This window comes from Zosterops lateralis (assembly GCF_965231275.1).
Source record: "Zosterops lateralis genome assembly, chromosome: 5".
Taxonomy (NCBI): domain Eukaryota; kingdom Metazoa; phylum Chordata; class Aves; order Passeriformes; family Zosteropidae; genus Zosterops; species Zosterops lateralis.
This window is the reverse complement of record NC_139766.1, coordinates 28,001,269-28,123,164: the sequence shown is the minus strand read 5'-3', so window position 1 is coordinate 28,123,164 and position 121,896 is coordinate 28,001,269. Positions and strand designations below refer to the sequence as shown.

At 39.4% G+C, this 121,896-nt stretch overlaps 4 protein-coding genes across 4 annotated transcripts; 2 read left to right on the top strand and 2 right to left on the bottom strand.

Moving 5' to 3' along the window:
* Positions 1-1,870: 1,870 nt before the first annotated feature.
* On the bottom strand, positions 1,871-43,569 carry PAICS (phosphoribosylaminoimidazole carboxylase and phosphoribosylaminoimidazolesuccinocarboxamide synthase). The gene is made up of 20 exons (XM_083861068.1): positions 43,181-43,569; positions 38,568-38,654; positions 34,848-35,285; positions 33,747-33,836; positions 28,671-28,757; positions 25,186-25,257; positions 24,137-24,538; positions 22,698-22,763; positions 21,497-21,681; positions 12,630-13,149; positions 12,141-12,545; positions 11,848-11,868; positions 11,081-11,278; positions 8,069-8,247; positions 7,249-7,428; positions 7,046-7,159; positions 5,166-5,249; positions 4,884-5,064; positions 3,738-3,896; positions 1,871-3,095 (listed from the first exon to the last, which is right to left on the bottom strand). The coding sequence occupies exons 1-20, from the start codon at positions 43,566-43,568 to the stop codon at positions 2,929-2,931; spliced, it is 4,023 nt and encodes a 1,340-aa protein (XP_083717194.1). The 5' UTR covers position 43,569; the 3' UTR covers positions 1,871-2,928.
* Positions 11,924-54,902, top strand: PPAT (phosphoribosyl pyrophosphate amidotransferase). Its single transcript, XM_083862236.1, has 11 exons — positions 11,924-11,941; positions 45,770-45,836; positions 46,647-46,853; positions 47,410-47,522; positions 47,642-47,787; positions 49,014-49,086; positions 50,365-50,516; positions 51,744-51,871; positions 52,173-52,394; positions 53,140-53,260; positions 54,495-54,902. The coding sequence occupies exons 3-11, from the start codon at positions 46,650-46,652 to the stop codon at positions 54,659-54,661; spliced, it is 1,326 nt and encodes a 441-aa protein (XP_083718362.1). The 5' UTR covers positions 11,924-11,941; positions 45,770-45,836; positions 46,647-46,649; the 3' UTR covers positions 54,662-54,902.
* Positions 54,903-58,020: 3,118 nt separating this feature from the next.
* Positions 58,021-75,189, top strand: AASDH (aminoadipate-semialdehyde dehydrogenase). Its single transcript, XM_083861659.1, has 14 exons — positions 58,021-58,623; positions 59,730-59,850; positions 60,540-60,880; positions 61,649-61,841; positions 63,961-64,202; positions 65,455-65,561; positions 66,035-66,207; positions 66,732-66,924; positions 67,405-67,523; positions 68,848-69,685; positions 70,773-70,936; positions 71,525-71,650; positions 72,902-73,033; positions 74,077-75,189. The coding sequence occupies exons 1-14, from the start codon at positions 58,394-58,396 to the stop codon at positions 74,473-74,475; spliced, it is 3,378 nt and encodes a 1,125-aa protein (XP_083717785.1). The 5' UTR covers positions 58,021-58,393; the 3' UTR covers positions 74,476-75,189.
* Positions 75,190-75,490: 301 nt separating this feature from the next.
* CRACD (capping protein inhibiting regulator of actin dynamics) lies at positions 75,491-114,048 on the bottom strand. The gene is made up of 9 exons (XM_083861658.1): positions 113,851-114,048; positions 102,105-102,240; positions 92,279-92,443; positions 89,751-89,819; positions 88,283-88,465; positions 83,524-86,878; positions 82,333-82,523; positions 81,120-81,285; positions 75,491-78,281 (listed from the first exon to the last, which is right to left on the bottom strand). The coding sequence occupies exons 2-9, from the start codon at positions 102,222-102,224 to the stop codon at positions 78,121-78,123; spliced, it is 4,410 nt and encodes a 1,469-aa protein (XP_083717784.1). The 5' UTR covers positions 102,225-102,240; positions 113,851-114,048; the 3' UTR covers positions 75,491-78,120.
* Positions 114,049-121,896: the final 7,848 nt, after the last annotated feature.

The following is a 121,896-nucleotide window of genomic DNA, read 5'->3' as shown; positions in this document are numbered from 1 at the left end:
TTACTGCATAGGGAAAAACTAGACAGCACACCACTGTGGGCTTAAGAGACAGCAGTGAGTGTAGCTGTGTATCCCAGCATGGTGCTAGGGTGGTCAGGTTGCTAGTAAGCTTGTCAAGTAAATTACCCATCAGAGCCAACACCCAGTGTAGTGCTAGGTAGGGCCCAAATAGGAAATGACAACTTCACCTCTTGTGTAACTTCACCCTCGGGTTGTGTATTGTTCTTCAGCTGAGTGAGCAGACTGCTGCCACCAGGAGGAAATAATGCTGCAATCTCCTTTACAGTTGTTGACTCCAGTGCTTGTCTCTTTACAAGAAAAGATGATCCAATTCACTCACCCAAGTCAACAAAAAAAGCATGGACTCTTCACCCATTAATTCTCCTGCTAGTTGAAGTAAACATCAGTGTCTTGGCAGGAGAGCTGTTGGCATGCTTTCGGCTGTGCCTCAGCAAGTACACAGGCAAGTACTAACTTGGTAAATACTTTGCCTGCTAAAAAAAATCCCAGTCCTGAGGATATTTATTTCAAAGTCAGTGCTTCCACAAATATAGCACAGAATCACAGAATCCTCTAGGTTGGAAGAGACCCTTAAGATCATCCACCCAGCATAACCATTCTCCTAGCACTATCACTGCAACCCCTAAACCACTAAACCCAGTACCAGATCCAGACACCTTTTGACCACCTCCAGGGATGGTGATCCACCACCCCAGCTGACCCATTCCAATGCCTGACAACACTAACAGTGAAAAAGAAATTCTAATATCTAATCTGAATCTCCCCTGTCTCAGCCTTAGGCCATCTCCTCTCCTACAGCCCCCTTTCAGGGGATGAGGGGAATGAGGTCCCTCCTGAGCCTTCTCCAGGGTAAACACACCCAGCTCCCTCAGCTGTTCCTCACAGGACATGTTTTCTAGACCCTTCATGAGCCGTCTTGCCCCTCCTTGGGCATGTGCCAGTATCTTCATGTCCTTTTTAAAGTGAGAGCTCAGAACTGGACACAGCACTCAAGCTGCAGCCACATCAGTGCAGGACCATCACTGCCTCAGTCTTACACCATTGCTGACAGAGGCCAGGATGCCATTGGCCTTGTTGGCCAGCTGGGCACACACTGGCTCACATTCAGCTGCTGTTGCCAGCACCCCCAAGTCCTCTTCTGACAGCTGCCCCCAGCCTGTAGCACTGCCTGGGATTAGCATTTGGGCCTGCTGAACCTCCTACCACTGGCCCTAGCCCCTCAATCCAGCCTTATCCCAATCCTTCTGCAGAGCCTTCCCATCCTCTGGCAGATCAACACGCCAACCCAACTTGATGTTACTTACAAATTTGCTGATAGACTAAATGCCCTCATCCAGATCATGCCACAGAGGAATTTCAGCCTCTTTGTTCTTCACTAATTCACACTCTTATCAATATTTCATTTACAGATTTATTAGAAAAGCAACTGCCCTAATGCTTAAGAAAAGAGTTATAGTTCTTTTACTTTAGGGTAACCTTTGACCAATTTTAAACCCTTGCATTCAAGAGACCACTGCTTAGAGCTCTTCTCTACAGATACATGTAAGATGTGGCCACTGCCTGTGAAGGAGGCCAGCAGCAACATTTAATCCAGTTACTCACACAACGGGGCAAGCCTGCTCTACCCACACTAGCACAGAGGAGAACTTCGGGAACAAAGCAACACTCCTGAGACCATCAGGGAGCAGAGTCTCTCTCAGAAGGCGGTTACCTAATAGTGTTCCATGCAGGTTTTAATGCATAAGCTTCTTGCAAGATTATTACCTAATGTGAAGTCCTGAAGTTATGTATCACAGCTGATAAGCTACTTTTGAGTGTACTTATTCAATAAATCTCCACGAAGCAGATATGCATTGAACAGTTTATTTAGAATTGTAAAAGCATAGGTGTTACATACTTTGAATAATTGCATATTTGTTAGAACCTTACGTACTCAGAAGACTGGTGTGTGCAAAGACAAGAAAGTCATGCTTAGATTTCCCCCTAGAAGTTTGCTGCTTTAGTATTTGTTCCCCTGTTCAATTCAGTCAAATTTCCACAGAAACAGAGCGAGGAAATATAGCACAGAATAGCTACTGCTGTTGAAGTCTATGAAGACAGTCCAACATCATCACATATGCCCTATAGAACTACTGAAGGTAGATCTGCCTAGTATTTAAAAGGACAAAGCCTGGACTAGGCAAGAGTTAGAGCAAACAGGCAACAAGCCAAGTTACAGGTCACTCAAGCCATTTGTATCTGTAGCTTGATATGAACAAGCAAATTCATGTCAACTTCACATAATTCCAAAAGGTACCAATGGGGTAAATATACACACACATTTTTAAAAAAGATACATGTATGTATATACATTTTTTAAATAAGGCATGTATTTATTTCAGGCTCTTCAAACATTTTCCCACACTCTTTCCTATTAATACAGTATATGTTGCCATTTTATTGCTAAAGAAAGCATACCATCATTGCAAGCAGAACAGCAACACTGGCTTTAGTCAGCAGTCCAGTTCAGTTAATAAGGTTCAAGACATACATTAATATTTTGGAAGAATGTTGCTGTTACAGAAATGCAGAAGACTAGTTGAATTCTATTTAGATTGCACCAAATAATTCTCTTTACATAGTCTGTAGTTAACAGTATAGACTAAAAAGCAGAACAGCACCATTCTGGAGCAACAGAAAGAAGTACCTGAAATACTACTTCCTCCTCTATACTTAGTTGTTATATTAAAAAAATGCACAAGGGAAGGATGACAACACAACAAACTTCCTATTCTGCTCTAACAATGCTTTATTCTGCAAGAAATGATGCAGGACTTCTGAGGTCATCCAAGAGTAAATCCTAATATGTACGAATATGCACACACCATCATCATTGTGTAACTATTAATAGTTACTTGTTGGTGTGACTTACAAGGAGCACTCTCTAAGTTTTTTGTCAGCTTGCTTCAAGGAGATCCAGGTGTTTAACAGGTTTGATCGCAGTTTGGCCCACACTAAATGGTTGTTTAACCCAAATATCTGGGCAGCAAACTGGGCAGCTCCTTCAGGTGACAGAGTAGTAGGACAGCTAAGACCTGCAGAGAAGAGAATGCCACTTACTAAAGCATTTACAATCAAACCAAACATTTTTCTCTGAAGAACAATTTACAACAAGGCTTGTTTCAGCCTCCAGGAGCCAAATGATCCAGTTTTAAAGCCAGTGAAGTGTCACATGTTTCATTACTTGTAATATGACTGCTTTACACCAAAACCATTATGCAAATGACTCCCTTATACAGAAGTAACAGACTTCTGTGCCTCCACTCACTAACAAAGTCAAAAATCATACAGGTAAAAATGTACTGAATTAGTAGTTAAGAGTTGAGGTTTACCAAACTGATTGTTATGACCTTTGATCATAAAGAAAATGCTTTGATCATAAGGAAAATCAAAATTCAATTACTTAAATTATCCATTATTATTATTTTCAATTTCAAAATGAAATGTTTAGCAAGGATAAGCCAAAGTTTACTCTTTTTAAAGATTATTCTTATGTAATCTTTGCTCTGTCTATTGGGCTTTTTGCCAGTAAGAAGTCAAAGCTTGTATTAACATATTTCCATAGACTTTGCTTGGTACTGATCCAGCTGCTTTTCCAGTGCTTTGCCCTGTGTGTTGAGTAGAACAACAACACAGAGCGAGATCAGAACAAGAGTATGAGTTGAAGATAATCTTACCACTGGGTAGTCTGAGAGAGGACCACACATCCTGAGTGCCCCACTCAGCTGAGAGTGGAGGGCAGTTGACAACTGGGTAAGCAGTGTTACCAGACATTACTGGCCCCAAACCATTGCTTCTGCCAGCTACTGCAACAAACACGGTTGGGATTCCATCTCCTGGTGGGGAGAAAGACATTCAGAGATAAGCATGTTGTCTACCACTTGCTTTTATGGGAACTTTGTCCGAGTTCACAGTTGTTTGCAGTTATCTTTTCAATTCCATTACATGGCACTAACATTTTGTGTCCAACCTTCCCCTTTAGAGAAATATCTTCTAAGAAATCTTAAATCCCAGCTACTGTTTACCACAGCTAAAATTAGCATTTCTTACTCTGCCTCTGAGAGGAAATCTCAGTATCAGAGGAAGAGGTGCTGTTTAGCTTTGCAGAGAACATAGCCATTAAACCTCTGGCTTCTGTATGTGTTCCTCTCCTTAAATCTGAAACAATTTATCTCAATGTTTAAACTATGGTTATCACATTTGTAATTTTATCAAGTAGAATGGTATGCATAGAATGCATATACTCCCACAGAAATAAATAGTTCCTGTTATCTCCTCTGCTAGGCTATAAACACTTTTGAAGAGATGTTAAGTCTTCTTGGCAAAGAGAGTAATTTAAAGCAAGTATCTTTTTCTCATGGTATTGTCTCATGGCATCTAAAGTAATAAGCAAGGACATTTTTATCAAACAGAAAAACATGGTGGGAGCAACATCTGCTTAATGTAACACATAAGAATATTCAGTCAACCTAGAGAAACTGTTGTTCTTCCTTGTTTCAGAAACACTGGCATCATCAGCAAGATGCTACAATAAATCTATTAACATGATCAAGGCTTGGGCAAAATAGTATTATCCTAGTTCTGATACTGGGATAAAAGCAGAGGTTAGATTTTGAGTAATGGACATTGTGGCAGGGCAGGACAGTACATTACTCCAAAATTAGTTAGAGCAGTCATGCTGCTAGCAAGTGTGAAATAATTGTAACAGCTTGGTGTTCTGTTTAATAAAAAAATGGAAAAACCCCAAGTAAATCTTCTAAGTTGCCAAGTCATTCTGAAACATGATGCTGTGTTGATCCACATCAGTATTTCCTGGCATTTACCTTCATATTCTGCTTTGATCCTCAGGGTTTCATCTGGCCCTTTGTGAGCAGAGGTCACTCTTAATTCACAAGGAATTCCAAAGGTTGCACATGCCTTTTTTATTTTTTCACAGTGACCGAGGTCAGAGGAAGATCCCATTAACACCACAACTCTACCTTGGCTCTTTGTTTTTAGAAGCAACTAGAGAAAACGGGAGAGGGAGGAGAGAAATAAAAACAGTCAACAGGACTGAAGGCACACAGTTATCAAAGTCTAGATGTGTTGTTCATAAAAACAGGTACCTCTACTCTTTCTGAAACCCATTCGAAGTTTCTCTTAACCATTTGCAGTGCTTCAGGAGTCACTTCTTTCAGGTCCCGATAGGACTGAAAAAAGGAAAATAAAAGCATTGAAGTGTTGTGGTTTAACCCCAGCCAGCAGCCAAGCCCTACACAGCCTCTCACTCACTCCCCCACCAGAGATCAGGGAGAGAATCTGAAAGGTAGAATTGAAAAAACTCATGGGTTGCAATAAAGACAGTTTAACAGGCAAAGCAAAAGCTGTACACAAACTAAACAAACCAAGGAATTTATTCACTGCTTCCCATGGGCAGGCAGGTGTTCAGCCACCAAGGACAGCAGAGCTACATCACACAAACATGACTTGGAAAGACAAAATGCCATCAACTCCAGATGTTTCCCCACAACCCCTTCCTCCTTCCTCTACACTTTATACACTGAGCATGATGCCACACAGTCTGGAATGTTCCTTTGGTCAGTGTGGGTCACCTGTCCCAGCTGTGTCTCCTCCCAGCCTCCCAAGCACCCCCAACAAGTTCCTTGCCAGTGTGGCAGTACCAAAAGCAGAAAAGGCCTTGGGGTCTGTGGAAGCCCTGCTCAGCAATAACAAAACATCTTTTTATTATCAACCCTGTGTTCAGCACAAATCCAAAACATAGCCCCATATTAGCCATTGTCAGGAAAAATAACCCTACCCCAGCCAAAACCAGCAGATGAAGTTAATGTAGTTTGGGTACACAAAAGACTAATTTTGCTACCATAATTGATAAAAATTACTATTATACCTCAAATTAATTATTTTCAGTTTTTAGCAATTCCAGACATAAACAACCTTCTACATTGCAATTTATGGCATTTGCAACACAACAGACTTTCAGCCACAAGGGTATTAAGGCTTTGGAAGGTTTTCACAGGGAAAATTTAAGGAAAAACATACAACTTCTTTAAAATTGGATTTGTAATGACATGATTGCCTGCAGTAGCACTGTATCATCTTATGTTCTGCATGATGTTATCATGTCCCTTATTTTAGGGAACTGTCAGAGCAATTCACTCAAGCATGCGACTACATATTTCAGGTCAAGTAAAAAACAGAGCAGTTTTGATTCCAAATTTAAAATTAATACCCTTCCTCCCACATACACTTAGAAATCTTCCCCTGTGGCTTATAACACTTTCTGTCACAGGGTCTCTGTTACTAGTCTCAAAAACCATGACAAACTCCTGGCAGCAGCATTCCCAAACCAGTTCCTTCATAACTAGTCATCTGGTAATTCAGAGATACTTGGGAACTATAAATGCTATAACTTTAAATATAGGACAAGTTCTGTTACAAACTTGTTTGCAGGCCTCATATGTGGGCACACTCTATTAGTAACACTTTTGGAGGCAGCATTATTGAATTTATGACTGACCAAAATAAATAACAAAGAAAAGCATCCCCACTGCAGTTCTCTCCTAAGTGTCACCAGATCTCTACTAGTAGAGGACACCCCTCTACATAAACCGAGAAATTCAGAGGCAGACCTGGAAACTAAAGCTTCTGTTCCTCCCATCAATTTGTTATCCAACTATTTTATTATCATCTGTACAAGTCAGAAATCCTCATCACTCCTGGGAACCCCACGCTTCATCATGGTAGCTCCAGTCAATAGTGCTGTTGGGTATTCCAGCTGAGTATATACAGAGGATTTTTTCTACCATAAATCAGATAAACTATTTAACGAGAACAGGCTTGGACACAAGGTACCATACAAACTACTCTGTAAACAAGTTAAGACCATCCAGAAAAAGCCACTCTGAAAACAGATGTTAAAACTGTGGGCTTTGCTTTCTTCATTCTTCTCCCCTGCTCACTTAGAAGGTAAAGATTAAAGCTCCACCTGTTTGTCCTTCTGCTGGCTTCTGTCTCCTGCTGGCCACAGCCTCCATGAATCGTTGTCAATAACATCAGCAAGAACAATTTCTTTTGTCAGCACATTAACACCAAATTCAATCTAAAAAGACAGTAAGAATCCTATTTTAGTGATTATACAGGATATTTTTCCTGTCAAAACCAGGATCATGAGAAATTAGATTACTGTACCTTCAGGTCCACAAGAGTGCAGTTTTGGGGCTGCCATGCTTTTTCCAGGATCTCAAAAATGGCTTGAGTAGAACGAGACATAATATCCACTTCAGTCTGGCCAATAGTAAGTCCAGCAAAACAGAATTTTGCTTCAATTATTTGCTCTTCAGACCACTGTGGATCATTATTAGCATCATCCTGTTAAGAAAACCAGAACAAATATATGATGTAATTTAAACTTGCTATAGAAAGAAAATAACCCCTAAAAGATACAAGGTTTTGTGTGTTGTTTTTTTTCCAAGTAACAAATACAGGCTTCAAGCTAGTATTTTATGATCAGCATTAAAAAAATGACAGTAGCATTGAAAACATTTGCTGTAACACCTGACCACCTTTAAGAATAACAGGGTACACCACAGATACTTCAGCTTACAGCTCACCAGGGACATCTTTCACCAGACATTCCCAAAGAAGTTCAGAATCCTAAATGATTAGCTAGCTACTTACCTTCGCCATGTTTAATTTCTTCAAATATATCAACCCATCTGTTTCAACTGATGCATAAAGTTTATGCCCAATAAGCCCTTATGCCTACATTTTTCTAATTTTAAGTACAGTTTGGCTTGTCATCCTTTGCGTGCACTGTAAGCCACTACTGTATGGACTTCGGACAAAATACTATTGGACAAGAATGCAAGAAAACGTTAGAATGACAAAACTACTGATAGTGAGAGGATTGGTCAGCCACTAGCACTACTTGCTTATCTGTCAGCATTTTAAAGGAGACAAACTCTAGCTCTGCTTAAGTTTGATTAAGATCACAGGAAAGAAAACTTACCTTGTAAAACATCTCAATTTTGGGTGGGTAAAACTTATACCCTTCTTTGACACCAGGGTTTCTCTTGAGGAAGGAGCCAGTAGCAATTCTTCTGCACACCCATTCAATGGGGATCATTTCACAGTGAGCTGCTATGAATGCTGTGTCACTCTGTTTCCTGACAAAAGCTGTTTTGATTCCTAAATAAAAAGGTGGCAGCTTAGTTCCATCAATAGGCACACTCCACAGTTAAAACAGTGGTCACAAACATCCTTAATTTTAATCTTGTTCTTCTCTGGAGTAAAGGGACACACTGAATCTCTTCAGAGTATTTTAAGCCCATTTCAGCCTTGCAAATGACAAGTATACCCCACAAGTCAGTTTTGCCAATTTTATCATACAACACTCAGTTCTAACTCAGAAATCCTATTCTTGAAAATAATTTTTTTCATGGAGCTTTAAAAACTAAATCTATCCTTCACAATGTTTGTTTGTTAAAAAAAAAAAAAAATATAGCAGCAACCAAGTACCCAACCATGTTCTCTGGTCAAAGATTCATTATTGGTCGAACAGTAATTGGAGCCTTTCAAAGGAATAACAGAGCACAGCAGTCTTTACTACTTTGCTTAATAAAAGCAGATGGGCCATAGATAATGGCTTTGTCCTCCCTTTCATTACAAACTAAGTTATTTAGGACAGTAGATCTTGGTGATTTAGTAGGCAAGACAGATTCAGAAGCATGTGTACTCAAACCTGCTGCAACAAGTCAACCTTCTTACATAACTGTAAGATGATGGACCCCATATTAAACAGGGACAGCCAACATGCAGATCAGCACTCTAAGTGCAAAATGGCTCTTTGTTCAATTTCAGTCTTTAGGAAAGTCCCACCTTTCTCCCTGACTGTTGGACATAGGTAAAAACATTACAAAAGGAAGGCCTTGTACAATCACGGCTCAGGTTTGTTACTTTGGCTAAGTAGAAAAGGACTATAGGAAAGTGACTGAGCTGAATTAGAGGTAGAAAAACAAGTTATATAACCATTGTGTGTCCACATCGAGGTGTATCTCGGTTGATTGAATTAGGTTTGTTGTGATTTAAAACAATGCGACTGATAAAGGGCTAACTGCTCAAAAAGGCCTGGCTTTTGCAACAAAGCAGCTCTCCTTTGCAGCTGCCTCACCTGATGCACTCTGCATCACTTTGCTTCGCACATCTGACCAGGGCAAGACAACTGCCAAGCCCAATCAGCATCTGCCAGGAACAGAAGGCAAAGGAGCTGCACTCAGTCAAACCAAGCAGTTCTATTCCATTCCACTTCCAGAACCATAAAGGAAGAAAGAAAAAGTCTTAAAACATGAATACCGACTCTGAAAGTTTAGTGCATTTCCTTCAAAGGCAGAATGATTTAAGTAATCAAATGCACATTAAGGCCACTGCCTGGTTCACTATTACATTTTTCATCAGTGCAGATCTGTGCTTTTGCAAGGCTGACATTAGCTCAAGTATAAAAGGGAGAGAAACTTTAACAGAACTTTGTAAATCATCACCTCTGAAAGAGTAGGTAAAGAAGAGTTGCACAAGGCAAACAAGCAAACACCCTCTTCAATAAGGCATTCCCACTATCTGCATTTACACTACTCAAATATGGAAACTGGAGAAGAACTCTGGAAGTTCTTCTATAATTTTAAAATGCAGCTGTAGTTTACTCTGAACGTTTTTCCATGGCACCTGGAAGTTATGAGTACAAGCCACCTATGGATTTTTGAGAAGTCAACAGAATGGCTTCTTCATGCATATCTGCAGGATATGAAGTAGTCTGAGTGTTATCTTAGCAGTTGTCATTCAAGAACTAGGCAAAACATCTCACTAATTGCTCCTAAATGAAAATTAGAAGTTTTAATCAACTACAAATATAATCAAATACCTAGGAGGCTTCTGAGTACTGTATGCACAACAAGCTTCCCAAGAAAGCCGGTGACTCAGGATTACACTGAACTACTTGGTATATACTTCTGTGTAAGGAGTTCTTAGAAGACAAGCTGGTTCTCTAACTCTAGAGAACCCATCTTTCTCTTCCCCACATGAAACATGCTAGGACTTCAGTTTGTTTGAGAGCTATCACCACACCTTTTAAGAGGTAATACAAATTGTAGAGTAATTTAGCTGGTGCCTGAAGCAGTCTGTGAGAATGCACACAGCTATAAGCAATCTCAGCTAAGCTTACTAGTGCCTGTATTCTAGTACTGTTAGCAGACTCACCACCAACACAAATTTCTCTCTGCAACTTGCAAACTACTCAGTCAAAGACACTTCAAAATGCTTTCTCAAAGCAAAGCTACTGGCTCCATTTTTGGAAGTGTGGTGCAAAACTTACTTGAAGTGACTTAAGTTACATACTCCGTGAAAACTCACTGCTAGCTTCAGAAATACTTTGAATCTTTTACAGATTGAGCTCCTGATACACTCAATACAGACTGATAAATGTATTTTGCAATGTGGTCCTCTTAAGTGTTACACGCAAAACTTACAGGAAATTTATGCTGCTATAACACACAACTGAGGGGGGGAAAAGACACTCTAATTTTATGTTTCAGCTTACATACACATATTTCACACAGCCTAGACAGAGTGTGGTAGCACCACTAGCTAGAAGTGCATTCTATGCATGCAGATGTAGTAAAGCAAGGCAGATGCATCCAGCCCAGAGTTACAGGTAAGGAAGAGTAGGGTATGGAAGAATTGATAAAAGCAGAGGGGAGGGGATTAGGGACGTGTCCAAACAAGCAGGAGAAACTACTGCAGTTATCTGCAACACTAGAGATTGCTGGAGACACTCTCATGTTCCAAATGAACAAGTCACTCACCCAGCTCTAAAGTAAGAGACAGAAAGGCATAATTAAAAGCTAACAGAAAAAAAGACTAAAAAAGCACGAGAGCCTCAAGGCAGGTTAAACTCTTTTATAAAGCAACACTATTTTGTAATAATGTCTGTAACATACAAGCGTACACACTCTACCTTTAAAACACTTACCAGCTTCCTGAAGCAGCTGAAACACACAGCTTGTCGTTGTGTTGGAAATGGCAGCCTTCCCTTCCATTCGGTCCTTCCTGGCTGCATTTCCCGCCGTTATTTGGTCTTTGGACTGCATGAGAACACATCCCGGGATATCTGGCAGCTCGTACACTTCTTTCGTTTTACCTTCGTTAACTTTTTTGCCAAGCTTCAGGTCTAGAGGAACAAAGAAACAAAACAAAGAGGTAATTTTTGACTCGCAAGGAGTTGTTTACTTCCGCGGGCAGAGCCGTGAGGCTCCGCAGGCCCCGCGCTGGGGCCCGTGACCACGGGGAGCTCCCGAGCCCGGCCCGGGCGCGCTGCGGCCGCGCTCCCCCGCAGGGAGGCCCAAAGCCCCGCTCAGGGCTCCCGCCCGGCGCTCCTGGCTGGAGCGGGGCGGCCAGCAGCCCCCGCGGGTTTTCACTTTTTTCTCCAAACTTGGGGGCGCTCCCGGAGCCCGGCGACAGGAGCGGCCGGGGCGCTGCCGCCCGCCCGCAGCATCCCGCGCTCTGGGGCCGCCCCGCCACCCTCCGGCACCGCGCCCGCCCGCGCAAACCAGCCACTGCCCACGGGAAAAAATAAATTAAAAAATAATAATAATAAAATAAAATAATAATAATAATAATAATAATAAGAAGAAGAATTTAAAACTTAGGCCGAGCAAAAAAGTTTGTTCCCAAGCATCTACACCCCAAGCCGCTGAGCGGGCACTGACCGACGGACCCGGGCCCGAGGGCGCGCGTTACCTGAGGCTGCGGGGGCCATGGCTGCGGCGGGAGCGGGCACACACACCTAGGGCACAGAGAGAGCCTGAGCACGCCGCGGGGCTCGGCCGCCGGGGTAAGAAGAGCGGCGGAAGGGGCGGGCAGCCCGGGCAGCGACACCGCCCGCCAATCGCCGCCCTACGGCGCGGGGCGGCCCCGCCGAGCCCCCCGAGCGAGCCCCGGGCGGCGGCATCACCCCCCTCCCCGCCCCGTGCAAACACTGCCCCGGCCCTCTGCCCGGCCAATGCCCGGGCCCCGGCTCCCCGCGCCCTCACCCCGCGGGCAAACATCCCCTGGGCCCGGCGCGCCCCGCGGGGTCGCGGGCAGAGCGGGATCCAGAGAGGCGGGGCCGGGCGAGGCGGCGGAGCGGGCCGGGGGTGCGGTGTCGCCCCCCCCCCGTATGTAAATGAGGGCGGGAGGCGCCCGGCGGGCCAGCGGGATCCCCGGGCGGAGCGGCGCTGGGGGCTGAGCGGCCGCCGGCAGCAGCGCGGGAGCCGCCGAGCGGGGCCGGGAGCGGGACCGGGACTGGGAGCGGGACTGAGAGCGGGACTGAGAGCGGGACTGAGAGCGGGGCCGCCGCGCCACCACGTGCTGCCCGCGCCATGGAGCTGGAGGAGCTGGGCATCCGGGAGGAGTGCGGCGTGTTCGGCTGCATCGCCTCCGGCGCCTGGCCCACGGAGCTGGACGTGCCCCATGTGCTCACGCTGGGGCTGGTGGGGCTGCAGCACAGGTAAGAGGGGCGCGGGGCCGGGCTGTGCCCGGACGGGCCCCCGGACGCGGCTCGGGGCCGGGCCGGGCCCTGCGGCTGCTCTGGGCCCTGCGGCCGCACGTGCTGCCCGGGAGGGCCGCGGGTCCCGGCGGCGGGAGCTCCGGGAGGGCGGGAGCGGGGAGCGTCCCGAGCCGTCTCCTCCGCTCCGCTCCGCCCCGGCGGACAGCCCCGGCAGCATCCCGGAGGCCAAGTGCGAGGAACATCCCTCCGCCTCCCGCGCCGGTCCCGCCGCAGGAGAGCTGTCGAACGTCTTTGGATTTCGGCGGCATCTCGTCTGAGCCGCATCCGCTCTCGCCGCCCGGGCGTTCGTCCCCCCTGCACGGAGCGAGCGGCGTGGCCGCGTCCCGGGATGAGCCCCGGGCGGGGGGATGAGCCCCGGGCGGCGGGATGAGCCCCGGGCGGGGGGATGAGCCCCAGAGGGCGGGATGCTCCCGCCGCCCCGTCCCAGCCAGGCCGAGCGCTGAGCTCCTGCCGGAGCCGCGGTAAGGCCCGGCCGTCATTCTCGAGATGCTCACCTTAAAGTATAAGTCACACAACTCGAGCCTACCGGAACGGAGCAGTTCTAAAGCGTTTTTAGGCTCCTACTAGCGGAATGGTTTAGAGTCATCATCATGATACAATAAAACCTGTACCTGGCGCGTCTACGGCAATGTACAACAGACCTGATTCACTGTCATCCACGTGGATGCAGAGCTACAGAATGAAGTTTGGGTTCTGCTTCCACTTGGTTGGTATTCGAAATAATAATGTTATGGACTGACCTATACCAATCATTTTTTCAGTGGTGCCAAAAAGGGATATCCTCCCCGTGGGAACACATGCACAGCCATGCACAAGCTCATTTAGTAGTACATGCTGAGCCTGTTTGCTGTGCTTGACTTCACAGCTGCAAAAAGTGTACTAAATAAACATTCCTGACAGTCTGGGTAGGTGGGCTACCTAGGTAACCCGGGCACAGGTAAGTACACATGCACTGAGTAGATAAAATACATTCTTTGCATTTTTGAGGTCACAGACATGCAAACCTTGCTCTGAAATTGTTTTTGGACCAATAATAGGAAATCGTTTTTGTGGAGATTTTCTGTTTGTTACAGTAGAATTTCATATACTTTTCCTGGTAAAATGCTGCATCCCTACTGACACTCATATGGTAATAATTCTCTTTCAGCTGCAGGTATATATATTTGCCAGTGTCCACCAAAATATTTTTATTGTGAGTGATACAGCCAAAATTCCAGGATCAAAGCCATGGTTCTCATGTAAAATGAAACAATAGTCTCATTTGAGCTTGCATCATTCTTCTGCGAAGAGGGGGGGAAAAAAATCTTCCCTTGTTTGTGCTTACAGTTACACTGGTGGACCTGGAGTATCTTAGGTGGAAATAAAATGAATAATGCATTTTCATTAGTTTGCATCCTATTATCTCAATTTTCCTTGCAACCTTATTTCAACTTTTTAATATGCTTTGTTTGTTGTTTTTTGTGGGTTTTTTGTTTGTTTTTTTTCTTTGATGGGCACTTGACAAATATATTTAATTTGCCATATCAGATATCCCCTGTGGAGGACACAACTCTACACAGCAATATTATACTATGATTGAAATTCATCGTTCATTCACAAATTCTACAGGAAGCTACACACCTAGAGGCATATATACACTACCTTTGATTCTGATCTAACTCAGTAACTGTCAAAATTTTTAAGGGATGCTTTCCTAAAGGCATAAACATTGCACCTGTAAAAGTGAAACAGTCTGTTCCATTAGGTATATCTTAGCAAGTAGTCAGTAAAATTTTGTTAAATAGCTGAGATCTTAATGTTCCTATTTTCTTTGCTAATGTTCCTCTCTTTGCATTCTTCCTGTTACAATGGGTAAAAGTGCTGGGAGCCGGATCAGGAAGTAATAGGATAACAGCTATTTTTCTTTCTACTTTTTGGAATGTCTCTTGAAAACCAGAGTTAAAGTTTAGCATTAACTGAATCAGTAAACTGCATTAGGCCCATGGTTTTAAAGTTAAAAACTAAGACAGATCTCTTAACCACAGGCCTTTAAAAATCAATAAATATGAAAGAAGGTTGTAGTGAGTATTAAATGGCCTATCCAAGTCAGGCCTGAGTGAGTAACAGAAGTTTGACTGGCTACTAGAAAATACAGTCCTTCACCTTCAAATTAGTAAGGATATTTATGTAATGATTACTGGCCATTGATATAAGCATGTTCTTTGATATACAAATTAGTCCTGTGCAATAAATCAAATTACAGAATTTGGCCCTTGTCTTAGATTTTAAAATTCAGAATATTAAAGCATGGCATTGTATCAAGCTGCATTTCTGAGATTTTTGCCTGGGGCACAAAGAGGAGAGCATGTTATAATTTCTAATCTTGGAAATCTTACCTGTATGTGTAAAAATCCAGAGTATTTGTTAGATGCCACAAAAACATGGATTATAAATTCATTGTGCTTTGTGTTCTGATACAGCTGGTTGCAGCAAGGTGAATGACTTTGCTGTTTCTGATAAATGGCCAAGAATGAGCTGATCATTTGTATTGCTGTGGCACTGTAGAGATTTTCTTCAGTGGGGATGTTTGCAGCTGAAAACTGAAAACTAACTCTGTTAGCTGAATCAAGCCACCAAAATATTTAAACATGTCTTCAGTGGTGTGCATGAGCGGTGCTCACTGCTTCACTCACTGAAACTGTTCTGCATGAAAAGTTGATGTGTATATGTAAAACAAGTTCAGGAGCCCACAAGTAGGCTCATCATCAAAGACAAAAGATAAACTTGTAATTTCATTACTCTGGTATTAGCAGAAACAACTTTCAAAGTTGTTTGGGGCTGCATTTTGTTTTTAGCAATTAAAAAGCAGTTGCTAGTTGTTGAGACTTTAATTCTCACTCCTTTGTTGCAGAAGTTAGAATATAGCTTTTTTTTGGCTTTAACTTCTTAATGGTGAACTTGAACTAAAGTGAAACCCAGTATATTCCTACTCACAGTCTAATCAAGGCCTTTCACACACTAAGAACACTTTATCATTTTAACTTGACACCACGGTAACATTTTGTAGCTATGTTAACCATGAATGCTCATTATGTTTAAAAGTTTTAATTCCGCTCGAGCAAATCATGTTACTCTGGCATCAACATTAAGAAGGCTTAAAAGTGGATGGTCTAAATCATCTCTGCATTTTGTAAGCCAGGGAACAAAGTCACTGCAAAATCCACTGACAGCATGCCAAAATAAAATCAAAAGGTATTGGTAAGGAGAGGATTTTCTTGGGGGCGGTGGGGGAGGGAGGAGGAGTTACTCTAAATTTCAGATCTATTAGACGTCATTTGAGTCCTTGACCAGGACAAATTTGCAAAGTTAATCTTCAAGGAAGTGTGATTTCTGTTAACTTTTTGCAAAATTCTCTGGAAAATGTTTTTGGCAGTAATACTGTGTACTGAAACCTGAGTGTACCAGCTCTGTACTAATTTTTAGAAGGTCTTTAAAAGCCCTTTTCTATGAAGGTGGAAGTGCCATTAAGTCAGGGAATATTCCTTTTCTCAGCTGGGCCTGTATATGGAAGTTGTTATCAGTGGAGGCTTGGCCAGTGTGCTTTTTGATACCTTTCCTGGTGCTGTCCATTATTAAAACCCATGTAACAGAACCCATATCATCACCAATGTAAGTTAAGACACTTCTCTTTCACTGTAGTAAAGTCACTGGTTCCTTCCCGTTAGCCATTCCTCGAAATACCTGCATTCAATATGGCATAATCAAAGTGTTTATGTGTGTTTTATATACATCTTGGCTACAATATAGGGTTTTTTTAAAAGGCTATTTAGCAAGCCATTGGTATTGTGACTTACACTTTGAATGAATCTTTCATTTAAAAAGCTTAAAATTGCAATAGTATTTGGATGGGAATTTTCTGAGGAATTCAGATATACTACAGATAATGATCCTCATATTTTGATATGTAAGGTATTTATCTTTTCGTTTCACCTCAAGAACACATTATGAGTTCAACATATCCCTCATTCCCAAGTGCAGTGAAGTGCACCTGAAGAAGTGCAGTGTTAAATGTCTTAATTGTCTAAATATCAAATTTTGTAACTAGTCCATATTTCTATGTAATTTCCCTATGGAGTATACAGCGTAAGATGTTTGCCTGGCTAGTTACTGAGTCTGTATGCCATTTTACAAGAACATTAGTGCTCTATGTGCTGATAAAACATTCCTGAGTACTTTCAGATACGGAATGCAGATGTAAAACCCGTTCTTTTAGTTACATCTTGGTTGAAGTTTTATGTTAATGTGTGCTGCAGGTGATGGCAGCCTGGCTTAATTACATTCCGCAAAGCTTGCTCCTGCAAGAAGAGGGGAGGAGCAAGGCTTTTTTGCATTGGTGAGCTCTTCCATCTGTAGGTTGTTTTAGGGTAACATCTGCAGGGTTCAGGTTCCTGCAAACTCATTTTTGGGAAAGTGAAGAGAAGCCAGATTTAATTTTAACCAAGTTGAAGTCTCTTCAATATACATGTCACAAAATGCAGTTCAGTCTAAGCTCTTATCTCTGCATGTGGAGTAACCAGTTGAAATGAGATCATGTAAGAACTTGGAGTGGAAAAAACAGGAGGGAAATGGTGCCAAACAAGAGATACAAGAAAACATATCTAAGGCAGCTGTTACGTTTATTGTGGCCAACACACTTCCCATAACATAACCTAGCTAGAGAGCTGGAATGAGACTGTTCATTCTTCACTTTGACTGTAGATATGTCATCCATGTAGGCATTCTACAGCCCTCCAGTAATTTTCACAGGATTGCTCGGTTGGCTTGTCTGCCCACACCTTAAATGTGAGCCTCATGCATAGAGGGAAGGTTGTATGCAGCAACATGTGTTACCACTGGGTAGTGCAGTTCATATAAACTCCTGGCTTCACTATCTGCCATGTCTTACATTACCATTTCCACTCTTAAAAAAAAAGAAAAAGAAAAAAAAGCGCAGCGTTGTTTGGAGGGCTTTTTATTAGGTTAATTTTAATTTAAATGAGTTCTGTCACTTGGGTAGCCACTTGGCCATATGGATGCTTGTGCCAACACAAAGGAGACCTAGCTGCATAAGAAACAATGGATGACTCTGAAGACAGAGTCTTTAAAGCCAATGATGCAGACAGTGTTTGTGGAGCCACCATTAGTGCATGCATTTGTGCTTCCTGAATTAGCTCATTCTCAAAGCCTCTGGCCCAAAGAGGTTCTCGAATTATCTAAAAGGGCATTCAGAGGACTTTCCAAAATAACAGCCCTATCAAAGATGTGTAAAGTGACACATTCATCTTAGTGAATGAGTATGCTTTAGAGAAGAATGAAGCTTTTTAATGTAGGCCAGAGTGGTAATAGTTCCATTTATCTGCTACATCTCAAAAATCTCAATATTGCCATTTGCAAACTGGGGAGGAGACAGATTTGCCCTCATACTAACCTTAATGGTCCTCTGGCAATAATGCAGATGTTTGAGGAGGGAGAAGACCAAAAATCTCTGTTATTTATAGGATTGATGCTCTTGCCATCATTATTTGGTTTTGGTTAATAAGCTGGAACGTTTTCATTATGTAATTTATATTAAGATTCCCAGGATCAGTTACATGGACATGATGAGTTGGTCTGGTATTTCTGTTGAGGATCTATGTCTGAGAAGAAAGGCTCTCCTCCCAAACCACTGCAGTCCTGTGGTAGTTCCCTACACATAACCATTTAGTATGTGTCAGATGGTGTCCCACGTTCCATGTCACTGGCCTGTAGGTGTGTCTGGACTAAATATTGTGTGACTGTAATAAGTGTAAAGCTGTGATAACAGGCAGCAGAGCCACAGCAAAAGCGTACATGGATATAAAAATACACTGGAAAGATGAGTTGGATTAACTAATACTATTTCTGAAGGGACTGTTTTGAGAAATTCTTTGGCCTAGCAACATTCTATTTAGCCCATTGTCACTACCCCTGGGGATGCTGTCCAAAGGAGACAGATCATAGCTCTAGACAACCGGCATTCTAAATGCACAACATTCCTGGTAATTTTGTCTCTAAGCAAAAAGTTCTGTGGAATAGTAACTACAACCACAGTGAAGAAAGGTGGTATTGATACCATTTTATCTGTCTCAGGAAAATTAATTGTTATCTGTAGAAATGGGAGTAGCGCACAAATACCAGATGATGCCAAGTGCCCCATCTTGCACCTGACTTCTCTTACCATCTTTGATCAACAGTAAATGAACAGCAGGGCAGAAGACAGCTTTCTGACAAAGCATTTACAAAAAGCAGGCTATGCTTTGCAGTCACAAAGCAGAACAGAAGAGGAATCCCACAAAAAAGGGAAGTCCTGGACTTTTGTCTGGACATTTGTCAGATAAATCCTACTCTCTGAAAAATTTTCTGATTAAAAAAACCCCTTTACTTGGAAAGTAAACACACTTGTGTTCTTTTTTTTTTTTTTCTGTCAGCTCTTGCTTCATGTCTACCACCTAGTGTTGACATGAACAATTTCCAAGTAAAGACTTCAAGTGTGCTCTGCAATTCTCTGCTCTGACCTGCTAAGAATTCAGCAAGATGTTTGCCTCAGTGCTTTAGTGTTGTTCTCACCTGAATATCAGCATTTAAAAACAGATACATATTCTTGAAAGGTCTGCTGATTTTAATGAATTAGAAATCTTTACTTTTTATTTTCTGGAAGGAGATAAAGGGGTTTTTTTGGGGTCATTGTACTGAATGACAGCAAGGTTTGGAAAGCTTTGGATTCTTGTGCATCATGCAGAATTTAAAGTGAAGTTTATCATCTCTGCAGTGCTAACTGCTTCCCTCAGGTTAGTGTTTCTTCTAAACGGACAGGTACACTGCAACGAAAACAACTTCTCAGCTGTTCAGTTAGTCCAGGCACATCTGGGAACTTGCTGAGCTATTTCAACTCACACGGAAAAACCATTTAGGGTTTTTTCTTACTAGATGGGCTAGTCTTGTGTGAGGTTAGTGAGATGAACTGGTTTATAGGGCATCCATCAAGAACTGAATTACTCAGAATAGCATGGAGAAAAGGAGAATCTTGTTGAAATGAGTTATCAAGTCAATTTCAGCCTTGCACTCATGAAACAGAAGGTAGAGCAAAACATGGAAGTTACCCATATTATTTTCGGGTCAGTTACTTCAAATAATTTAAATCATAATTGAACTAAACTTCTAAATGTACTGGTGCGAATTATGGTTGGGTCACACATTTTTCTGCTTCACATGTGGAAGGAGTAACCTGTGATTTCAGTAGTGTGGAAATGGTGAGGTGTTCAGCTGACTCAGCATGTTCTGTAGGGGTACATGACTGCTGTGATGGCAGGGGCAAACCTTGTCCTCCTTCCAAAGACAACACTTCTGTATGCAAGTAATACAGTGCTAGTTCAAGGATGTACCTTTGAGCCAACTCATTATAAAGAGAGAGAGAAGAAAGATTTTTAAACCAATGATGATACTAGTATTGTTGGAAATGATAGTTTCGGTGACAGTATTACAAACTAAAGAAAGTTTATACTGAGAAATCACTGTAAAATATGAAAAGTGATAGATAAGCATACACTGAAAAAAATGTGTATCCATGTCACTGTGGATCAAATTAACATGATCAAAAAAATATTATTTTCTAGGGATCTCTCCTGGCTTCTTAGAATTGTTTTAAAAATGCTAGTCAAATGGCAGATTAAATCCACCTTGGTCAAAAGTATTTGCCTTCATAATGTCTCTCATAAAAGAATTGACAAGGAAATAATTAAGCATAGAGCAGGAAATAACGCATTATATCCAGTAATTTTTTTATGTAAAATTTATGAAGAGGCCCTTGGATGGAATTTAGGCCTCTGTATGTAAATAAACCTGGTGGCTGTTAATGCTGCAATAAGGACTTGAGTTTGCCCAGAACTGACCTGGCTTTGGCCGGGCTGTGTAGGTCTATGCCCAAACATGACTGAGATCCAGAAAGTTGTTTTGCTGGAATACACTGCAAGAAAAACCCTGCAAATGTAATACAGACCATAAAGTACTTACACAACCACAAAACGAAGTAGTGGCTAGTAGGATTTTGCAGAATATCAGTTACGATATGGTGTTTGTCTCTTAGCATGTCATTGTTCCCTGCACTGTTTCTATGTTTCCTGTGGGTTACTGGACATAACAGACCCCTTGCCCAGTATGGAACAGGGACCATAACTCATGCCTGCCCTTCTACTTAGGTATCAATTCTGTGTATTTTCTTTCTGGCTCACTGAATTCTCCAGTTCAGTGCTGCACATTGCTGCAAGTCTTCAACCGGCAGAGGGGCACATTTCCCCACACCAGCATAAGCAGGGGGAGAGGCTAGGAGGAGGGTAAATGCTGGTTGAAGAGTTAAGAGTTGTGTTTTCCCCACCAGTTCTGCCTAACCAAAAAGTTCTATGGCTTCAACTGTTTGGTTAATTGCAGAGGACTAACTTGTTAGGAAGACTGTGGAGATGGTAATTGGAAATGATGGGATGAAATTTTAACTGTACATGTTTTCTTTGATCAGTTAAAGTGTTATTTTCTTTCAATTAAGACTTTAATTGTGGCATGTAGGTGAACCAAGATATATAGGCCGAGATAATTCTTTTTATTTGACTAACTGACATCACTGCTAAAAGCTCATAGTTAAGGATTATGATAGAAACTCACACTTCGTTTTAGTTCAGATGACTGAAGGTGACTATATTAAAGGGAAGCAAGCATGTACTCATGTGGGTAACCTGCACTCTTAAGTATTTCATTTCATACTATCGTACAGAATCTATTTGCATGTTAATTTCATAGTAAATTCATGAAACCAACCTGTTGTACGGCTGATGGATCAGCGTACAGCTGTGTTCTGTTGAGGTCTTGCATTTCTTCCTGCTTACAAAGCCTTTCAAACAGTAACTTTTTCCCTTCTGTGTGCACTCTCTCTGTTAATAGTTTTTGGAAGTGGAGTATGGTGTTTTCAGAAGCACTTTTCTTAAGTGGAACAGGTGACACCTCTGTGGACAAAAGCAAAGTACGTGGTTAGAGTGCACAAGTCAATGAACTGCTGACACTGAAGTTTAGCACATGCTGGATTTTCCTAAAGCTGTGCTTCTGATCTGCTCTTTTGGCATGAACTGCATGGTGTTGTTTAAGGGATCACTGTATAATGGAGAGTAGGAATGCAGCAGACCTAAAAATCACTTATATCTCAAGCTTTCGGTTTTGCCTAGCTACAGCCCTCTCCAAGAGGTACTTACATAATAGGCAATAAATGAAAGTCTATTTATTCACACAGAGTGATTAGTTAGTACAGTTTGTGGTAGTAAACTAAATGGGTTGAATTCAAAAATGTAATGTTCAGATCATTTATCTTCATCTGTCTGTGGATATCATTGTAGTATTAAAAACAGTGGTCAGCTCCTTAAAACTAAGTTTTTCGTTCCTCATTCTTTGATTTTCTTTTTATTTAGGGCCTGTCAGTTTTGCAAGAAGAAAAATAAGCTGCTGACCTTCCTCATATCAAATCACATGCCACATATTTCTACCCTTCCCATCATTTTTCTTTCTCCATGATTCTCTATTCTGTCTTGTCTTTGACACAGCTGTCTTAACCTGTTTTCTTGTGTACAACACATTAGACATGTTTACAGACACAGTAGTGTAATAAGAGGAAATCACATGACTGTGCCTGTCCCTACTTTGCCTTAAACAACACAATGGAGACATCTTGTTTTTTAAATACTATATTTTCTTTGCACATGATTCTTATAAATCAAGTTTTTCCTGATGTTTACCTCATTTATACCAGGGATAAGGACTGAAATAAATAAATTGCAATTTTCCTTAGGCCTACATTTTTATCAGAATTCTTCTTTGCTGATTGTTGTGGGTGAGAGAAGAATGTTGGTTTGGAGCTTGGTGTTAAGTTCTAGGATTATGGTTTTTTAACTGTTTGAATACTGGATATAAGAATCTGGCATCCAAATTCAACAGCAGTGTATAGATGCTTTTTAAAGTCTGGGGTTCTTACCATCATTCCTTGTTTTTCTCTTGGTACTCAAAGATCCTGTGTTTGCTGTAGCATCTCCCACTGAAACTTAGAAGAGAAAAACAAGGTGACTAAGTGTTTTGTTGATGTTCTCAAGGCACAGTTAGTCATACACCGAAGAGTTTTATAGTACAAAAGCAAATACCCTCGGACAAGACATTTATTTGGCAGATGTCTCAAACAGATTAGTAACTGAAACTTCTTTTCTTAAAGGTTATTGTTTTACTGGCTACTGCATCAGCATTCACAGATTACACAGTCCTTTTCCAGCATGCTGAAATGTAAAACAGGCAGGTTGGTTGTTGGTGTTGTTGACAACATTCTTGGTGTTGACATATCCCATTTATGGAGAGTAGAAAGGAGCAGTAATATATTCAGTTTCTGTATTTGGAAGAAAATACATGTCTTGAGAATGTGACTGAGCACAACGCTGAGGCAGGGGAGAACTGTCATCCCACAGCTCTGTGGATGTAATTCCAGCCACTACTAATGCACTAATGGATGGTGCCCTTGGACACCACGTTAGGGCTCTGATTCATGACTGAGAACAGCTGGCTTAAGGCTGGTTCCAGCAGTTTCTGCTCAAGCCATCCCTCTGACCTTTGCTGCAGAAACAGTTCAAGTCCTCAACTAACATTTGTGCTGTTGCAAACTATTATCTAACATACTGAGTTCTGCTTTACCCTAAGTCACTGAACAGCAGTTGCAGAGGTTCAGTTACTTCTACAGGAGTACCTAATTGGCCTGGAGCAGGGGCAGTTGTCCCTGCAATCTGAAGCAGCTGGCCAGTCATGAGAACCCTTACAGCAGACACAAGATTAGCTCTGTGGTTCTTAGTTCAGAGGGGTTTTGATACTAAGACAGAGGCAAACTCTATTTTGAAAACTGAATCTGCTTTAGCAAAATTAGTACAATTATTACAAGTGGTCAGATAAACATTGCTGCCCTGGATTTTTCTCTCTCTTGACTGCGATGTGTATTGAATTAATTTAGTTTGGGGTTTTTGGAGTTCTTGCACTTGGCTTGATTGCTACTGATTTCTGCAGTTCCAAATGGTATGAGCTTGCAGCTCTCTATCCATCAGACTTTCCATGCCTGCTGTATGACCTCTAAAACCTGCCATGTGTTCTAGCACCATTTCACTGTATGTCACTTAGGCTTTCAAAGACGAAGATTCTCCAATAAAACTGAATACTTCAGTGCTTTCACTTTTTGCTAATACTCTCACTTCTACATGTCTCCACAAACCAGTTGAGTTCCCTGAGTGTTCCCTATGTGACCACGCAGATACAGCTTCCCCAGTTATTTTCCCTGCCCATTTCTGGCCACACATTTCACACCTACAGCATGGCTCAAACAGGCAACTTCAGAAAGTTCACTTAAAGCTTTAAGCTTTATCTCATCACTGAAGTTTCTATTACCTGATAGGAGACTTGAGCTTTCACATCCCCAGCCTGAGGTTCCAAGAGGCTGTCTTCTTAAGATACAGTCAACTTCATCATAAAATCTCATTTTTCTCCTGGGATTTCCAAGATGCTCATTTTCTTTCTGCAGTGCACGGTATTCGTATTTTAGGTTCTTGTACTTTGTGCGACATTGTTTCCAGTCTCTGTCTATACCACGTTTCATTAGCCTTCTGGCAATTTCCTCAAATATTTCTTTATTTCTTGTGGCTCCTTCAAGCATTTGTTGTATCTTTTCATCTGACCATATATTTATCAGAGCCCTAACTTCATTATCACTCCAGTGTTTTCCTGCTCCAGTATCATTAACTGTTACTACTTTAAAGTGATTTTGTGCTTCTTCCAAGGGAATGTGATTGTCTGAAAATACAAATTAAAAAAGCAACTAAATGTAAATGCTATAAATACATGTTAAATATACATATATGAAAGCATAATTGCAACTAATGATTAATCTTTTAACTTTATAATTTTAGTATCCATACACAATTGTTTTAAGTATGCAAAATACATAGCAAATGGACTCTGGTTTCTCCAAGGCATCTAAAATTCAACATTTTGCCTCTATAATTGCACCACTGTTATTGTGAAATTAAAGACAGATGTATTCAAGTGTTACATATAGGAAAGCAGTAATCCTTAAGCTTTAAAGATCTCCGCATTGGTGAGAAGTGTGGTTTCAAATTAAAATGGCAATGTGCAAATGAATAGGCTACTCAGGATTCAACAGAAATCTTCATATTCAAAAATAGTCAGAAGTAGGCAGATGCTGCTCATTAGATATATATATATAGAAGGCAAAGTTGAACTACAGTATTAATAAAAGTTTTGGTCATGAAAGGAAAAGAGCTATGAAACTAATTTTTAAGTTTACTAACAAAGCTAGAATGGAATCAGGAGCAGAAAAGTAGAGCTGTGTTTACAGTAGAGATCTGATTGCTCCAGCTTTGGTACTGAAATTACAATGTGATTTATTGCATAATAAATGCATGGAAATTATTACTCACCTGTCCCAACCATTCGTTTTGCTACTGGCGTACAAGATCTGTCTTCTGAGGTAGTGCTTATAGAATCATCATCTATAGAAACATACAGTTTTAAATAGACTTGGATTTAGACAAATAAATTGCTAGTATTATTGTCATCCTTTGTCCACCTAAAAGTGTCCTAAGGCCTCAGTCTAACTCCATTAGGCAGAGACTTGAAGAATCATGGAATCATTTAGGATGGAAGCGCTAATCATTTAGGATGGACTTCGCGTTGCCAAGTCCACCAGTAAACTGCATACCTAAGTGCCCACATCTACTTGTAATTTAAATCTCTCCAGGGACAGTGACTCCACCACTGCCCAAGTCCAAGGTGACAATTCTGACCTCCCTCCTTACTTCAAGAACTGAAAACGCTGCCATTTTGTGATCACTTGTCTCCAAGAGGCTCCAGCCACCCCCAGTCCTCTGTTCATAAACACCAGGTCAGTGGGTCCTTCCCTGGTGGGCTCCTTCACCAGCTGTGTCAGGCAGTTGTCAGCCACTCCAGGAATCTCCTAGGCTGTGTCCTCTGCTGTGTTGTATTTCCAGCAGACATCTGGTAAGCTGAAGTCCCCCCAAGGGCCAGCGACTGTTAGACTTCTCCCAGCTGCTTATAAAATATTTCAGCTGCCTCTTTGCTCTGGTTGGGTGGCCTGTAACAGACTCCCACCAGGATACCTTCCTTGTTGCCTTCTACTGATTCATACCCATACATCCTCAACCCTCCTGTCACCATCATGAGCTCTAGACAATCAAAACACTCTCTAACATACAGAGTATCCCCCAATCTCTCCTTCCTTGCCTGTACCTTCTGCAAAGTTTATAGCCATCCATTGCAGCACTCCAACTGTGCAAGTCATCCCTCTGTGTCTTCAAGATGGAAACTATGATACAGTTTTCCTGCTACACAATGGCTTCCAGCTCATCCTGTTTGTTGCCCATGCTGTCTGCACTGGTGTAGATGCACCTCAGCTGGGCTTTTGGTCCCACCATCTTTCTGGGGGAGAATCTCAAATTTCTACATGATCATTCTCCAGTGCTTTTGTGATTTCTAATACATCAATAACCCCTGTATGTCTTTGCTGATCTCTATCCCCTGACTACTGAGACAGCAGATTGAAGGACTTCTCTAGAACACCATCCCTCAAACACTGGCATGTTACCCCCAGACTCTCTAGTAACTTTGGTTTTATCTCTTCCCACCTGCAAATTTAGTTTAAAGCTCCTTCAACAAGTTCTGCTAACTCCTGTGCTAAAATCCTTTTCCTCCTTTTGAGATAGGCGTCAGCAAGTCTGGTGTCATGGAATGACGATTAAAAAACCCAGTATTTTCCAGTGTCACCAAGCTTGGAGCCAGATAGCGATCTGCTAGTATCTTCCTGGTATTTTCCCACATCGTTCTTTGCAACTGGAAGAAGAGAAGACTACTTGTACTCTTGATCCCTTAACAAGATGTTCCAGGGCCCTGAAGTCTCTCTTGATTGCCCTCAGGCTTTTATTTACAACTTCATGGCTGCCTACTGAGAAATTCTTGAAATCATCTATGAGCATCAAAACCCAGCTTTGCTCGTTCGGGTTCATTTGCTCATGCTTGGACTACTCTGAGACTGAAAGTTCACTTTTGTGTGGATTTACTTTTTGGGTTGGAAGGAGGAGAAAGATTAGTTCTCATTGTTTGCTATGGGATGTCATAGACTAATTATGTTCAATACTGGTTTTGGTAAAGGGTAGAAGTAAATATTCCTTTTATGTTTTGAAAAACTGAGTGCTTACTTAGGCTATGACAGAAATAGAGATTCTTTGTAAATAAGCACGTTCATTTGATGTGCTTTTTATAATAGTACTTGCCAATACATGCACAAACTAGTACTTGGAATTCGTATTTGCTCTATAACTTGTCTTCAGTCATTTGGAAAACACTTGTTTTTCATAAGATGTGTGTAAGAATATATTTTGTACCTGTGGAAAACTTGGAAATCATACTCTCATCAGCATGTGTGTGTGATTTACTTGGGGTGCTAGGAAAAAAGTGAGTTTTCTCATAAATAGGCATGCTATAACTCTTGAGAAAATTCTTGCATCATCCTTAACACTTGCAGCTGTTGAAAATGGGCCAAAACAGAGGTCTAGGTCTACTGGTCTACTGCTAGGCTCATAAGAGATTCCTTTTTTTTCTTTTTTTTTTTTAAACCATTACCAACCTCCCCATGGCTTCCATTTCTCTCAACCATTCTGGCTCATTCTCTCAACCATAGTGGCTCTCTGACCTCTTCCTGTCTTTGGCAATGGCACTTGTGTAATGCTGACTTGACTTGCATGATCACTGTGTTCAATTGGATATTACATGATAGGGAGTTTGTGTGTATGAGGCAGTCAGTTGAGCTGCATGACATTTCATTCTTCGGTTTGCATTCATGTGACCTCACTATGTCTCAACTCTCAGGGTCACAGATTTACTTTATCCTCAGTGTCACTTGTGTTTTTTGTGTCATTGTTGTGGTGGCATTGCTCTGATGTTGTCCTCAGTGTCACAGTCACTACAGTTGTCTTTCATAATCAAGATCAGCCAATGCAAACAGTTGTAAAGGATGTATTGCACAGGGTGTCTCAATATCCAAACTACAGATAACATAATTGCTGAAAAGGAAGCTCTTGCCTGGAATATGCCTGATGCATACAATAGAAATATTCTTATGGTAGAAGCTTTCAATGTCAAAGGCCAAAGAATTGCTGTTCATTGAATCACCAAAATTGATTTTATTTTCTATCAACTTCTGCATACTAACAGCATTACTGTAAAGAATATTTTGATCCAGGTTATCAGGTCACTATATTTCAATGCCTCTGATGTCTTTTTTTCATGATCTTCTATGGGTTTTATGCTCATTTATTCCAGAATATTAATAACCTTACTGTGTTCTAATGTTAAATTTTCACATTTTAAACAAAACAAATCTTCTCCTAATCACTTATTGTTGAATACATGACTTCTACATATTGCGGAGGTGCTGATTTCAGTTATATTTAAAATAGTTCAGAATATATATGGAAATTCCTTGATAGTAAATCATCTGATATTAAATGCAGTCATGAAGTAGTTTGAAAATACAGACAAGGTATAAAATGTTCTGAGTTTCTGAGACAGCTGTTTACCTTTCCATTTTATCCTTTCTAGCAACTGTGTAAGAAAAACCATATTTGTATACAATCAAATGCAGATTAATCATATTCATCATAAAAGGAGCATGTTGTCTGGGAAAATGAGATTTTGTTATAATTATGGGAAGAAGAAATAAGTGTTCATACATTTCTGCACTATGAAATCAAACAAAACCCATAATTTATCATAACCTAGAAGTAGTACAAGTGTAATTCACTGGAATAACATACGACGCTTTGGAATCTGCAATGCCCAGTAAAGTAGAATGTCCTGTTAAAACTTTCATGACAAAGTCCTGACCTACCTATATCAATCATCTCCTTCTTTATTTGTGTAGCTTCCAGAGCTGCTGGGGTGGAGCTGGCAAAGTCCCCCTCATCTTCAAGGATTTCTGCAAAAAATAATCATTTATACAGAGTTCTTATTAACTAAACACATCTTGAGTGATGTCTTGAGAATCTCCTACTTCAGAATGCCACTGATGATAACTACTGTTAAAGATTTCCTCTCTTAATACATTAAAGCTGCCATTTATCTGCAGTAATAGGCTTAAGAGCAGAGTGTACCCACTTACAAAGTAAATCCAGAACATCACATAACAGCTGCAGTAGATAAGTTTATGGGTTACATGTGCAAACTCTTAAGGTATTTTAACCTGGATCAGAATTTGTAGAATGGTTCACTGATGGTGGGTGTAAGATATCTAGTTACTGGCAAACATTCGTGCAGCAGAACTGGCAAGACAGTGACTTGCATAAAGGGTACAATATATACTGAAATTATTGCAAGACTCCCAAGTGACTGATGCCAAGAGTGTTTGAATTAGCCCCAAAAGGAGCAAGAGACTCTGACACATCAGAGTGCTGTGCTTAGACAATTGATCTGCCTGCCTGACGGAGACAAATGTACTAAAGCCTGCCCTGAGAGCATCTCCGTTGCTGCAGTTGGCAGGGGTTTACATCACACAGCTCAGTAACAGAGGTGTCCCTGGGCTCCCCTCCATGGGGAGGAGATCTCCACTCCTCTGCCATTGGCCTGCTGGTGTTAAGGGAGAATTCCACCCCTCTGCCCTGGGACAGAGGTATGGGCAGGTGGATGATGCAAGTGGTCTTGCTGATCCTCACTTCCCAGTGAGGACACGCACTACAGAGATTAAATGGTGAAGGCCACATCATGGATCAATGACAGCAGTTTTCTGGCTCCCAGCCTGTTTTCAGTCCATTCAATAATATTGCCCCGAAACATTGAGCAATAAAGTTTAATCTAGAGCCATTTTATTAAAAATTACCCCCAAATCAATACAGCTTTGTTTGCATCAGATGTTCTTTATGATGTGACTAGCATCATGTGCCGGGGTTTGTTGGTTTTTTGTCTTTTTTTTCTTTTTTTTCCTTTTTTTTTTTTTTTCTTTTTTTTTCTTTTTTTTTTCTTGCAAGCCAAGAATGTGAGTAGGGAGCCTGGCTTTTTTTCTAAGGCACCTTTCAGAGTTTTGGAGCGAGCACACAAGAAGAGTAAGACTGAGCCAAACAGAACAAGCCATCAACAGTTTTTGGCATGGATAAAACACAGTGGCTCCATCTGCATTGTTAGTGAAGTTATAGACAGTTGCCAGCAAATATGCTTAATCTCTACTTTGCGTTTGAAGCACTGTTCACAAGGCCACCCGAGCAATGCTGTCACAGTCTTTCCTTTCACCCACTCAGACTGATACAAGCTCTGTTCTCTTTTGGCACTCTGTCACCATCACTAATTACCTTGTTTTCTGACTCATGAGGCAAGATTAGTAATTTGTCTCCTAATCCTTACTCTCATGTGTGTCTTGTGTAGTATAAAAAGGAAGTGGGATATGTGAAAACTAGGGAATATTTTCAGTGTGTGGCTTATGTTTATGCTCCAACAACTTGAAAAGTTGCTGCCATCTCTGTCATACAGATCTGTGAGAGTGGATACAGTAAACTGTGGATGCACAGTTAAGAGTCTGTGTCTGCAGCCCAAAAATGCATAGGCTAAGGCAGTAAATAATCAAGAACTTCAGGGTTTGCACTTCTCTGAAACACTGTTTAACACTACTAGCCTGGGGCATATGTATGAAAACTTTATCTTTTGACTTCATATCTGTATGTTTTAAAATTCCATGCACACAGCAGCAAGTGTTCAAGCCAATATTAAGTGCCTGAGTATGTACCAACTTGAGATCTTTAAACAACAGATTTTTAAAAAGCCCTTGCTTAGGAATGTATCTTGAAAGTGTCACTACTTATTCCAAATTTGTTCTGAGAAGGACATACAGTAAAGTGTATGGGGCATCAAAAATCCTAAGAAAATAAAGACAAGGAAAGGAATTTGTTTGAAGTAAAATACTTGCTGTAGGTATTTTTAAGAACATCAGGCTCCTGGTATTACTTAGAAGCCTGTTTTCATCTCCACTGTTGTTCCCTGGTACTTCAAATTTAATTAAACACCTATACGTACACTCTATGGTGGTACTGCTAAGTCTGACACACCTGGAATGTACATGGAGTTTGGACTGACAGACTATATAGACTAAAGTAATTACCTCTTCTGAATAGATTTCTGTAACAACTAAAAAATCGCACGAAATTGAAAAATCAGTGAAAATGACTAAATAAGACTTTATCTGCAGATCAATTAAATGTGTGGGGTATGTTTTGCCAAGAGAGAGAGCAACCCACAGTGTCCCCAGCCTATCACAAGATGCTTTAGCTGAAAACCCACGACTTAGGGACTGTTGAGGTTCTTCTGCTCCCCCAGCTGGGCAGTGCTGACAGCAGCATGTCAGGAACTAGGACAGGCTGTGCAGGGAGCTGCGAAGATTTATTTACCTTTGTCTTCTTCTCAGATGGGCATTTGCTGCTCTTTGAATAGCAAATTCATACGGGCAGAGGAGAAAAACAATACCATGGCACATCAAATAACTAGGTGTTCTCCTGAAACTGGTGTACTTGTCTTTTGACTTATACTATCTTAGTATTTTTCTTATTAGAGTATGGCAAACCCAAATGGGCTCTTTATAAAGACTGGCAGTGGTGACTGTATACTGTGGCTTGTAACTCAGATTCAGGTGTAAGATCAGGAGAAGCATGTGCACTCTGAAGCAGCTTGTGCATCTTCTATGCATTTACGTATCTGCAGCTTCCAGAAGGCAATGCCTGCCCAGGCTAACTCATATATATGTGTATATATATATATGAGCAAGTGCATATGCAGCTCTGGCTGCAGACTATATTAACTGCATATCCCGATACGGAAGATACACAGATATGAGTTTACCAGAACTTCTAAATTCTCCTTTATGTCAAATTGGGGTTTTCTACAAGTTTTTTTTCAAGGCACACAAGTACCTGTAAATTTAATAATTCCATGCCTGTTGAGAAACACTTTTCTACAAAAGTTCTGCTGAATATGCAGGAGCTTTTAAAAAAGTCACATCCTAAATGCCAGTGATTGTAAGACATTACTCATATCAAACAACCAATGTAATGTATCACTGCCTGTTTGCCTTTTTCACTATTTACCAGCGCCTATATTTATGAGTACAGAGGTACATACCATCTCTTTACTTACCAGTTTTTCACTTCGAAATTATTTGACTGTTTAGGAAAGGCATGTATCACAATTAGAGAACAAAGGGTCTCCATGATATTGTAACGTAAAAAGTGCATTTTTTTCTTTGCTTTATACAATACCTAATTATGTCACCATTAATAAAATTTAAGACTAGGTGTCTTTTACTACCTGCAAAAAATTATTTAGTGTGTATTGTTTGTTTTGGAATGAGAGAAAGAATTTTGCAAACTGAACTTGTTTGTTGGTTTTGCCTTGGAGTGTGGTTTTGCCTTTTTCCTCCACAGAAGTTTAAAAAATAATCTTAAGAGGGAATAGGCTGAGCTACAGACACTTCTGAACCATTCGCAATTTAAATTTTCCCCACAAAATCATATTGCATTTACAATTACCTAAAACAAAGTATGCAGTTAAAATACAGATATTTGAAAAGGGATATGGTAACCAAGGTAAACTACAGATGTCTTTACATCTACACTTATCTTAAATGACAGAAATGTGTACTCAGAACTTTACTAGAAATATTCATTTAACTTCATCTTAAATAGCTTGTTTGGAAGAGTGCAGTCCAAGAAGTTACAATTTTATGTAGCACCAGGTGGTTGAAAACTGTTAGATGACAGTTGAGGAGCACTGCTGAATCTTTGTACTACAGTATCTTACTACTGTCCATGTGTACGTAGTAATTCTACTTGTTGATGTGGAGAAAGGGAATTTAATACATTTTTAGGCAGTCTTAACTGGATCCCACAAAATGCTGTTTATTTCTTTCACATTTGTCTCTGAAAAAGAAGTCCCTATAGGCAATGCACTTTTCATGACAACCTGTTTTTCTCCATGGAATGAATCAATGCCCATAGTGAGCTGGTAAAAGGTCAGGTTTTTTATTTGTTAGTAAATTTAAATTTATTAATGTATTGCTAGTGAATGAAAAAATCAAAAACATTACTGTCTGGTAAACCTTAAATTACCTCTAATGATCAAGCATCTCTTTACTTACTTGTCATAGCTGTTTCCTTTGTTATATGCAGAGCTGCCCGATTCTCTGGAGTAGTATTTACAGTAACATCATCTGTCAGAAGATTTTTAATTTGATATTAAAATCTTTCAAGTTTACATTAGACCATTTTAAATTCTGTAAGACTACTCCTTAATGCTTAATTTAGACCATGTTCTGCCTCACTCTACTGAAAGAGAACATGAGGTGCTCTGTTGTGGACAATAAAACCTGTCGGCCTGAGAGACTTTCATGTGTCTCTAGCTGAATGTTGAACTCCTGCTTCCCCTGAAATTTATGTTTTCAGATGTAAACCATTATCTTTCTTTGTAAAGAGCAGAGCATATGACCTTCATAGTCAGTGTGACTCTTAAATGAAGTTTCATCCCCTGACATGAGCAATTATATCCTGATCACATATTATGAAAAAGAGATGCTCTATTAGTTCATGCACAGGAGACTGAACAATTCTAATCCTTGGGAATACATAGTTTAAGTAAATGTAAATGCAGTAGGACATTGCACTCAACTTGATTAAACCAGTAGTTTCTTTTCTACATTCTGCATCACAAGTCTTTGAAATGATTACTTACTAGGCTGATTTTATCAAATTTAGCAGGACATGGTAGATATGTACATAAGTACATGATGGTTATCTCTATGACGTTATCTCTTGGTTTTAAGTTTTCTAGGTCTCTGAATTTCCTACATGTAATTACAATTTGGGCTTATTTTAGAAATTAATTTTAATTTAATAAATTTAGGTATTTATATAAAATAGAACACTTTTCAGATTACCTGAATCAGAAATTTTCTTTATATCTGCAACCTGTAGGTCTTCTGACATATTACTAACAGAGTCCTCTTCACCTGTATCTCCAGGCATTTCTGTGTAAATAATGCTAAATTAATGAGGGCAGCAAATTTTTATACTTTATAAGAACTTTATAAGCTGTGGTGTATCAAATTAAAAAGTCCATCCAGCTTTGCATGCTCTTAATGCCAGAAGGCAAAGTAGATGCATTAGCAAAATGTTTAGAAATGGCAACTGAAGAGTGAACCTTCCCCCAAAATGTTCTCACGGTTTTTAGCCAGACTGTCTTCATGTAATATTTTTCTTGACTTCTCCCATTACTTTACTAACTTCTAGTCTTACATTTGGCCAACATAGTATCATCCCCTCACCTCAACTAAAAATTTATTGTTTAATTCTGTTCTTAAACAACAAGCATGTTTCTGGTTGTATATACCAATAAAAATGTTTTAACTCTTGGGTAGCGTAGGTTCATCAGTCTACTCTAATTCTGCATTCATGATCCATTACCATTAATTGTCAATAACCACCCAAAACCAAAGGCAAGTTCTGCCAGCATTCTTAGTGCTGTTCCTTTTGCTATTTTCACTGTCGTCTCACCAGTTTGGGAGTCTTGCTCCAAAGGCCAATCAAAATGAGGTATTTGGGACCGTAAGACGGACAGTTGAGATGTTAATTTTTTTAACCAATGTTGGTTACTACAGATTTCTTTTGCTCAGTGTCTTAATTTTTCTAATAACATAGTCTGACTATCTCTCTGATCCATTTCTGTTATCTAAACTGGAAACAGTCTCCTCTGACATGATTTTGACTGGAATTGTCTTTCTGTATCATTTTATCCTATGGCTTCATCTTTTATTTCCTCCTTTTGCTTCTCAGTTCTATTAAAAAAAAGTACAGGGCAATCACTCAATCTGAAATATTACTTTATAACAAAACACAAAGCTACTGGACAAAATAGTAAATTTCCATTCAGTGTTTTTCCACCCCAGCCAGTTGGTTAATCTCTCTGTGCTTTTTGAGGTTTTTTAAGGTCTCTCTAGTGCTGGAAAACTAAAAATTTAAATGATAGTTGAAGTACTTACCTAGAGAATCCTTTTCTGATTTTGCTTCTGTCCATTCTGGAGGCCTCTCACTTTCATCATTATCTGATTTACTTGCTTGTTCCATGGTGCAGTGCCCCAGAATAGCATCCAGTTCATTAAAAAATTTCATACTTTTACTCGTACTCCCTGAGTCTTGGGCACTTTTTACACTCTTGTATTCATGTTTCAGATTTTTGTATTTTGTCCTGCACTGCTTCCAGTCCCTGTCAATTCCAAACTTTTGCAGTCTAGCAGCAACCTGTTCAAATATTTTTTTATTTCTCACTGTCCCCTCCAGCTGTTGCTGGATGTTTTTATCTGACCATATGCGTATCAAAGCTCTGACTTCATTAACAGTCCAGTGTTTTCCTCCTTCATTTGCTACTGTAGGAATACAAGCCGGTGGTTTGGAAGCCTCTACTGCTGACGCTGGATTACCTGCATTGTGTGGGGTAGGGGAGAGACACAGATATTTGTTACCTGCATTTTGGGTGGTTGGGGTAGGGAAAGGACAGAGAGAATGGGAATGAAGGATGCTGTTTCTCCAGAGAAAGATGAAGCATAGGTGACATTTTTGTTAATTCTGATAAAATCTTTGCTTTCATTTGAAGACAGCAAATGTACATTTAAGATACTCAGATAGCACATGTACATTTAATCTAAGAGGAACATTTCTTTCTTCTGTGTCCTAATACTCTTAAGTTTTTACCTGTGAGACCTTTGGGAACAACTGATGAGCTACGTTGTCCTTCAGACATTAGAGAGAAGAAGAGTACTGTTGGGAAGATGGATGTGCTGCATGGGCATAATAATAAATTGGCCCCGAATCACTGACACTAGAATCAAGACTTAACTTTCTGAATTCATGCCATACTTTAGTTTTTACACACATGGAGAGATTTAAAAGGATCTAAAGAATCTGATCCTTATTTCTTAACAAAGTACCTCAGTTGTGGGGAGCAGAGGAATTGACTTCTGCTTAAGTCAAACATTTGTGTGATAGAACCCAGTTCTCATGGCACAGAACCTGCACCTTTCTCAGGGCAGATCAATCAAAAATATTTGGGGTTTTTTAGTGAAAATCAGTGTGAATTGTCTTTACTTTGCAAAACTAAGACAGTTTTTAATTTTCTCCAGTCAACAACTTTATTTTTTTAACATTATGAGGTAAATAAAAGGTTGCCACTCATGCAATAACTGAAAACACCAAAATATTATATACTTTAGTTTTTTAAAAACTATATTATTATTTTAGTTTCCTTGTTTCTATTTATGAATTTGCTTTAAGGCTTTGTTTTGGTTATCAGATTAGTTTGGAAAACTATTTCTCATGCATTTTCTAAAGCTTTGCAAAAATAACTAAAAAACTCAAATAAATAAGCCCAAAACCAATTCCAGGGCATGATTAAATAAAGCAGCATGAAAATGAACAGTAACTGACAGGTTTTTACAGTCATACTGCAGTGGTAAATGCCTTTGTCAGTGTCTTTTTCTGAAACAGCAAACCAGATTACGGGGGTTTGATACTTTATATCTACTGAGATGTGTGTGATGGCAATCGTGTCACACCCTTGATTGTGCACAGAGCTTCAGTGGAGAATATTTATAATAACCTATCTGGGGACAAACTTGTCTTAGATAAAGCCATTCTTTGCTACTCTTCATAATTCATTCTAGTTGTCAATAAATTGTTCTAACAGATATCTTTTTTTTTTTTTTTCCTTATAGTCCTGGGTTAATCAGGACTCTGTAGCAGCCACCTCATAGGCAGCATAGTTGAGAAGGGTAATTTTCAGGTGGCACATCAATTACGCTTTCTCCATTTCTTTCTGAGGGAATGAAAGAAAATGCTGATTTACTGATGAATCAAACCATAGGAACTGCCACAGATGATAACTGCCAACATCACATAGGCCAGAGAGGAAAGGACTAGGGAAGATGACAAGAAGAGAGGACAAAGAATGCAAGGAGGTGCTCTCTACAGTTCCCAGTCAAAGTCAGAGATCATGGGGGCATCTGGGAGGAATAAAGTTTCTTTACTCTTTGTGTAGACCAGTATTTCTCACTAGTCGGTTCATTTCCAACTGAGCTCACTTTTGGTTGTGGATATTAGTTCAAAATGAGTTCTGGTGACTTGGTATATTGCTGACTTTTTCTGCTGTGTGCAGAGTGGAAAATGGTGAGTTTGTTTGCTCCTCATTCCCTTTAAAAAACATGGTGATTAAAAATATCCTGCCTAAAAGTACTGCTTTGAAACAAAGTTGTTATGGTCAGTGCAAAAATTTTCCTTATCGCTTAAAAGCATTTTAGTCCTAATTTGTTTTTAAAAAAAAGTTTAAGCAGGATATACTTTTTTTTTTAATCTGAAAGATGCATTTATGCTGTATTTAATCCTTTTCTAAACTTCCTCAAAACTGAGAAAGCTGCTGAAATAAAACCAAAATATTAGGTGTTACAGGTACAAAGAGGCCAGCATTTTTCTTTCAGTGGTTTCTGAGATAGTGCCTGAAACTTACAGACTAGAAGAGGTACTAGGGGAGGGCATTTTAGTACTAGTAGGTACTTGAGAGCCCATGCAATTGAAAGTTATTTTGCTGACTTTGTAGAAAGGGGCTTCCTCAGAATTGAAGACTTTTCTGCTTGGCAGTATGTTGAACACTGAGAAATAAAAACATTTTATTGTGAAATTTGATTCAGATACTTTCTGCATGTTTTGTTTATGTGCATGAAGTATTTTATATGTGCATAAATTCCATGTGACATTCTGGTCTCTTCCTTAATTTCTTTCTATGCCAGGCCAGAGTGGTGTAATGTGTAACATAATAGCCACAGGCTATGGTGATAGCTATTATAGGTTGTGCCTTGTTTTCTTCTTGCATATGGCACCTTGCAGATTTTGTAATGGAAGTTGTAACTGGACTGGAATGTATACTAAGGCATAGAGCATATATAAAAAATAGAAAGAGCATGTAGGAAATTCAGGACAGCTGCTGTTCATCCAGGCAACAAATCAGCACATCAGTTGCTTAAATCTGCCTAAAATGTGTTTATATTTCTCCATTTCCAGTAGCTGCCACTTGAAGGGGCTGACACCTAGGATGCTCTTCCTCCTTCTGTCTTGCCAGATTTATGTCTTTGCTTTGTAATTTTGCTGAGGAAAACTACTAGAGTACGACGTGTTCCAAATGAGTTGTATGGTTGGTTGGACTAAAGTATTGCTGACCACTCCTTGCTTGGAGAGATGACTTTGAAGGTATGCTGGAGACCACTGCAAGTCTGGATTGCTCTGCATCTCTCTCTCCTGGCTCACACCACTCACTCATGCTGCTTTAAGCATCCATGATTCGAGAAAATGGTCTAGGGAAAAGCCATAAGCTGACATGGGTATCCCTGCTAGCATTTGGCATACTTTCCACTGGCATTTAAAAAAATTTCTGTGGTTAATGAAGTCAACATGATTAAGCTGTAGCATGGGGAGTGTTTTGCATGTGAATGGGGGTCATGCAGGTGTTATATCATACACAGTGGTCAGTGTCTAGAGATGCACAACACCACTGACCACAGCAGTGCTAACACTGCCAAGGACGTTGTGCAAGTCTGTGGCTGTATTAAAGCTACACTGATCAGAAACAGAATGACAGTGTTTTCAAGTTATCAGGAAGTGCTCTGACACCCGTGCTGCTTTTTAGTTTTTCATCTCTCTGTACCGTTGTACTATACCTAGTTGAACTGGTCTGGCATGAGATGTAAAAAGTAGTGGATCTCCTGGAGCATCCTCATCATCTTCTAAAGAAACTGGTATTTCACCTGGGAAGGAAAGAGTTTTTAGATGAAAAATAGGTATGAACTAAATTAGCTTAAATTAGTTTAAATTAAAGTGTCCATACACCATGAGAAGATCTTTAACTTGAAAATCTCGACACTTAATATGTAGTTAAATTAAATTTTAAATTAATTTAGCCTGTCCACATAAGGGGCACATGAGTTATAGCAGGCAAATCATTTTATGTCTTGTATATGAAGCCTGTTTGAAATGCTTTTAAAAATTCTAGTTGAAACTGACTTCATTCTAGTTACTTGTATGCTTTTCAGACTCAGTATTCAAGGTAAAGTAAGAGACATACAAATAAAGGCAGACTTTGCACACAGATTCATAAAATCAGAAATCCATTTATGTAACAAAAATAAATTCCTAGAAGAGTGTGAAGAAAACAAGGATGTTCTGCAGAGAGCTCTGGAAATCAATGGAATTCATTAATGGTATGGGGAGGGAACCAAAATATTCATTGTGACTTGACAACAGATGTATTTGTAGCTGACAGGATTAAGTCTAGCTTTTTCCAGCATAGCTTTTCTACAGTTGTTCAAAAAGGAACATTACAGCAATTCTTATGTAAGTTTAAAAAGCAGCAAATGTTCATCAAGTTCAGAACCAGCTAGATTGTCACAAAGCACAAACTTGTAAGTTATCCTGTGGTGGTGTGCTGTTTTCAACATACCATGTTGACAGGAGGTTTGAAATGTTGATTCCTTGTACAGGAGCTGAGCTTGTGTGAGCTCCAGCCAGGCAGGGCACCCAGATCAAAGCTCGCAGCTCTGCGGTAGTTTGTCACTAGGTCGTCACGGGGAGCAGTAATGAGGTGCCTTAGGATGCAACCTCCCACCCCTGACGTCGGTGAAACTGAAAACTGCGCATGAAAACATTATCCTAAATCCTCCTGACTTTCAGCAAAGCTCACGATGACTCATAGATGCAGTGGCCTGATCTGTGACTGCTCCCAGCTCTCTGCCTGGCTTCCCTGGCAAGAGCTGCTGCTCTTGCCTCCACCTCCAGCGACAGGACTGGCATTTCAGATGTTTAAAAGCAGCAAAGCGAACCAGGGAGAAAATAATAAGTTCTCTGCTGGAAGGCTTCTGAGTGTGCCATAGGCAGTAGCATGAGCAGGGTTAATTACATTGTAATATTAAGAGAGAAACTTTTTTTATTTTTAGTAAGTAAGAACACTTACCACAAAAAAATATTATTATACCAGAAAAGCTACTGAATAAAAGTATTGCACATTTGTTTAAAAAGAACTATATAAAATACTGTTAATTACATGTTGAAAGTGCAAACATGGAAAACTATGTGTAAGTGGCACTTCTCTGTCAGCATTTCTGAAGGATCTTCCTGCCTTTTAGTAGCTGAGTTTTCTGCCAGTCATTGCTGATGCATTTCTGCTCAGTGATAATCTTTCTGCATTTGCTGAGGTAAAGTGAAGGTCAAGCAAGGTGACCAGTGCCTGAATACTTAAACATAAAGAAAGAAATATAAAAAGTGTAAATAATTTGAATTACTAGGCAAGTATTTTGTAAATAATGTATTTAGTTTATTAATACTTGATTTAACTTGATTAACAAAATGAGAAGATCATTTATTTGAACTCTAATGAAAGATACCATTTTTCATAGCACTCACCATCACTTTATGTAGATTTTCTTGCTTGTTGATGAGTGTGATAATACACAAACTAGACTTGAAGAGAAGTGAACGTGTTGACTTGTATCTTTTTTAATGATTATTTAAGCTACAGCTCTGCCTCAGAAACGGGCTTTGGGAGGACAGCATGAACCTCTCCGTTTACATTTCTGCATGTGCTTATGCATAAAGTGTTGTCTTTTCATGAACAAGCTGAAAACTGGTATGTGTTACTACCAGCTTTGTCCTGAGACCCCTCTCAGATTTGATTGAGATTTTCAATAATAATTTCTTCAAATACACTTTCAAAAGAAAACTGATTCTACCACGTATGAAAAATCCTCAGGGGAACACTATTGAAATACCATTCAGTCTTATAAAAAAAAGTAGTGTCTTCTTTTCCTGCTGCTCTCCCTCCCCAGCAATCTCCCAGTAGCTGAAATAATGTAAAGACATGCTTTGCATCTTTACATTAAGCATGCATAGGAACATTGAGACTGAGGCTAAACAGAATGGTAAATATACTGTGAATTATTTGGGAATATGCTCTGTCCCCTGTCATGCTTTTTAAGAAGACAAATCAGTATAGCTATCAATTTCTTATAATAAAGTAAGATGTTCATGGTGGACACATGCTATTAATCACAGGTTTTAGTTTGCTGATAGCATTTTGTTCTTGCTACTCAAACTGTAAGCCTAGACATCCTCTATTCCTCCAGCCCCCTCAAAAGGAGATGTCTCTGCCTCTTTTAAAAGAGGTGAGGGCCCATTTTTCTCTCCTCTCCTGTAACACACTTGGCTGAAAGGGAGAAGGCCAGGAGGGGGCCTGCAGTCACTGCTGGGGCAGGAGCAGGAGCTGCCTTTGCCTGTGCCGGGAATCGCCTTTCACTCTGTGGGAGCGACACCAGCAGCTCTGTCCCTGCAAGACAGCATCAGCTGCAGAGCCACCGGTGCCAGTTCTGTCTTACCAGTGTTCCTCAAAGTACTGGGCTAGGCAGGCATCGTACTCTGACTGCAGGTGGAATAGGACTGGCCCTCTAGTACAGTGTCAGTTGCTTGACTCACATTCTTAAGTAAGAAAGTTGATCTCACAGCTGTTCCCTCAGCCCCTTGTTGTGGATGTGTGCATTCATTCTGCATAGCTGCAGGACACATTTCTTTCTTAGTGCACTTTCATTCCGGCTCACTTGTGGTTGTTGTGAAAATCTGCATTTCAATTTTTGCATTATTGTTGCATTATTGTTGCATTATTACAGTTAGCTGCATTTAATTTTTCTTTATCCATAAAACCTGTTTGCTTTTATTTTTCTGGAGGGAGTAAGAGAAGTGCTTGTGCAATCAAGAGATATTTAGTTATACCACCTTTAAAATCAGACTGTCCGAATGCTTCAAAACAAGGCATGTCTCACCCAGGGGTAATTATTTTTATAGATACTATAGTTTGGGATTCACAATTGAAATTAACTTTTGCTGATTTGAATTTGCTAGAGGTCTAAAGCAAATAAGAATTAGAATTACCAGGTGCAAACTACATTAAAACACAGAGGATAATCTAATGGCAGATCCTCAGATGTAGGACACTATCTTAATTTCATGTTGTCTTCAAAGTGTATCAGCTTGTATTAGCCTCAGTTCTGCAGGTTTAAAAATAAAAATGGATTGCAATTCACAATGCAGAGAGCATATTACAATACTATAAAATTGTCATTTTCATTTGAAGTGACTTTGACAGATTAGAAGCTTTCTGATAGTGATGACAAATTAAGGCCAAGCTTTTTGTTAAGGTAAACACTGGCAATGAAAAATGGTAATTTCTTTTCCTCAAATCTGTAAAACAGCATTGTAGAGGGAGACATGGAATGGTACAAGGACAAGCTCAATGTCCAGCTTCTTTCTATGCCTTTGACAATATCCCCTGGCAATAATGTTGAGTTTCTTGTTTTCTTAAAAAAGATTCACAATTTCAGTTAATGTAAATTGCTATATACCATGGGAACAAATTATGCTTTTAATTTCTCTTTTTAGTAATCTTATTTTAGTACTTATAACTATCATTGGGGCTTATGCTTCAATGACATTTAGGATGTGACAAGAAGATTTGAGTGATGTCAAACAGCAGATTGACCCTAATGAAATGTTAAGCAGAGCTTAAATGCATATGTAGAGAAGGTTGAATAAAACAAGAGATGCAAATAATTTAGTAAAACTCACTTCAGAATAAAGGCAGCTGTATTCACTTGGTCTACTGCAAAATAGTCTGATAAATACAATAATTTTTACTTTCACTGCTAAACTAGAGTTTTTAATGAGAGATTAGTAAGCATCTGTTTCTTGAATATTTAATTAAAACTGCTAATAAAATAATTTACCTTAAGTCATCACACCTAAATATCAAGCTGATATATATATGAGAAATAAGAATAAAAATCCTAAATTTCACTTGTATCACAAGAAATACCGATTTTTACAACACTCTGACAGTTCCAACCTTTTCTTTTTCTTTACATTTACATCTGAATTGGAGCTCTACAAATTCTGCTTCCAAAGTACTGCAAATGAAAGGCAAAGGGGAAAAAAAAGCAGCTTATTTTAATTTAGCATTTCCACTCAGTGCAGGAGCCTGGACACTAGCAAGTACTCACCGAGGCTGCAATACAGGCAGTTAGCATAATTTTGCTGGAATTACGCTGTATTTACAGACTTCGACACTGGTGGGTGCTAACATTTTATTCCCCTGCGCGAGGCGTGCATCCAGTCACTTGTAACCGCGCTGAGCAGCCTCCGCTCCAGCCCAGCCGAGCCGGGCTCCGGGTTTGTTCCCTTTGGGTTTGAAGCTAAGAGAGAAAAATAGAAGCAAAAAATATCCTTTTTTTACCTTGCGTGCTGTCTGTTGTGGGGCTTGTGTTCGGCTGCGTCTCAGTCGCAGAACACCTGCCGTTTTCTTCTGCTGCTAATTGTGTGACAGGCTCATATCGCAATATGGCATCCAGATCATGGAAAAACTTCATGGTTTTTGTGACATCCCCAGAGTTGTGGGCATATTTAACCGTTCTGTATTCGTACTTCAGGTTTTTGTACTTTGCACGGCACTGTTTCCAGTCCCTGCACACTCCCAACTCCTGTAACCTTTTAGCAATGTAGATAAATATTCCTTTATTCCTCAGGGTGCCGTGCAGTTGCTTTCTGATATTTTTTTCTGACCAGACGCTTAAAAAGGCTTTAACCTCCTCCTCAGTCCAATGCTTCCCTGCTCCACTCTCCATGTTGAAAGTGACCTGGAAATGATTCACTATTTCTAGCCAAGATTTTGTTTCCTAGGAAACCAGACGGCTGGTTGTCAGTAAGCTCCGCCGAGATGAAAGGATCTAGTTTTACTGGCTCAAGCTGCCTGAGGGGAGTAACTTGAGACGCTGCCAAATAAGCAGGCTCGGCTCCGGGCCGGGGCTGCTGGGGCTCTTCTTAGGGAGTCAATGCCAGCACCGGGGTGTGAGAAGAGAGGCAAAAAGAGGCTGTTTCGTTTCTTTAGAAAAAAACCACAAAACCCGACAAAACAATGCAACCTCACGCGCCCCCCCTGTGGCCTGGCCTTTGCCGGAGGGGGCCCTGCCGCGGGGCTGAGCCCTCTGCACCAGGGCCGCGCTTAGGGCCCGCCTGCCCTACACCTCCACACCTCTGCGCTCTTTGCCCCTCAGCTGCGGCCCTAGAGACACGTTTTATATATTAGTGATGTTTTAATAAAAGCTGGCATACCTAAAGTCTGGCTCAGCTAAGAAAGTGATGCAAGCACTGTGGTAGTGAAACTGAGAATCCCATGTGTTTTGTCAGTGCTAAGTGAAAGATGTAATCCAACGCCTTGACCAGGGCCTTCCCTGGGGCGTCTGCTTCCCTCTTCCTACTGATTTAGTTACTATTTAAAGAGACCATGACAGTATTAAATTGAAATTTCCTGTGATATTAACATTGCAATTACAAGTTGCTGAATGCAGTGCATCAACCCTTAAGTCTTACTACCAGTCTTCTTGTTTATAAATGGAACATCTTCCTGAGTTAAAGTAAATGGCTTTAAGAATGTCCTCATCTCTGAATTGTGTTGGAAGAACTGTGTCACTAACAGGGTTAATTTGTTCAGATATGTGGGAAGTTTGGTTTGGTTTGCTTTCTGTAAGCAAGTGTTCTTTAAAATTTTTGCTTTACATCCAACTGGGACTAGTAACAAATAGAGGGATTTTATGAACTGGAGAAAATTGGTAATGAGCATGTCAGTTGTAGATTAGCATCCATTCTATTGATTTTTGTGCCAAATTTTATTGTTGCTTATAGTAAATAATTCCAGTGACTTAGCAACTGAGTTAAACCAGTCCAATGCACAAATAGGACATTAGTTATCATTCCCTTTTTAAGAAAAACATCTTTCCTATTCAGACATTATTATGTATGAGCGTGGGCAGGAGCTCTCGTGTCCACCAAAGTCCGGATGAGTATTGCAGGCACAGGCAGGCACATAGCAGCTGTTTTGTTACAGGCAATACTGCCTTATTTCAGGAAGTCTTTCAAAGGGAGATGGAGCAGCCTGAACTATTATCCATAAAAAACCATCCAGTCTGCAAAGCAAACCTTTTCAATGGATAAGGGCTGGATTACAAACCGTGGGCAGGTGCCTGCCTTGGGCAGGGCAGCATCAGGGGATCTGGGGTACACCCAGGAGAGCCAGCAGGGGAAAGGGCTGGGGAGGACAGGCAGCAGGACAGGGAAAACACACGTATTTCAGCTGAATCAGCTCTTCTGCTCAACAAAGCACAACTGCCAGCCCAAGGCTGATGTGCTGTAAGAGAAGTATTTCCACTTGCAGTGACACTTGTACCTCAGACTTGTTTTGCCTGAGTTCAGAAGCTGAGATGCCCAACATTAGGTGTATGCAGTCATACGCTTTCACCAGAGGGTCCGTGTAGCTCTTAGAGGTGTAAATGCTGGCTTGTCTGCCTAAGTGCAAAAATGCAAAAGCTTCTGCACAGGTGATCAGTGGAAAAGACAATCCATTCCTCTAAGCAACACCATCAGTTTTTAGTAACATGTCACAATCTAAAGCAAAAATAGAATAGCACTGTAGAACCTAGTACTATTGCCTAGAGTGTTTTGCCTCTAGAAATGGCTTTTCCAGTTAAGCATCTGCTTTTATGCTATGCCTGTACTGAAATGGAAGTCCAGTAAGACCCAGAGCCAGTGCTTATTAGTGGAAAGATTCTCACTGAATTTAGTGGACTTGGGCACAAACTTTATGTGACTGTCTTGAAATAAAGCATACCACAGGCAAGAAACCTCCAATTAACACAGCAATTACAAGTCTGTAAAATGGAACAACAAATAAGCCTACATTAAAATTCCATTAAAAAAATACCTATCCATTGTATGTTAAAGTGTTTCATAATCATGTCAATGCTTTATGTTGATTTTATTTTGTCCATAGGGGCCAGGAGAGTGCTGGAATTGTGACAAGTGATGGCGAGTCATCCCAGACATTCAAAGTGCACAAGGTAAAATGCAACTAAATGTGTTGTATTTTTAAGGTAGATGTATGTAAGTAAGTTTCTGCTAAGAAACAGTGTAGTTGGAGAAAAAGTAACATGTTTGATGGGCTCTTTGTCAGTGAGAGTATCTCATTTTGTTACCTGCCTTGAGTGTATGCTTGAAACAAACCTGCCAATGTTGTCCTGATCTGTGTTTCGGTGCATACGGCAGCAGGCACACAGAAGTTACCCAGATCATGCTAATGATGTCACAAAAACTTTTTACCAGTCACCCTGCACCTCAGGTGTTAACTCTGCAGATTTGGAAGAGCACCGATGCTCTTCTTGATCTCAAAAAGAAAAAAAATACTGTTACAGACTATGCACAAGAAAATGGATGACTAAATCTTACATTAGTGAGATTCAAGAAAGTGGTCACTACTTTACCTATGTGTAGCAATAAACAGAATCTAATACAGAATGGAGGCCTGAGGAGGTAACACGGACTTTCTCAAGCTGAGACAATCACAGGGGATGTTACAAGACATATAATGACCACAGCCTTAAAAGTATATATTTTAGTCAGGGAATAGATTGTTCCATGAAAATCCTCAGCACAAAAATGTAGATTGCTTTATTTAAAAATAGAACTAAAGGGATCAGATATACCACTGTGGCACCTACTCCCCTTCTTTCTTTCCTATATCTTTCAGGTTATTTGCCTTTTTCTTGAAGTTCCATTAATACTATATTGGCATGAAGCAGAAGAAGAACTTAAAAAGTCACCAGGAAAATAAAACCAAACAGAACCTTTTTTTTTTTCTTTTTCTCCCAAAGGGAATGGGTCTTATAAATCACGTCTTCAATGCAGACAGCCTGAAGAAGCTGTACCCTTCAAACCTTGGTATTGGGCACACGAGGTACTCCACCTCAGGAATTTCTGAGCTGCAGAACTGCCAGCCTTTTGTTGTAGAGACTCTCCACGGGAAGATCGCTGTGGCACACAATGGGGAGCTAACAAACGCTATACGACTCAGAAGGAAGGTTAGTACCTCCTTTGGGGGCTCTGGCATTGTTTCTTTCTGAGTGTGAGGCAGAAGTGAGCAATCTGGTTGCTGTCACTTTTCCTTAATACCAAATTGTTTGGGGTTATGAAAGGGCGCCCTAATCAAAATAGATCATTTTGGGGGGAAAAGATCCTGTGAAGGGGATTCTGCCTTGATATCTCTTTCTGGATCTGTTATAACCAATTTCATATTTTCTCTTCTATATTTTAACTCTCTTCCCAGAGTATGTACAAAGCTAATTAAATGGCCTAAACATGAATTTAAACCCTGAATATTGATAGCATTAATTTTGGTTGCATGCAGAGCAAAGGAATGAGATGAAAAGGGAAAAAGAGTACTAGTGTAGAAGATTGTCCAAACTCATTTTACACAGTTGGCTTGTTGGAAGAAACATGACATTATTATGCTGTGATCACCTGAAGCACTGTAAAACATTTGTTCATTGCATCAAGATGTTGTTAGGTTCAAATCTGAGCAGTGTGATGTGAGATTGTTTTTAATGCTGGTAACACTTTTGCTTTGTGTCTTGAAAGCTTATGCGGCACGGTGTGGGACTGTCGACCAGTTCTGACAGTGAACTGATCACCCAGCTGCTGGCTTTCACACCCCCGCTGGAAAACGACGATACGGCCGACTGGGTGGCAAGGTGAGGAGCATGAGCTTCACAGCCAACACCAGCCATTAAACCTCAGCATGATGTGCAGCTGTAAATGCACACAGCTGTTTGTGTGACTCACAGTTATGTTCCCCTATGTCTCATTCCAGAATAAAAAACTTAATGAAGGAAACTCCAACTTCGTATTCATTGCTAATTATGCATAAAGACATAATCTATGCAGTACGTGATCCATATGGGAATCGCCCGCTCTGCATTGGTCGCCTTATTCCAGTAGGGGACATGAATGGAAAAGGTAAACTATACATTTATGTATGAATCTCCATATGCATAGTGTGTGTGTGAAACCACTGATACAAGTAATTAAAGCTACACTTAACTCAGGTGTAAGCAGGAATATGTGATGAAAAATCAAAACCAATAATGTTGGTAAGAAAAGAATCTTCTATAGGAAATGTGTAAAATTCCATTCCCAGATACAGGTAATCTCAGTGGCCTAATGATAGCCACAGTTAGGTAGCTCCAACTGTAATACAATTTAAATAATTCTCATTGCTTAAACAGGAAAGCAGGGATGAACAGAATCACAGAGGGTTTGAGGTTGGAAGGGAGCTCTGAAGGTCATTGGTCCAAATCCCCTGCTCGAGATGGGCCACTTAAAACCAGTTGCTCAGGTCAATGTCTAGAAACAAGTCTGGTTTCTTCCTTTTTTCTCATATAGTAAGGTGGGCAAAAAGTGCTGGATTACTTTCAATGTATCTCTGAATTCCAAGCCACCCAGTCACATGTAGTGACTGGATCACTAAAAATTCCTTATGTTCCTGCTCAGCCTTGTTGAACATAAGGAATTCCAATTGTTGATTGGAAAATCAACAATTTTCCATCAAGTGAGATTAAAATCTCTTCGCTTGTTTAAAACTAAAATAATTCAGTAGCAAAGCAGTAAAAGCTTCCATATCTTCAGAAAACTTTTAACCATGAGAAAAAGTACCAAGATTTTTTAATGCATACAGACATTCTTACCCTATGTGACACAATTAGATCTTCCCTGTAGTTGACTCTCAAAACTTTCATTGGAATTCAACCCAGCATCCATTGTAATCAAAAGCATCTATCTATCAACATATTTAGCATAGGAAAAGTAAGGAGTTTCTTGTGTGAACAAAAGTAATTATGTCTACCTAAAGTCACTGAACTAGAATTTGAAATGTTTGAAATAATGCAGGGATAACAAAGGTAGTTACCTGAACTGTCTCTCTTCATGAGCTGTGAATCCGACGCTGTTACTTCCACTTCTGCCTACAACAGGTTTATGATGTTTATTATGTGGATTTGTTCAGGATTTTTTAAAAATAATAGAAAGGTGGAAACAGTGGAATGGTATACCTTTTAGTTAGAAATTACAATAGTCTTTAATTGCACACTTGGCAACCATAGCAAGCCAGATACTGCAGCAAAAATGCGATTGGGGGGGGTCATGGTAAAAAAATTTGGGACTCTAACTGAAATCTTTTATTTCAGGAAAAGATAACACTGAAACAGAAGGATGGGTTGTCTCTTCTGAATCCTGTAGCTTTTTGTCTATTGGTGCAGAGTAAGTGGCCTGATTCTCACTTTATCTGAAAGCTCTTCCTTAGGCAGTGATTAAACATTAAATCCCAAGTTGCCAAATATCGTAATTGTAACATGAAAGACACCAAGGTTTAGTTTGCTGTGGAAAATGTTTTTGCTAGTCCTGGTTTTTGCCAGTTTATTTTCTCAAACAGATGATTGTAAAAAAAGAATTATGTGTGCAGAAAGTAACAAAACTATTAAAACCACTATTTACACAAAGTAAATGCCTCTTACTTGATGCATTTTACCTGATTACCCATATAACTTACTCATTTTGCCCTCATTTTCAGCAGCATACTTGCATTGCAAAATAATTCTTCACCTACAGAAAAGTTACACTGTAACTCACAGGCTGAAATAACCTGAGTTGTAGCATATGCTGTCTGGTAAGCTGGCCTCCTTGTTAGAAAAAAATTAGCTGTTTTCTGAAACTTCTTCAAAATTTCTATTAAGAAGAGCCCACTACGTAGGACAATCAGCTGAATAGTATGTGTTTTCAATAAAGCAATTTCATCTAAATTTCTGCTGTAGCTGCCTGTGACTGCTAGTATCTGACCAGTGAATAAACACAGATTTGCTCACGTCTGACTTGTATCTCCAGAATATTTCAGTATTTTAGGATAGATTTAGATGTTAGAATAGCCACCTGAGGACTCACTAAAGGATCCAAAAAAAAGTTTAATAGGTTTAACATAATATACCTAAACTATTCCATACTTAAACCTAACTATTCCATATTTATGCAGATTTAAGAAATAGAAGGTACATTTTTAGTCAGCTTTGTCATTTGGGGGTATCTATCTGTCATCTCTAGATAGATATTTCTCTAGATTTGGCTTGTGAGGCAAGATTATTTTGGCTACCACCTCTATCCTTAATTATATTTCTTATATTGCACTGTAAAGTTTATTAGCTTTCATAGAAAAGTTCTCTAGTATTGATATAGGACTATATTATTAAAATATATTCAATCTCAATTAAGCCTGTACAGTATGTCTCACACATAGGACAAATACATTAATTCTCTGGTACTAAGTTTATTTATTGCTTTTGGATATTAATTCAGACTGTTTTAGTAAGGGTCAGTTGTCTTAGCATGTTGGTCTTAAAATGCTTCAGGTCAAATCCTACGGTGGAAGCAAGTTGCCATGTTAGGATGTTCAAAAACATTTTTCCCTGTCAATTGACTCTTGTTTGCACTTCAAAATTATCCTCCAGCTGGAGGACATTTCTAACTTGTCTGTATTGCTTTTTCAAGGTACTATCGGGAGGTCCTTCCTGGAGAGATTGTGAAAATATCCAGACATGATGTCCAGACACTGGATGTTGTACAAAGATCTGAAGGAGATCCATCAGCATTCTGCATCTTTGAATATGTTTATTTTGCAAGACCAGACAGTATTTTTGAAGGTAGAAAAATATTGTGCAAAAATGTTACATACAGAGCTATTCCTGAAATAGTGCAAGATGTTATTCTAGAGCACAATAAATAACTCTGGGATCATAGTAGAGTACCACTGAATATAAGCTTACAGAGCACAGCTGGGACAGAATGGGCTGCAAAGCTTTCGAGATAAAACTCATCAGGAGGAGCATGTAACATCACCTTCCTGTTTCTGGATGTGGATACAGCCTCAGATTGGCTGCATATTCCTGCAGGAGGGATGAAAAGGTTCACAAACATGATCAAGGTAGATGAAATATCTTTTAAAAGTGAGAGACTGAAGAAAGGAACTTTATTGGTTCTTGGGAACCATTTTAAAAATTAGACTTATGAAATAGGATTTACAAAATAACTTTGATATTTTTCTTTGCAATAAGTGTCATTTCAGGAAGATGCTTGTAATTTAACTTGTAAATCTATGCCTTATCTAAGTACTTGGCATTGTCAGTGTAATGCTTTTATTATTATTTCAATAGAAGCCATCAAAATACTAGCCAGGACTGCCATATCTGGCAAACAACCTCTTCATTGCTTTCTAGGGACATGTTATCCATTGATCCAGTACAATTCCCCACCCTTATTAAGCCAGTTTCACCCCAAATTCCTTTTTTTTCATGATCACCTTACCCTTCAGTATTCTCACTTCCCACATTCCTTGCTACTGCTGCTGTAGCTTTTGCTGTGCCTCGTCTACTATCAGTTCTTTCCCACATTGCAAATTTTTTCTGACCCTAAAAGCTTCTGAGTCCCCTTATCCCCTTACTAAATTCAGGGTGAATTTTGCCAACTGATTCAAAGTCGGTAAGTGGACAGAAGCAGACAGAAGAATTGCATAAATTTTGTTTGTTGGAAAAAGCAGTCTAAAAATAGAATATGCACATTATGAAGAGCCAGGCATAGATTCTATTTCTTTCCTCCTGCAGATAGATTTTGTAACATCCACAGGACTTAAGTTAATTTCCCAGTTAGGGCAAACTGGATTTTAATTCTCCATGTAGTGATACAAATACAAATGTTAGAATGTGACATTATGGAAGGAAATAAAAAATGACCTTATGCAAGTGACTGCTTATTAGTTCTGGAACTTTTCTCATTGACTTTTATGCCTGCAACTTGACACAGAAATTCTTACAGGAAACTGAGAAGAAATCTGAATCATGCATACCAAGAAAAACACTTCTTCCTATTCTTAGGTCAGATGGTGTATTCAGTCCGCAGAAGATGTGGGCAGCAGCTTGCTATTGAAGCACCTGTGGAAGCAGACCTGGTCAGCACTGTTCCAGAGTCTGCAACCCCAGCAGCTCTTGGTTATGCTCAAAAGGTATATGTTACCTTGCTCCTTTTTGTTTTCCCCAAGCATACTTATACAAATCTCTTTTTGTAATGGACTGTAAAAGGCTGTTAAAAGTTGCATATTGATAAAACTCTATATCCTCAGTACTCAGGCTATTCCTATTGAATCCCCTGCCTTGTTTTTCTGTCATTATTCCTCTATATTAAGGTATTTAAACATTTTTTGGTTACTGTGAAGTCATACTAAGTCCTAAAGTCACTTTAAAAAACTCAGTAACTGAGACTAAGTCCTTCTATATTAATTCTGTTTAACTGTCTCCTGTTTGCAGTGTGGACTACCATATGTTGAAGTACTCTGTAAGAATCGATACGTAGGGAGAACATTTATCCAGCCAAATATGAGGTTACGGCAACTTGGTGTTGCAAAGAAGTTTGGCGTTCTGTCTGATAATTTTAAAGGCAAACGGGTTGTTATCATTGATGATTCAATTGTGAGAGGCAATACCATTTCACCCATAATAAAACTACTGAGAGAATCAGGAGCCAAAGAGGTAAGTTCATTTTAAGTCAGTACAATACAGATGTAAATAGGAGTTGATGGGGGGTTAAAGCACAGGGGCTTGTCTTCATTTGTACTCTACATTGTTGCCTTATTTAAAAGGGCAAATGTGGAAAAAAATGGCTAGTGTGTGTTTATTGTGAACATAGGTTAAGAAGGTTCTTTTGTATGAGTGTGACTTTTGGGTGATCGAGGTGACAGGAACAGGTCTCCATTTACAAAGTACTATCTGACAAATAAAAAAAGAATGGAATAGAAATAAGATCAGAAGACCAGGTATTCCTGATGTATGACTTGTAGGAGTGCAAAACATACAACTATATACTGCTGGAAATACCACATATCTTAAGTCACCAGAGCACCATTTTTTTAATTGATAAAGATTTTTTAAGCAAAACACTGTGCAAGTCAGTCACTGGAGCAAAACTTTCCTGTATAATGTTTGATTTTGTAAAGTGAAACTTGTTTATCAAGAACTGAACACCATAGAAGATAAGTAAAATCAGGAAGGAACCTTCTAAGAACATTAGGAAATATTGTAAAAAAAGAAGTTCTAAAACTGTCTTACTTTATGCCTCCTGTGTTGGCATTTGAAAAAACCTTTATCTTACTTTTAACTCTTGAATGATTTTTGTGTTCTATTTATTATCACTGTGCAGAATTGAGACCTTGCTATTACATTATGATCTGCTGACCATCAATTTATATCAGCCTGTTTTGAAACTATTTTTATTCAGGTGCACATCCGTGTAGCTTCACCTCCCATAAGATTTCCTTGTTACATGGGAATAAACATTCCAACTAAAGAAGAACTCATTGCCAACAGACCTGAATTTTATGATCTTGCAAACTATATAGGTAAATGCTACTTTTTTTTTTCTTGTAAGAGTTGTCAACTGTATTTTATAATCTACTTCAAAATAAAGCAGAACATCAAGGCATCAGTGGCAATACTGACTACAGAACCGGTTGGTAAGCGAGGTTTCTGCATTGTGAGTACTCTGGGTCAAACCAATTCAGCAACATACTTTTTTTAAAATACAGTTAGGGAGCTGTATTTTTCAAAACAATAGAAAGAATAATTGCATAAACATAATTTGCAAATAAAGTATTACAACAAAGCTTTCCAATACTTAAAGCTTCTTTGGAGAAACTTGACAAAAAGGAGCTACTGCAGTCAAAATACCAGGAAGAAAATAAGTAGTGAAAATCTGTCCTATAATGAAAAGTGGGTGTAGTTTCACTTTCATGAGATACTCATTAAAATATATTCAGAATTTGTAAACACCCACTGAATTTTCTACAAATTGACATTTATGTAAATTATTTTAACTGCATTATATATTTCACTTTGAAAGAAATGACATTTGAAATCAAAGAATGTTAAAAACCTTCTGAAATTTCGAGTTGTGTTTGCAGCAGAACACAAGAAAGACTGACAGTTTATGTTCCACTGTGAACTCTGATTTCCTGTGTTAAATACTTACTTTCACTGTCTAATACTGCGATGAAATCTTTTCCCCAAAACTATTATGAAAGCTTATGGAAATATTTCAGGTTTGTAGGATCTCGTCTTGTAAGTATCATTCATCACATGAGTGATGAAAACTAATGATATGAAAAGGCTATCAAACATTCCTACTGCTAGAAAATTGGCATGAATTGCATCATGATTTTTTTTAACACAGTAGTCTTCCCTTCCTCCAGGTCCCAGAGAGGGCTTGCTAGTCCTTGGTGCTCAGATTTGGGAAGCACTAGCCACACACACATCTACTTCCAGACCTGAACTAAGGTTAACTCTGGGAGACTACAGTGAGTCTTAGTACACACTGAACTTGGCTTCTGTTTTTGCAGTTATGTGTCATGTATTTGTTCCCAACAAATAGAACCTTCTGTCTAGAGTTCAGTGAGTCTGCTCCCTGCACAAAGCATTTGAGAAGGGCAAGACATACTACAATCTTAAAATTTTTCAGTCATTCTCTTTCAGAATCGATATGATAATGTGACTGCATTTCCAAAGAGCATTGCATTTGGTATTATAAAATAGTAATAAATATTGCAGCTTTAACTGATGACCTTTAATTTCCTCTAGGAGCAGACAGTGTTGTCTATCTTTCTGTGGAAGGGCTGGTATCATCTGTGCAAGAAAGCATCAAAGAAAGACAAAAAAACAACCCTACAGCCCAGAAGCCACCTGGAAAGATTGGTCATTGCACAGCATGTCTCACTGGAAACTACCCCGTTGAGCTAGAATGGTGAACTTTCAGTGGATGGACATAAGTTCATAAGTTGTTGAATGTACCTTTTTCAATTATGCCTTCTTGCTAAATAGCCTGTTTTCATTTAGGTCAAACAGAAGCCTTATGACAGCTAACTAATTACTGTTACTAAAACACATCTTTAAGTAAAGACTCACAGAAAGTCTGATGTGCTGATGAAAACAATGTAAACAGATTAAAATACAAAATTGTGTAGTTTTGATGCACAGTTGTGCCTTCTATTTTCTCACAAAATGCTATAAAAACCAAAGTTTTTTTAATTATGTAGAAGTCCCAGAGTTTGTTGTTTTGGTCTTGCCCTAAAAGCTTCCCCGTTAGACTTACTCACAAAGCACAAATCATGTGATGATGTAATTTCAAATTATCAAAGTCTTAATGCAAAAGTATCTTAAGTTTGCTTTTCTCTTTAGGAAAAATACCAGATTGTGAAGAATAAAATTGCTTTTCAGCAGTTGTTGCTTAGGGTTTTTAAGAATAGAAGTCTCTAACTTTTGCATACAGTCTTTTTTAATTGAGGCCTTTGTAACAGATTCTACGCACATGATGTCTAACATGATTTTTAAAAATGAAGACTCAGGGAAATGCTCAGCCAAAAGCTATCTAGTTTTGTAACTTTAAAATTCTGTTTTAGAAGTCATGTAATTACATTATCTTTGTCTGCTTCTATCAATTCCCAATTCATTGTGAAAGAAGAAAAAAATACTTGGAACTGCCATTCTTTTTTCTGTTTTACACCTTTTTTTCTCTGGGATAAGTTTGACAATTTCTGAAGTGTACTTTTCATTTGTCAACATCCAAAGTAAACTAAAAAAACCCCCAACTTTCCATACTTAACAGTAAAAATTATGTATCAAATGAAGATCATGAGTTGTTTTGGATATAGTCTTATTTTACTACCTTACTGGTGTTAGAATAAATATAATGTTTAAAAAAGCTGAAGTGTTCTGAAGAACCGTTAGCTGTTAAATGCATTGTGTTCAGATGGTCACAATCACAGTTACTGGTATACAGGAAGATCATTTGTACAATGAACCACTAGTTGAGCACCTTTTCAAAACTACTGCAAATTTCCGCACAATTTAAAAAATATTTTGTATACCTCAGTTTTTCTCACTGAATACCAGCAACTTAATTTTCTATTTAATAATGTGTATGTTGGCCTTATAATTGTTTGTGACACTGTTCAAAAAATAAATAGAAAAGTTTAAGAGCTTCTTCCTTCCCTATCATCTTCCATATAGTTGAGAATTACAGGATTGCTAATAAAATTCAAAAGGGAGTTTTAGGTGGGATTTGTAGCAATTGTGTCTGATTGACAATCACAACACAAAAGTCCTAGTCTTAAAAAGCATGTAAATACACATGCTTTAATGAAGTCAAGACTGTGACTTGTGCAGTGGAATCAGAACCTATTTGCAGCCAAACCTGTGGGAGAACCTAGATGTGCTGAGCATGGGGCTCTTACTGTGCTGCTTCACCAGCGCCCAGATCTCCATACTGGGGGACATGGATCTTCTAAATAGCATGTTTGGTTTTTTAACAGAACTGTAACAGTTTGTCTGGACAGTTAAATGGAACAAAACCAGAACAGAATGCACCCTGACCACACGCTCTTCCAGGTCAAGCAGGAAGAAGTATGAAAAAAACAGAAAAACTGTTGCGAACATTTTTCACTGTTCTTCTTTCCCACCCTCAAAAGAAAATGTAGAAGGGCTAAAATTGAACTCTTAGATTACAAATACATGTGAGGTGTCCTTTAATATGTGAGATAAACATTTAGTTGCACAGTATAACAAGTCTATCTGTCTGAAATTGTCCACAGGACTAGAAATGAAACTTGTGCAAATTCTCTTTGAATGTGCTTTCAACAAAATGCTATTTTTGAAGTCTACTAATAATTGCTTTATCACTAATTAATGTGATTTGAGCATTGGTTGGCATAATTCTGCTTTCAAAAAAATTTTCCTTTTTCCCCTTCCACATTATGCAAGTGAAATTCTGTCTGCTACTGTCAGCACTGTAATTTTTGGAGCTGAAGGAGAAAATCTGGCTTTAGGTGTCGCTGTTTGCATTACTGTTCTACTGTGAAACCGTTTCTGCTGTATTACCAATATGCAACTGAGCCAAATTATCACTTAGAGAATGTTAGCTTATGTCTAACTTCTCCCATGCAAACATTAAAAATGGTTGTGAACCGCTCCTCTCGTTCACTCCCTGTGAGGCATCCCCGGCACATACACAGAGGCTTATTTAATAAGGACACCTTGAACGCGCCTCGGAGCCAAAGCAAATCATTTACTGTGAGGGTAGTGAGGCACTGGCACAAGCTGCCCAGAGAAGATGTGGATGCCCCATCCCTGGGAAGTGCTCAAAGTCAGGCTGCACGGCCCATTGAGCGACCTGGTCCAGTGAAAAGTGTTCTTGCTCACAGCAGAGTGTAGGAACTAGAGGATTTTAAGGTCCCTTCCAATCCTTGACATTCCATGGTTCTATGACTGTATGTCATTAAGTCAGGCACGCCGCACCAGGGCAGTCCCGGTGCCCCCTTCCCAGCACGGCTCCCGCTCCTTCACCCTCGCTCCCCGCTGGCGGCCCTACATCGTGTCCGCGGGGGAGCGCAGCTCTGGCCGGGAGCCGGGCACGGGCCGGCTGCGGGGCCACTCCAGAGGGTAGCGCAGGCACGGCTGCCGGGGCCGCTCCTGGGACGGCCCAGGGACCTCCCGCTCCCGGCACAGAGAAGGGCGGAACTCCCGCCCCACAGCCGGACGTGCCGTCCCCGCCCGCCCACGGCGCTGCCACCGGCGGGAAGGCCCGTGCCACCTGCCGGGCCGGAGGGGGACGGGCACACGGGGACGGAGAGGAGTGAACTGTAAACGTCAGCGGGGAAACCCTGCCCTGCGCCCGAGCCACCTGCACTTGTTTTAGCCCCTTTCCCACGTCTGCCGGGGACGGCGGGGAAGGCTTTGGCGCAGTGGCTGTTCCTGCCTCCCTCCCTTTCCCTCCGGAAGCAATGGTGCAGAGCTCTGACGGAGCAGGCGCTGCTAATGGATACCCAAACGGCGCTGCGGCCGCTGGCCAATGAGGGCGCGGTATTACCGCGGCCCGCCAATCGGAGGCGCCGCCCCGGCCCGGCAGCGGCGGGGCCGAAGGGTACCCGGAAGTGCCGCGGGCGGCGGTGCCGAGGAGCGCCGGAGCCGCCGCGCTCTGCCCGGCCCGGCCCGGCCCGGCCCGTGGGGAAACGGGGTAACCTGAAAGAGCAGAGCGGGAGCCATGGCCCGGATCCGTCCGGGCACCGGCCCGGGTCTGGCGGGAGGGCTCGCGGGGCAGAAACGGGCACCAGCACGAGCAGTGCCCTAAAAATTCACGTGTTGGGGGTTTCTACTTGTGAAGGAAGGAGTCTTATTTTACAGTTCCATTGAGAGTTACTATTAATTAAGCTGTGTTAATGAAGTTAGTAATTCAGTGATGCCTAGCTTGAAAAATAAAAGTGTAACGGTGAGGACTAAACTACCTCTGTACAAGTCAAGAATCCAGCTTTGCACCTTTTGCATTCTGAGGTGTGGTAGAGCTGGGTATTCTCTGCCGTGGAACGAATTTTTTCTTCCTGCCCTGCCCTGCCCTGCCCTGCAGTACTCTGTGTCCCTTTGTAGTCCGACTGACGAGTTAACAGTGAGTTAAGGGTGTGCTCTGTGGTTGTTCCAGGGCCGAGGCGATGCTGCTGCAGGAGCTGGTGTCTCAGGCCGCGGGGCTGCACCCGCACAGAGCCGCGGTTTGCTTTGATGCCTGCACTGGGAAACCTCCAGCGTTCTACACCTACAGCACCGTGGTGGAGCTGGCCGTGGAACTGACAGCCTTCCTTCAAAAGCACTGTGGCCGCCGAGGCAAATGTGAAATAGGCCTTTACTGCTATCCAGGAATAAACCTGCCGTCTTGGATCTTGGGGTAATGGTTTGAATGCTTGCAGTCTGTGTTGGTTTTTTAAGGGTCATCTCTGTTAAAGCGAATTTTACAGTTTGTTTATATTTTTAATAACAGCAAAAATGTAGGGATAGCATAGCAGTGCAGTCAAGGTGCTGGAGTCTTGCATCATTTAGGGAAAAAGATTGTCATATTGCCCTATGACAGTCTTTTGAAAAGCCATTGCTAAAATATGTCTGAATCTTAAGTCTTAAAGCTGTAAACTGTCTGGAGCTGCATCCCTTCATTAAAAGTAATTTAGCATGTTTATAGAAATACAAAAAAACTAATTACTAGTATCTTTGTTCTGCTTGTTTAAAACTGGAAGTGATCTGACAAAAACACCTATTGAGAAAAAGACTGTGCAGGTTTTTTTAATGTATTGTCTTGCTGTGGCAAAAAAAAAAAAAAAAAAAAAAAAAAAGCTCTGAATGCAAATTCCATGTTTTAAGCTAAATGAACATCCATTTAATGTTCCATTACAAATATTACGGAAAGAAGTAATGAGCAGAGTTACACTAAAGTGGTATTGATTAGCTAATGGGTAGGAAGTTGAAATGCTTTGATCTCAATGCTCTGGTTAATCTAGCAATTTTTAAAATTCTGCTTCTGCTGATGAATTCTAATGTTTGTATCCTTTATGTAGGTATCTTTTGTATTCATAGCATTTATGATGGAATAGGCAAGCACAGGATCACAAACATGTTTTTTTCAGCTGATGAATACAGCAGCAATTGTGCTTCCGGGGGGCATGGCCTGTGTCGGTATTTTCCTGTTGTTCACACCTCATGTAAAATACACAGTGGCACCAGAAGAGGTGCCACAGTGGAGTATAAGGATTTCAGTGGAGTGAGGCGTTTTCATCTAGCTTTAATCATTTCCCTTGCTGTAAAAGACCAAAAGGCAACACTGATTTTCATCCTACTTTGTTACCGACAAGATCTTTAAAAGTCACATTATGACTACGTTTTCTAGCTCAACTAGAAAAACATTTTCGACAACAATAAAAGTATAAAAGAAATTTTAGCAAAATCTAAGAGGATTTTCTTACTTTTTTGTTTTAATTGTTTAAAATGTTTGTGTTTTATTAGAATCCTTCAAGTTCCAGCTGCCTATTCACCTATTGATCCAGATGCACCACCAACTATATCCACTTACTTCATGAAGAAAAGCAATCTTCAGTATATTCTTGTTGAGAATGACAAAATAAATGTAAGTGTTCAAGCTTCTATAGGAAGCATTAAAGGACAGTTTAGACGTTCAGATATGCAGATTGCATTCTGTTTTAATAAGATTAGATAGAGTGCTTTTGTTTTTTCATGCCAAAAGGTAGTCTTTCTTATTCATAAAAGAACATCTTTAAAATCAGAAGTACAAAATGTTTCTCTCTTCTTCAAAATAATTGCCATCTTTCCTGTTACACTGTTGTTCAGGCACCCTTGTTGGGCACTGATACTGGAAGACTTTTCCAGACTTGTTTCTTTATATGTCAGTGCTAAGAACTGGAAATCTGCAGTAGTTAAAAAAGCTCCTGCATTTAATACTTGGGTTTCTCTTTGTCTAACTCATCCCAAATCTTATACCCTCACTCATTGCAAAAGGAATAGACAAGTTACAATTCAGATTCCTTGGCCTTCTGCAGCATTCTTTTGTATACTTCCCTTTCTTATTTTCATTTGCTCAGATAATTCTTTATTTAGCATTTATGAAGTCTCTGTTCACTTGTACTTAATTTATGGAAATACATGAGCTTATAACTCTCTGATATGTGCCCTCCAAGAGTAGAGGTATGAAAAATCACAGCTTGTTTGTATGAAATGCTGTTTTCTATTTCATTGCATGCGGTAGAACAGCAGTGCCTCCTGAGTTCCACTGTTTGAATTGTTCATTTTCTCTTGCAGAAATTCCAGATGTCCCATGCTGGCTGTATTTACCACAATTCCTCTGCCATAGAACATATTGGTTTAACTCTCTTCCAAATGAGCTCAAGCAACACTGATTTCAGTTCAGAAGTAGGCAACATGAAAAGTAAATGTGAACCTTTCACAACTGTGGATAACTCACAGCCAGGATTTACCATTTGCCCAGATCAAACCAAAGTAAAAACATCAGAAGCAGGATACATGGATGCTGGCCAGAAAGACACTTTAGCATATGTCTTGCATACATCAGGAACTACAGGGATCCCCAAAATAGTCAGAGTGCCTCATAAATGTATAGTGCCTAATATTCAGCATCTTAAGTAAGTGTGGTTTTCATTTTTCCTTTCAAATGCTTTTACAAATTTGATGCTTTTAAAGTTTTTTTTTAAATACCATCAGAGGAGAGTGCATAGGCATTTTGCTGACACAGCTTCACTTCTTCCTCCTTATCCACCTTTGTGGGGTTTTTGCTTTTATTTCCAAGTAGAATCGTATCATTTTGTTTCTCTATCAGTATTATACTTAAATGATGCTTTGCCTTCATTTTTGAGGGCTGGGCTGTGCTTCAGATAGTACACTGTTGCTCTAAGTTTGGTACCATCATCTGGCTTGTGGCGTAAAAGAAATAGACAACAAAATTAATCATTTGCTCATAATTATATTTACTGTGTTCTGTAGTTCTTAAGTCATAATTATTTTTTAGGCTACCCAGGTTTCTTTCCGTTTCATGTCATATTAAAACAATCTATTAAGGAAAATGCAATATTTTTTCTTTCTGGTCTTTCCTTTCTTCTTTACTTTTTCTTTCTTTATATTTATCCTTTTTGAATGAACATCTGTTAGTTGAAATATGCCTTTCAGGGAACTTTATTGGTGTGTAATATGGTGGGTATCTTCATAAAACACATCATTAGTGAAATCAGCAGTTACAGTCCAGGAGCTCTTGCTCAAATTACCTGTCTCCATAATTGGATCCCTTAAGATCTGAGCTTTGCTAATGCATTTATTTCATGCTTTTATTCTTTTAGTTGGGAAGGGTTTTTTGACTGTGTGCATCAGATTTGTAATTCCTAGCTTTCTTATTTTAGATCCATATTTGAGATCACACAGGATGATGTGCTATTCCTGGCTTCTCCTCTCACATTTGACCCATCTGTGGTTGAGTTGTTCATGGCTCTGACAAGTGGAGCCTCTATTCTTGTTGTACCAAACACCATTAAAATGATGCCCGTGGAGCTCTCAGCTGCTCTGTTTCACCAGCACCATGTGACAGTGTTGCAGGTAGGCAAAATCTAAGTGTCTCCAGTGGCTTGCTTCTCACTTTTGCTAATGTCTACTACTTTTTCATCAGCCTAGAATCTAATGTTAATAGGACAGGAATGTTCTTTCTCAAAGGCAATGTCTGTCTTTTTTGTTGTGGACTGTTAGCTGTCTAGAAAATTACCATTTGATCAAAACCTTAAACATTTAGTGATAGAAAACACTGGGCTAAAGATTATTTTAAAAAACTTTTACTTATTAAGAATTAAATGAATTATCTGTTAATTAAGCCTTTTGTTCTGAAGAATCTGGTAATAGAGTAAACTGTTACAGACACTTTAAGCACTTTTTAATGGGCTTGATCTTGGAGTCTTTCGTCATGGACAACTTTTAAGTTTTAATGTTGGTTTTTATGCTAACAGTACAACTAAACCAGTGCTATATAGAGAGCGGTAAAATGTTTCTCATTTTTACAATAATGAGAACAAGGTAATTACTGATTTCAGAGCAATACTTATTGTTTTCATGTTGCCTGCTTATATGAGTCTTCATGTGTCTCTTATGTCTTAAAATAGGTTATCTCCTATATGATTTCAATTTTAATAGTTCAAAGGTTTGCAGACTTTCTCCAGGCTAAACACCCTTAGTTCCTTCAGCTGCACCTTGTGGGATTTGTGTTCCAGACTCTTTTTTTTTTTTTTTTTTTGTAAAAATGGTGACAGCTGAGATTGTAGGGTGTAAATTTAAGATTAGTGAGTAGCTGGCTGAGGATTCCACAACAGAAAAAAATCCGTTAGTTACAAATCTTTTGTAACTATTCTCTGCTCTTATCTTTGTTAGGATTGCTATAAATGGTGTAGATTATACTATGATATACAAGTTTCATTATCAGTTTTCCTCAGTTGCTTTTATAAAAAGAACAATCTGAGATATTGATCTCTATGAGCAAGATTTTTTAAGTGTCTTTTGAGACGTTTAAAGATATATTTGTTAAGCGTGTTAAGCAGTAATAGAGAAAGGCAGAATTCATGGATGAAGATTTTTGAAAAATCTTTCTAAGAAAAGTTTGATTTGGTTTGTTTGGTTTTTTTGATCACTGTTCTAATCAGTGAAGGAAGGGCTTCTCAGCTGAATAATTGACAAAAATGTTCTCCTTACAGTTTAATTGATGGATGAGTAATTTTAAGATGTTTCTTAAAGAATAGAAAGACATTACTTCTCTGCCTTGAATTTTTGGAGCAGACTTGAGAAATCCAAAAATAATTATGAGGGAGGGAAGAGTATAAATTTTTCCCTTTTTTTGTTTTGTTGCTGTAATTTCATTAAAGTTAAAATTATCAGTTGCAAAAATATGGTCTTCATCTATTACTAGAAAAAAAGAACCTGGTAAGAAATAATCCAAATAATTTTCCTGTTCTTTTACTAGAAAAGTAGGCAAGAATGAGAGTGAAATGTGCCTGGTAAAATGATTTATTGTTTTTTTCCTTTCAGTGAAAGGGCTCTACATCGCCAATTGTTTTATAGAAATTGTTGTTTAAGGAAACTGGTTTGGGGGATTTGGGTTTTATATCTTTTCCCTCTATTTATTTTAGTGAAAGCTTTGCGAAAAACTAATTCTTGTAAACTGTTCTATTTACATAAATCAAGGACAACCTAGAATCTGACATCCTAGGAATTTTTAGTGTTATGTAAGGTCTTTAAATGTTCTATATGCAGATTAGTCAGATGTATGAGTTATATTTTTGCTGAAACATTCGGGAAATAAGAGAAAAAACGGTTCAAACAGTAACCTGAAGAGAATACTGTGTTACTTTCTATTTCCAAGTAATAAATGTAAAACTAATGTGTATACGCTTGAGGTAGTAGCTGAGACACAAAAGGGAGCCCATAACACAGCTGGGTAAAGAAGAAGCTTGGCAGAGGAGCATAGACTGATGCTGATAGTACTCCTTAAAGGCCTTATACGAAACAAAGACACCATTGTGATGATTGATACATAGATGTTTTAAAGTGCATCCATAATACAGCTGTGCAGATAGGATAAAGCAGGAAGAGCGGTACGCATACACTGATAAAATGTAACAGGTCTTTTTTTTTTTTTTTTTTTTTTTTTTTTTTTTTTTTAATATGCATCATACAGGCAACACCAACACTTCTCAGGAGGTTTGGAGCTCACATTATTAAATCAAGAGTGTTGTCTGCAAATACTTCACTTCGTGTCTTAGCCCTTGGTGGTGAACCATTTCCTGTACTGAGTCTCTTGAAAAGTTGGAAGCACAAGGAGAACAAAACAAGTATTTTTAATCTCTATGGTATTACTGAAGTGTCAAGCTGGGCCACTTGCTACAAGATTCCTGAGGAGGTTTTTAGTGCTGATTTTAGGTAGGAAAATTCACTGTTCTCAATGGCTTGGCCAATCATGTGAATGATGAAAATCACAGAAATAGAACCTCAGTCCCTTGTTACCAGGACTACTGAATCCTCATGAGTGTTTATACTGGTAGAAGTTGCATTTGGGTTTTATCTGGAAACAGACTAATCTGCTATCTCACTGCCCCCCCCCCCCCCCCCCTATTTTAGTAGTGTGGATGACAGAAATCAGTCCAAAGTGGCTCACCCAAGGTTTCACAGTAATTTTACTTAAACTTCAAGAAGTACTTTCTTTTTTATCATTCTGTCATATTTCACTCAGTTTCTGACCTGTTTGGTTGTTTGGCATTTTTTCTTCGCATTTTTTTATAGAGTCATGAAAGGTACTTCCTGTTATCTCACTGTTTCATTTTCTCTCTGAAATGTGTGATTATTCCGTGGCATAATAATTATACAGGCAGTTTGAGTTAGATGTGTCCTTCAAAATGGGATGGTTTGCACAAATGATGTTATATATTAACCTGGTGCTTAAACCCTTGAAGACTAAAGATGGTGGATTGTCATGAAGTGTTATTAAGATCTCATGTAAAACTAATTTTCTCTGAGTTCAAACATAAAATGTAATACTTCAAAATAGAAATTGAACTAGAACCCATGCCAAAGCTATTTAAAGTTGCTTTAAGTTTTAAGGTTTACTTAAATGAGGTCCTGCAACTGCTTGAAGAGGCTGGAGAATGATGGGAAAGGAAGGAGTTGGTCTTTAGTTCAAGAGAAGTCTATAATAGATACATGACATTGAAATGACAGTTTCTTATATTTCAGTCTTTTTTGAACTGAACATTTTCTAAATCCTTTTCTGAACTTTTCTTAACTGTACTTATTAAAATAGTGTAAAAGCTCAAATTTGGGAAAAATGAGTTAGAAAGCAGTTACACATGCTTAAATTGGTTGGCTGGATGTTTCAATCTGGGAGATTTAAAAGTTAACTGAAATGCTTGGGGTTGTCTCAGAGGGGTCTATTCAGGCCTTATTTTCTATAATTTTGTGGGGTTTCCTGGTATATATTAGTGACACCCATGCACACTGATGAGGTTTTTAATTTTTAATAAGTTGATAGGTTTTTAAAGAAGAAGCATTTGTAGAAGCATCTACCTTTCCTCTAGTGCCAGTCCTTTAAAAAACTACATGATACCTGGTTTCTGGGACAGTTGTTTTGTGTCCAGAAGAAAAAGACTTCTATACTGTTTCTCTCTAATATATTTAGAACAGATTTTCCTATACCTTTGGGATCACCACTCCTTGGAACAAAAGTTGAGGTCAGAGATGCCAATGGATCTGCAGTTCTCGAAGGCGAGGGACAAATATTTATAGGTTATTTTATGTTTCTAATTCTTCTAAGATACTCGTTTTAATTGGTTGAGTTTTAATAATATATTGATTATTTTACTTGATATTTTCCTGTGATGCACAGATTAATATAGCATTTTAAATTCTGATTGGGCTGGGAATCTTCTGATAGTATTTTAGATTGTTGGAATGATGAACGGGAAATTACCATCATTTTATCTGCAGACTATACCTTCATTATATTGATTTCTTTTTCCCTTCTTGTATTTTTACATTGACAGCTGAAGTAATTTCTGTGAATTAACTGAATTTCTGTGAATAACTGAATTAACTGCATAGCCAAAACTGTACCTTGCAGAAGTTTAGACATTGATAATAATATTTCAATATTTCTTATAATGCACTGTAAAGTTTAAGAGAATTTGATAAAACACCCTTTATAATTTTCATTTACAGTTAGCTATTTAATATAGATGACTGCAATCTTTTTCGTGTAGGTGGTGAAGAACGAATCTGCTTTCTTGATGATGAAGTAACTGTGCCACTGGGTACGATGAGAGAAACGGGGGATTTTGTAAGAGTGAAGAATGCAGAGTTGTTCTTCTTGGGTCGGAAAGACAATCAGATTAAACGCCATAGCAAACGTTTTAATATTGAATATCTGCAGCAGGTAAGTGCTCACATCCACAGAGTAGAGTATGCCACAATAAAAAGGCAGATATAAGGAACACATTGTTATCATCAGAAATGGGTATTTTATTTGCTTGTTTTCAGATGACTTTTAGGAGTCAAAGGAATTTGGAGGGTGTATTATAAAAAATCTAGTCACATAATTTAGGGAGGAGTTTCTTCCGAGTTCTTGGGAATCTGTTTTATTGTTTGGTTTCTTCCAGGAGAATTGAGAACTGTATGAACATCTGAAAAGTACTGAGTATAGTGATTGTTCTACAAGATTGAATGTCAGACTCCTGGATTATATCTCATTCATGGCATTTTGGCAAATACTACAAATACCTATGAGTTTGTTTTTATGTGAAGTACAAGCTTCAGCTACAAAAAGAAGATATCTCATAGGATGTTATGTGGGATTATAACACAGTTTTTAAGGGTGTGCACGTTTTTCATTGTTTTTTGCTTCTTTTACTCTATAGATGAAAGGCATTTCAAAGCAAGATTAATGTTTTTTAATTACAGGTTGCTGAAGATCTTTGCCAGGTGGAAGCTTGTGCAGTTACCTGGTATCAACAGGAAAAACTTATCCTGTTTGTTTTACCCAGAGATGATTTTGAAGAGAGAGAATCACTTAAAGAACTCCAGAACCATCTACCAGCTTATGGAGTCCCTGATGAGATTGTAGTGATTAAAGCTTTGCCTTTAACATCACATGGTAAATGAAGCCATTCAGAACCCTTGCCACTTGTTTTAATGGTATCCACTGCTTTTTTACTTATTTTTTATTGACCAAAATCCAGCATCTGATTCATGCTCTTAGAATATGTACATTAGATGAGTAATGCCTAGTGAGAAATAATGGCCATATATTATTATGTTCTCAGAGAGTCAAAGAGTAGTGGAAAATTCAATTTAGTTTTAGCACTGCACATTTCTTACCTCAGCTGCTCCCGAGCCCTCACTTCTGCTGAGGAAAACCAGGCCTTGAAGGTGGGATTATGTGGGAGGGGTAAATTTTCAAAAAACCCTACTGTATTTTGTGTAGTCGATCAACTGTGTAAAAAAGTGCAGATGCAATAGAGTACGAATAAGGAAATGCATACAAGAATATAGTGACTACTTGGGCAGAGCAAGTTTTGAAAGTGCTAATACTAAAAGAGCAATGAAAAAAAATCCTCCTTTATTTTCTACAAAGGCAAAGTTGATATATCTGAACTGAACAAGATTTACCAGAACCATCTAAACTCCAGAAGGCGTGACAGTAAGCTGAATGACAAAGAGGAATTGTGGGAAAGATTGCAGTATTTATGGAAGGTAGTATTTTGAGCTGCCTTTTTATCTTTGCAAGTGGATCATTATACATATGTCAGGAATTAAACAGTTTTAAGAAGTATGACTAATGCAACCAGAACATTCTAGCTGCCTATAGATTTAAGCAGTACAGCTCTTTCCTGTTCAGCTAATACTTAAATATAGCTGCTCTGCAGTGGCCAAGAGGGAGTAATTTATATTTCTCTATCAGATAAAACTGCAGGCTATGAGGTATAAGCTATTAGCATAGAAACAATGTAATCTGTCAGTAGTTTTTTGAATGCCGCTTCACATGCCAAAAGAAGGAATCACTAAAGAAAACAAGGAACTGGGACATGGAAACTTCATTAAAAAAATAACTATTAGTAGAGTTTCTTATTTCTCAAGATAATTATAAATTGAAGAGTCCTTTTTTAAATAGATGGCACAGTTGCACAACTGTCTCTCAGACTACCTGCTTGGATTGTTTCTAAATTCCTGTCCTGAAGACTTATTTTTCAAGGTACTGAAATACGATACCAAACAGTATTGCTTTGTTTTTCAAAGGTGGACTTACAAGTTTCACCTGAAAGTGGGATTAACTGTGGCCTAGGACTTGAACAAGTAAATGTAGTATATTTATTTGTCTGTGCCAATCCTTTTCACATTGATGGCTATGAAGTGATAGCCCAGGGGATTGGATGTGCCCTGGACCTATTATGGACAACAGAAGGTGGCTTCCAAAACCAAAGGGTTTGGATTGACACCCAGACTTAATAACAATGGAGTGCAGTGAGATACAATGTGGTTATTGCTGTTTGTTGCAGTAACAATGCCAAATGCAATATCTTTCATGAACTGCATGAACTGAAGGGCTTATAACTTCAAAAGTAGACAGGTAAGTAGGTTATTAAATAATTCAGAAGTAAAAAGGAACAGTTTATATAAGCTTTATTATTAATATTAAACACCTGAACTGATTTTATCAAAAGGCATCTGTTTTATCGGCAAAGTTGTCATTGATAAATGGTATTGAACATGGCCAATCAATATATACTGCAATTCCCTTGAATTCCTTAGACTGCAGAATTGGATTTGAGCAAGACATTTTGTAGTACAGAATTAGTATCCCTCTATTTCCTTGTTCTCCCCCAGTTCTTGTTCTATTAGTCTCTCTTTTGGCACTAACATTTTCCAATTATTTTTTGAGTAGTGAATTTTCTCAGTTGTTGACATTTAGCACAACTTCTAGGTGTTTCAGGTGGATTCTACCCCACCTGAGGTTTTATGTGTGTGACATGGTATAACACCTATGGACTGGCACCTCTCTCCTTCTTTTTTTCTCTAGTCTGTCCTCAGTCTTCCATGTGATTCCACTGGAATACCCAAAGAGGCAGTATTTCTGTATAGTGGTGGAGACTCCCTAAAGGCACTACGATTTTATGAAGAAATTGAGATGTTAGTAGGCAAAGCTGTGCCTGGACTCCTTGAAGTTATTCTCAGCCACTCAATTGAAGAGGTTTACAGACATATTCTTAAAATACTGTTTCCAGATGAAGAGCAATTAATGAATCCTGACAATGTTGTGAAAAGAAAATTAAGAGGGAACAGTGGAGAGGAATTCCGTGGAAAATATATTAAATTGACATCTGAAAGAGATCTTGAGATTGCTTCAGGATTGATTCCATTTATTGCACTGAACAGAGGAAATCATTTTTTCCCTATGAATTTCACCAAGTCTTCTATACAGCCCAAAAATACAGTACGGGTAGGAGTGGAACCGCTACAGCAGCCATCCTTTCTGCATTCCAAGACTCCAGGTGTAATGAAAAGCCATGTGCAAGGGTCTGAACTGGAAAACAGAATTTTAACTGTTGAAAACAAGGCACATAAAAATGACTATTCCTCTGTTCAGCAAACCCATGCAGAATGTAGTCATTCTTCAGTGGCTGAGTTGGCACTGTTTGTGAGGTGGAAGTCAAACACAAGAAAATGTGTTGATGCATCACCACTGGTTATAATACCAGCTAAAGAAGAAGTATCTGCATCTGTATATATTGGCTCTCACTCCCACGCAATGCAGGCAATTGATCTAGATTTGGGAGAAATAAAATGGGAGAAGACCCTTGGAGATCGTATTGAGTCTTCTGCCTGTGTATCCAAGTGTGGAAATTTCATTGTTGTTGGTAAGTCTTTTGTTTCAGTCTTCATTTTAAATTCTTTTTTTCTGCTAAATACAAGGTGAATGACGGAGAATCATATTTCTTATCTCTGGTTGTCCTCCATCCATCAACTTCCATATCTACCTCAGAACTAATTTATTGTAAAATAGAAACAGAAAGAAGTAATTTAGGTTTCATGTTAACTAGTGATGGAGCTTTTCTAACATAAACACTTGTGGTTTATTATATCTCAGTTTATTAATAAGGAATTATCAATGACTACAGTTAGTTTTTCAGTGGTAGATTAGGGTGTGGCATATAAACATGGTTTTGAATTTTTTTAAAGTATGGAAAGGTAATGCAGTCTTAAAATGTCTTTTTAAGTTGATAGAGTTAGAAATTAGTACATGGTACCTCACACTGTTTTTCACAGAGTTTAATTATCTCATTTGATTCTTCTATTCAGAAATGTAAAAATATGTTTGGGTATTTTTTTTGTTTTGTCATATCTATGTTGAGTGGAGTTGCCATTATATATCTTAGTGTCATCTTTTTAGCTAGTACATCTACATCACTTGTTAGCACAGATGTCCAAGTGGTGAGGTTGTTTAATGCAAATCTAAAGTTGCCATCTTTGGTTTGTGCTTTGGTTGCTGTTCACTCTTGATAATAAAATTGAATATTTCATTAACATGAAATTCTATGATGACAGTTTGGTTTTCATTAGAAAACTTACAAACTTTATTCTTTTAACACCTTTGTTTTCAGAAACAAAACCTAGACAAAGGGGTAATTAGAAAAATTTGTATTCTCCATTTTCAGCAACTCACTGTTTTCTAATATTGTTACTGAAAAAAAATGATGGAAAGGTAGTGAAATAAGTATATTCTAAATGTAACTTAGAAAAAACCACACAGAACAATCATCTTTGACAGTATCAGCAAAACCTTTGAGCTAAAAACATAGGAGGACCTTTCAAACATATTTTGAAACTCTACCTTACAAATAATCTTATTTCTTTCCAGCAGTGATGCAACTAGCAGCATAAGTCACACCATAAATGCAAATAATCATTATTTTTTTTTCCCCCATGATGTTTTGTTCCACACAGGTTGTTATGATGGCTTAGTGTATGTGCTTCAAAGCAGTAATGGAGAAATACACTGGACTTTTGCCACGGAAGACACTGTGAAAAGCTCTGCAGTTGTAGACCTTTCCAGTGGACTGGTCTACATTGGATCACACGACCAACATGTGTATGCCTTGGATATTTATGTAAGAACACTGACTAACTTTTACATGTAGAACAATAAATATCCAATTTAGACTCTATAGTGCACCGGAGGAAGTTCCAACTGGTGTTAGTATTTTTAGGAGTCCACAGTCACACTTCTGATAGTTAGGCCTGCTGTAAGTGGGGCTAGGATTATGTGACAGGAAACCGTTTCAGTGGCGTTCTCAATTGTGGTTCTTGTGTTATTAGTCCTGGTTGAAACCAAATCTTAGGTTTCTTAGTTACTAAATTCTCCATGGATGTTTCAGAATGGAGTGCCTAGCTAGAAATAGAACTGTGATTTTCTGGTGGGGAAAGAATCTCACATTCTAAATGAGAAGATGGAGGGAGATGGAAAATGAAAGGGACAGATACTGCCTTTTTGTTAGCTGAATTTATTTTATTTACTGGAAGAAAAAGCCAATGGCACGTGTTGCTGTCATATCATGTAGATTGTCTTCACTTCTTAACTAGTATTTGCTGAGTAAACACAGTACTTGATAATGTTTGACATTCAAAGGTCTTTGTGAAGATGATGAGCTCTAATTCCAATTGAAAAATTGTTTATGATTCTTTTTTCTTGTACTCAGAAAAAGGTGTGTATATGGAAGTTACATTGTGAAGGTGGAGCTGTGTTTTCATCTCCTTGTCTAAGTTCCTTTCCACATCATCTCTATGTTGCTACACTAGGAGGCCTGTTATTGGCTGTTAACCCGGTATGTACCTTTGCTTATATGTCTTTCATCCTGGTCTCAAGTTTAAATGAAACCAGATGTATTTATGAATGTAAGATTGCTATTCTAATGAAAGGGAAGATGATCATATGTTACCATGAAATATTTTTCACTTGGGGGCATTATAATGATATACAAGGTTACCATAATACTTCTCATACTTCAGAAATCTATCTGCTGATAAGGAGAACTGAAGTGACTTGCTTGAATTCACATCCTGACCATACGCCAAAGTTGCAGTCAGTTTCTTGTCATTCCCACATCAGTAAAACCAGTGAATGAGAGCAAGTCTATAGATTTATTTCCTGCCCTCTCCTCCTTTGGCAGTAGGATTGGAAAAAAAAATATACAGAAATCAGATGAGAATGTAGAAAGAAGTCCCTTCATTCCTCTTACTGTTTCCCTCCCCATATTTAAGAGCTGTCCTTTTAATCTCAGTGTGCAGTTCTGTTCTTTCCACTGGGGAAATGGCATTGATAGATGTGGAGCAATTTCATGGTTTTCTGAGGCATTGTTGGCTTACAGATGGTCCTGCTTGATAAAAGGAACAGGGACTCGAAGCAGTTGTTTATGTTTTTGTACTCACACAACAGAGAGCATCAATCCTAATCACCTTTACCTTCCACCCACTACAACTGTCCTCAGTAATAACCAGTCTACCATTAGAAAACCAGTGCATGGTTTTGCAGCATGAGTGGGCTGTGCTTAAGAAAAGTTATTATTTTATTCTGTAATCCACAGTAACAGGTAGTTGAGAAAGCCACCTAGAAGTGAGTGTGTGCCTTCCTATTTTTATGAATAATCCAAAATCCTGGGGAATGTGCAGGATACACTAGGAATGCATTGTGACATGCATAGACAGTGAATTGCAACATGTCCTGGAGTATTAATATGACTTAATTCCAAGGTATCTCTGCTTCATTGGCCCTTGTCACATACTGAGCAGCTGGGAATAAAATAAAAAACTGAATCTGGCATTTATTAGAACTATTGCTAATACACTTTTAATTATCATTATTACTTTGCCTAGAGTAAGGAAGAAAATTAGTTTTTGATTAAATTTTTGTTTTGGGGCAGGGGTTTTGTTGTTGTTTTGGTTTGCAGGTTTGGCTTTTTCTTCCACACTACATAAAGGCTGGGTCGGGCAGTAATGGAAGGGTTGTTTTGTGCTGGGGGAAAGGTTGTTTCTTATAGTTGTGTTAAACATCAGATATTCCATGCTGCCATTTGTAGGTAACAGGGAGTAAAATTTGGAAAAGCCAGCTTGGAAAACCGCTCTTCTCCTCTCCTCACTGCAATGAGAACTACGTCTATGTTGGGTGTGTGGATGGAAACTTATATTGTTACACTCATTCTGGAGAAAAGGTAAAAGTGTTTTGGGGTTTTTTATGTTCATCACAAATCCCTGAATATGATACTGTATTAAGACTGTTTTCTGAGGCTTAATGATTGGCATATACCTTCCTGTGAACCAAATAGAAGTGCCTTCTGTTACAGAGGAGAAAGTAGAAAAACTGTTTGCCTAAGATAGTCCATGCAGTTCATGGCAAAATCACAAACTCAAGTTGCGTGATGCAATAGGAGAATTTCTAGTTCAGACCTTATGCACAAAGTAAATTGTCAAATGTAGTTCCAGCAAATGAAATTATTTCATTTGGAGCTTTTCAAGTATATTTAAGTTATCTCTTCTGTAAGATGGTGGTTATTCAGAAGTAAAGGTTTCTTAGAATTTTTATGCATTTATCAAAAAACTGCTAAATCATAATTTAGTGTCAGTAAAATATGTGTCAGCCTTCACATTAAATTAAATGAGAGTATTATTTAGTTCCTCAGAGATAAATGTAGTTTGTATCTGGTGTTAAAACAATTGACACCATTCATTTGTTGGCCTGAGTTGCAGTATACGTGGCAATTCCTAAGCCTTTTCTGATTATAAAACATGTGTTAAGTCTATCCGTGCACTGCTCTCTGCTTGCAGCAGTGTTGCTGAACTCTCTTGAGGAGGGATCTACACATTGTTAGCATAGCCAGAGGAAATCTGTATTACAAAAGGAATATCTGCCTTTCTGGCAAAGAATGGCATATTAACAGGATTCCTGATGTTCATTACTAATTGTACAACAGCCCAAGAATATTCTTTTCCGAAATTAGTCGGAATTACCTGGGCCTCACCAAAGGTAGTAACTCTTCCCTCTTCCACATCTATTTTATGAGACATTTATTGCTTACTCTCTGTGTAAAACCTAATTTATATTTTGACAAGGATTTGCCAGTCCTCACTGAAATCTAGTATACTTTTGAAATGAAATGCTCTTTTATCAAGAATGAGTCTATTAAAAAACTACAATTGCTGTAAAACTGATAATGTAAAAAACCTTTGATAATGGATGCTTCTGTTCTTTCTGTAGGTTTGGCAGTTCTCCACTAATGGGCCAGTGTTTTCATCTCCATGCCTCTCAAGTTTAACTAAGCAAGAAATATTTTTTGGCTCTCATGACTGCTTTATCTACTGCTGTAACATGGAGGGTAATTTACTGTGGAAATTTGAAGCCACTTCAAGTGTATATGGAACACCATTCGTTTTCCAAAGCGATGACTTAAATAACAAAATTCTCTTGGCAGCAGTATCTACAGATGGCAAAGTGTGGATCCTGAATGCCAAGAGCGGAACAGCAGAAGGAGTAGATAAGCTTCCAGGCGAGGTTTTCTCCTCACCCGTAGTATGGGGAACAAAGCTTGTTGTTGGCTGTAGAAATGATTATGTTTATTGTCTAGATCTGTACATAGCAGGAAAAAACAGCAGCTAAAATGTTGGGCTGCTTCATTTTTATTGTTTACATTTGTAAACTAGGAGCTCACAGGTGCTCCCTACCCCACTGCCTATTTTGCTGCAGGCAAGAGCTGCTCCTTGCAGGCTTACCAGGTAGGATTTTGCATCAGGCAGTGTCCAGTGATGGAGGGAGGATAGCTGCTCAGCACCTTGCCAGAGAGGGGACAAAGTGTGTAATGTGCCATATTCCACAGCTTGGATAGCAGCCTTGCCTCCAAGGGAGGAGTGTATTGCTTTCTCCAAGTCCATCCTCGCTGTTCCTTGCACCAGACTTTGGTGTTTGTCTGTCTGTCAAGATTTCTGTGCCAGGCAAGCTTACCCAAGTCCTTTTTTGAATTTAACTTGATTTCTGGAGACATAGCCTGAATTTCGTATCCCTGAAAGAAGCAACCTGTTTACTACAGTTTGTACAAACAGAGCAGTTCATCTTTTGTGGACCTAGGCCTGGCATGGCTTCATTAATCTAGTTTATACCTTAGGCTCCATTGAAGTCAGTAGGAGTTGCCTGTTGTATTCTAAAGTGGAAATAACACTATAGATATTTATTAAATTTCAGTGACAGGAATGGTATGAGTTCTAAGATGAAGTGTGCACTGCTGAAATCAACCACTGTCAAATAATTTTTTAAGATATTTGAATGAATGCTGTTTACATTGTCTTCACAAAAACTATTAATAAAAGGTTATGTAAATTGGGTTTTGTGTTCTTTAACATCTTAGAAATAAGTACCAGGGGTCTTGGTAATGCAAATCAAGTACTTGCAGTGGCAAAAGTGCTCTGCACTTTTGCATTTCCTAAGAGTGTTCTAAAAGAAGTGTAGTAGAAACTCTTACCTTACTTTCTCTCATGAGCCATGTACTTTGAAACCTGTGTGGTGTGTAGTACATTTGTAGCACTGTAAAAAGTTCTGTTTGTAAGGCACATCTGAACTACATGATGAGCAAATGAGACACAGAGGACATATATCAATGATTAGATAATTTTGACCAGGTTATAGTTTAATAAGAATTAAAATGACAGTATAATAAACAATTGCACTTTAAAACATTTGAAAAATTAAAAAAGTACACAACAAATACCCCACAATTATACATCTTGTAGTTTTTATACATTACTATATGAACATAGAGGTTAATCATATATAACCTTGTCAAAAGAAATGGTATTTTGTGTTTGTATAAGTTACAAAAAATTGAGACAATATACTACATAGTGGTTTATTCAGTTCTTGAAACATTTTTGCTGTTTTCAACTGGGTAGTAGTGTATTGGATTTATTTTTACAGATTTCCAGTATTTTATCAGAAATGGTTGCAACAAAGCTAAAGCAAAGTAACACTTCACCTCATTGGTATTTAGTGCAAATCTTTGTTAATTTATCATGAAATGTCACTGTTGCACATGTACACTTTAGAAATGTTTCCATCAAGTACTGTACATAATACAGTTTCCATTATTACACTAGATATCTTTATGGTTGGAAAAAAACCCTCTGCTTTGAAGCTTTAGCTTAGGACCATCCTTAACGACAGCTCTATGTGCTATAAATGGATTGTATTGGAAAATTGCATCCTTATGTCATGCACAACAGCACCTAATTTTGCTATGCTTTTCAAAATACCAGTATCTTTAATCCTGATTTACTTCACCTTCTCTGTATTTCTACCTGGCTCCCCCTCCCAAGAAATAATTGGAAGGACAGATTTCAGGCAGTTTAGTTATTACATATCCATACTGCAGGCAAACAAACTTGGAAACAATGTAAATTTAACTTGAAGATGCACTAATTTCTGGTGCTAGCAGAGCAAAATTAATTACAGGGCCAGTTCTTTCTTGAGATACTGAAAGCATTAAGTTGGGGTTTTTTTCTGAAGCATTTGAGAGCAGCATTGTCTCATTTCTGCTTAAAACATACTAATTACTTACATTCATGGTAAAGGTTACTTTAGAGATTCTGGTTTTAAATATGAAACTGAGCAAAACTGATGGTTTAAGACACCCAAGAAAGCCCATCTTGCTGCTGCACATGTACTCCATCTAACACATGTGTTGTGTTTGTGCTACTGTAACCATGATACTGCGCCCCGGTTTTCTGTTCAGTGAAGGAGAGGCTGTACTTGACAATCACTGTTGCTGAAACTCTTGATTCTGGGAACAGGTTTCATTCTGTTTCCTGTGCAGTTTAAAATGCTGTTTCTCAGGCTGCTTACAGCAGTTTGGCTAAAACACTTCCATGAAGCATATGTTGTATATATGTAATTTCTATAATAATGTAATTTCTTTTCATGAAAATGTCTCCATTTATGATGTTGTAGGCCTTAAGATTCCTTTGAGGCTTATAGTTGTAAGAAGGAGACTTTCAAATTCTTTTTGAAATCTTCCTTTTTAAACAAACACAGTTGATTTATTTTATAGGGTGACATTATAAAATGCAGACCTAGAGATTTCTGTGGAGTGTTGAGGATAGTGATGTTTTTATTACATTTATGGACTTTATCCTTCTCTTGTAAGAGGGAGGGGGTGGACATTTCTCTTTTAGTTACGTGAAGTAATAAAGTGTTCCATTGCCACACCAGATACCTGAGATGGGGTAAGTAAACTTCTTTTTGAAGTGTTCTGGCTATATTGGTCAAAGTACAGGAAGTTATCTGAACTGCCTGAAGTTGCATGTGGAGTAAAATCAGGAAGAATGCAGAGTTAAAACTCCTAAAACTCTCACTGACTTAGCTTTCAGTTCTCAGTTAACTTCGGTTCTGCCAGTCCTACTCCTGTGGGAACTTACTGAGACAAATTCTACAGGAATTTGCATTCACACAGGAACAGTTTAATTCCAGTCAATTGATTTAAAGTTGTAATCCACAATCACTGTCTCTGCAGCCAAACACAAACTGTGATGCACTTAAATGACTAGAAGAAACAGTGAATCCCTGACTTCTTTCTGAGAACTTAATGATATTTGTTTTAAAAATCATGGCTTTTTAAGTAGGATTAATTGTTTTCTTCTTAGAAGTGAGGGTATATAGATGTAGTGTATTAATCCTATGATGAAAGAAATTACCTCAGCATTTGGATGGTACCATCAACTTATCATTTGCATGTGGAACAGTGTATCCTGAAGCTCTTTCTTAGGGAAAAAGCTATCAAATAGCAGGCAGAACTGGCAGTTCATACAGTTTAACATGATTAAATAAATTATGACTTAAGAGAAGGAAACATGCATCTTTCCTTATTTCAACAACGAAGTTCTGAAAAAATTTCTGAGATCTCAGACATAGAGATCTAAAATTCCAGAACTGAATACCAACATAATTTAAGCAGCTTCTGAACCCTTATTCTGTTCTGACCCTTATTATGATACCTGCTAAAATTTACATACAGTATCTTAGCACTCTTAATTTTTTGAGAGAGTCTGGCTGTGAGACTTTTGCCGTGACCTCCTTTAGCTATTTGTCGAAGCAATGGAATATATGACTTGAGCAGACTTTACAGTGAGCTAGAGCAAAATGGTAATCAGTTCAGTTTTCAGTCCTTTCAATACATGCATTTTCAGTTCTGTCATGTGTAAAAAGCAGAATAAATAAAAGAAAGCAATTATGTCAGCAATAGAGATGTAACTTCACAGTTTACTTTATGATCTGTGGACAGTCACTCCAGGCTTTTGCTTTCCTCTTGGCTAACGCAAGCCAGGCTGGTTCTGTTGACACTGGATTAGCATCAGGCGTAGAGAATCTCTTGCCCACCTCCTTGGTCACTGGGGTTGATGGAACAGAATCTGAAATTTCCACTTTTTATATAGGGATAGGGAGAGGGGAAAAAACACCACAACATTAGCTGAATCCTGTGCTTTGTAGTAGCATTCTAGAGATTTCACTTTTATGTGAAGATATTCTAGCACTAGATGTTTATTTCCAACACTTTCAGTTAAATCTTGCTCTATTTGCAAAATAATCAAGTTAGGAGGAGCTGTTTCCTTTTTTCAGAGGTGACTCCAAGTAATCTAACTCATAAAAATAGGGACTACATTTTCAGTCCTTGTGACATCCAAAGAAAACATTTCAATTTGCTAGTCTTCCTCTTTAAATAAACTATTTTAATTACATCTGCACCATAGCAAACAATGGGGAATAAAGTTAGGGTTTTTTCCTCTCTTTAGTAATGCAGCTGCTGCACACATGTAAACCTAAAGTATTCAGGAGTATTTAGATTCCCTCTTTAGAGAAGAAGGTGGTCCTATAGCTTCCTGACTCAATTAACCTTGCCCAAGAGACTGTCCTGAAAAAGAAAGAAACCTGCTTTCCCCACTAGCTGTTTGCCACATTTTCTTCTAAGTAGTATAAGACAAACAGCTGTCTCCATAAGAAAATGTATTTAATAAAAAAATTATTTCTAAGAAGCAACTTCACAGAGCAGAACCATGGAAGTATTGTAGAAGTCAAATGGGAAAATAAATTCTGAGACAGTGAATGCCCTCAAAGGCAAGGTGAATAGAAATGAGTCCTGTCTGAAACAGTATGGAGTAACTCTAAAAATCTTAGTTACAAAATAACTCCTCACTCATCATCCCCTCCCCCCCAGCCCCGAGCACATTTTCTTTTTTAGGAGCCCAAATATTTTTTGTTAAATGTTCAGGTTCCCTATTACATTTAGTAGCATTTCATTTTGAGGTTTTGAATGTGTGTAAAAGCTTGAAAGTTGTGTAGAAGCTTTAAAATTACATGGATGACAAAAAATGTTCTATTTTTAGTGCGTCTTTAATCATGTATTTTTATCTAAAAGTAAATTAACAGTAGCAGCAGCAATTTCTGTAGATGGACACTTTGAAAAGCTAACTATTTTAAATACTATGGTAATTTATGCAATTTTAAAGGTCCCACACTCTTATCAGTTCCTGATGTACAGGACACAAGTGCAATTTTGAAATACATCACCTTCGGGTTGTGGGTGTTTTTAAATGTCTTTAGAGAAGGACTCAGCAGACTTCCATTTTAAACATGTCCTAGGCTGGCCCTCTGTCTTAAATGCTCTTCTAACTGTGGGAAGCTCAAATTGTCTTATTACCCACAAATACTTACATATTATGTGTAGTTGCTAAAGGCTGCCTGGCTCCAAATATAGTCAGTAATCACAGGGAAATCCAGTCACTATTTCTTAAAGGGCCAATAGAGTTCTGTGCTTTCACTTTAGATATTTCAAAATCAGTAATTCCTCCTCAATTTCCTTCTGAACTGTCACTCTAGTGCAGACAGAATGACCTTGGATAATTGAGTTTTAGCCCTTTCATCTAATATGGCATCATCTATTGTGATGGAGTTTGATTTCTGCTAGAACTGACCATGTACAGCATAGTAACACCATGCTGAGTCTTTGGGGGTAGGGCTGCAATAGAGCCCCTTTAGAGTTTGACTGGAATGCTGTAAAGCATGAATGTTTTGGGCAATTTATGTAAGATCTTAGAATAGTTTGGATTAGAAAGGACCTTTAAAGGTAATTTGGCCAACCCAAGGTGTTCCAAGTGAAGTTCTCAGGGACATCTGCTCTGGTGTGCAGCTGCACTGTGAAGATCCAGCTGCTGAATTAACTGAATATAGGCAAATGTGGGGTTTTTTTCAGTTTAGGACAGTCTGTAATGCAGGAGTAGCACTGGTTTAGCCTTTAACAAATCAGTTGAGTCACCTCATTGCTTTCAATAGTTGCATTTCACCCTTCTTGGCATAGAGTGGTACTGAATAGATGCAGCTGATACATGTATATACTTTTGAAAATGCTATTTACTTGCACAACTTTTAAAAAGGTTACTTCAATACCTATCTACTCCAAGACCTTTTTGCTAGGACTACTGTTACCTAGAGAAATATAGGCAAGTTTGTCTTTCAACAGTCACCTCATGCCATCCTAAATATTATGCCCTTTGGGGAATTATTTATTTTACTTTGCCTGCCTTTTGAATGTGGGATAGTTTTACCTTGACTGAAATGACAGATAAAGCAGTAGGTTCTGGCTCCAACCTACCATGTCAAATATTTGACTGGACGGGAGAAGTCGTACATTCAGAGTAACAGACTATCTTCAGCTGAATTTATTATCTTTTGCATTTTTCAAGTGAGAATACTTATTTCCAATATTGGGGGGTGAATATTTCTCCTTGACAAACTGTGAGGTGTGAGAATGCAACATACTTCATTTCCTGCACAAATATACTTTGTAGAAATTAAATATCATTCCCTGTCTGTGCTAACCCCCAACCTAAAGGCAAAACAATTGCAATTTACGGTAAATCAGATCCCTCTAATGTGCATTAGTCATGTTCCAAAAATACTGTTGGATATGGCTTGGGGAGACAGCCTAATTTCATTAACTTGAACTGGGGCGATTCTAAGGAATTGCAGCAGCGCAGCCTTAATAACCTGGGGAGACTGGTAAAAGTCTGTTAAAATTATGTATTTCCATCATAATGGCCAGCACATGAGATGGGAATAAGTTGTGTTATTCTATAGAATGCATTTGTAGTCCTGGCAGTAGTATATGAGGGAAAGGAAACCCCCTCATTCACTTTCTCAAAAACATGCAGTACCATTTCTGAAGTACATTATTCCTAGAGTGAATCTGAATCTCTTAACTGTACCTGTCACAGAAGTTGGAAGGGTGTTCGACTTTTTTAGATGCTCCCTTCTTTCTAGTCTGGACACAGCAGTCTCAATTTTCTTCTCTCCTTCCTGAGTTGTAGATTTCTGCAGTGTGCTTGTTTTGCTGCTGTTGCTTTTATTATCTGACTGATTACTTACAGAAGCCTAGAACAGAGAAGGAAAACTGCTAAATGAGAAGGTCTGTCATGCAATGGCTACAAGTTAGAGATGACATGCTTGATGCTTTCATTCATCACCTGTCCTTTCCTTAACCTTCCTTTTCGGCAAAGGATCACAATACTGATACTTCTAAAACCAACAGTTATTAAAGACTGTAAAAAACAACCCCACTACAAAGTTTAATTTGTCATGTTGTCATTTCAGTCAAAATACTTAAGAGTTTGAGCCAGCCCTCGCTGTTAAATACAGCACCGAAACACAGTGTGCATCTGTGGGCAACTTCACACCCACGTCTGTTTTCTTCCATCAGTTGTCTGTGTCTCGGGTTATGCATGTATCCATCAGAAATTTGGTTCTCATAACAGCGAAATATATTTAGTTATCTACATACTCTCCCTTTTTACCATCTGTGATACCTATATACAACATCACTGTTTGTGCAGCATCACTTTGGTACTGTAAGTAGAAGTGCTTCCCTTACTAATAGAAAGCCATGGAGAGTAAAAAGCTATTTGGAGAACAGGAAAGAAGTGGTTGAATTCAGTGCCTGATTTAAGCATTTGGATGTACCCTGACTGTTCATTTCTTTTGTTCATCTGTGTTTTACCCACATGCTGCAATAAAAATAAATTCAGACTTACAAATATTCACCTATAATTGCATATTCCAGCTGTTATTCCCTAAGCATTAAAGGTTAACATCTCATGTAAGCTCTGAAAGAACCACATAACACATAATTTTTCTGTTCCATTCCCTGTACAGTAGTTCTGCTTATGATTGTCATTAACTACCATCTGATATCAGCAGAGTTTACACCAAAATTGCCAAACTATTGTGCCATATTTTCTCCTGGAGGTCTCAGTTTTGCAAGAGGGAACTCCAGACTTTCAGTATTCATTTTAGCTTTTATGAAGTCTTACCAAAAATAAAAAAAAAATATTCCCACATAACAAAAGTATGTTATAATTATGTGTGTCAGTTATAATTATGGTGTCAGTATTTCTAATGGGCAGGTTTCTAAAGGTTGCTTACATGTTCTTTAGCCAGCTTCTCTGCTTGCTTTGCCTCCCTGGCTTGTCTTCTCTCTTCCCTTGTAGCTTGCTGCTCACGAAATCCTTTCTGCTTTTGCAGTGCTAATGTAATCCAAAGTGGTTGTGAAGTTTCCACTTTTTCCAACAATTTAGAGCCATCTAAAGAGTGCCTGCTCTGAAGGACAGGCTTTTCTGAAAGAAAACATAACAAGAATTGATTGAGTAATGCACATCTCTTGTCTTGAGAAAACCTCTACAACTTTTCTGCCTTGTGAAAATGCTGGAGCTAAGCCCATTGAATGCCATGTCAGTCACAGACCTTTGCAGACTGCATGACAAATCCTGAAACAGATTTTATGCCTCAGGAATGAGACCTAATTCAACACACTCACCCAGCTGTCCAAATTTATCCTTTTATTTTTTATGTGTGTGAAAAAAAAGAAATAAAAAATCAGCAGCTCCACCGAGATACTGTTTTAGAAGTGTCCTGATGTTTGAAAAATTCAAGAATGAAATATATTGGGATTTCCCAGTGAAATGCTGAATTCCTGCCTCAGTCTTTTGAGTGTCCTTACTCTGAAAGGGTAATTTTCCCTCTTGTATAGAATACCATTTCAGGACACAGGGGCTTTCAGCTCTCCTCTGAAGAGACATTATGGCTAGTCTAATTGTTTTCATCCCAAAAGACTGCCTCTGAAGCACAGACTGCTGTGGCCAGGTGTATTGCTTTAATGAAGAATTTGCCCAGGATAAGGAGACCTAGATCTTAATATTTTTTAAGCTAGACAATTTTTCTTTAAAAAGAGAAGCAACAGAATGTAGATTTTAAAAATTATACTATCTGTTCTGAAGACACCATCATCCATGGACCACAGAGTCCATCATCTCACTCACTAGAGGCAGAGATAACATCTCTGCCAAGGAAAAACAAACACACACACTTCTGTTACCTCCTTGAACCTAACTTTCTTTTGTAGTTTGCAGTGGTCACACTGAATTTACAGGTTTCTGAATTAAATTGTGGGCATGGGAATTCACACTCATTCAGACAACCTGAAGCACAGTAACAGTCCTCTACAAGTAACATGCCAGGTAAAAATTATACCTTAAGACCAAATGTCTTCCTCTGAATCTCCAGTATCTCATTTTGGAAATGCAGACATAGCTAAAATTTTTTTTTAAAGTTACATACCTTTCTTCAATGGCTCAGGCTTTTTGTCATTTTTTTCTCTCCATGGAATACTTAGGGATGGGAAAAATGACTTTTTTTCTTTGATTTCTTCCTCTTCATTTCTGTAGTCATTGGATGGTATGGGTTGGGCTGCACTTGCTCTGTCTTCTTTTTTCCAGCCACCATCTGATTCAGCTTTAACCACCCTTTGCCCGAGCATTTCAGATAGGTTTGATCTGTTCATTTTAGAGAGAGGAGAGGATGGTGGGGTCTGGCTGGTGGGCTTTGGAGCTAAAGCAGGTTTCTGTGGGGCCAGTGACTTGCATGTTGGTTTCTCATGAGCAGGTAGAGCACTCTGGCCAGTGGCTGGTGGGACCACTGGTGTGCCCACAGGTGATGAATAGTCCACCACAGTAACTGAAGAGTCTTTTAAATGACCAGGGATGTTTACTCTCCCGGTGCCAGGAGAGGTACTTTCTTGTGCAGTGAAAACAGAGGATTCTTTCTCACCTTCTGTTGAGGTGAGTGGGTCAGGCACACCATCAAAACTGTCTCCTGCACTGTATCTTTTCTTTTTCTTTTGCTCTGCCTGTTGTTCATAATGAAAACGTAAAGAGTAGTTTGTCCTTCGTAACTTTATCCCAAAAGGAGAAACATTTTCTTCTCCATTTGGTGGTGGTTTATCTGCTTTTTTTGTGCTGTTATTCTGCTGATTTTCCAGATCATTGGGAAGTTCTGGCTGGGGTAATTCCTTCCCCATAGAATGTGGAAAACTTGGAACAAGGAATGATGGAAGATCTTTCGCAAATTTACAGCCTTCAGTGTTGTCTGTTACTTCCCTATGGGTTTCCATTTTCTCCTTAGGCTTTTCACCTAAGTTATCCTTAGAAGTGGAAACCACATCATCCTTTGAATCAGCAGATGAGCCAGTGGTTCTCCCCACAGCTGCTGTTTCATTGCCTTTTGCTACATTTACATTCTCAGCATCTGAATTGGTTTTTGAAACATCTGAAAATTTCTGCCACGCTGGTGTTATTGAGAACTTTGCATTTGCAGAGAGGGTTTTCCTCAAGTTGCCGTGGGGAGCACCACGTCCTCGGGGTGTCCAGTCGTCACTGTGCCTGCAGACAGCTACTCTGTCTCTCTCATTGTATTTATTGTTTTCTGCATTCTTTAGGATTCTGGAGCGGATGGAGGCCCACTCAGCCAGTACAGCCTGGTTGTTTAATGCCTCTTGTGCATGTTTCATTTTACTGCTGCTGGGTTTGAGATCCTGTTTTTTTCTCTCGGACTTCTCTGGAGAGGGAATATCCACATTTTTCCTCTCTTCTGTTAAGCCAAGTAATGATTTGCAAGCCGTGTCCTTAATCTGGTTCAAGTTCACTGCTGTGCCACACAGCTGTGCTCCAGTAACCAAAATAGCTGTGTGGGGTACACACACTGATGATGGGAGGGAATGAGAGCCCTTACTGGTAGTGTGCACCCTGCAGTCTTTGGCAGATGGAGAAGAGAGTCCTGCTCCTTTGATGGGCATAACAGGACTCAGATTTACTTTCTGAAATATGATCTGTTTATCTCCAGAAGACACTTGAAATGTGAAGGGTCTGGATGCTGTTTGTCTTTCATCTACCTCTTGCCACCGAAGTTCTTCCCCTATGCGTTTTTGCTCCTGAGCCTCAACTTCTCTCTTCAGTTTCTGGGCTAGCATTTCTTCTGCTGTTTTAGTCCCTTTTTCAGGCTGTTTGACTTTTTGGGAACTTGTTCCTTCTTGGAGCTTCTCCTCTGCTGGGTGCCTATCAGCCCCTCCAGCAGAGCACAACTGATCTTTTTCCTGTGGCTGTTCCAAGGATTTTTCTTGTTTTGGCTGAAGCTTTTGTCCTTCTGTGTCTACCTTCTGCTCTTTTAGCTCTTTCTGTTCTTTTTGCTGCTTCAGTTCATCTTGTAGAACAAAGTCTGAACTTTCCATGTGCATTTGTTTTGTGAGTTTGTGTTTCCTCTGCTCTTCCCGTTTCTTTTTCTTATCTGTCACTTGCTGGGGTTGTTCCTTCTCTGCCTTTTCTTTCTCCTTCAAATGCTGTCTTTGTTCTTCCTGTTTCTTCTCTTGTTTGAGGCTCTCAGGCTCTTTATCCTGCTTCAGGTTTATTTCAACTCCTTCAAGCTCTTTCTCTTCTGGTTCTTGTTGTTGTATTTCTTCCTCATTTTGTTTCTTGAGCTCTTTTTGTTCCTCTAACCAGTTTCTTTCATCTTCCTTTTGACTGTCTTTTTCAGTCCTATGTTGCCTTAATTCTTCCAGTGCTATCCTCTTCTGCTCCTCCAGCTCTTGTCTCTGTTTCTCCTCCAGATCCTTGTGCTTCTGCTCTTCCCATTCCTGATGCTTCTCCTCCTCCAATTCCTGACGTCTCTGCTCTTCCTGTTCCTGGTCCTCCTGCTTGTCCAGCTCTTGTCTCTGTTGCTCTTCCTGTTCCTGATGCTTCTCTTCCTCTTGCTTTAGTCTCTGCTGTTCTTCACATTGCTGGTGCTGCTCTACCTCCAACTCTTGTCTCTGTTGCTCCTCCTGTTCCTTGAGGTTTTGTACCTTCAGCTCTTGTCTCTGTTGCTCCTCCTGCTCCTCGAGCTTCTGCTCCTCCAACTCTTGTCTCTGTTTCTCCTGTTCCTTGAGCTTCTGCTCCTCCAACTCTTGTCTCTGTTTCTCCTGTTCCTTGAGCTTCTGCTCCTCCAACTCTTGTCTCTGTTTCTGCTGTTCCTTGAGCTTCTGCTCCTCCAACTCTCGTCTCCGTTGTTCCTCCTGTTCCTTGAGCTTTTGTACCTCCAGCTCTTGTCTCTGTTGTTCCTCCTGCTCCTTGAGTTTCTGCTCCTCGAGTTTCTGCTCCTCCAACTCTCGTCTCTGTTGTTCCTCCACTTCCCAGTGCCTCTTCTCCTCCAGGTCTTGTCTTTCTTGTTGCTCCAACTGCTCCTGCATCTGCTCCTCCAGCTCTTGCCCTTTTTCAGACTTCCTCAGTCTTCTTTCCTTTTTATGGCATGTTTTCTCTTCTATTTTCAAAGATGTCTCTTCTTCAAGGAGGTATTGCCTCTTCTCTTCTAAACAGCATCTTTTTTCCTGTTCTTTTTGCATCTCCTCAAGTTCTTGGCACCTTTTTTCTTCCATTTCTCTTTGTTCTTCCATTTCTACAATCTGTCTTATCCTTTCAGCTTCAAGGATACCCCAGTGATCTTCAATTCTTTTTTCCTCTGCCAGCTGAAGCTGCTTCTGCTCATCTCTGTCCTGGATTAGCTTGTCTACTGTGAAGCGTCCATTATAACCTGGGTATATGTCCTCATACAGCTGAGTTTCTAGGTCGTCTGGCTCAAATTCTGTTATTGTTAAACTTTGTGATCCCTAAAATTGGAAACAAGTTTGGAGTTACTGAACATTGCCTGTTGTCTTGTTATCCTTTATAGTGAAAAAAGGGTTGCAAATGCAAAAGAGAATTTTTAAACAGTGATTTAGATGAGCCAACACACCCCACCCCAATTTATGGATTACATCATCATAGATCCCCTGTCTCTCACCTATTCAGATGATAGCCTTTAAAAGAAAGAAAACATCCCAAGAATGATAGCAGTATAATCCCAAATATTCAGTCACCATTTGGTGTACATTGAGACCTGCCATTTCAAATTTGCAGAAGCCCGAGGAACAGAGGGGTAAGTTTCATATGTCCATTCTTGTTCTACTACTTAGAACTCCATCCTTTAAGCCTGAAATCATTAATGCCTGCTTAGGGGCATTGTTTTGCCAGTTCTTTCATGGCAAATCTGGTACTTGCAGAGACAGCACTGTTGCCTGCAGAAAAAAGCTCTGCAATGCTAGCCAGGAGAGAACACTCCTCAGGGAAACGCAATTTGTTTTCTTTTCACAAATCCTGAGCCAGGATATCTTCCTCATTAGCTGTGCTGAGACTCCAGTGCTATTGTAGGAACCGTGGGAACATGGTATGGACATGCACAGCCAGAGCTTCCCAGGATGCTGCTCTGTTCTGTACCTGAAGAGTGCTTCTCTTTAGGAAAACAGCTCAGCTAATGTCCTGTCTAGCTATCATTTGTTGAGCCATCATTTGGCTCCAGTTAACCATTGTACAAACAAGAGGTTTAAATTTAATTTCTTCATTGCAAGAGTGATAAATGCAAGTACAGTGGTGCAGAAGAAAGGGCAGTGGCCTCTCCTGAGCCCTGTGTAGTTGAATAGTCTTGTCCCATTTACAAGAACTTATAAGATGTCTGGATAAAAACCAAAACAGATGTTATGGTTTTTATTTAACCAAGAGATTAACTGTACAAAGCTACAACTGTATATTTCTCTCTATAGCTGTTTCAAGAGCTAAATTACTTAAGTATTGTTCCTTCTTATAAGGCAAAGATATTACCCCTGTCAGAACTCATGCTCAATCTAGAGAATCTAATTTTTTCCCAATCAAATTTTGCACCATCAGATTGCCTGTATCAGAGCAGCACATATCTTGAGGCCTTTATGACCTATAGTTTTTACTAGAAAAAAATAGAATTAGAAGGCTCTTCCAATGTAAAATCCTAGTGGAAGTACTTTAGGTTTAGTATTTGTCTCAACTGGCAATATTAAAACTTTTTTGCATCTTCTCTCCAGCCAGGGTTTCAGATAAATAACAGTGTTAATCAGATCTTAAGTTCTCTGTCCATAGATTCTAGTACACTCATTTATGGTTATTTTGTACCCAGTTTCAAAAGTAATCACCCTCCTCTCGCTGTTTGACCAGTCATTAAATACCTTTGTCAATCTCTTGTGCTGTCTTGACATCCTCTGCTTTTTTGGCTTCACTGACAGTTTGTGCTTAGCTGCACTGTTGTCTAGACGAGCAAGAGCCTGCGGAACTGAATCCAAATTGATTGTTTCAATTGTGCCAGAACAGGAAAACTGTCTTTTTGGCCGAGCTGATTTAATTGGAGTGATCTGTTTGTATCACAAACACAAGAAACCATTATGAAGCTATTTGTTCAGTAAAATAAATAAATAGATAGATAGATAGATAGATAAATTACACACATGCACATCTTTGCAGGTTTGAATTTAAAGGAATTATTAGCAGATAAGATTTGAAACCCTGGCTTTCTATTATATGAATCACAAACTACAGATGTGAAAGTTGCAGCTCTAATATTTTCCTGTTTTCAGTACTACACTTTTTTATCATTTCCACATAAAAGTTACTTAGACCATTCTACTGAAGTTTTTTTCACAGTTCAGCTCCACTCTGATCTTGTTGGGAATGGGAAAGGCACAGGCAGGGTTTTAAACAACATCAAACACTGGGACATTTTAAAGTTTGCTTACCATGAAAAAAGATCTACATCTTTAAATAACTTAGATTATACACTTTAGGCAGAAGCAAATCAGATTGACTTATCTAAGCATCATAATAGAACAGCTATAGAGCTGTACTCTGCATGGGAGATGACTGCAGCATTGGATCTCAGGCTGGCACGGTGCCTCTGGAAAACTTTCTCTCCAGAGTCACATGGAGTTGTCCAAGACAGAGCCAAACAGCAAAAAGCTAAAGACAACACTGGCTTTGATGGGTGCTTTATTTCTTGTGCCCTTCAAATATTTGGGTTCAGAAAGTGCAAATATAAGCAAAGTGATTCAGTGAGACTTTTCATTAATAAATAGTGGAACTGTATGTCTAGGCATGTAAGAATGAGCCTGTCATCTGTCTCTTCCATAAGTCATCAAGGCATCGTCCCAAGACTTGCATTTGGCATAACACAAATGGAAAAAGAAGACAGGGGATAAAAAAAAAAGGAGAAAACATCTTCTGTAAGGAAAGAAATCACATACATTGTTTTCAAGACAGCTCTGTAATCTTCTGAGGTTAAACATATGCTAATCAGGGAACCAATTACTTAAAAGCTGAGGGAACATTTTGCATATGCTTATTGAATTACATGCAGGCATAACAAAGTTGTAGAAGTACTTATGAAAATTATGACTGTGTGATTAATACATCAAATCTCTATATGCTGCAAGACTGGCAGAAACTGGGTTCTGCTGTTCCTTGCAATGAGCTCTTAAGATTTCTCAATCTTAGTTATTGCTTACTAACTAGCTCCAAAACTGCACAGTGTTCACAAAATATTGGATGATCAATCAAAAAATGTATGAAAACAAAAACTGTCAGGCTTCTAATATCTAAAATTAGAATGCAACTCCATACAAAACAAGTGTAAAAGTTTTTTACCTTTTCTTCCATTTCATGTCTTGTTCCAAGAAAATTCGTTTTTCTCAAGAAATCAGGAGTGTCAGTGGACTAGAAAAAATTACCACAGACAAGTATTAAAATGTAAAGGATTGAGTAAATATGATTCAAAGGACTCGTGAAATCATCCATGTTAGGGTTGGATTTTTTCCTCTTTTCTATCACTTCAGGACTGATGGATAAGCAGTTCTTGTTCCTACATGCTCTGAGCTTGTCTTCTCTGCTCCTTGAATCACTGCTGTCTATACAGCTCTATAAAAGGCAAAACACTTGGGCCTCCTTAACAAGATAATCAAGTTCCAAAACAACAGAATGAGCACAGCTTTGTAGGATTTTGATCAGGTCTTAATGATTTTATTTTCTCCTGACTTATACATAAGGAAAAAAAATACCTGTTCAGGCATTACCTCTGCTGCAAGGATCTTCAACTCCATGTTCTTTTTACAGAGGTAACAGTCCCCCCAGAGTGATGGAAGCCTGGAGAGCTGGGACTCTTTAGCTATTGTCCCTCTCTAAGCCATCATGGTGAGGAATTTTCAAGGCACAGGGCTTGAAGCAGCATTCATCACAGCCAGAAACATTGGTTTTAATCATTCTATCACAGTATTACTTCACAACCTAATGTGTGTTGGGATCCCATTACACCACATGATTGTTAATATCAAGGCTAAAAGCTCATCTTCACTACAGGTTAAATTAAACCCAGAACTCTTGCCACCAATCTGAGTTCCTCAGTCAGGAAAATCAGAACTCACAAAGCATCACAGGCAACCAGTTCAAACTAGTGCAGATCTATGTAGTCCTGGCCACCAATTTTTGACAGAGGCCACCCCATCCCCCAAGACCTATGCAGATAGACATGCCAAGAAGTTACAAGGCCAGCAGATGAGACAAGAGCAAAAACCAGGGAAGCTGCCACACACCAGAAATCTCTGATAACACAGGTAATTAGTAATGTGCAGAAACAAAAGGAAAGTACCAAGTGCTCTGGCTGACACTATCCATGTAAAATTGGTTTGTTGGTGTCTACAACTGCTTCTGATTCCTCCTTCAATATTTGGAAAAAGAATCATGCAAAGGGGTGTTCATTTTGTTTCCAAAATGTAATATTTTAAAGAGTAGGTGGTAATAACTGAATTTCACCCTCCTTAATACACAAAAATACTCTAGCAGGTCTTTAGTGCTTGAACTATTGTATCCTTCGAGCTGGAAGTCACCAGGTGACATTAGGGTCTCCTGCAGGACCCAAGAAGAAGGCTGTCTGCAGATAATCTATGCTGATCTCAAACACAGGCTCTCCTACCACCAGGGTAGAGACAGTGCATCGCCAAAACTTGCCCACAGTCCCACTTCACACATTGTGCACAGTGTGAGGCACACAGGATGTTCTTGATTCACCTTACCTGATCACACCAGAAGGAGCACTTGTTAGGCAAAAAAATACACCTTAATGAGGTTCAATTTTTATCTTTCCAGACTGCCAAGGGAGAGGCATGAGTGTGCAGGTCCTACCCAAATGCCTGGCTCCCTGGCAGATTGAACCACAGCCCTGAAAGAAGTGGTCACAGAGGAGCTATGTTGTCCCTTAAAGACTGATGAAGAATTTGGGCCAACTCAGCCATAAATCTCCCTTCTGTGTGTTTGGCTGAACATAGGCATGAATTGCACAGGACCCTTTGCGTTTCACACAGGCAGCACTCATGTTAGTGAACATGAGCAGAGGCTCTCCCCAGAGCCCCAGGACCCTAAGGGCTGTGTGTACATGCTGGCTTGCTGGATGCCTTCCCCAAGGGTTCCCAGGCACAAAGTCAGCCTCCTCCAGGCATGGAAGGTTGTCACTGTACTCCTTTCTGCCATTACAGCCACACACTGAACCAGTCTTGCTCTAGAGGATTTCCAGAGACCTTTCCTCACTCACCATATTTTTCACTGTCTGAACAAGACCCTTCTGGACATCTAAATGTCCACAGCATCAAAATCTCAATGAATAATTTTAATAATTGTTTTAATTGTATTGGAAATTTTATTTTAGGGAGCATTTAAAATGCTTCTCCCCCTTCTTCACCTTTGGCTCCTGTCCATGAGAAAAATCCACACATACTCTAAGACCTAGGATTTTACAGTTTTAGGCTTCACACACCTCTCATTTTGAAATGGTTTTATTTTTTGGTATTTGATGCTGTGAGCAACTTTCCTTGCTGGGAACTCCATATTTTAAAATATTTTCTGTATTACAAACACATTAGTTGTTCTAGCAACACTGTAAGTAATGTCTGCACTGCTGGAAGCTCAGAGCAAACACTCAAACCAGTAATTCTGTGTGACCTGGCTGAGGATGCCAAGAGCATGCTTCCCACCAGGTCAAGAAGCACAAGCTGAGACATCCCTCCCACATAAAACAGCCCACTGATCTCTGCTATGCCTCACTGGAAACATCTGCTACACCTCAGTGAACTTTGTTGCTTTAGTACTGCTCTAGTGCCATGGATATGTCAATTTAAAGTGCTTACTTTATTACTGCAGTCTGAGATCACTGTGTCCTGCTGGGTCTCAATCTCCATGGGGCTGCTGAGCAACGCATCATCTTCTGCACTGGTGTTTGCTTCCCCCATTGTCCTCCCAGAAACTGTCATTTGTGGAGGCTGCCCAAATTTTATATTTTTGGCCAACTGTTGCTGAAAAACAAGAAAAATAAACAAACAAACAAAACAGGTATTTATATTACAAGCAAACCAAGCCAAGTCCAGCAAGGTGCCCCTTCTCTGCCTGAAAGCTGCACAGAAATATTCTGGGCAACTTTTGACTCTGGACTAAAAAAACCCCCAACAACAACAAAAACAAAACACCAAAAACCCCACCAAAACAAAACAAAACAAAACAAAACAAAAAAAAAAAAAAAAAAAAAAAAAAAAAACCAAACCAAAAATACCCCCAACCATCCTGAGGCTCACATTGTTGCAACGCAATGGGCACCATCTCTTCTTTCTCCCCACAAGGTAACTGAAGTGAGGAATTTACATGATTGCTAATTTTGGAAGATCGATTCAAGTTCTTGATATGTTGCCAACTTTTGAAAATTTATTGTGAGTTTTGAAAAACTCAATCTCTTTTTTAAAATCTATATTCTAGATTAAGACTTTGTTTATAAATGTGAATTATGAAGCCTTATTGTTGTGAAGAAATAAGCTTAGGAGAAAAGTGTACACTGAGAAACTAAAACTACCCCAAAAGGCAACCTTTTTCTTTTCTAGCCCTGAAACCTTGCATCTCATGCATTTGTATTTCTAAGAAGTATCCTTATTGTAATGTTTAATTGTAAGTTTTAAATGTTAAGAGATTGGCACAACCCTGCCTTAGAGAGGCAAATTCTCAAAGCAGGGGAAACTCAGCTCTTTTAAATGCTTGGTCTCATAGGAAGAATAGACAAACTCATGTCTGCTCATGCTCACAAGCACTGCCACTCACTGCTGTTACACAAAGGAATTTAGGCAGGGGACATGCAAGAGATGAATGGATAAAAAAACTTTCCCACCATTTATTTTCCATATTGAAGCAATCTTCTCTCAAGGCTTACAAGGAAGTATTCTTGAATTACATCAAGCATAAGATGAATAAAATAAGAAGCATATACTATGTGTCCTCTGGCAAGGTGAGTTAAAGAAATTGCCGCTCTGGCTACTGCAGAGACATGTACCCTACCAACTTTGAATGTAAGCTTTTTGCGAAAGAGAAAACATTCTCTAGAAGGAGCAAATGCAGCAAAGAACAATTATGAATATATTATTTTCCTGAAATATTTCAGGGAATCATTCTCAATTAGGAAGGAAGAGACTGTGGAGTTACTTTGCTGCTTTGCTGTTTTTCAAGGACAGAAGATTCTCCAAAGGAGATCTCTTGTTTTTGTCTTGTGATACTATGAGCAAGTAATTCAACCATGCAGCTTCTATTCAGTGGAAATATCAGGTACTTACACAATACTCTGACAGAAGTTTGCTGCTGAGAGCTGTGGAAGATTGGGTAGTAGGTAAAACAAAGATTCCCTCCCCCCCCCCCATATTGTAGAATCAGTAACATGGCACGCACATGAGGAGTTATTAAGGAAAAATATCCCCTAAAGGAATTCAGGTCAGATTAGTCTTTCTTGCCATAGTTCCCAGTGGGCTAGACTCTTACATCAAGTCCATCCATATTATCCCAAAAACATTAACAGATTTCTGTATTGAACCATTAAAACGAAAATTACAGGCAGAAACTCCTCATAATCAGGTTATTAAACTAGAATAGCTTTTCTCAGCTTCCTCACTGAGTTACAGTTAGTTATTTATGCCCATTTGAATTTTGTCAGAATGTGGTGAAATTCATATCATAAAGCATCTTGGCATAGTGGGTAGTTCTGAATGACAAACTTGTAGTCCCACCTGGATTGCTGGCCTAGTCTAAAGGCAAGGGTTTGTATGAGATTGTGTGAGGCCTTTAATTCTGCTCTACTCCTGCAGGCCTTGTGATGCCAAAATAAAATTACTTCAGAAAAAAAGTCTTAATGTGGTAATGTGTTTTCTAAGTTGATATTACTCTTTCTTCTTCCCAAAGTCATATTCCTAGACAAATAATCCTCCCGGGCAGAAAACTGGAATTATCAGCATTACTTAGCAACCACCTAGGAAACTAAGGATCTGTATATCTGTTTCACGGTGAGAACATGCACACATTAACATAGTGCTTGCATTGTGTTTTGGAGGAAGGGATAGGGTGTTACCCTTTTGATCTTCTGATGAGTTCTTGATGTAAGTGTGTTTGCAGTGCGAGGTGAGAGTTTGGTGATGGAGCCGTTGTGGAGAAAGGTCTATGCTTGAAAAAGAATGGCCTTTTTAATTGTCATCAAGGGTGCTTGAGGGCTCTGCAGTAACAATGTGGTTTCTGTATATGAAAGTTTAAAATGTGATTTTTCTTCATATTTCCAAGAAATATACTATCCTCAATATTTAGATCGTCAATATTTATGGACTGTACACGGACGCGACTGTTTTTTGGGTTTTTGGTTTTTTTTTTATTTGTTTCAAAGCTTTATAAGTTTGTTTGCTCAGACTGGCATAAATTAGTTTGAAGATTGATGGATAAACTCTAGTAACCCTCACCCTTCCAGAACAGAAGGTGCATCTCTGTATTATTTATTTGTTGGCCTTTTTTGAACAAATTTATCTTAAAAAACAAAAAGCTCCACTAGTAGTTCTCCACTGGCCAGTTTATTTTGGTGCATTTTATTCTCTAAAGCAGACACTAAATACCAAATGTCAAAATCTCAAATAGCTCATTGTAACTACTGAACAAATTTATTCTTATTGCTTTTAAAAAGTAATGCTAAACCTGCTTCTTGGTCTTTTTTAGAATGTATTTGTAATGTAACTACAACGCAATTACCCTCTCAGAAAAATTCCACACTGTTGCATTTACTACCTGTTCACTCATAATTCTAAAAATGCATCATCCATGAAAGAAAATAAAAACCCCACGAATTTTACTTGGGAGAATACTCAGATAGTCTAGCCCAGAGATGGAGAGATACATCAGTTTAGGATGCAAGACCTTTGAGAAGAGGCCGTAATCCCTGAAAACGAGAATCTGCTTTAAATTTCTCAAAAGTTTCAGTTAGACCTATATTTCTGAACACACAACTATAAATCCTCTGTAGTTAAGATTTTCCTGTGCTGACAGTTTGTGAATGATTGTTGCCTAAGGAAGATTATTAATGCTAGTTGTTAGAAGTTGCAGGCATGGCATTTTGTTCTTCTGCCATTGCACAGTCATGTCTAAATAGCCTTTTGAAAATCTCCACAGGTTGATTGGGCTCAGTCAAAGGACCTTGGTCCATCCCTTTTGATTTGCTCAAGAGGACTTGTAATTTAGCAGGCAGAAACCACCATCTAGCTCTGAATCTGTCAGCTAGAAGCAGAAGCAAAGAGATTAACTTCTTGTGCTTGCACCTCCCACTTCCAGCCTAATCAGCTCCAGTGGGTATTCCTGGTCCCTCAGTTTGCAGCCAGTGGACAATCATTTCCACAAGACTTACAAACCCTTCTCAGCACAAAACAGCACAGCTACCACACAGTGCCTATACCATGAAACAGGGGCTGGGGACACCCACATAAAGGAGAACTTTAGGACAAGATCCAGGCAAGGATTACCTCATCCACTCTTTTTTTTTTTTTTTTTTTTTTTTTTCTCTCTAAGATTCTTGAGGTTTCTATAAGACTCCTGATAGCTTTTCTATTTCCACACAACCCAGGTGGGTTTCTATAAGACTCCTGATAGCTTTTCTATTTCCACTGACAGGTGGCTGTCAGTGAGGCAAGTCAGTCTGCACACCTAATACAGGCAAATAACTACTACAAATTTAGGAAAAAAGTCTAAGTTTGCACTCATTCAATTTTTTAAATCTTCCTTGGCAACTGGACCATGACACAGGCCCACTTCTATTTCTTGCAAAATAATTTGCTAAAATGTGATACTTTTTAACTGACACCAGCTTCCCATCAATAACTTAAGGAATAAAGCTCCTAAGTAAAATTGTTCTGCGTTGTCTGGCACCTGCAGCTAATTAAAAAGGCCCAGACTTTCACAGCACTCTTTGCATTTGCATAGGAAATGCCACAGAACAAGTTTTCCATATTAATTGGCAAAGAGCCCAGATCAGGCTGTACATCTCCTCTCTCACTCCCATTTGGCTCCTCTTCTGTGTACATGCCTACTTGCATGTGTGTTGGATTCAGGCTCCTGAAACTACATCATTCTTAGGGCTTCATGCCTGGAATGAATCCAAAACTGGATCCGCTGAGCTGCTGACTCTCTTCAGTTAAAAATCATTAAAACAGAGTGTACTATTTCAGCTAATTCCATTCAAACAAGGCTTACAAGAAATGCTGGTCATATTTTCCCTTCAACTCAAATATCTACTCTTCATATCTATTTGCAATGCCTAAATATAACAAAACTTAATTGAAATTAAGTCTTCTAGTTATATGTAAATGGAAAATAATGACTTAATTAATACTTATCCTAAAAAGGCACACTGTTGAAATTCCACTTGGTCCTGTACAGTCTCTCAGAATGACCCAAAAATCAAATGCCTTGGGAATACATAAGAACAGGGTGAGCCCATACTGAGATGTTACTTGTAAATGCTCCAATAATTTGTGGCATCTGAGGAGTTTTTATACATTCCAACATTCCAACTTTGCTTAAAGAAATATTTGTTTTGATTTGGAAGTGTTACTAGTTTCAACTGTTCATGTTTTCTCATGCTGTGAAAGACTGAATAACTACCCTCTATTCATTTTATCAATTTCACTCTTGATTTCAGGCACCTCTATCATATTCTCTCTTATAATTTGTTTTCTAGCCTCAGAAGCAGGTTCACCTAATTCATGGTGAGTTGTGGAAGTGAGTCCACTTCTTAATCCATAATGCAGCATATCTAAACAAATTAAATAACCCACATAAGTTGATGTTGTTGTTATTTTTGGGGTTGTTTTTTTTTTTTTTTTGATCAAGAAGAGAATAAACTCAATAGCATCATGTCAAAAGTTATATTGGAATAGCCTTAGAAAATAATTCAGATATAAAATTAACATGGAAACCTACAGAAAATTAGGAAAATAACATGTATTAGCACAGATGTTTTGGATACAAGATACAGGGAGGAAACTATTCCACCCTGCATTGCTGGAGCAGCATGTGGTTAGGGGCATGAAGAGAGAGTCCAAAACAGAAGAATGATGAAGAAGTAAACTGTAAATGGACCTCTAGAGATGTGTGTTTTCAACAAATCCAGACATGAATGAAGATTTTAATGCACAGTGGCGATGGATCATTTACACATCCTCATGTGTAAAGAGATTTTGTGGAGAGGCTTGAAGATAAAGCATCTGTGGCATTTGTCACATTAGTCTCTCCTGAAGCAAAGCAGATGCAAGGAAAGAAAATTTTCCTTCCTTGGAAAGGAAGCTCAATTTCAGGGATTAATATGAGGGTAAGAAAAAGAGGGTCTGCCCAAGAAATGCTAGAATGATTTAGAAAAAAAAATGATAAATTCAGTTTATGAAGCAAAAAGAATTTTCAAATATGAGGAAAACAATTAGGCTGCAGTGGCACTAGAAAATATTGGCAACAAAGAAATTAACTGTAAGAAATACAAAGCTAGGTGACCATGAAGTGAAAATTCACTCCCAATTCTGAAAAATTCAGAGCATCACAGCAAAAGATAATAGCTTTGAGGTTTGAAAAATGGCTTTGTAGCTTTGTTGAGATCTGGGAAATAAGTAACAGAAGATACATTGAGAGTGGCTGGTAGAATATAGATGTGCAACGCACAGTGAGGGAAGCACTGGCTCGGTCATTAGCTAAGATATGCTAATCACTAAAAGAAATGTAATTCAAAACTGAGCAGTCATAATAAGGTCTGACAAGAAGAAAATTATAAGAGTCATTCATCATTACAAAATCAGGGAAATATGAATTTCAGAAGTGGTACTTTTGCATTTGACTGAGAGGTTTGGATTCACAAAAAATGTTTTATTACAATTAATATCTCTACAATAAATAGATGCTTTATAGCTTTACAGAGCAGAGAATTTGTTTTAAACTAGATGGCCACATGAAATAAAAAGGATGTAAACCAGTAGTTCCTAAAGGCCATCAGCTGTATGTCACAGTCAATCTTTAATATTTCTTGCAGCTGACTGCTGCAGCTGCACAGATAGATGTCAGATGACCCCAGATAATTTCAGTGAAGGCGAGCAGAGGAGAACAGTAGCAGTGCCACACAAGGGCATCATCACAGCAAGTGGGAGAGAATAATGTAGAGGCTTCAGGAAACCAATGTTTTAAACTGGCTTCCATTTCACTTGCTGCAGTTTTTATGAATCTGATATAAAAACTCTCTTCTGTTCATTTGCCGACCATTTTTGGCAAATATCAGAGGTAGGAAGAAGAGTCACAGCTACAAAATGTCAGAAAGTAGTTCTAAGGTACTGATGGGAGAAGAAAACCAACCCACTGGCCTCTAGAAGGGAAGGATGTAAAATGAAGCTCCAAGAGTTGGGTCGTGGAGGTTTTTTCCGATACACTGCTAGATTTACATTTTAAATATTCTTTGTGTCTCATTCACAGCCCTGTATGACAAGTAAAGCAACAGATCCCCAGAAACTAAGTGTTCAACATGAAGAGTACCAGTGCCTGTGTACCACCTCTTGCTGGGAACAGGTTCAGGCTGGCTTTCTACACTGGATCTTAAAATTTAGGTAATGATAAATCTCAGCAGTTCCAAAAGACAAGGAAAAGACTGCTTTTACAACACCAGATGGTTTGAGCCAACACGAAATAACTTCAGGATACAAAAGGGCTATTGGAGGTTTATGAGAGGTCAGGCTTTTCTCAGCCTGACTTCTAGCACACAGTAAAACCTTTGAACATCACCAAATCCATTTACAGAAAGCATGATAAGATGAATACTGCCAATCTGAAAATCAATAAAAACAAATGAGAGCAATTCCAGGAAGAACTAATTTACCTTTCACGCGTAATTAGAAAGAGAGAATTCCCACAATAAGCAGCTGAACGCGTGCACAGGCTGGCCAGCTGCCCAGACTACTATGGAGTTTGCACCATTACACAACATTTTTGTGGGCTCATCAACACTACAAAGTCAGCAGAAATGCAAGGCAAGAAGGAAGAAACACTTTGGTGGTCCCCAGAATGAGATCCAGCACCATGAGTATTAAATGGCTTGCATTGCTATTCTGACTTCAAAACCCTCTTCACCATGCTGTCTCTTAGTTTTGTAAGCATGAGGACTTTTCCAAAAAATATTTAAGTTTTCCAAGAACATTTACTGTACCACCTCCAAACAAAATCTGAAAAGGGTTAAAAACTGCAGAGCTTTTGATCTCCATTTGGAATGCAGCAAATTTAGAGTCAGCACGGGGCATGGAATCCTGGAAATAATTCTTTACTGAAGAGTGCCTTGCCAGGAAAATGGAAACTGGAAGTGCTGTGCTTCCATCCTGACATACAAGCCTGGCAAACCACAGTAATGCTGATGGCACAGTAATGATATGGGACTCAGGACTGGCCACAGAACTGCCTCTAAGAAGTGGAGTGCTCTTCAGAAGAGAGGAGTGTCTCATCTTAATCCACTGCTTTAAGAAATACAAATGTTCCCAGTTGGACTTAGCTTGCAGAAAGAGACATCTGGCATCAGGAGACAAAGTTTCAATGTTTTCTGTGACTGCAAAATCACAGAAATCAAACCCTGGCTCATAGAACAGCAGGAAAAAAAGGATGGGGTATGGAGTGCATGAAACCTTCAAACAGGAATGATAGTCCAAATAACTCATAAGACCTGGGACTCAGCTCAAAGGTCAATTTAAAATGTGCAATGGGATTTAGGCATGACTTTGTCCTAAAGCTCAGGGAACAGTTGCAGAAATCATGGGTAGAGAAATGGGAAAAGTTAATGGTTGGCGGCAATTTTTGAAGATATAAGAAGCGGCCCTTGGGCTTGTTATAGGAGGGCTTTCCATGGGTTTAGAAAAAAAATCCATGGACATTTAGATGAGTATATAATTTCTGTGTAAACATGTAAATACTTAAAAGTGTCATTTGCAACCTATTATGCATTTCTTTTCTGAATGAATAAGTGGCTCTCACCATCATCATCAGAACTGAAAAATGAATCTGGTATGTTACAGGCTGAGTGCCAGCTACACTAAAATGACAAAAATTAACTACCATCCTTCAATTTTAAATAAAAAAGCAAGCACATTTTTTACATCAAGCAGCTGAAATAATATTGTCTCTTAAAATACATGCAATTAACCACACTAAAAAAGGCTTATGCAAAGTTCACATGAGCAAGAGAGCACCACTGGCTATTTATTTCGTGACTTTCAAGGGTGACATTTTGCTCTAATTTTCTTGATTTAGCATTTGCTTAGCGAGCATGGTTGTTACCAACTGCATTTACTGAACTTTTTCTCAGGTGTCTTAGTTTAGCAAATGCAATATTTTCCATCAGGAATTTAAAGCTGAATTTTGAAATGAGAGAAAACACCTCTGGAAGTCAAAAGTTGTTCAGAGAAAAGCTAGTATATGGAAGCCAAGAAAATAAATCCAACAGATAGGGAGGGCACAGCTCTCTGAAGGAGTCAGTGGGCTTTGTAGGACTTTGCGGGACAGGTCCACATACCTCAGGCCTTTACCCAGAGTCAGCAGTCATTCTAAATATAATGGTTTCTAGCCTGGAAAACAGCATGCACTGAATCTATCTGACGCAGGGAAATTTAAGCTGAAAAACCAGCACAGAGGAATTGGAGATGTTCTAGTGTGGTTTCTACTTCAGAGTCATCTGCAGTCAGCACAGCCAGCAACATGCAGGTGCTCCGTCTGCTGACAGCACCAGGCAGGAGGCAGGAACAATTCCATCCTGAAGGTCGGAGCTGTCTAATGGGAATGATCTCTCACTCACCAGAAAAGATGGATCGTGGGTAGACTTCAAAGGTAAAAGAAATCAATGGTATTTTACCAGCCATCTTCAGGGTAACAACACTTACACAGCATTAAAAATTTATCACCATTTTGACAGGATATGTCAGCATCCTGAACAATAAAGTGCACTGTGTTTCTGAGGGACAGCTCTCTCAAGGTCTAGAAAGGCGTAAAGCTGGGAATCTTACACATATACAGGGAGTAAAGCAAAAAATTAGTTTGAACACTAATGGGAGGGAGCTCTGGAAAAGAAGGGAAAGTAGATCATATAAAGCTCTTTAGAAGCAAAGACCCAAATGTGTTGTTTATGCTTTGGAGAGATAAACAAATCCACCTTCCATGAGAACCATTGAAAGTGCAGCGAGAAAAAGGAGAAAAAAAATGTAATACATGCAAATATATAATTAAACTGGCTTTGCAAAGATGTCTCACTCTGCACGCCATTCCCTGCCCTCAACACAGCCTTCATTTATTTATCTCATTACCACATTTGTAGTACTTAGGCATACAGATCAGGACATGCCAAAACCATGAGTTCAATTCAGATGAGTTCCACAGGCACAGATATTTCTGCAGCTATGTTTACAGCATCACTGCTGTACCTTTCAAGACCAAAACTTGGAACTCCTGCAGATTATCTGAATTACTTGCAATGGCTTTTAGCCAGAGAACTTAACATTGCTGAGAAACTGTCCCAAAGCTACTGAAAAAGCAACCCATTTATGCACATTTAACATGTTCCAGAGACCATTTTCCATTACATTTTAAGTATTTTTCCCACTTAAAATTTCTTACCTGAAGAATTTTGACTTTTCCTAGAACGTTCTCCTGTGACATTGCTTGAATGGCCTGTTCACTTTCTGTTCTCCCATCAGGTATGAAAATACTGTCATGGGAAAAAGCTCGACTGCCCATAGAATAATGGGAGGATCTGTTAAAAAAAAAAAAACAAAAAAACAAACAGTCAACAAGTAAGTAAGAACTACAATTAATTTATGAGAATAACTCTTCATATCATAGTTGTCCTGCTGTATGGATTCCCCCCCTCCCCCCACCCTTTCCTTCTACATAAAACCTCTGTACATTCTCAGAGGAGAGGTATCCAAACACTTTTGGTTTTCAAAAGCTTGATGGAGAGGCATGATTCCTTTATACACAGTCTTACTCCTTGGAAGGACCTAGAGTTGGGTGTTTTTAATAGGCAAGTTGAGAAGTTCAATTGATTTTGCTTGTAAGTCTCAAATCTAAATGTTACTTTTAGGATACAGACTAGATGATGATGATGCACACATTGCCAGAAAGTGTATCATGCTTTGTGCCACTGCTTGGGGCACACTGTCACTCCTGGTCAAAGAAAACAGCAGGTGCTAAGCAAAGGGAGCTCTATAACACAAAAAAGAGGTATTACAGTGCAGTAAGCCACTTCTATAGAGCTCCCTCCTCCAACTGATTATTCAGCACTTTCTATGGCCATGAGCATGATCACACTGACAATAAAAGGTTATCACCAAACCCCCAGACTGCTAAGAAGCTTATTGCACCCAGCTGTGTGTCCCTGATTAGCCACAAAGAGCGAGAAATGCCCGCGTGCTGCTGCTAAACTCAACACCGATGCCAAGGAGGAGGGTGTGCCATGAGTGAACCACTTATATGGCTCTGATTGAAGTCCACAGTCAAAGGCATGAAACAAAAAGGGGTTCCATTTACCAGAAATCGTTCTAATAAATTTAATTGTAAGAAAACTTAGAATTAGAAAAATAAAAGGCTTGCTGTTTTGGGGGCACACTGAGGGAAAAATGCATCAGTTTGAAAGTCATGTTTTGTCTCACCTAGAATACTCCATCGTAAGTGAAAAGCCAATAATCTACAATCATGATAAAAGCCATAATAAAAAAATCAGAACAACTCAGAGGTTCTAAATATCTCCTTTTAATAACCTGTTGGCAACCCTACAGAACTCATTCATAGTTCCAGAAAACAATCTGGAGGGAAAAAAAAAGATTATTTTGATACTGATCTATCCAGTGTAACCTTCTACATATGATAAAAGCATTATAAAGAAATATTTCAGCAAAAGCAAGGAAGATGATACTTCTAGAGAGAGATGTAAGTAAAAGAACAAGAAAAATTAGGTTTTACATATTCAAGAAGATTGGTGTATTATCTTTTCTGCCTTTTAAAATGTGCTATTTGTTCATGAAGTGTTCAAGATATTTCTATTGCTACTTTGGAAACAAATAAGTTGGGAATGTATTTATTACGTTTTGATCTGAGTTTTCCATTAGGTATTTGAAGTAAAAATAATAATCTTTTCTTACCAAGGAAGAGTGTCATATAGGGTTACATAACCCTGTTGAAACTAATTAGATGATAGACTATTCTTGACTTTTTAAACAGAATTTCTTAGAGGTAACCTGAAAATAACAGGATAAAAAGTCCCCCAAACCCTCTCCCTCTCTCTTTTTTATATATAAAATACTTTTGCAGCTACAAAATAATCAATCCAATTTTGCAGGGAGAACGCACACAGTTCTCTGAATGATTTAATCTGCCATACAATCACAGACCAACTGAAAAACTACTTTTCATTTAGATTAATATTTCAGCAACATGCTTAATTTGAAACAAACCAAGACACAATCAGGCAAAGAGCTGGTCAATATTCCACAACATTTTTAGCCATGGAAGAAGAGGAACATTTAACTGATGTTATTTTATATGTTAATTTTTTTAAAAATAAAACCAACAATTCAATTTCCTCTGGTTGCTAAAGGTAGTACACCTTTAAAGCTTCTTTTAGAAACCTTTAATTAGAGAAACCATAAAATTACATTTTTAAACTCTCTTCTAAAATGGTTTCTATACTGAATCACCGTGACTCAGTCTGTACACAGAGCTGTGGGAAAATTGCATGGCATTGAAATACCTCTACCCTGCTTGCCTGCCAGGAGTCAACCAGTGAACCACAACTTGAGAAGTGTCCCTTACACAGAGGCAACACTTCTAGCAGGCCTAAAAATTAATGGTTTGACACGAAACTGAATGAAAGCTAGCTCTTCTCATGTAATTGTGTAGGTCCATTTGAACAGAAAGCTCCAGCATTGCATTCAACCAGGTGGGAAGGACACATGCAAAAATCTGACAAACCAGCCCCTGGCAACCCCTGCTGCACTTGCACTCTTCAGTGTGTGAGCCTGCTGCAGGTGCAGAAGGCAAGGCCAGTGGGAACTGGTTGTTTGCTCTTTACCTTTGAGCTGAGAGATATGCTGAGAATGCATAGTCCAGGTCATATTATTCTCCAGAGAGGATCCTTTCTCAAACATTTTTCCAGCTATGCTGTGGCTCAGATGCTTGTGGCTTTGTCTCACAGCTACTCACTGTACATTCAACACCATTCACACCTTTTGCTGTCCAGTGGATTGTACTTCTCATATTTAAAATCTGACACCTCATGTATATTTGTGTTGTTTGTTACAACTAATTAGTAGGCAAGGGTTGCAATTCAGGCACCAAAGAGTTCAGTGACTTGTTTGGAAGTTGTTCTTGACCTTACTAATGAATTGTTAACACTGAAGCTGGGAGCAGCCAACCTGCAGCTGTGAAACTGAAGAGAATTTGCCAGCAGTTCAAACCCCAAAACTGCAGTTGACCTACAGCAGGAATACTCTAACTGTAGGAATTGCATGATAAAACCTGAATCTCTGAAATGGAAGAAAAGATCAACTGCTGAGGTCAGTTCTGGTGGACTGCCCGGGACATGGTTGTGAATGAAAATCTTCCCCACTCTGCTGCAGAGCTAAGGACACTTTTAGGAATCTAATCTCTCCTTTTGCCTGCAAACTTGCCAAAATTTCATTCAAAACTTCCTTTGGAGACACCAGGTCACATGGAGCAGCTTGGCAGCTCCATGTGACCTGCAACCATAAGTACATCACCTTGTAATCCACCTTTGTCTTTGACAAGTGCCCACAATGGTACCACTGGCAGGTTAGGACCACGCCAAGCATTTACAGCATCTCCCAACATTCTTCCAGACACCAACTTCCCTCACTCTCTCTCTCTCTCTCCCCTTGTTACAAGGCACCAGAAATTTGTTTCACAGAGCTGAGGGCAAGCATACCTGAAAGGTTTTGTTTCCATTTTTGTTTTCTTGTTGACTTGATACTAAAACATACTCCAAATTGTCAGAATACATAAAAGAGTCACAAGAAACCCCACAGTGAATTAATGCCAGACTGCTCTCTACTCTATCCCTTCAAAATGCTTTGAAAATATGCTGAATATTTCAGAAGTGGGTGAATGAGCAATTCTGCTAGCCACATGTCCGACAACTGGTAAAAATAGTTTAAGAATTTTTGTTTAAATATCTATGTAGGCTAAAGAACATGGGAAAAAAGATATTCACACATTGTAGTAACCTAGTTTCTTTTACAGGCAAGTTCAAATAGCAGTTAAGGTGATTTCCAAGCTACTTGTACTTTCTGAAAGGTCTTATTTTACTCCCTTGGAGCCCACAGCCCTTTCACATTTTCCCAGTTGTGAATTTGACAGATTATATCATAAAGGTCCTTTTTCCACTGCTTTTTTTCACTTTGCTCATGTTCTACTTTTGGAAAGACTGAATTTCTTTTAAGTCATAATATAGTATGAATAATTGAGTTTCCTTTGCTGCTACCCATCTCTGAAGCTTTTTTCAGAAGTCTTTATACAATAAAATCCTCACAATCCACATTTACAGACTATTCTCCCTCCAATTAAAGGGCATGTCAATATCAGGAGTGGGTTTCAACAAATTCACAGCATGACAGAAATATGGGCTACAGTCATAGCCATGGCTGAAGGTATTACAGTTTCAAACTTCCATATCACTTGCAAGAGACGTGGGAAAACAGGGGCATCAGTTTATGAGCAGCTCTGTTGATAATTCCAGTGATGATACTTCAGAGGCTGTTTGTGCTGAAAATAGTTGAATCATCATCTGACTCACTTTCAGAAACTTGACTAAATTACATGAATTATGGATGTGCTATATCAAAATACAAAGCGTTTTTAACAAATCCTTTAACACGTTCTCTCTGAAGATATGTTGCAACCCAAATAACATGTTTCAGATTCAATTGCAATATACAAATTTTCAAAAGTAGTTTTTTCATACTGAGAGCAAAGTTAAATTCCATTTGCTCTTTATCTTCATCCATTACTCATTCTTGCTGAGGTGTCTGTGTGTGCCAAGAAACTAGGAAACATGAAACAAATCTCTCACAGTAGAATTGGACCACCCTGACTCTACAGGAAAACTCTTACTCCTCTCCCAAGAAATGCAGCAGAGACCTTCTTTGGACCCTCCCTCAGAGATCCACTGCTACAGATCTATTTAGGATGCAGTTTTCCATCAGCTCTAGGTACCTCAAGTCAGGACTGGGTGAGATATCACACTCCCTTTATCCTCCTCTCCATGTGTTCCTGTTACCTCTTCTGCGCTTTATTAGTGGTCATTTTTCACATGAAACAATTCAGAGAAACGTTCTGGAAACTAGAATAACCAAGAACAAAAAAAAAAAAAAAAAAAAAAAAAAAAAAGGCTCCTGAAAACATCAAAAATCCACATAAATTCCTGGTTCAGCTGAGCAAATCCTGACACAAGTTTCCATGCTAGCTGCATATCTAGAGAACTGTTAGAAGGAGTCAGTCATCAATCAACATTTTGTGCTGTGGGACTGCACCCTTAATTACATCAGAGCATGTGCAGGGACACTTTTGCACAGAATACAATGTTATTGTATTGACATTGATGGCTATGATGTTTTTAGACTCCATTTTTCTCCAGAGCTATTTCTCCTCTTAAAGACAAATGTGTGATCCTTTAAAAAGGGAAAGCTTTTCCAGAAAGGAGTACTGAGACCTCAACTCTTATATAATCCCATGCTGGTGCATTACTGAAGTACAGAAATCTCACACACTAGTTGCCTCTTTGATGTGTCATAAATGTTCCTCCCACTCTGATATTAAAGAGTTAGAAATAGAAACTGGAAAATAAAGGGAAAGAACGAGTCGTTCTGTTCTTTTATGTTTGTAGAGACTGACTCCAAAAAAACCCAGAGTCTCATGACTTTCACTCTTAGATTTCCATTAGAAACCAATTCTGTAATTGTTAAAGATCAAAGTCAACTTTTTAACACGAAGCCATTTTTAAACAATAAAAAATTTAAAAAGCATGAAAAGAAAGAGTGAATTTGGTTTCGACAGGTATTGACCCCTCATATAATCTAGTCAAAGGAAACTGAGAACCACTTCCCAGAATATTGCCTGAGGGAAATGACAAGTGCAGTGATAGGTTGCCTCTACTTGATGTTTTGTTTTAAAAAAGAAATCTGATTCAACATTTTGCATCTCCCATGAATGTCTCCAGGGCAGCTAGAGATGAAAAACTTAAATTGCATTTTCTAGTCATTCCAGAGATGCATTAATACTGTAATAGAGGAAAATGGATTGCAATTCTGAGCTGTATTTTTTAGTGTCCTCTTTTTCATCAGCTGGAAGGAGAGTTTTGGTTCTAACTCATGCCTGGATGGGAAATACTGTTCGTGCTGTAACATGATTCTGAGTTAGAGCTGTACTCAGACAGCACGTGACTTCATTGCATTAACAAATCCACAATCATGGGTTCACAATCTAAACAGACAAAAGAGAGACTTTTTCAACTGGGAATCTTCTTTATAAAATAAAATTAGAGATAATTTCTGCATTCATTCTAAATATATATTCTTATCACCTTCAGGAACCATTGAATTTCAGGGCACTGACTCTGGCAAAACTGCAGAGCCCCACTGTTATGACCCATCTGAGTCCCACTGATGCCAACAATCAGTTGTGCAGCCACGCTCAGAGCAGCCCTGTTCTTTTCAAAGATTTCACTCAGCATTGTCTTAATACAAAGCTCCAGGCTGCTGTCATCAAGGGACCTGGAACCTGTGGACTTACCACAATTTTATTTTTCTTAGAAGTAGAGATCAAGACTAGCTTTAAGTAGCTGATGCATCATGCTAATGATATTACTAAAATTATTATAATTAGGGGCATAAAAATTAACCATGGGAAGTATCAAGGCCCTGAGTGCACTAACAAGCTCTAATGTCCCTGATGAGCCTCATCTGGGGCCTCCACTGCACACATGGGTCCAGAAGTTCTATTTAAGATCACCTTTGAGGTTTTGGTCCCTGCCTGAGCCATGCTGGAGAAGTGCTGGTCTCCAGCTCAGACAAAACTCTGCCTGGCCATGAAGATCTTTGATCCAGACATCACTTTGCAGACCATTTTCCTGGCTTGCCCTTGGCCCTGCCTTCTCAGCTATGGACCTGCAGCACGATCATGGAGACCTCTCCTGCAGTGGGATCCCTTTGGGTGTCCTGCTTGCCTTCCCTGAGGGAGTGGGCCTGCCTTTGCTGTTGTCTGACCAAGAAGGTGATCAGGTGGGACCACACAGTTCTCAATACATGAATTTTATGTAATTATTCACTAAATTGTCTAATCTCAGAAACTGTCAGCACGTACGAAGAAAAGCAAAGCAAGAAAAGCAATTATTGTAAACCCTTGTTAACAGTCATTCTGCAAGTGAATCCTAATGCAGCTTGAGGATGTGAATAATTCACCAGTTACCCTAAAAAACATGAAGACTAGTAAAAGGAACAGGGATCTAAATGGTCCAGTTTTCACATTTGACCTGATAATCCATTGCATGTGACACTATTTTGTCAAATAGTTGCATATCTTTACGCAAAATTTGCCCTGAAATACAGCATAATGTACAGAAAAGGAAGTGAAAAGTCTACATCAGCCTTGGCAGGAATAAGTGTTATATAGAAACTGCATTTAGCTGATAAGGAATGACAGGAAGATAAAATAAGACAGTACATTACAGGTCACAAATCTGTTTTGTTCAGAGCCCAGCCCTAGATCTCATCAGCTGCTGAAAATTACAGTTGTTATGCAGAATCTGGAAGGAAATGAAGTACATGATGAGGAGGAGGAGTGCAAAAAAAATCCAAAAGGGAGGCAAGAGAGAGGACAAGTGGGCAGTGAGACAGCCTAACCTTCCAGGAGAATACAGCAAGGCAGCCTATGTGATAGAAGAGAAGACCAGAGTGAAAATGGTTCTGGGATTACTGAGGTGAAAATGAAGCTGGTCATAGTCAGGGCTGAGAACAAAAGACAAGTTAAAAAGAAGAAACAGAGCAGCAGCTGATGTAAAATGTCAGGACTTGCAGAAACATCATTTACTGAAGGGCTCTCAGGATCATGTACCAACTACAGGTGTCTTGGCATCCAAGTAGCAGGTGAAAAAAAAAAAAAAAAAAAAAGGGCAAGCAAATGGCATTTACTGCAAATTTCTACTAAGTGATAAAATTGGAGGAAGTAGTAAAACGTCCTAGATCATACACCTCAGAAGAAAGCTTCTGGAGCACAAAGACTTCACCAAGCTCATAATAGAAGAGAGGAAGTCAAGAGTTGAGGTGTCAACTAAGGTCAGCAGAAATACTGAGTGTGATGTTACCCTTATGTCCTCTCAAGACCCCAGAACCACTTCAGGAAGGCTTTCCCTAATCCTCTGCTCTGGCCACGTGCAACTGAGTACACATCAGGAATGGCCATTCACAGGCTGCTTGTGGCTCCTATTTCTGTGCTACTCGGCTGCAATATAAATTACAAAAAGGGAGAAATAACTCTAATTTCATCAAAACCTGTAATAAAATTTATTTTTAAAAATCCATGCAAATGGAAAACTGCAGCCATTCCCTTTTCTGTCCTGCAACGTCCTCAACACACCTCATAACCCAGAAAAAAGAAACTTTTTCCAAGTGTATGCATGTCAGCTGACACAACTAAGGAAAATCCAAGCTTGTTTATTTTCTAAAAAAAAAATTCTTACAATGCTCTATGTGGCTTTGCTCTGCTTCGACTTCAAGAGATACTTGCTTAAATCAGAGCTCTGATAAGATGAAGTCTTCAGGAAAAGGTGGACACCAAATACCACAGCAACAAGGCATTTGCACTGGAGTTAAGAAGACACTCAAAATTAGTTCCTCAAAATGAGGAACTCAGAAAGGAGATTAGGACTGACGAATGCCAATTGCAGAAATACAGTTAATATGCAGGAAAAAAAAAAAGATATCCAGTGTAAGAAAACTGGATGTGACAGAGAGAAAGTTTCTTGGGAGCTCTTTGAAACTCCAGGTGGGTAGGCAGATCACTTTGTACTGTTGATCTAGATTGCTTCACACAGAACTGCCCAATGCTGCAAGTAAAAGGGTTCCATTTTGTGGGAGGCACTGTCAAGACACTGAAGTTTGCTCAGAGACTTTTTTCTGGAAGGTCAATGCTGTCACACTTGAGTCCTAAACACCTGACAGATCTAATTCCAGGCCCTTTGAAATACTGCATTCAGCCTAAGGGAAAGTACTCTATTGTACCCCCAATCAGAGAAATTTAATTCCCCACTCCCACATCAAGCCAGAATGACAAACTTTAGTAAGGCACTGTGCAGGTACCCTTTCAGGTCTGTCCTCACAACACTTGCTCAGAAGCTGAGTGTTTGTCACAAATATAAAATCTTTTAATGTGCCAAATCATAGACTGAGAACAGAAGCTTCTGGAGACTTCAGTAAAGCCCTGTAAACTTGTGGAGCTTTCTTGTAGTCAGTACTTCTATCTCCCAGACCTTATGGTTAGAACAGCAAGTTAATGAATACAGTTTTAACTTTGCAAACTCAAGAAGGGCAATATAGAAGTGGGAAAAGGAATTCCAGCCCTTCACAAGGCAGAGTAAGACAAACTGCAGCAGGAAACCTCCCACCTGGGTATTGCAAAACAGCATAGATGAATAAAGAGGTTGAAGTGTGCATACATCAGGATACCAAGCAAGTTATTTGCATCTGATGAATCCAGGATGTAAGAGAGGATGGACAGGCAGATCTCTCAGGCTGCTTCCACCTCAGCTAGTCAATCTACACCACATGTAGATTACCTAAATTGCTCTGGGCACGTCTGCATCACCCAGCCAGCAGAGTCTCCATTAGAGATTCAGGTGTTAGCTGTGAGCAGGCTTGTAAGCCAATACAGTACTCAGTGAAATACTAGCTTAGGTCTTGGAAGCAATATAGATGTCTTCTTTAGCCTATACTCATTCATTTGCTTGTCTCTACCTTCCTGAAGCAGATTCCTCCCTTAATATATTTTTCAAAACAACCATCTCCTCTCCCCACCAAAAAAGCTAAATGTCCACAGGACCCATCTGTAGATAACAAATTCATGTATGTTGCAGGCTGAGGAAGAAACATAGCTTAGTAAAGGAATGGGAACATCTCTGAGGTTTTATTGTAAAATTGGAACTTTTATTAAGCTTTATATATATATATAGTTGTATATTCTTAAAGAATTTGAAGCAAATGATTTTGCAAAACTTCTCAGGAATTTGCTTATGTAAATACACTACTAGTTATTTGTATTTACTCTAGTCTATTCTGTATGAATAGTGGAAAATATGGCAATGCATTTACTGTTAGACAACTTGTAAACAACTATGTGTATTATTTTAGTTAGACAGCCTATCTCTCCATTTAATTCATAAATGTTTGAAATTACAGTAAAGGCCAGAAGGTATAATGGATGAAAGACACGTTGAAAACAGACTGGAGTGGCAAAACTAAGCTCCTAAAGCAATTGAATGCACTGGACCGAACATTTGTGTTTGTTGTAAAATGAGTAACGTGGCAAAAACTACCTGCAAACTGAAAATTATCATCAAATCTGACCCATATTTGCACCATGAAGCCTGACAGGAAAAGCAGAGCTTTGATTGAGTCCTTCTAGCAGGCTAAAACCTCTCAGGACTCACAGAAATAAATGTTCCACCTGAGATGAGACATGGAAGCTTTCAGATTTACTAATACCATCTGATTTAAATTGCACAGTTTGATTTTTCCACCAGATGCTAACTTTTAATGCTTTTGTTAATTAGAAAAATTAATAGGTTTAAAAATGCAAATATTTAACAGTCTCAAACAAGGTCTGCCACACCTTCACGTCACTGTTGAGGAACAGGACAAGTTCCCATATCACTGTTTGTTTCTGGGTGCAGCACTGCACTTTCAGTTATGCCAAATAGGAAATCCCTGATAGAGAGATGACGCTGTTTAGTTTGCTCGTGAGGGAAAAGGCACTAAAACCTCCTGCAATGGCTTGGCATTGTGCACTCAGGTAATGCATCACAACACCTCCAGCTACAGTGTGGCTATGCTCAGTACTGATTTTCTGAAAAAGCTGGGGCCAGCAAAAGAGATGGGTTTTTTTTGCACAAAAACCAAAAGGAAACCAAGTACTCAAGGAATTTCACAGAATAGAACAAAAACCCAGAAGCTGAAGAATCACTCAAAAAAAATAATTTTAAAAATCATATTTTCATAGGCACCATTAGAAATACTGTTCAGGGTGATGTTTCTGATACACATTTCATTCTTGAGCAAAGGACTTAGGATTTTTTTTTACCCTTTCAGAGTTTTTTGTTACACTTTCAGATACACTCCCCAGTGCAAACAGCTCCTTCTCTTCCAAAACAGTAGGCTTTGATCAGGAGTCAGGTAATCTCTCTGAGATACAGTTGAAAGGTGACATAAGTATTACTGACTCTAGTAGTTGGTACTGGTCTTGGGGTTTTGTTGCTATTGGGATAAGGGACTTTTTGTTTGGGTTTTGTTTGTTTGTTTGTTTGTTTGTTTGGGTTTGTTTGGCTTGGGTTTTTTTTTCCTGTTCTTGTTCCTAGTTAGAGATTGCTGACTTGTTTACTCTGTACAGTTTCTTATTCCCACCAACCCCAGAGAAAATTTTCATGCTGCCCTTCTGTCATCCTCTGTTGTCATTGGAATATGATCCGATTTTCAGGTACCTCTCTCTCCTCTTTTCTTTCTTCTACTCTACATTCAAATCGGTTCAAAATAAAAGCAGCCTGTTTGTTGACCCCAATTACAAGGCAAAAATTATTTGGGATAGAGTGAAAAAGCATGTGCCTGTCTCAACCCAAAGATTGCAGGGAAATGTATGCAATGAAGCATCTAAAACAGCCAGCTCAAGTTTCTCTTTCCCCAGTTTTAAAAACAGGGATGCCATTAATACCTCTGCTCAGGTAAATCACAGAGCTGGATTCAAAGTAATTTGGATTTCTTATGTGCAGAACAGCACAGGTGCCCCTTGAGCAGTGAGACTGTGAGGTCTGAAGCAGCAGGTGTCACGTTCAGAGGAAGGAGGGATGCACACGCTCCATGACAAGCGATGTACAAATGCTGCCGCTCGGCAGAGGGAGGGTTTGGAACGAGTTCCGTGAGCAGCAGGGGAGAGGGGCGGCGGGGGAGAGGGGCGGCGGGGGAGAAGGGCGGCGGGGGAGCGCTGCAGCAGGGCAGAGGGGCGGCGGGGGAGAGGGGCAGTAGGGCAGAGGGGCGGCAGGGGAGCGCTGCAGTGTGCGGGGCCGGGGGCAGGTCGGGCACTCACTGACCTCAGCGCGCCGCCGGGCTCCTCATCCGAGGAGCTCCCGTTGCAGATGTTGCCGAAGGAGTGGCTGGGCTTCAGTTTGGGTTCCTCACACTCCGACGCGGGCTCTCTTTTCTTCCTCTTGCCGAAGAGCTTCTTGAAAGGCTGGAATTTGCCTGCCCTCTTCTTGTCTGGGGAGGGAAGGAGAGCGGCGCGGGGTGAGGAGGCGCTGGCCGGGCGCAGAGGAGGAGCGGGGTCAAAGAGCGGGGAGCAGCCCGGGGCAGCCCATGGGAACGCCGGCCTCCTGTCGCTGCCGGCGCCTCACTGACACAGCACAGGCAGGAGCCCAAACCTCTGCTCCTGGCTTTGGGATCTGCCCATCCAAAATCTGGATCAACAAAGCCAAACGTTCGGATCGACAGGAAGGATGATTTTGCAAAGCCAGAGCGTAACGCTGCTTTAGTGTTTTTAGGGTTTATACCACAGTTTTGACCGTTTTACCAAAAGACAAAGGCTGCTTTGGTCACCCCACTTTGAAAGGGGCTGGATCCTGTGCCTTGAATCGAAAGCAATTGAAAACAAACAGCTGTGGTTTTTAGCTATGTGGCCTCATAACTAGACAAGTCAATTTACAAATTAACAAAGAGAACAGGATAAATTTCTCTTGGTTTGTACTGGGTTCCTTCAATAAACACCCAGCTTTATATCAGCAAAGTCAATACATTTCTCGTTTTTCTCCCCAGGTAACTGAGGACAGAATTTGACCAAGCGTTTCTTCCTTGAGACACTGAAATTTTCAAAGCTACGCCAAAAAAGCACAGCAAAACCACAAAACATACATGAAGACAGGAACAAGAAATAGAAAAAGTTAACCAGGAAAAAAACTAACCTTTTTTCTTCCACCACTGACTGGAAAAAATAAAGGCAGCTTCAAACTGCTATCCCCCCATCTATTAAAAAGAAATACCATGACTTTCTTGTTAACCACTGTCAGGAACAGTTTCATTTCTTGGAGCTGGGTTGAATCAAAGAATACATAAAACATAATGACTGTTAAAGGGCTTTATTCCTCTTAGGCTTTACCTTAATTTTGCATTAAATCTACTTAAAACAAGCTAGTTGGGTTTTTTCCTTTGTTTGTCTTATTTTAAAACCCCAGCATTCAGCCTCCTATCATAATCTAGTTTGAGAAGCATCATGTTGTACTGGTGACAAATATTTTCATGGGCTAATTACATTCCTGTATGTGCTTTTCTCACAGGCTGTGAGCACACTCTTCCTCTGGGCTGGGGCTCAGCAAAAAGTCCCAGGTTGATGGCAAAGTACATGCAGGCCCCATAGAAACTTTTGACCAGGAAACCCAGAACATGTTCTTTAGTGCAATAGCATTCTTTAGTTCCACCTTGGGTTTTACATTCTGCTATACCTAAGCAGGGTAACACACTTTTGTAGTCACTGGAGGAATAGCTGAAGAGTTTTCAGAGGGAAAATGTTCCCAAGCATATTTTGACCTGGCTACTTTCAGTGGTAAGTGGTTTCCTAACTAGCACAGTGTCAGAAAGCCCGAGTTGAACCAGTGTGGCATCAATCTTACACACAGTTCATCTATCTGTATCTGATTATGGATGATGTAAGAAATCTACATTGAAACTACAAAGTGAAGGACACGAGAGATAATCCTGCACTTCCTTTACAGATCCATAAGAAGTTCACACAAATGTAATTCTTCTTCTTGGGCAGTCAGGATACACAGCATTTGTGCAACTTCATTAAAACATCAGGAAATCCGAGCAGCAGCATAAAAATAAAAAGCTGAATTATGAACATCAAATTCAGGCCTAGCATCAGAATTTTCCAGTCCAAAATCACTGACTCACAATAAGCAGATGACAAAAACAACAACTGGAACAGCAGTTTTACCAGTGTAGAAGAAAATGGGATGTGGAAGATTACTTGTCTCACAGCCCTGTTTCCATAAGCAGATCAACTCGCATCTCCAGCCAGACTCACTGCTTGCTGCTCAATTCTGACTTTAGATACATGTAGAATGTATTTATATATGATAGAATATATTCCTATAGGAAACCCATAAAAGACAGGCAGGCAATCATGCAGAGAAACAGAGAAATTATTGCTCTTGGCCACAGCTGCTCTGACCCTTTACATGCTTCAGAAACTGACTGCAAAAGACCATAAATCAAATGGTAGAGCATACAGGACAGAAAGCATTGGTACCAGACACAAGAATGAGTAGAAGAGCTATTTGTTCAGAGTTCTCACCTTGCTTGTTTCCTCAGCTTTCTTCGAGAGAGAAAGCTGCATGATGCCAATTTTGCTGGTTAACGTAATCTACTGTATAAATCAATTCAACTGCAACATTTTTTTTAAAAGGTTCTCACCATGTCATTCATCCACATTACTCTTGTCCCCTCCTCTTTTTGAGATCTTCAGATATAACTGTGAATTGCCTCACTGACTCTAAATCTACAGTATTGATTCACCAACTATGAGTCTAGCATTGAACAAATGTAACAGGTCAACACAGCTTTCATTTCATCAAAATGGGTGAAAACCAACACACTTATCTGCAGCCAAGATCTGCTTTCCCCCATGTGATTTAACATGTCCCTTAGCTGTTTCCTTGCCGCACACCCATCATCACAGCTGTCATCACATTTCTAAGCATGAATTCTTTAAATCAGGCTTTGTGACTCATTCCAAAGCCAAAGAACATCCTGCCCTGCACAGGCTGCTCATGCTGTTCTCCATCCTGCCAAGTTTCTAAGGAGGGAATGCCTGACCACTAAGACAAAGTCTGTTAATGTAATTTTTTTCACAAGATCTTATAGAGGAAGATGTGGGATGATATTGCAGGATGAAGTGTTTCCTGTAACAGTAAAACAAGTAAAAAAAGTATTCCAAACATCAGCAATGCAGCAGACAATTCTCTGCACAAAAGCCTTTTGAGTCTGTTATTGTCAAATACAGCTCATCCCTTCTGTCCATCTCTACTGCTGAGAGAAAAGAATGGGATAGGAAAGGATGAAGGTTGGGACACTCAATGGTATCAACTTGCAACAAAGACAATTGCTGGGAGAGCCAGGAGACAAGTCAGCTTATATGTGCCATTTGCTTCCCTCCTTAATCACTTTAATGGAATCCTACAGATCCAGCCCCAGGAGAGTAGGGGAAATAAGCAATTAAACCTTTTTTCTTGTCTGTTTAACAAGTTTATCTTGTTCAAATCACTGTAAACAGTTAACAGTAAACCAGTTTTGAATCACAGAATAACATACGGTGTGAAGGCAACAGATAAACAAGGTTGGATACACTAGCTGGGATAACACAGCACATATGGTAGGCGCTCCCTTCTCAGCTACCGGAAGAGTAGCAGAGCAGATCAGAATAATCTGTAACCTGTCATATAATTTGTTGGATGTACAAAGACATGCAGTGCGTGTACCACAGAGCCAGTTAAAGCAGAGAGCATTGGCATCACGCAGGCAGCACATGGTGCTTCCACTCCCAATGAGAGAGGGGAGCAGCTTCTCCTCTCGCAGTCTCTCTTTTGTGCTCTCCAAGAAAGATGAAGGCAGGTGCAATGGCCTTTATTGCCAGGAAATCAGGAGCAGCCTTTGGACACCAGCTGGCAAAGTCTTATCGATATGCCAGCTGAAAATTCCCCATAAAATAGCTTGCACTTAAATTGCTTGATTCCATTGGGATTCCCAGGCCGTGACACCTTTCAAAAACAACACAGAATCCTCACCACAAGCACAGGCCAAACAAAGATTTAACTACAATGATTATAGAGAAAAGGGATTTAAATTATTGGAAAGGAAGTGAGCAGTGTATCCCAGACAACAGGCAGGGGTGAGGTTATGCCACTGGATGGGATAAAGGAGAGGCAGATGCCCCTGGAAATATCTGAAAAACAGTTTCCAAGCAAAGCAAACTTAACATGAGAAACAGAAAGACTCACATAATCACAGAAGAGGCACCTAAATATTTAACAAGGTGTTGATTCCTTGCAGCTTTTCCTATTTGCTGCAAGGCTGAGGGCACAGCAGTGTGGGTGAGGAAACCTGGGGAGCAGATTGTCTCTGAGCAGAGCTGACCAAGCACAGGAATCAGCTGGTGGGTAGAAAGTTGATTGTTGAGGGAAAACATAAATAGAGGCAGGATTCATAGTGTCAATTTGAATTTTAAGTTTACTATGACCAAGAATTTTCAAGCCCTAGTTTTGAAATGGGATTTCCAAATATTTCACAGAATTTTTTGCTCATTATATGAAATCCAGTACCTGTCTATGACACTTCTCATAGTATAAGATATTGCACAGAAGCTGTCTCCAAAATTATGTGTTCTTTGTTAGTGAATTTAATGGCTATATAATGTGGTATAATAAACTAGATTAATGAGAATATGGATTATTTAATTAAATAGATACTTCTAAAATGAATTTAGGGAATGGAAATTGATATGGATGTAGCAAGAACTGTGTGGCAGAGAGAGTACAAATGGGTTACTGGGCTGCAAGCACAATTCAGCAGCCAAGGTGGAAAAGGGGACTAAAAGATATTGTTAAGAGGATAAGTTGACTGACATTTCACATTGTATAACAGAGGAAAGCTGCTATGGTACACATTGCCAGTATCATCATTTAAAAAAAAACACCTCAATTTCATGCTAATGATATGCTTATTGATGCTCTTTTTAGAATAACTCAGGATGTATCCACTACAATAAAGCACTGCCCTGTTGAGCCCTGGGCTGGCCAGGCATCTGCAAAAGCTTCTTTGCTTTTCAGGTCCCCACCAAAAAAGCTGCCCTCCTTCCCCTTACCCCAGTTCTAATGGCATAGAGCTTTTCTGGGCAAACTAGTATTGGCACTTGATCCCAGTTTTCCCACCCACTTCACATCTCAGTACATCCATTTCTGTGAGATGCCAGAGATGCTCGTTTTTGCTGATAAATTTTCAGCACTCCCTGGAGAGCTGTTTCTACTCCTCCAGAAAAGGGAAAGAAATTGTTTGGAATCAAGGAGGAAGAGAGCAGGCTTTGCTCTGCTTAACAATGTTCCCATGTTTTAAACAGCTATGAGCTTCTGTACCTGTGGTAGCTCATCTGATTTCACAGGGAAAACTGGTTTCTGGACATTTTCTGCTTTCATGACCTGCCCTCAATCCATTGCCCTCTCTTCCACAGGTAGCTGGGGTTGATAGGTGGACACAGCCTAGATATACAAAGCAGGCACAAACACTGAAGAACCATTTAAGAGAACAAACAAAAATGCCAAAGAAACAAAGAAACATTTAAGAGAACACACAGGGAATAAAGATTGACAAAAAAAAAAAAAAAAAAAAAAAAAAAAAAAAAAAAAAAAACCACCACTGGTGCTCAGATTCAATTATGTAACTTCCCAGAAATAGGTTCACCTCTGTGAGAAATTTAGTGATAGCACATAACAGTCATAAAGCTGACAGTATGCAATAGTCCCATGCTGACAGAGATAATATCACCTTATCACCTGACATAACATCAATACCTGAGAAACATTAAATGAAAACAAGATTGAGAGGTATTGAAGGCATCAAGTTGGTGTAGCCACAATGGTCTAATGAAACACCTTGGCAAAGCAAAGGAAAAATAGTGGGCCATTGCTTGTCTGTTTTTCCAAGAGTATCAGGTGATCTTACAAGAGATACTATTTCTTGCAAACCTTGTCCCAGAGAGGATGGGGTAGGTATTCTTGGATTACCTGATATAAACTAGTAATACTACCTAAAGTATCCATAACACAGCAAGAATGAATCTTACTTTCCAGAAACATCTATTTTCCCTTGCCATCTGCAGAAGCAAAAACGTTTCCACAAAACCCGGCCCATTTTGTGATTTTTCTTCCTCCCAAAGACTGTATTTTCCACAGAAACCTTACGTGGCTGAGACAGTCAGCTGTTAGGAGACACACCATAATAGAGCCTATTAATGTTCAAGCACCATATAATGTGCTTCATCATCCAGAGCAAGGAAAAAGCTATTTCGGCACTTCTCTTGGTACAACAAGGAAATACTTTCTTGAAGGTAAAAGGACTTAATCTTCACTGCATGAGGTTTGGCACAGTGGTATTTACAAGCAACAAAGAATTATGAATGAAGAGGAGGAGTAAATAAAATTTTTAAAATGTTTGGATGACATTAAGAAGAACTAGAGCTAAGTAAATATCTACTTCTTCTGTCTCATTTACTATGCAAAAGTCTCCTTTCATTTCTGAGCTCCTGTTCTCCTCTTTCCCCCACCTTTTAATTAAAGTCTTCCCAGCCAGTCTTTGTATTTCTGTGCCTTCTATTTTCATCAAGCATTACAATGAGTGGTCCTAGAGGTCACAGAGCCTTATTCATCCAACCCTTTGTTTTGACACTGACATTCTGCCTTCTTAATCCATCCCACTGCCATCCTTGGGCAGCACCTTTGGGATGGAGAAGACAGTGCCCTCCAAAAAACACAACCAGACTTGGAGCAGGTAGCTCACTTTGGGAATGTGTGAGGTAGGCTGGGGAGAGCAGAGACTCCTAATAGGGAAGACAGTATGAGAAAATTAGTATAAACTTTTGGAGCAAACCCTACTGTGGCCAAGGACTATTCTTCCAGGGGAAAGCCCCAGTTACAGGCTACACAGTGAGTAGCCAGAGGGTGTAAAAAAAGTTGGAATTCAAGTCCTGAGGACAGTAAGAATGGGTAGTGGAGTTCATACCTATAAGGACATTTGAGAAAGGGTTAAGTAAATGCAATAAATGTTACCAAGATGCTGGGCTGCATTGCAGAACATACCTGATAAGATAAAACTGCTTATTATAGCTCTGGGCACAGTGATGCATGTGAGGCTTTTAGAGAAGAAGAGACCTCAATAGCTTCTGATTCACCAACAAAACATTATGTACCAGAAGGGAGAAAGCTTTGTTTCACTAGTGCAAGCCTTACTAACTCAAGTTATTAATGATGGAAGACCCTTTTGGTGTGCTGGATTTTATCTGAGGTTTCCAGAGCTGCTTTAAACACTTGATGTCAATCAATAAAGAGCTGTTGGATCATGGTTTCCTTCTCAGAGGAAAAAAAAAAAAGGTAAAACGTGGAATTCCCTCAGCAGGTTAATTTCTTATGGGGCAAATTCCTGATTGAAAGAAGTCCTGATCATGCTGCATGTGAAAAGGCAAGGCAAAGCTCCCCAAGGCAAAGCTACTTCCCTGAGGCCCCATGTCAGAGAAGTCCAAAGTCCAAGGAGTACCACATGCACTGGACAAACAGCTCCCACTGCCCCTCCCCAGCTGCCAGAGGTCATCCATGCATCCTCAAGGCTGCCACAGGCTTCTGATAGACCAGGATCCTACACTCAAATCATAATTTCTAAAATCATTCTTGCGAGGGATTGTGTTATATGAACACTTTTTCATGCCCCTCCAGCTCTAAATAAATCTTGTATTGCACTGGTCAACAACCTCCAGTTTTCCACTGGTGAGAGGAGGAGCATTTCACCATCACAGAAACTACTGTCTTACCACAGAAAACGTTAATTTTCATGAAGAGAGCATGAAATTCATAGACCAGACTTCTTTGGTCATAAGGCAGAAGCACTATTAGCATGCTGCTGAGTCCTATCAATAAGAAAAAGCTGAGAAGTATCCTGACCTCAGTGGACAGAGTGCTATGCCAGAAAGTCTGGATGGCTGGAGCACTGGAATAACTGGGATAGAAATGAGCTGAAGTATTATATACAAACTCATTCCTTTAGAGCCAATTGCTGAGATGTCCCAGATCAGCTAGAAGTGAGCAAGAAGCCAGATGTGACCATTCCAGCTGACCACAGAATAATTATAAGCCAGCACTGCTGCAAAAGTTAAATGTCCTCCTTTGGAAAGGGCTCCCAGGAGTGGAAGGGGTTACTGCCCAACAAGGGGCTGGAGAGCCCACTGACTAATAGATCACTGAGGGCTAATAAATCAAGGCTGTAAGAAAGCAGGTACATCCAATATATTTTAGATTGGGATTTGGATTTTTTTTTTTTAAAGGGAA

What these genes read in the sequence shown, in the direction of transcription:
- AASDH (XM_083861659.1), top strand. Translation starts at nt 58,394, where the DNA reads ATGCTGCTGCAGGAGCTGGTGTCTCAGGCCGCGGGGCTGCACCCGCAC. An exon ending in TTGAGAATGACAAAATAAAT is followed by an intron (nt 59,851 to 60,539) that starts GTAAGTGTTCAA and finishes TTTCTCTTGCAG; the next exon opens with AAATTCCAGATGTCCCATGC. An exon ending in TTTGCCTTTAACATCACATG is followed by an intron (nt 66,925 to 67,404) that starts GTAAATGAAGCC and finishes TTTTCTACAAAG; the next exon opens with GCAAAGTTGATATATCTGAA.
- CRACD (XM_083861658.1), bottom strand. Translation starts at nt 102,224, where the DNA reads ATGGGCAGTCGAGCTTTTTCCCATGACAGTATTTTCATACCTGATGGG. An exon ending in GACATGAAATGGAAGAAAAG is followed by an intron (nt 88,466 to 89,750) that starts GTAAAAAACTTT and finishes TGATACAAACAG; the next exon opens with ATCACTCCAATTAAATCAGC. An exon ending in AGCACAAGAGATTGACAAAG is followed by an intron (nt 86,879 to 88,282) that starts GTATTTAATGAC and finishes TTCCAATTTTAG; the next exon opens with GGATCACAAAGTTTAACAAT.
- PPAT (XM_083862236.1), top strand. Translation starts at nt 46,650, where the DNA reads ATGGGTCTTATAAATCACGTCTTCAATGCAGACAGCCTGAAGAAGCTG. An exon ending in AGGGGACATGAATGGAAAAG is followed by an intron (nt 47,788 to 49,013) that starts GTAAACTATACA and finishes CTTTTATTTCAG; the next exon opens with GAAAAGATAACACTGAAACA. An exon ending in TGATCTTGCAAACTATATAG is followed by an intron (nt 53,261 to 54,494) that starts GTAAATGCTACT and finishes AATTTCCTCTAG; the next exon opens with GAGCAGACAGTGTTGTCTAT.
- PAICS (XM_083861068.1), bottom strand. Translation starts at nt 43,568, where the DNA reads ATGGAGAGTGGAGCAGGGAAGCATTGGACTGAGGAGGAGGTTAAAGCC. An exon ending in CGAGCCGCGTCCGGGGGCCC is followed by an intron (nt 12,546 to 12,629) that starts GTCCGGGCACAG and finishes GGGCACGTCCAG; the next exon opens with CTCCGTGGGCCAGGCGCCGG. An exon ending in CATGGCCCCCGCAGCCTCAG is followed by an intron (nt 11,279 to 11,847) that starts GTAACGCGCGCC and finishes TTGTTCCTCTAG; the next exon opens with ACCTGAAGCTTGGCAAAAAA.